This window comes from Spea bombifrons, chromosome 2 (genome assembly GCF_027358695.1).
Source record: "Spea bombifrons isolate aSpeBom1 chromosome 2, aSpeBom1.2.pri, whole genome shotgun sequence".
NCBI classification, from domain to species: Eukaryota; Metazoa; Chordata; class Amphibia; order Anura; family Pelobatidae; genus Spea; species Spea bombifrons.
This window is the reverse complement of record NC_071088.1, coordinates 34,190,768-34,334,946: the sequence shown is the minus strand read 5'-3', so window position 1 is coordinate 34,334,946 and position 144,179 is coordinate 34,190,768. Positions and strand designations below refer to the sequence as shown.

At 44.2% G+C, this 144,179-nt stretch overlaps 1 protein-coding gene across 4 annotated transcripts; it reads left to right on the top strand.

Moving 5' to 3' along the window:
* Nucleotides 1-60,024: 60,024 nt before the first annotated feature.
* Nucleotides 60,025-143,614, top strand: BCOR (BCL6 corepressor). Of its 4 annotated transcripts, none has more exons than XM_053457431.1 (15): nucleotides 60,025-60,140; nucleotides 124,845-124,971; nucleotides 125,634-125,709; nucleotides 127,000-129,756; nucleotides 130,949-131,002; nucleotides 131,688-131,862; nucleotides 133,368-133,586; nucleotides 134,368-134,664; nucleotides 134,890-135,212; nucleotides 136,438-136,659; nucleotides 138,645-138,811; nucleotides 138,986-139,131; nucleotides 141,445-141,522; nucleotides 141,793-141,940; nucleotides 143,259-143,614. In XM_053457431.1, exons 2-15 carry the CDS (start codon nucleotides 124,886-124,888, stop codon nucleotides 143,548-143,550), a joined length of 5,040 nt encoding a protein of 1,679 aa, XP_053313406.1. In that variant the 5' UTR covers nucleotides 60,025-60,140; nucleotides 124,845-124,885; the 3' UTR covers nucleotides 143,551-143,614. The 4 variants fall into 4 exon arrangements, with proteins under 4 accessions (XP_053313406.1, XP_053313408.1, XP_053313405.1 ...); XM_053457433.1 differs by lacking the exon at nucleotides 60,025-60,140 and adding an exon at nucleotides 111,311-111,639 and having other exon boundaries at nucleotides 134,470-134,664; XM_053457430.1 differs by lacking the exon at nucleotides 60,025-60,140 and adding an exon at nucleotides 111,312-111,639.
* The last annotated feature ends 565 nt before the right edge of the window (nucleotides 143,615-144,179 follow it).

The following is a 144,179-nucleotide window of genomic DNA, read 5'->3' as shown; positions in this document are numbered from 1 at the left end:
GTCTGAAGTCTAGAGGGGAAATGACATGTGTAAGCGGGTTAATGTGCTCGAAAAAAAGAGGGAGGCTTTGTCACAGGAGGCAGAGATGATAGACATGTAGCTGATGTGGTCTTTCGCTGTATGTGCTCGCGAGTCGCTCCGACTGCCCATAATCAAGCGCCCGAGGCGATTAGTAACTGGTAATGAGAATCCCCTCTCTCCCCTCCTTCTCGTGTCTGCTACTTCCACATTACAAGGCTGCCAGGAATCGCAGCTTCCTATTTTCTCTGATCACCTATTTTGTAATGAGTCCGCACGATGTTTGTAGCACAAGCCCTGCAAGCTGCTGTGGCTTCAAACTCCCATCATGCTCATACAGCTGTCTCCTATTTTTTTACAGCATGTTCTGGGTGGCACCGGGTCCCACAGTCTAATTGAAATCACCAAGGCATGAAAGTCGGTTGCCTGGGCTTCATAGTTGTTATAGTCCATACAGCAACTGCCCCAGGTCTACCAAATGTTTGCTATTAAAAGCTTGTTAGTGTGCTCTTTGTGTGATCTGCTTCTCATTCGGATTGCAAATACCTAGCACAAAATGAGATTTTCGGGTGCGAGCTGCCGTCTTGTTCAGGTTCTGCCTTGCACTCAATATTTGACGCCGCACAGTATTGTACACCTTGCTAAAAATAAATCGCTTCCTCCCCAGACTAAAGCGTTTCCCTGTGATTGTCTATTCTACTTCCCTATTCAATTTTTTTTTTAACTTCTAGAATGCTTGTGGTAGGGGTTTTCTCCAAAAGCTTCATTTATCAAGGATTTCACTGGATTATCACTTTAAGACAGCCTTTTCTGGTTGAGAGAATGAAAGCTTAAAAACCTCTAGAGGACTGTATTGTGGTCACGTTTCTCCTAACATGAAGGTACATAAGTGGAGCAGACTTCCAGCAGAAGTGGTAAAAGGTTAAACATACTTAGGATAGGCACAGGGCTATCCTGACTTTAAGACAAGACCAAGTGATGTTTTACAGAAGGGAAATTCAAACTAGATGTGTCAAATGGTTGATACGTACTGTCATACTGTCTGTTAACATATGCTTTTGATAGCACACAGGCTTAAGAGTCTCTAGAGCTAGTCTTTTGCAACTTCTCAGCTGTTGGCGGACTATACCTCCAACAATGCGTAGCTAGACTAGATAGAAAGCTAGCATGGGAGTTCTAGTCCAGCGAATGAAATCATTTGAGGCATCTCACTTTTGCAGTGTAGTAGGGAATTGTGGACGATCTATGCTTACATTGAAAGTGCTTTAATATTTAATCAGCGTTCATAATTAATGAAATTAGAAATTACAATAAATAGTGCTGAACAAAAAGTCCTAAAACGAGTTATATATAAAAGGCTAAGGACAAACGTGTCTGCGCAAGAATGATTCCACCACTAGATGGCAGTGTTGCCAGGCATTGCCAGATCTCTCTCCAGAAACACGCAGACATCACAGACTATGATGCAATAATTCTTATTACAATATAGGTTCGCAGTTCCCATTTCCAAGAACCTACCAGCTTCCAAAAAACCTCCAAAACAAAACACCTCTCATCAGTTCATTTAATAACACGTGACACACAAACAATGGAGAATCCTGTGATAATCATACTGATAATTTGGATACAAGTGTCACAAGATTGAGTAGAACTTTGTATTTTGAGACATTTGCTACCGGATCTATAACCTTGGTGACAATCCTATTATATTTTCTGAAAGTATGGATTTGTGTTACAGATTTTGGTGAACGGAGGCGAAGCTACTTAATGCGGTGCATGTACGGAAATAAGAGAGAATTTGTTAAGGTCCTGTCCCAACAGACTTAGGGCTACGGGGAGGATATACTCCCTACTGAAATGTAAGCTTGTGTCGAGAAAGGTTTTGGACACTGCATGTTTCTCAGAATTTCAACCTTTTTTGCAGGCAAAGTGAATGACATTTGCCAATTTGGCAAAGGGAGAGCCATATTCTCCCAGGCATTTGAGGGGTTAACCCTCCATATTGCCCTGCCAGCTGGCTTCCTGGAGTGTTATCTGCATTAACCACGCCCCTCGCGGCCTCATCTGCATATATTTAGAGGCTAAGTGTTACATCGGTTGCGAGATGACGTGTGAGAAATGACGAGAGGCTTAATTGTACTTGACAAACGCGAGGAGAATTTCATGCTGATTACATGACTTTGCCCTTTTTTTTTTTCCCGTCAGATGATCAGCATCTCCGTATGTCCCCAGCTTGTTGTAAAAATTTGACGTGCTGTGAAGCCTTATCGGAATATCAATTTATCCCTTTCAGGATTCACACAATTGCAGATTATTGAACCACATGCCACTTGCGACGGCTCCGTTTTTTTTTCTCTGCAATTTAAATGACATTTCAGCAGCTCGTGCACCCACGTGACGGCAAAGCCATGGATAATGTGGAAATTGTACCACAATGTGGCTCTTAAGGGGTGAAGGGTTAAGTCTGGTTAATGAGGGCCTGGTATGGCCGCACAATGGTCTTCTTTATAATCTTTGTTTCTTCACCAAGTGACTGATTCTTTCTGTTCCGAGACCCGCATTTCATATCGAGCAATAGTATCTTTGTCTAATGCTCTCTGCCAATTGGAATAAAGACAGGCGTATTATATTTAACCTAAATTTATAACGGCCGTCATACAGCAGTCCCCATATAACAGCTTACTTAATTATTTTATTGGCAATTTTCGTAATCATCCTAAAGATTCCATTTTTTTAACTGAAAGTTGTATTTGTTATATTTTTTATTCAACTTGTTTATGTACTTTTTGTAAATTATATATATCATTTATTTTTGTTTATTTCATTTTCTTACTAGGACATCTCAGTGCCACATAGGATCTTAAATATACTCTTTTTGAAGACCATAACGGTGTGGAATATTCATAAAACATATCACAAAACTATTATGTGAAAGAGAAGTCACATGTCTAAAGAATAAAGAAATAATGAAACCTATGCTTCTCGGTTGTCATGGGAAACAGCTGGCGTGGTCCAGACCATAGATCCAAGGTCCCGATGAAAGGCACATATCTGGAGCCTGATCATTAGCATCCCCGGAGCATTAGCGATAAATCACACAATTTATCTGAGCTCGAAAACTATTAACCCTAAAAGGGCCAGAAGTGCACGTAGCAAATGAGATGGCAGAGTGTTTCACAATCCTCCAGCAATCAAAGGGTTAAGAAACATCAGACTTTATTCTGCAAGGAATCCAACATTTGTTGCATTCCTGTACCATACAAATAACCCTTCTTATTCCAAATAATTAATATCTGTTATTTTACGTCGGGTGTAGCATTCAATGTTTCAATGTTTCAGGTACTGCCTTTAAAAGCTTTTTACCTTGTACTTCGACTACTGAGTTATTTAATAGGACAGTTTACATGTGCATAGTGCCTTGCGGGATATGCCAAATGGTATTTAAACATTGGAATCTCAGCATCTGATGAGGGAAAATGAAGTATAACATTGTTTGAAAGCATTCCATACTTTGAATGCTAATGGAGTTCTTGATGCTTGGCACTCATACAGTTAATTAATCCTCTGAGAGAATTAAAGCGTTCTGTTTATAAACCTCTTAAGCCAATATGGATGTCGCTATGGCGTGTACACAAGGACACAAGGTATGTCACTTTTTCATTCCTGCAGCAACAGGCAGGTCCCAGACACCCAAGAATGAAATTGGGAAATCCCGCTGAGCTAAAATCCCGCTATTTGGGACAGAGGTAGAGCCTAGCGGGATAGAGTAGCAAAAATCAGGACTGTTCCATGCAAAGTGGGACAGTTGGGAGGCATGCTTATTGTAGCCATCTATCACGGAGGGACAAGCATTTCCACCCTTATCCAAAAACTGCGGGAAAGAGACACTTTGAGTCCTATGAAAATTGCTGAAACAATCTACCTAGAGATTCTATAGCTCTTTGCATCACGTCCGTCGTAACATTCACATTTAGGAAAAGTGAACGGAAGTGGCCATTTTCTGTCCGTTTTAACGTTTCTGCTTTTCCTGTGGTATTTCCATCGGGGTGGAATTCTGATCTTCCATCCAACCCTACTAGACGTGTAATTGAGTAAAGCACTTAGAAGGATAATGAATTTTATTTACACAATTTAATTTATAAACATATTTTATGCCGTTGATATACATGTCCATTTGACAATAGTGATCCACTTATACTCCAAAGAGTGTGAGATTCTAGAGGATGGGACAGAAGGATCTGGGGATCTGTAGCTCGTAAACACAATAGACATTCTATTGTTGGCTATGATTGTTTCACGATTCCATCTTCCCAGCAGAGTTAAACATAATGCCTAGGAATCTGGGCACTCCGTCTTACTAGCCTCCTGTGTATATGAAGGTTTATATCATTTATTAATTAACAACGTCGTATGGAGCAACTCCGAATTCAGGTCTACCTGCAAGCTGAGTTGAGGCAGGCCTTATCTATTTGGACCTAAGTAGCCGTGTCTCGTTTCCGTTTATATTATGGAACAAATGAATGGAAATGAAAGCCAACCATATAATAAGAAACACTCATCAGAACTCACAGCCTTTAGTAGGTGGGAAGTTGGTTTGACCAAACACCGCTCCCCTTGGCCAGAGAAGGAAGAAAGTGGCAAGGAGCCTCAGGGATGTAGGGCTTCACCCAGAGACACTGCGTCGAACTCTGATAGTTTCAGTAATATTCTTTTCCAAGGTTTACCGATATAAACATCATTATGTGCTCGTTTTGTGAGTATTCATTTGGAATAGAATGTTAATACACTGTGCAAAAATACTTTAGCTTCCTATGAACAAAGAAAGCTTTTGAGGATTGCAGATGCAGAATGCTTTACATACCCAGCACAGTATGCGACCGAGCTGGCCTGAAAATAACCCTGTTATGAGTATTTTCATCTCAGGTATTTACTAAGGACCAACGGAACTGCTACATGTCGTAACTCAGGCACCTTGATCCGTGCTCCGCAGTTGAGTCTCCGTTGAAATACTGTGATTTCATTGAATAACTCTAATTACGATAATTATTTTTCACAGGCATAAGTTCATTATACGCTTATCTTCTCTGTGGCTCCCCCAACCCCCAAAAATCGCTATAGAGAGTTGAAGGGGTTCAGTATTTTTGTTTCACACGACAGTTAACCATCTGCAATCAGCAGGAGTCTCTTCTGTAAGCTGCGTGATCATCTTCCCTGCCTACAAACAGTTAATCTTCACGTTCCAGCTCCGTACCCCAGGCAAGAAAGAGCGGCCGCCACAGCATATTAAATACAATTGCTATAGAGAACATTTTTTCCACTATTAGATATGGTATTATCACTCCCTACCGGTTTTCTTTCCTACACTCTTCTTATTTATAAAGATTCCCTGATTAGCACATAACATGGAACAATGAGCAGGTCCATAACCAAATTACCAATTAGAAGCTGCTTGTACAACAGACGGTATTTTCAGATGACTTGTTCCAGGGCTAAAACCTACAAATATATTGTAGGACCCTCTTTGGGACCCAAATCCATCTGTTGCTCTTTCCTCCCTTTGTTTTTTTAGAATAAGAGGCCATACTCTAAAACTGGAGGGTCGGAGGTTTAGATATAATGCAGGGAAATTTTACTTTACTAAACAGTAGTAGATACATGGAACGGTTTTTCATCAGAAGCGGCAGAGGCTAATATCGTGAGGGATAGGCACACGGCTATCCTGAATCTAAGATAAGACCAAAGACTGATTAGGATCTCTACATCGGGGAAAATGGGCAGACTAGATTGTCCAAATGGTTCTTATCTGCCCACAAAATCTATGTTTCTATGTCCATCGTTTGCGGGAGCTTAAAGTGTATGAATGCATCAGAGGGCTCTACAACCCTAAAATCCACATTAATAGAAAGAAATTGTGTTTAGAAAATGAGTGTAAATGAAATACACTATTCTCCTTCTAACAGTAACCATCAATAGGTCACATAGTTACTCAAAAGCCATAGAGTCATTCTGAACTGACAAGCAAAATGTCGTGATATTCTGAAGGGGAGATACCAAGACATTTTGGCCAATGCTGCGCTTCCAACTTTGTGTGAACAGTTTGGGGAAGGCACGTTTCTATTCCAGCATGACTGTGCCCAGGTTGGGTGAGTTTAGCGTGGAAAAAAAATTATTGGCCGCACAGAGCCCTGACCTAAACCCCATCGAACACCCTGGGATGAACTGGAATGGAGATTGCAAGCCAGACCTTCTCGTCCACCCTCAGTGCCTGACCTCACAAATGCTCTACTGGATGAATGGGCAAAAACTCCCACAGAAAACCTCCAAAATCTTGTGGAAAGCCTTCCCAGAAGAGTGGAAGCTGTTATAGCTGCAAAGGGGGGAGGGGGGGCAATTACATATTAATGTCTATGTATTTAGAATGCAATCTCATCAAAGTCCCTGTTGGTGTAATGGTCAGGTGTCCCAATACTTTTGTCCATATAGTGTATTTGTAGCCTGTATTGTTTTTTGTTTGTTTCTTACTATTGTAAGCCTTTCTGAAAGGTGTTGCTCCACAAATCATTAATTGCCCTGTCTACTGTGTTAAGCAAATAGACCTTAGCAGATCTGTCATTAAGTCTTTCCTGTGACGTTTTAATCACATAACAACAACACATACTTTTAGGATGATTTCTTTTAGTTTCTCTGTCCCAGTGTTTGCTTTTGCGTCACCAAAATTTATGAATGAGGCAAAACTTGACTTGAAATAATTATTTCTTAGAAAGGTCTGGGCATTCAGCATTACTAGGAATTGTGTTTCTAATTCTGCATATAGCAAAAAAAAAGGTTTCAATTGAATAGTAGGTGGAACAACACTTCATTACACCATTCCCTAACTTTATTATTGTAATATTTGGGTTTTTTTAAAAAAACATGACATTATTTTGTTCGGTTCACTTCCTAGTTCTATGTTTAATGTTAACTATGTGAGGTATATAAAGCCCACTTCTCGTCTCATTACTTGGGGTATTTCGTAGCCGTTGTGTGATCTAAGTACAGTAAGTATTGCCCTCATCATAAACCTTGTGATGAGTATTTCATTCAATTTAACTTTGAAATATAGTTGAGGTTTAAGATTTCAGCATGGCGCACGGATGCTCAGCTCAGTACAAGAGAATCCCCCTGCCTTCATACTCAATTCTGCAGTCATGAGACTCTTCAGCTCCCGTCCTCTTCTGTGTTTCCGGCATGGTCTTATGTGTCACTTTTTTGTTATAATTTATGTGCCACTGAGGATGTGGGTATGTATGGTGGTCAGCAGAACGAAGTTCTGTTAATCATATTTCATGTGCCGTGCACTATATATGTGGCTTCATCCAGAGGCATACCACACAGCATGTTCACTATAATAGTGCAGATACTCAGCATTATTTCATGGTAGTATGTATTCATTATCATTAGAGCAGCGTGATCATTAGCAGTGCACAAATACTTACGATCATACTGTGCAACATGTTTGTTGTACATATGTATTTATGATCACTAAACACCACATACACAAGACTGAAGCCATATAAAAGAGAACTGGGCTGTCTACAAGGCATACAGGCCAAATGGCCCATGGGCCATTGGTCCTGAACTTGCTTTTTTTAACTGCTCAAATCTTGTAATACGTGGTCTAATGGGTTTTCTATGCCTGGCCTGTTCTGGATGCCAGTAAAGTCCTAAGTAAATGCAGTAAAGGCAGGCTATTTGGTGCCAAAGTAAGTAGCAAGAACAATCAGAATGTGGGAAAATATTGTCTGAATATGAATTCCATTGTGTAATAATTAGGTAAAGCATTTGTAAATATGGAAACATGCTCAACTGGGATCTGGTCAGGAACACTGTGCTTCACTTTGGGTATCTCTAAAGAAGCGTGAAAAAAGCCCCAGTAGCATGATCAACCAAGAACCATATTGATATCTGGATATTGACTTTCATCCCCACTTACTCACTGCCCAGTTCCACCTACTTCACTATTTACTTCTCACCTGTGGCTAGTCATATCCATGCAGCTAACCCTTCCTCCCCGAGCCCATTCTTACCCTCTACAGGCTTCTATCTGGAAGGGGATAGAAAGTCCTCCAGCACAGCGTATTTGAGGTGTCCAAGAACTTGGCAGCATCTGGTCAAAGTCATTTTTATCAAATACCCACAATGATGGGGATTGTCTTACTTCCAGAGCCAATTTATAGTGCAAGATCCCAGAACAAGATACTCGGATATGATTTATTAATAGTAATGTATCATTGTGCTGGACCATCAATTATAGGTGCAATTGCCCTGTGCCTGTTGATAAAGGTGGCCTCACAATTGCACAAATAGATTCTTTTACACATTTTAAATGCTTAACAGCTTAGAAAGGGGACTACTTTTTATTATTTCTATCTTTGCATAATTTAGAAAGTTTGTATAATGAAGCCTTGGCCATTGGTTTAGTTGACCATGTCTTAAGAACTAATATGCTGATGGCTGGATTTGTTTTGTATGTTTCCTTTGTAAGTGTGCAGAACGTTGCTGGTATAAAAGAGGAACTGTCGGCTGCAGATAAAGACAGACGAGGGAAGGACAGATGTTCCTTAGGTCTTTTTTTTCTGCAAATCGGATCCATATGATTCAGAGATTTCTGCTCACAAGATCCAGCTTGTTTAGTCGCCGTCCTCCCCTTGAATTGACAAGCAAATATATCTGTCTTCAAAGCAGAAAGTGAATAGAAATGAAGGAAGTAGAGAAGAGAAAATGAAAGGAAAGAGGGCATTTAGAAAATGAGGGGAAAATAATTTTTATATGTTTTTCTATCACTATGGGTTTAGTGATCGTTTTCCCATAACATTATGCTTCAGTTTAAAAACATTGGCATTTTAACTGGGTTTCATCTGGAATCTTGAAGCTTTGAAACCGTACTGGAATCTCTACCATTTGTATTGACCAAGTGCCAGTCGTAGACAAGACAAGACAAGTGGGTGTCCCAGGATGAGTAGGGTATCATACACAGTTTGACTCCAACTCCCACCTTGGTATAGTTTTAGCAGACATTTGGCTCAGATTGTTACGGTTAGAGTCCCTAACTTTTAAAAGAACTGGTTACTTTGACTATCTGTGTCTCCATATCCAGTTAGATGTCCCCCATATTCTGCAAACTTCACCTCATCAGGTACAGACATGTGAGCTCCTCCTGTGAAAGGTGCTCATTTTGACTGTGAATCAGTAAAAAGGATCAGGCTAAGGTCTCCTCTACACATCCAGAAGCAGTGAATGATTGTCTATGATCAGATTATACACTTCTGGTGACCCATAGAAAGCATCAAGCTTATGCATTGCGAAAATAATTGATCAAAAGAAGTCAAGGTTGTTTTAAAGCATTTAATAAATGTCTTCTGTCGTCATGAACTAGTAGCTCAGAACAGCTGTTTTTGTTTAAAGCAAACATCAGACATGCCTAGTATGTTTTTTTCAGACAGACAAAATATTAATATTAAAGTTAAACAGGTTTGTCTGTCATAGAAAACTACACAAAAAACACTTTTGTTATGGCAACAGTGCCTTCTATCCAATCAGTTCTTATTTCTGTTATATTCATGCCTGAGAACTCTCTGGGTTTGACACAGAGTCTCTAGGTAAAGTGCGGCTTCCAGTGGCCTCAGGGTCACTTTTCTTACTCTCTGGGCAGGAGAAGGGGTGCTTGGACACGCCCACTCCCTGTACACCTTTCCTCCTACTCAAGACTGTCTTGGGTAGTCCCTCCCACAAATGACTAGCTCCACCTACAAAGCTGGTTAGCCCCACCCCTTGCAAAACCACACACCCAAAAGAGGGAGAGTTCTGGGTAGCCTGCAGTAGGAGGTTCCAGATAAGGATTCCATAAGGCCAAGCATTGCCAATTTAGCGCTGTCAATTTAGGTTCAACCTTCCGTTCATGTGAAAGTAGATGTTAAGTACCAAGGATCAAATTAGTCATTCTATTCTACTCTAGGATCAACTCCCACAATGCACTGGTGACAAATGAATCCCCCTACATAAATAAATTCCATTTAGCATTGTCTGTTTCCTTAATGTAACAGTCCCGTAGCTTGGATGGCCTACACACTTCAAAAAAATTGACTACTAATGCTGAAAATAAATGATGTATTTACAGTATAAAGGTTTTTTTTAACGTACCTCCAACTTCTCATAGGATAGGACAGTCCCAACAACGGAATTTATGTCCCAGCTAATGGCTACCGTATTTTGCAGATTATTTGGACTCTTGGCAAATGATAATACTCCATGCTCAAACTAGGTAATATGCACGTGCAAAAGCAGATGAGATAAGCACACCATGGATGGACTAAGCTAGAATGCCACAACAGTATTGGGGTAAATGAGTTCATAAAATCTCTCCGTCCACCTCTTGGAAAACCGTCTCTGTCTTTTGTGGGTATGTTTTTTTTACGTGAAGAAAAATTCTAAGGAGCTTGAGCAAGATCAAAGTAGGTCTCCATAGACAGGCTCACTACAGATAACATAATCATGTGACAAAAGCTGCACTGTGTTTTTCTTTATATTCACCGTAAATTTGTGACTGTGGTTAAAATGTTTGCCCGGAGCTAACGTTATCTCATTAGAAACCCTGCAGCCGAGTGTAAGGGCAGGAGAGGAGAAACAGCTTATATTCACTAAACAGCCAAAACGCTGATTCACCAAAAGCAGATACGTATCTGACGCAAAGGCAAATGATGCACCTTGATATGCATTTCTTCTTAGTCTTTGCGATGTCCGACACTGAGCAGCCACAAAAAAACAACACAACCACAATTGTCATTTTTGGTTTTCTCAGTAAAAAAAAAATTACAAAATTGTGTTTTCAGTAATTTTTTTATCTCTAGTATGACAGAACCATTTGTTCCAATATAGAAAACTAAACACATTCTCTCCGGTCCTTCAGGACCAAATATATTGGTGATAACGTCACATACACTCCCTTCCCATATTACATCACTTCACATGCCACTCGCGTAATGCCACCATTGCGTCTACATTGCACGTGCTCAATGCCCTTTCCGCCTGTCGGCAAATTGGTTATAGCAGCCAGCCATTGGGGCAGAAATCCTATTTGGGTATTACAGGGATCAGTGTGATACTCCCTATAAGCTTTTGCTTTCTTCCTAAGAATAATTGTAAATACGCTGATACAGGCACATGCACTATCCGGCAAACAAATGGATCATTTTTAGGTAACGTTGACAAGAGCTCATGAATCATTCTTAGTCTTCCGTGAATAGGGTCGTTTTTTATAATATTAATATTTCAAGTGCCTGGGGACCAGCAAAACATTCTCTGCGGTGCTTTACATTGGGGGGCACACACGTTATGCTATTAAGAAAATCAAGCTGTCGATTGCACTCCCTGAAGATTTGAGCTTTATTTACATTGTAAAAGGAGAGGGTGTGATTTTAGCTTTCCTTTCAACAACAGAAGTTTAAGGCCACTCCATCACCGAGCCGGAAAGTCCTCCATTTATGTTTTTTTTTATAAAAATACTCAGCACGTAGGCGACCGTATGAACATTTTAAATTCATTCTTCTCTTAACAAACAATTTCCTTCGTGTTCTGCAGGGACATCAATGAGCTATAAATTATACGTCTTCTTTTTTTTTTCCAGGTGGTAATTGTGCCATATTAGTTATATACCATTAGAATAGATGCTGCTGAATATTTATTTGCCCTGGGGGGTAATTATTCCTTTACAGTGCCATATTAGCATATTCACATGCCAACATTATTACAGTTCTGTTGGGTTATTACCAGATTGTGCCTATCCCATATAAAATAAGAATTTGAGACTCCACTCCACTTAACGGTATCCTTTACTCAAGCAAAGACATCTTGTAATATTCAATTTTGAGGAATGCTTGGAAAAAAACACTATGGAAAATATTTTTTTAAATTATTGTATTATTATACTGCCCATGATATTTCGAAAATGTATATACCAAAAAGGATTTTTCAGGGGGTGCGCCATTGGATCATACTGCACCATACAACTGGATGTTAACTAAATGGTGTGTCTATTTTTGGAATTGTACCATTTTTGTTGTTTTTGGATGACCATGGTTTCCATTTACTGAAATAAGGAATTCCTTTGAAAACTCAACACATCTTTCATGTTCAGCCAATAGAAAGCTAGTAGAAGTCACATGACGATAATTAAAAGCAAATAAGAATGACCCTGCCCACGATGATATACACTATATGGACAAAAGTATTGGGATACCTGATCATTACACCAACAGGGACTGTATTTGATTCTAAATGCATAGATTTTACTATGTAGTTGGTCCACCTCTTTGCAGCTATAACAGCTTCCACTCTTCTAGGAAGGCTTTCCACAAGATTTCAGAGTGTTTCTGGGAGAATTGTTGCCCATTCATCCAATAAGACCATTTCTGAGGTCAGACTGATGTTGGACGAGAAGGCCTGGCTCGCAATTCTTGGCACGGACAACAGTGACAATATACACTTTGGGTCATAATTTTCGACTACTTTAAGTGGACAATGAAGAGGATTGTGGTTAGAGGTATAGGGGCTACGCTCAAAGCTTAGATGTATCTTTCTGATCTATTGAACATCTGAGCTCTAGAAACGAGGGCTATCGGAAGGAAAAGGGGACATCAGATTAAGAATGCTGCTGCATTTGTCTCAGTTTTACATTTTCCACGCTAGGCCTTCATTTTGATAAAACCATGGATAACAACTTTGATAAAAGGAGAAACCTCACACATTTGGAGATCTGGAAGGTACCTGTGTGAAATTGCAAACAAGTGGGGGAAGGTTTCTTTAATATCACAAAACACGTTTGCAGGGAGGAGAAAGTGCTCTCTGGTGCCTAATTCAATACCCATCACAGACAGCACTAGAGGAAATTGGAGCTGACACCCATTCTATTCTGTGCCACTGTGCAGAACACAGCAACTGTGCTTTCCGAACTCGTACGGTAATTAAAGCTATAAATGTATTTCTCATTCTGCATGCAGTGCCCTGTATTTGCCTTGCTGAAGACTAGAACGATCCACACAGTATTCACAGGAATAAGCTGAAATCTCCGAAATACTGACGGCTCCTGGATCTTGGAACACTGAATGAGCACATGTGTGTTCCTGAACATATCTGCATCTGAATGATCCCAGACTGCTCTAATAAACATCCTCCAGCGTAATGTATGAAATATAAGAATCCAAGCGTAAACGGAAAAGATATACACCATCATTCAAAGGTTTAGGGTCACTTAGAAATGTCCTTGTGTTCTATGAAGACAGCTAGCTGTGCTAACATAATGGCAAAAGGGTTTTCTTTCTCTAATGATCAATTAGCCCTTTAAAATGATAAACTTGGATTAGCGAACACCAAGTGCCATTGGAACGCAGGAGTGATGTTTGCTGGGTGTCTGTACGCCTATGAAGATATTCAATTAAAAATCAGCCGCTTCCAGCTACAATTATGGACAAAATTAGCTTTACTTTTAAAAACAAGGACATTTCTAAGTGGTCTTTTGAACAGTAATGTAAATATGCAAAACATTTCACTTAGAAACAATGACAAACGCCTACATTAAGTACCACGCTATACACGATACAAGGTTTCTCCACATCATGCCGACTTTGTTAGTAAATGGCACGAACTTCCCATGGTATGACCAATTCCTGTCTGCTCTGCCAGCAAAGCTTCCTTGAATGCACTAGTAGTATCTGTGCATGGCTGAGTATAAATTCTGCCTTGGTTAAAATGTCCTCTGAATACCTCCTTGTCCCATCAGACAAGTGATGGTTACCCATATCTGTACTGAATGCTTGGTGCAGTATATATTTATCACAGAATGCTATATTACAATATTTTAGTAAAGTTCATTCATGCCGTGGAGTACAGTAATGGAAAATGTATAACGCATAAAGGCTGGCACCCCACAAACCCCTCAATGTTTCATTAGCATCCCACTACCTTTCTCAAGGGCTGGATCTTTTTTGAAAATTACTTGTTTAGGTGTATTACAGGAAGACTAACATGATGTATTCCTTGGCATGCTTTGCTTTGATTTTCACTTGGCATGTGTCATTTTGTTGGTTATTTTCAATACAATAGACTGCTTTCTGGGGTTGGAATATCTGTACATAACATATATTCCAACAAATGAATCTGACCTGATTGAGCTTTTTATCTATGCCCTTTCTCATTAAAGATAATTATTTGGGCTGACAAACCAGCCATGTTTTTGTTTCCCCCCCATGTTTTGGAGAGCATACATTTTTGCCCAAAATACAGCCTTTATGTATTTTTCGATTATTAAAATTTTCAGTTGTCTCCCACAAATATGTCCTGCATACTCTGGCCGGTCACTGGACTGAAGTGTGAGAATAGCTTGTTAAATCAACTACAATAGGAATAGGTTGTAATTACCGAGGCAAATGGACTGTATAAAGGGTCCTTGCTTTATATCACAGATTAGAACTAGAATGACCAATGACACTGTGTGTATAGTGTGTAGGGAGAACGTACCGGGACATTCAAATTTGCCCTGTCACGTAGACTTAGGTTCCGTGCTTAGACACCTCCCAAAATTTCAGGTGCCTAGAATGGGGAACCTTCCTTGGGAATGCGGTTAGAGGTGGGAAGGGGCACGGTCAGGACTGGGCAGGGAACGGTTAGAGGTAGGGCTGAGGGCAAGTCAGGAACGTGCAATTATCTTACTACCTCCTGATACATTGATAAGGGATGCTGGAATATGATCGAGGAGGCAACATGGGAGGTGGAAAGGCTAGGACCTCAATCAGTTCCACTGTGATGTCCCTGAACGTCAGCTGGTGGGACAGCAGAACAGGGCCCGCTTATAGGACAGTTGAGAAGTATAGACAAAATATTGATGTACTTTATAAAAGTACTGTTCCTAAAAGTAAACGGATTGTACGTCAAGGGAAATGGCTTGCTGACCTTGCATGACCCTCCTGATAATCCGCACTGGAAAGAATGAAGAAATAATGACACATGATATTTTTTTTATATACTTATACAATTATATTCAGAAAAAGCACTGCCATCAAAAATATTTTGAGACCTATTTATAAAGTGCAATTCAGGAGCAACTCTGAGCAATTGCCATAGCAACCACTGGAATATCTCTGTTGATTAACCCATATTGCATTACAGCGCAAGAATTCCTCTTGATAAAAATGTCTCTAAAACAGACAGTCTTAGTTTCTATGTTTTCTCCTTGAAGCGACATGGCATTCAGACAATTTTTCAACTGTGTGTAGATGTTTACACAAAGCTAAGAGTCATTTTAATAAATTGAAATAGGGGACCAACTTGATGCTGTGATCAATACTGTCTCTCGCCCCTCTAATCTGTTGCCAAAAGCTGTGTAAATTAGCCAGATGGACTGATTTTTTGTTTTCATGCAGATCAAATGTGAATATTTACCAAAGGCTGCAAGCTTTACCCACTGGCTATATTTTAATGGGTTAGCCCTTTTCCTTTCTACAAACTCTTCCCTTGTAATTTCAAACAGAGCTGGAAGATGAAAAGTTTGCGCGTGTGCACGGTGCTGAATGTTGTGGCTCCCCTGTCATCTCTTACCGTAACCACTGTTATAAAGTCACACCTCCCCGTCATCCTCCCCGCCATCCTGTTTTATGTTAAAGCGATAACTGGATAAATTAAATGTGTTTCTGATCTAAGTCTCCGGGGGGGCTTTCTGATTGGAAGAAAAAATATTCTGACCATTGGATGAAAGTAAAATGTTCGTTCGTTCGTTCAGGGGAGCTTATGATTCAGTTTGTAACCCTTCGAACGCGGCAGAAAACGACTACCGACTGGTCCCTTGGTTACATTGTATAGCAGGCAAGGCTGGGTTTCATATATAAAATGTCCTTCCCTGCAGATGTAGATTAAATATGCACATCTCAGCAAATTTCTAAATGGAGTGCCCAGGGAATAATTAAATGATTATAATTTCCCCTGCCCTCAACCTTTTTCTGCGGGCACCAAAGAGTGTGGTTTGTAATTGACGGTAATGCGCGAGCAATTGAGAATCATTACCATTTACTTAGATTTAAGATTCCGGCACAACAATAAAGTTGGTGCATTGTACTGTGTTTACAACACTGCCAACATCAGTGTCAGTCATGGCCAGTATCTTGACGTGAGACCTCCGTGCAGCTGATTCCTTTGTGCGTGAGAATGTTTAGGCATCTAAAACTCACTTGCAATGCAATATTTCTGTTGGTTTTAGTGTGGATCTGGCTTTCAATGTATTCTTGGTACCATGTCTGGGCGCTTTCAGGGTTTGACCCTGACTCTCAGGGTTTTTCTGCAATCTCAGGGTCTCAGGGTGAATGGGCAAATTCTTGGTGTCACGGTGACCCTCTGATGCTGAGGACACATGGGGGTAAGTTTGAATTTGGGAGTGGCGCCATGATGGATTCATGGGGAGACTCCTCGCCTGCCTGCCCAGTCCCCTCTTATGACTAAGTCACCCTGTGCTTATTCTTCCATTGACTAGCCAGCTGTGGGGGCTCTACATGTCCGGAAACGCTTCATGTGCCTGACAGAGACCTAGCTGCAAATCCATGGAACTGTGTGGCAGATGGGAACTGCGGCAATGCCAGCTGACATTTGGAACTGAGTCGATATGGACGTCTATTGTCCTACTACACCACTTTTTTGGACTATACTGTGCTCGTGGTGGGTCACAATCAGAGGTGGTCAAGGAGAGGGAGCTCCAAGGAAACCTGGTTTTATTACCCATCCTTAGAACTTGGGTTTACCCAGCCGCGGCACTAGAACTCTGGCCTGGTTACCGTACAGACTATTCCCGGGAACGTTCCCAGCACAGGGTCCCAAAAATGGATCAAGTCGCTTTTTGAACATAACATTCTTACCCTGGGCTCTACATCGGTACCCCGGGATTGCTGCCGCTCCCTCAGGATCACCCCGAAAAAGCTCTTTACCAGGTGTGCATTGCTGGCCATAGAACTGTATAGAGGTGCCAGGCAGCCCGGTAGTTGATGGGATTATATTCTTTATCTGATTATGTTTGTTTATAAATCACAATGTTGTTTTCAATCAACGTAGTTCTTTTTGCACCCTACACTAAGTCTCAACGAGTGCTTGAGTGATTACAAAGGGTTAATCCCTTGAGCAATTAAGCTTTCAGCAGCAAGTAAGATATTTAAGGCAGAGCTACTCAGTCTCCATCACACAGTCTGCTGTCTCCTTCCTATTCTAGACTGCTGAGATCATACAAAAGACTCCCAACTGGTGCCTTTCAACCTGTGTCCTATGGATCATATCCTTGCTTGAATGTGGGTGATTCAATTAAGTGTAATTTTAAGTAGGTCCATGTTTCCAAGAGGACCGTTATAAGAGAGATTTTGGAGAGTCACTACGATTGTCTATTAAATGGTTAATATTTCAAGAGTCTCAGGGTCAGTTCCTTTAGAAAGTTCCCAGATGTGCTTGGTACCAGATCCCAGTTGACTTAACAACTCAATCTGTAGCATCCAAGTTGTTGGGAGATTCTAGTCAAGATCACTGCCACAAAGCTTTATTTGTGCCACTGACTAGTTGTTGGTACCGTTTTAGTTAACTAAAACAGTGGTTGTGGAGTGTGACGGAGCCAAACGCCGCTCCCCTAGAGGAAAGTGACCCAGAGACCCAGGGATACGGTGCTTCACCTGGAGACTCTGGGTTAAACCCAGAGATTTCCCTGGTGAGGCAGTCAGTCTGTGTGGGTGAGTGCGCCCTGGAATTGTCGTGCTGCCAGAGAACACGTATATGTAGATGTAAAACAAAACCTCCTACCTTGGATTAAATATGCTGTCTAATGTCAGACTTTAAGGTCGTTACACTTTAAACCAGCTCTACGGAAAACCTGTTAATGCCTTCTGGGACAGGAGAGTCCACCGGAAGCTTTGTTTTCTATCTTGGCTGCTAACATAATACATAATACATGGAAGGTGCTACATTTTGTAACTACATTCTGGACATGGCAGGCGGTAATGTATCAAGTATACATAAAGTGTGCTTAACACATTGAATATTTTTCTTTCTGTCTGCTAGCATTAGGTTCAAATGCAAAAAAAATCCTACGGTTGTGTTCTTTTTCATTCTACACTTGGCATGGCTCTATTTTGGCTGATTATTGAATAAAACACAGAAAAGCTAGAGAAATCCCAGTTTAATATATTGAAGTGCACACTCCTCCAGCATGCAGATGCTCCGGTAATTTATATGACACGTTCGCTCTTGAGTCCTGGACATTGTAAAGCCGGGTTTGGATCTCCTTATATTTTTTATGCACGTGAAAAAAAATGCTTTTACCCTTAGATGTTTGATGAACCGTAGGCATGAACACCCCTCAATGAAAAAATGCCTTTGTAGCGTGTTTCTTTATGAGAGGGACCCTGCACTTTGGGAATATACTCTGTGTCTATTCTAGTTATTGGGGTGCCATTAGTCAGAGCTGGATTACTGATAATGTGCCTCCTCAAATCAATCCACTATGCACAACTGATGCCCAAACTTTGGGATATAGCATCTTAAGAAATACATATTATAGAAGCAAATGGGCCCTATGGAGTCTTAACCACTGTAGCCCTTCTCTAATAGTGGTGAATGGGTTTTGAAATGGTTAACTATTTGGAATTATGGGAAGACTGCAATCTCTGTGGCTGAGGGTGTTTCATCTGGGCATATTTAGAACGGCATGAAGTTGGAAGGTGGCTGACCTGCAAGCGAGGCTACAAGTCAAAATGTTATCATTACCTTTTGTATAATGAAAGTGTTGCTGTTTATTGTATTAGCACATATTCTTTTCCCAATTTACCTCTATTGTGGATTGTGAATAACTTAATTAGGCTGTTGTTTACTCAGGTCCATCCAGGAGGGGGATTTCTGTGCGTGCAACTGATGCGTCAATAAATTACCAGAGCATAAAGTATATGGAGGAACCTGGTTCACTTGGCAAAATTAATTAGAAGAGCTGATGTTGGTTTAAGTCCAACACCAAGTTTATTCCAGCCCATTGAGACAGAGGGGTTAGGAACATGAGCCACAGCCAAGCGGCTAACTACCTCCTCCCATTCCATCTACCTGTCTCTTTTTTTTTCTCTCAAAATGTTCAGTTCAACAAATAATTAGTAATTGTGTAGTACAAATGTGCAGAATTGTCATGTTTAAGTGTGTTTACCGCAGATGTTCTGTTAACTTCTTTTCACTACGAAAATTAGCAAAAAATGGTATTTAGCCAGCAATGCCCAAACATTTGCACACAACTGTACCCCATCCACAAACGTATTGCTTGCACACATACTCCCAATGCATTCTGATGCCCTGATTCAGAACTGAATCCTGCCGTGACCGGTCTGTGCCCCTGGCACGACAACTGGTTGAACCAGCTAGTGTGCCAGATCATAGAAGTCTGAGCGGCTCTTCTTTGCAATGACTCACATTGCACCACATATGTTAAAGCTATATCATAGGTATCTTTGTAAATGGGCCCTTACGGAAGTATAAAGTTAGGTGGCACTAATGTTCTTAGTGTTTTATTTAGTTTATGCCTTATTCCAAGGATATTCATCTGCCAGTGCTAATACAACCCAGAGCTACCATTCACTAACAAATGATCCACACTCCTCCATCAGTGATGCTAATGAACTACGGGTCCTAATGCTCACCGAGAAGCGGTGCCATCAGTTATTCACAGTATCAAAGGCATCGCTGATCTCAATGGAGTGTCACAAATTGAAATCAGAATAATTGCCTTAAATGTGGCATATGCATATAAATAGTATTTTTATCCAGAAGGTTCACATGGCACTCGGTCGTGTTTTTTAAACTCAGTTTAAATAAATCCACGGGGTTCCTTAATAACTCTATACATAAGGAAAGTCCAAAATACCAAAGGGGAGAAGGCGTTTTATCCAGCTCCAGGTGACATTTCAGACCACGTTATTTGAATTATGAATTATTATTATTATATTATTGGGATCAAAACTGGACTGCTTTTGGACATGCCCACATTGGCATGGCCGGGACGTTTTCAGGTTTGACCTGGAGTTTTTGGGTAAAGCACCAAGACTTCAGGTCATTTTCTTCACTCTCAGGACAGGGAAGCAGTCCAGGTTGTCTACCACTGAGCCAGACAGACCTGCCCTTACAAGTAGTGACGTGAGTGACCGGATATACGTTTCTGCACTATATCCACGGGCAGCAACTCTCACTCCGAAAACTTTGCAAAATGTAGAAAAACCACAAGCTATTCACGAATACTCATGCAAGAAGGAAAGCAACAAAACAGTTATAAGGAGGCATGTGATAAGCATAGCGAGACCCTCAGAACATGGAAAGATTAGCCTTTTTTTAAGATACTGCTCCTACTGGGGCGTCACCTTTAAATAGAGCGGCAAGGAAACAATTGCAGAATCGTCAGCTTGCGTAAATTTGGGTTGAAGGTCTACTATTTTCAGGAAATTGGTAAATATCCAGCCTCCTGAAATTAAGAATAGAAGACGAGCTGTGGTGATTGCAGTTTACAATTGCTACATTTCAGCTGACAAACAGCATTTCACAAAAGCAGCCAAGTGTGCAGTAATAAATGCCTCTGCAGACTGTACTATGCAGTGCAGAGTAGCGTATATTTAACAAATCATTATGAATCTTATTGTTGAAATCTTCTATAAGACTTCCAGCATTTCTTATGGTTATCTATGAAATAGCATATATAACAATATGAAAAGGGGGCCCATCTCAAACACACTGATTAGCTCAATCAAGACTTTTGGACCAAAGTAAAGCTTTGTTTATAATTTTTTGCTAAGACATTGACTAGAGCAATGTGAAGATGATATTTTTTGCCTTTTTTGACCCTTTAATTCCCATTGTGCTAGAATTATGTTACCATATCTCCCAAGTGTCCACATTTTCAGGCGTCCACCTGCTCAGCCCGGGGCATCCCAAGGCAGGTGCAAGACGTCCAGGTACCCCGGTGCACATAATGCATTTTATGTGACCCTGCATTAATAACAGCAGTTCCCACAGAGAGTACAAGCTGCGCTATAGATAGAGGCTCCGCTAGTGAGGTAAGAGGGAACATTTTGTGAACTGGACTGTAGATGGGAAGGGTAGGGGAAGAGGAGGGGTGACAGAAAGAGGCAGAATGGGAGAGGCGAGAGAGAGAGGATGTGAGAGAGTGAATATATGTATGTATATGTACATGTAAGTGTATGAGTGAGTGTGAGACCGTTGTTTCCGGTTAGGGTTAGAGTAGTTAGAGTTATTGGCTCTTGGGAGAAGGAGAGAAAGGGAGGAAGAGAGTGTGTGTGTGTGTATGCGTAAGTGTATGGTATTAGAGTGAGTATGTTAGGGTATGTATTAGAGTGAGTTTGTGTGTTAGTATGTTTGGGTGTTATTTACAGGATGTACCGAGAAAATACTGTAACCAGCTGCCCCAGCCCTCGGCTCACTGCTGTGCATAGCTGTCCCGCGGTCTTACTTTTGTAGGCAGTTGGGATCTCAGCCCAGGGAGCTCTAAGGTCAATGGAGGTCTGTGCTGTTGTCCTCCTGCCCTTCAGGCCAGCACGCCTCTGGGGATGACAGCGATCAAAGTGGGAAAACTCTGCATATGGAATGTTACAAAATATGAGCTTCCACTGGCACATATCACTGTCTACGTTCCAAAACAGGAAATGTGAGTTAGCATGTGATGTTGCATCGGCTTTTACAGTACAAGGACTGGAGCTTAAGAGGACAAACTGGAACCTAAATAACTCTTCCCACGGAGTAAGGAAGGAGAAAGGAGTTAAGCACAATGAAAGAGTTAAACCGTTTTTGCCACTTCATGCCACCTAATGCAATTCTTCGGAGGTGAAACAGTTCCTAATGTCTCAATCAAATAGATCTGAAACAATTACACTGATTGAAAAACAAAAAGAACATGCTGTATACAATTTTGATAAATACATTTAATTAGGCTGAAAGCTGTGTGGGTGAACTGTCTGCTTTAAACCTCCAAAGGTAGCGGAGCTTAAAAACCTGCTTTGCATACCAAATTGTACACCACCGTCAATGCATGGAATGTATCGGCTAATGCCACAGTTATTACCCAACCCATCTGTGCACCACCCTGGCGTGGTGACAGTTAATAGCTACTCTGTGGGCCGAATATATTTTATTTCCGAGGCGGTCCTTTTTTACTGATGCGCTGCACATGCCGGTTTTATTTATAATGCAGGAAGGCTTCCTCTGTAATTAAAAGTATTCGTACGTTATTCCTTCCAGGCACCTACTACACTCAATGGGTTAATGAGGTGTTTTTTTTCCTCTCTTGCATTTAAGCACAGATTCTTTAATCTAATTTTAATGGCCTTTCCCCAGCAAGCGCTACTAATTTCTAATGGAGACTGGGAGATGGAGCACGTAACTGCTCGTTCTTTCTAAAGCAGCGTCCTGCGTCTTTATTTTATTTATTTTTTTGCCTATGTAGCTGGGCGAGATTAAAATGCCGCTATCTCATAAAGAAACGGCTCCCACCGTGGCTCAGGGGAAATGGAAAACACGATAAAACTGACACAAGTGAGGAAAGTCTTCTATCAGCATCCACACTTGGCAAAAATACCATTAATCCGGAATGATTTCCCATTCCGTGAAGAAAAGAGAGATTACACGGACAAAGCACTCGCAACAGCACTGTGTACAAGTACAGTGACTTAACCCTTTTGGAGCTGGGAACGAGCAACGTATTTTGAATCCCTCTATACCTATTTTACAGCACTGTGGAATATGACGGTGCAATATTAATCAAATAATAATAATAATCTCTCAAGGGGGTTCAAATATGGAACATAATGAGAAATTGTCAATGTTTTTAAGGTTTGGAAGTCTGAGGTGTAATTCTAATTTAGAGAAAGGTAGTAGATAATAGAAATAGACTTCCAGTGGAAGTAGCAAACATAGTAATGCAATTCAAGAAAGTTTTGGATAAGAATAAAGGCAGTCAGTTGCAGAGTATCGCAAGGTAACTACTTGGGAGCTGGCTTCGCTGGCCAGTCAGGGGACATTAAAGGATCTCCTTAATTGGCTTATGATCCTCACTGCCCATAAAAGCGGGAAAGTGGGGCAGCTACGCAAGATGGATGGGAGGTATGCATTCATTGTACATCCTTTCTAATTTTGCTTTATTTAAGTTAACTTTGCTGTCTTTCATAGCATAGGTTCAAACGCTGATAAACATCCCAATTTATCATTCTGGGCTTGAGTCTAGGAGGTGATTACAAGGGTTGTTGATGTCCCACCTCCCTTGACTCCATGTGCGATGCTTCTCCACCATACCCACATTGGGATCTCCACATATAAGCTGTCTCCTGTCATGCCCCATCAAGGCTGCTGAGGTGCATATCTCTGGTTTCCCCTGTTTCGCTACAGTTCCCCTGTCTTGCTACAATCCATTCCTGGATTTCATTATGCTCTGTCCTGAACTTCTGATTCTTAGATCCCAGTCCTGTTCTTAGCTTCAACTTCTATTCCCTTTATAAGGTGTGCCCCAACCCATTATGTTTGTCTCAGTCTGCAGGTATGTCTTTCTCTGATATGTGTTTAGATTCATTGTTTAGTTTGTTTATTAGTAATTCAGTAGGCAGGGTTTAGTGTTAGGACCCACCGATATATTGGAGTACTTTGGCGTAGTGGCTTTGGGAAGTGTGGTTACCATGCATCTGGTCCCGTTACTCCGTCTGTATGGACCCCGTTCGTGACATCTCTTGCCATACACCTTCTCAATGTAGTGAAGTTGAGAAAAGTACTGGAAAAGTACTAATGTCCCCACTATAAGCGATCGGTTAAATAGAGTGGAGGAGACAAGAGAGTTGGTGGAGCAGGCTGCGGATCAATATGGAAAATACGTGTCAGCTTGGCTGGTTTGGACTCCTTAGATATGATTATCTTATATTATGGGTGGTTGAATCTCACAACTGGGCAATATGTACATTATCTAGACTGTATACCATCTATATGAGGCCTGAATTTACTTGTACCTACGTCTCATCCCTTTACTTCCGTATCCCTTTTCCTACCCTATTTTACTGACAAAATCAATAAAATTCAATTTACTAAAAAAAATCTCAATTTATGAAACATCCCTTGAGTACAGTAATACCTTGTGTGTATTTCCTGCTTATTAAAGGTCTCAAACTCTACACACAACACCATTTTCTCTTTTTAAATTTCACCATTGGAAAACTTTCTTTGCCCTTCTCCATCTCACAGAGGAGAGAGGCAGACATGAATACTGACAAAGGCCTTCAATTTGTCAGCTGCCAGTTGTCACGCGTGTGACTCTCTCTACGAGCGATCACATGCGCAGAAGTAACGGTTATTGACTGCTGCTGGTCTGCAAAGGTTCCCAGACAGTCAGCTTCAGCCTTCTCCAGCACCATTGGCGTCACTTGGTATTAAGCACTTGTATTATGTGACATACATACATCACAAATGGGTTCCCGTGAGTGCTTGGGGTTAAGTCCAGGCTGTTACTGAGATCTCAATCTCATACTCTATACACAAACGGCAGAATTTATTTTTGGCCTGGGACATTGTTCCAACCACTGGATTCCCACTCTGTAGTATCTTCTGATGTCTCAAACATAACAGAACATCACTTTAATAAAGAAGACTTCAGTCGCAGGATGAGGTTCATTACTATACCAAATATTCCTGGATCTTTGGTTCATTGTCAAGATTAACAAGACTTCTTCCAAGTTTGTGGGACAAGTGAGAGGTGACTGCCTTTCTGACAAATTATGAAAATGCTGAGGCCAATTTTCATTCCTGCCAAGTAAAGAGAATTTGAATACTTGGTTAGCTTCAGATTATTGCGGTATTTGTTAGAATATCATTGTGCGGAGTATACTGTTAAGCAAAAAAAATCTGCTACTACTACTCCTGGTAAAGCATCTGCTTGGAGAAAGACTTGAATGGTGCATCTGGATCTTCACTGGTTGTTAGAAGCCGCAATCTGAGTTAAGTTTGTACACTTGTGTTACTTTATACAACCCAGCTTGTCCCTCTGTGGTGGGGGTGGCAATAGGAGCAATTGCCCTCTGGACTGCTTTGATTTAATGATTTTGAGTCACTGTCCGAAACCCTGTTTTTTTTTCCCTTGAAGTTCCACATAGAGCCACCACTGTGTGTAAAGTAACAAGGCCTTTACACCCCAACTGAATCCATTATGTGCTCCTTTTTTAAGCAGTCAATTTTAGCATTGATTCATACTGTATTTGCTTGATTATAAGACAATGTTTTTTTCAGAGCAAATGTGCGCAGACAACCTCCGCTGCTGCCGGCACTTCCACCGGGGCTTCTATGACTAAGCACTGGCGTGCCGTGACCTTCCGGTGCTCATTCATAAAAGCCCCAGCGCAAGTCCCAGGTAGCTTCCCCCACTTGACACCAGGGAGTCTGAAGCACGGGGGTCAAATCTAGGGATGCATTGGTAAACGGGGGTGGGCATATAGGGGAGTATAAGGCATATCAGGAGGGATTTTCAAAAAGGGGGAATAAGGCAAATCTGGGGGGCAGAGTTGCAAATAGGGGGGTATAAGGCATATCAGAGAGGCAGAGTGGCAAATAGGGGGTATTAGGCATATCTGGGGGTCAGAGTGGCATATAGGGGGCAAAGTGGCATATCAGGGAGGCAGAATGGCATATAGAGAGTATAAGGCATATCGGGGGGCAGAGTGGCATATCAGGGAGGCAGAGTAGCATATAGGGGATATAAGGCATATCTGGGGGACAGAGAAGCAAGCCGTGAGGCAGATAAAGAGGCATAACTCTTATCTGCCTTTATTGTAGCCTTTCTAGTTCTTGCTCCCACCCATACACTTCGCTAGCCCCACTCCTATGTGAAGTCACACGGTCAGAAAAGAGAGAGCTTTGGGTTCCTGATCCGGAGAAGAATCTTAATATGGTTTTCCAGACACATGGGAATTATTGATTTGAAGCTTTTTATAACAATGAATGTATATGCAGTGTGTACATTCTGCATTGATTTCATTGAGCAGCTCACATGTCAAAAATAATTGCAATTTTTAGCTAAGAAGCTAAAAATGTGTCAGGGGAAGCTCAAGGTTTTTAGGAGCTCTAGGCAAAAAAAATATGGGACTCTTTCTAACACAAATTTAATTACATGTAAACATATATATGTTACTTGTTTGTTTAATGGAGTCTTTAGTTGAAGTTGATAACTTATCCAAATTTAATCTAAAGAAAAGACCTCTAAGGTCCCAAAGCTGTTACCTTATATTTGGTCAATGTAGAAAAGGATGTATCAACTTCAGTTGAAGGCTCAATTTTCTCTTGGTTTAATGGGTTACATGAATAGTTATGTAAAATGTTACAATTTGAGGAAGCTTCACAACTTACCTTAGGACTTTGGATGCCTGGAAAAAACCTTGGGATTGGCACCACAATTTGCTTTTTTTTCTAAAAAGGGGCATAATAATACATCCCTTGGTAATTTGCATCACCAGGGAAAGCCAAAGCATGGTAGACCATGGTTGTCCACCTCCCCACATCAGTAGTAACAGACATCAGAGAGCTGTATCATTGTAAGGTATTGCAATCCCTGAATGGATGCTCTGACACAACACAAGGGATCCCTCCACATGAACCTGGAACCTGTAGGGTCTGTACAGACCAGGTTTAAAATAATAATAATTTTAGATTATATTTTCAGGGACAAATAATAACAGGGCAGAAGTAGTCTCCTGGTCACTCTATTAGGTGAGTAGTTAGTATAGTTTAGCACTAGGATGCCTGAGACCCCAGAAGACAATAGTCTCAAGTTAGACATCTACTTATTGAATTGCAAACACGAGACAGCGATCCCTGTGATTATACATTACTGGAGATTAACAATACCCATTACAGTAAAATTTTGAAATACACATATAAAACTTGTTCATTGCACTCTAAACTTACATTGTGCTTCTATGATGCCCAGATTGCTGGAGACCATGTCGCTGCTCTGCTATATATTTTTTAGATACCCTTGAAACGTCCAGACACTGTGTGTTTTTTGATGTGTAGTCTTTTAATTTAAATAATAGCCTAGCCTGCTCCCCAGGGCAAATCTCCAGTTACTCTCCCTTGGCCCTCAGTGTGTTGGGGAAGGGAGGGCTCCTCCAGTTGCAGAATAATCATTGTAAGAGGCCTGGATGTAGTCCAATGTGCGCCGAGACTCGTGCAGGTCACTGCGAGACTCTTGTCAAGGAGTGAGGCCGCCTGCCTGTCTATTTGCGCAGCGCAGACTCTAACCTGTCTGCCCTTTCCTCATTCATACCTTCACTTCTCCTATTCTCCAGTCTTAACAGAGAGCTGGGTAGCTGCCGCAGAAGGGAACATGAGTGACAGCATCTGTCTGTATCACAACAGACTGGACTCGATGTGTTCCTCAGCCCCGTATACGTCAATGACTCCGCATCTGGGAATACACAATAAATGCATTTAAATACCATTCTTTGGAGCAAGGTCTCGCAGGCAGAAAAAAGAGAATGCTTCATTCAAGAGCTATTGTCACCTATGGAACGTTCCATCAATCATTAGAGCATAACAAAAAGTATTAGAAAAATATCTGTCTACATTTTGTTTTAGCATCTATTTTCAGACCTGATATTTAAGATATCTTTAAGCAATTTCAGCATAATTGACATGAAGCCCATTTCACATGGCCTGCTGTTGATTTCCATGCCTGTCTGTGGGGCTGTCCATCCATCTGTATTTGACGCAGTATTTCAGGTTCCCAAATCAGGGCACCTGTGTTGGGGTTGTGACAAACGATGGGGGACCTCGTCGGACCCAAGAGGGGATATAGTCCAGACCACCTGCCACCATACCTGAAGAGCTACACGAGATAGCCTGGATAGTGCCTGAAAATCAGGACTTGGGAGGCATGCATCTGTCTGTCTAATGTAAATGTATCTATGTTAGTTTGTTATATATCATCTGCATGTATAGATTGTAGGACTCAAAGACCAGAAACATATGTCTTTGTAATATTCCTGTAAAGAATATGGGGTATATGTGCAATAGCACTGTTCTGGTGAGTGTTTCACACGTTGATTTTTTTCTCTCCTTCACACTTTCTCGCACCCTTGCCATAATATGGTGAGGATGGATTAATCCATTCGGTGCCCGGGGAAGCGTGTAAAATACTCGTGCAACTGGAGATCTATGGACTGAATGTGTCTCCTACGGGATTAAATCCTTCCCACAATATTGTCTGTGAGTTAAAGCAGGCAGGAGGGAGAATGGGACAAGCCAGGAAGGTATTCCCTCGAGCCAACTTCACAGTGCTGAGCGGGCATCAAGTCACTACGTGCGCCGGGAACACAGAAAGAGAAATATGTTCGTAATGTGACAAGAACCCAGTGACACCTCCTACAAACTGTATGGGGTTCCACGTCACAAAGGCAAGTCAAATAAACATATAGGGAAGATCTATAGGTAAGCGTGAAATAAATGCCCAAAAACTGCTTGGTAGTTGTTACTGCAACCATATAAACAAAGTAACTAGAAAAGCGAGGACTGTGAAAATGTAAAATGTTCCAAACTCTTGAGAATTTTTGATTTTACACAGTTAGAGCAGACAAATGGCTCTATTCAGTGACCGGTCTAAACCTTAATTGGTGTTAACGATGGTGGAAAGTTCATAGTTCATGATTCAACTCCTGGACTAAACTCCAAATAGCAATTGCAGATTAGAGATTGAGGCCGATAAATTAATAAATAAATGTAAACAAGTAGAAAAATTCTATTGAGTAATTTAACTGTTTGTGCAGAGTATTAGCACAGCTTAAATAGATATGTTTTTTGCATGTACACCATAAAATCACTGTCTAGAAACCATAATACACATCTAAGGAAACGTATTAGCTGTACGAAGCTGAAATAAACACCATTTAGAGAGGCAAAAGCATAACAGTGACAATTTAACCCTTTCAATAACAGCACACGGAGTGTTTAGATAAAAAATAGAATACGACACTACTTCTGCACTAAATTACATGCCTCCAAAAAAGAAGATTCATACACCTATTACCAAACCACAGTAACTTTCATATGGATAGAAATGATGAATTCTAAAATTACAATATATGCATTTGACAGGGAGGTCAAAATAAAGACCATTAACAGATTGATCTGATCAGTAGCCATGTCCCCATGCGCACTAGTCGTGCATGTTTCATTGTATATGCAAGACTTCCGGGAACGCAGAAAACTTCAAGTTTACAGGCAAACACCGAGGCTTCTTCTGTAGAGAAGATAATGCTGCTGATCAGTAACAGACCAATTGGCAACTTCTCCTACTGTAAAAAGTAAAATGGTCCATGGAGCAAGCAGCCTGATTTATAAAATACACCTTAAATTAGGTATTTATAAATAGCTTAACGTGTGCTGAAAAAAATTGGTTTCCCTAGGTAAAGTGTGAGCTGTTTCCGGATAAATCTAACTTAAGCAAAACTACTGAAATTGGCCCAGCCTCTCATGGGGAAGAATGTGTCCCAAACCCCAGCATTTAAAGGGTTAACCATGTAAATCTGTCTCATCCACATTTTTGCTGGAGTTGTCATGTGAAGTTTTTATGTTTTTTTGTGTTATTAAACCTAGAGCCATAGACATTTAATATGGGGGGGTATCTGTAAATATTAAATGATGTGCATTGGAAGGTATTTAAATATATTGGGGTAAACCTACACTCTCCCAACAGTTTCAATTTTTGAGTAAATCTTTGAAGGAGAAAAAAAATTTGTTTTATATTTAAATATATTTTGCCCCTGTCCTTTACATAGCATATAGGAAGAAGAGAGAAAAAGTGTAACACACATGAATATTAACAATATTTCCATACTGCCAGCATGAAAAAGCAGAAGAGGGAGGGGGGGAGACATCACCATGTTTCCATGTCGGCGAAGCAGACGGATCTGCCGTGGTCTTTTTTTTTTTTTAACAGCGGAAAACATGCGATTAGCAGCCAGACAGGCGGCCAACCCTATGAACAAAGGCCAGCTCACTGGTTTTCAATATAATCCTTAACAATCCTCCACCCTCATTACATAAAAGCCATAGAATGCCTCAGATTTCAGCTGTTTGAAATATTCTCCAATTTAGCCCAATGCCTGGGGACTGGGCTGGACCAGCGAAGACTAGGGTATGCTTGAGTGGACTGCTTAAACTTCTAAAAAAACAAACGTTCTTTTTTTGTGTATATCTGTTAGAGGTAGGGCAAGTACGAAGTGTAGTCCGAATACTCCTGAAAAGGTATAATGAAGGTGCTGGTGTGATACTCAGCAGGCAGTTATCAAACAATAAGAGACCACTTCAGATGTTGACTTTGTTGACCTTGTAGTAGCTGGCTTTGACCTTCATTCTCTTTATCAGTCTACGTAAAAGACGACAACCATTGTTTGGAAGGGGTATTTCCTGAGGGTATCTTCCTCCTTCTTGCCCTACCAATTCACTATAAGCTGTTTACCTTTCCATGTAAAGTATGGTTTTAAATCCCATAAATCAAGATTAATTGGGAATGGACGCCAAGTTTTAATCATATATGTTACAGTTAAGCAAACTAAATGATTTTATAAAATAGGGTTTAGATCTCCCTTGTAACAGCCCAATTATACTATGGAGGCTCTGCCTAGTGCTAAGTTGGTTCAGTCTCCATCCACACTGGGATATGACATGATATGACATCATAACGCGGTACTCAACAAAAAAGTGGTAGCACAGAGGTAAGCTGTGACAAGTGCAACCCCAAGACAAAATGCAACACTTCCTCTTCCTCTTTTGTAATTCATTCTCTTTGGTGGGCATTTTTCTTGCAGCCCTTGTATTGGTTTTACCTCATTCAGCTCCATAAGTCTGATCCCTGGGGGGGGGGGTAATGTTCTCTTACTTTTAAACCAAATATCTTGAAAATGGTTGCACTGGTTTCAAACTAAAAAGTACAGGCAATATCTAATACATTAACTTGGTTACACTTAAATATTTGAAGTACCTCACCTTTCCAAAACCTATATTTACAGTTGTACAGTTCTATCCAGTCAAATACATATATATATATATATATATATATATATATATATATATATATATATATGTATATATATATCCATGATTATTCCTCCTATTAGTATCTATTTCTACGAGTGAGAGCGAGGAAAAATGAGAGAACTTTCTTATTTTATTCTGATTTTATTACAGAGAAAATACAATACCAGCTAACGGCAATATTATATGCAAGCACAAAAAGGAGCGTACAAAAGGAGTTCTCGCAGTGTCTCCACACATAACAGTACATTATAAATAATATTCATACCCATATTGTACCGATTACCTGAGAGCAAGAAAAGAGGGGAAAATAAAGAAAGGATGGAAAGAGTTAAAACTGAAAAGGTATATGTAGAATAAAGTATCAATATTTGGTTAAGCAATGGTGGTGAGCATGTCGGTAATTGGAGCTGATGTAGCAGCTATTCAGAACCGACGGTCCATCAGGATGATTCTAATCTCCCACCAGCAGAAAATCTGACCAATAGAACCACTTCAGATCGTTCTCGTATCCCATAGCCCTGGCAGACATAATACAATCTTCCATTGTTTTAAAAAAAATCACCCTTTGCAACCAACTCAAGAACGCAGGGATACTGCAATAGTTCCTGTGCAAGGGAATGATTGACTTTGCAGCATTTAGTAAATAGGTAGGGTTTTCTTATATGTTCTGAGGGGAACGTGCGCTTAAATATTCTTTTGCTGTAATGGTTATATGGTTCTAAGCCTCTGCAACCACCATTTGTTCACTCTTATACCTCGTTCAAGAACCTTCTGATATGTCTGTGGTTGGGAAGAAGCAAATACATTATATGAAATGTTAAATATATGTCTAGACGTTCACTGGGGGTACACGGCTTTTAATGTCTGATTAATAAATATTGATCATGCTCTAGAGGGAATTGTGTACGGTTTATAACATATTCAGCTTTATGTGCATAGGAATGTTAAAATGTAACCAGGAATTGTGTCTTTTTTTATGAAATTAGAATGCATTAACCTAAAGAGAGCACATATAGGTCAGTTTTCAATCCATCCTAACACAATGCATGGAATATACCCCATACCCATTGTTTGTATGTTCAGTATGGCGTGCATTTGCGTAGCTTTCTCCCACTCCTGCTGATGCTGAAATCTCCTTTCCTCACATCTCAGCTGATGACCCCATGTCTTTTGTAGAGACCTCTTGGTGAATAGATCACTAGAATGAAGCCCACGTGCTCAGAATGGGCCTTAGTGGGCCGTTGACTGTGTGCCGAGCAGGGATAGGTCCTGACGGCATTTTTTGAATGTGGGGGGAGGGGTTAACGGTGGGCTATTTAGGGGTTTGGCGCCAATGGAGCAGTCTCCATTTTGGCTCACCTGACACTCACTGTTTGTCCCACCCTCCCTCCCTATTCCTTTTGTGTGTGTGTTCTTCTGGTGTGTGTTTGTTGTCACGGTCGTGCGTTAGCTTACCAGGTATCTAGGGGGTTAATGCTGATGGGAGAGCATTGGTTTTGGGAGGTTTCCTGGTAGGTGGAACTGGGAACCTCAGGTTTGGGTTTGGGCATCTCGGTATGTCCTTCCCTGTGTGGCTCCTGGATAACCTGGTAAGCTTGGGATGGTTTACATTAAATGGTTAATGTTGAATTATGTTAATTTATGTTATTTATTGTTCTGTGTGTTGGTCATTGTCCTGTTAACGCACCTATTTTTGGTTTTAGGTCTGCGTGGCAATGGCCTGCATTTAAATAAATTTCGGCTGTGGCCTTTTACACCCAAAATCTATGGTTGTCGTGTCTTTATTGGGGGGATGGTTGGTTGGTTCTTGCAGGGGGCCTAGCCCGGGAGTCGAGGCTACTACAGTCAAGCTGTTTATACTGACCTTGTATGTATTTGTACAGTGTGATCAGATCCCCTCTTAGACGTCTCTGTTCAAGTGAAAACAAGTTCACTTTTTCTAGTCTTTCTTCATAACTAAAATTCTCCATTCCTTTAATTAACTTTGTAGCCCGCCTCTGCACCCAAACGGGTTGTGAAAAGAAGTAGCTGCCAAGGCTGTAACATACACAAGAGGTAAGAGGCAAGAGGTACCTCCTACAGGGAGTTGCATGCCCCTTCACCTCATTGAGCTTCTGAAAGTGATGTGACACCACCATGGGACAGAACTTGCTGCCCTACTACTAGATGTTCTTCACTCAGAACCTTTTGTAATCCTAGTCTTCTCTTCGCATTTGGACCCAGTGTAGACATGATTTCCAAACCTTTCCACTGCTACAGTAATGCAAATACTTATATTCTATGATCTCAAGACTGGCAATTGACCACTTAGTTGTGATTATTTCTACTGTTTCATTTACAATCATTATTCTACGCTGCCTGCACCAGATCCTGTACAGATGTGCACTGCTCTGCCCCAGGTGTCTGTAACATTTTTGGACTTCAGTGATGTAGATTGTAGCATTTAGATAATATGCACAATAATGGGAAACTGTATAACCAAAGTAATTGTTAACTTTTTGATTATATATGTATATAACATAAGTAAGGTATTATATATATATATATATATATATATATCTGTCCTGAGGGAAGTCAGCAATGACTGAAACGTCGACTTGAATAAAGAGAAATTGTTAATTTAAAGACCTGGAGTGCTGACCATCTTTTGAAAGTGCTTTATATATATATATAGTCATAAAATAATAAAAAAATAGTTTTAATTTTAAAGAGACTTGCTTAAGATTGTAATCTGGGTAAACCCAGCTCTAAAGCTCTCTTTAAAACAGTGTATTCCTAGTCATGTAGACAAGACAGTCCACAAACACCATCTGTAAGATGCGTCTCATCAAAGCAGCAAATACAGCGCATGTCTCGCCTACACACTCTCCTCTCTTTCCTCCACTCATTTGTTGTGTGAGTTCTGTTATTAGTACAGCTTGTGTGTATTGCTGTTATGATGATGAAAACCAGATCATAACTAAATTGAATAATACCTATGAATTTTAACAAAACTTCTTTAAAAATCCAATTACAAAAGCGCTATACCAATGGTGTGCTATATACCGTATTGGCTCGGCTATAGGCCGCACCCGAATATATGCCACACCCTAAAAGTTAGGTGCTTTTTTAAAGAAAAAAAATTCTTAGTAAAAAAAAAACACTTACATATGCTGCCACTCTGCCCCCCCGAGATATGTTGACACTCTATCCCCCCCTGAGATATGCACTCTGCCCCCGAGATGTGCCCCCCCGAGATATGCTGCCACTCTACCCCCCCTGAGATATGCTGCCACTCTGCCCCCAAGAGGCCCCCCCCTAGACTTACCGGTGCAGACTCCCTGGTGTCTTGCAGGGCCGGCAGGGGACAGCTACGCAGTACGCGTACTCAACTTCCGGTGCTGGCACTTCCGCCGTGGGAAGTGCCGGCAAGGAAGATTGTTAGCGTACATCGCGCAGAGGTTCACCGGCTGCGGCGATGCAAGCGTAAACGACCTCCGCTGCCGGCACGTCTGAATGATGTTCTTTAACAATCTCCCCCACGGGGGGAGTCCCGGCAAGGGAGATTGTTAAAGCACATTGTGCAGATGTGCCGGCAGCGGAGGCTGTTTATGCACATCGCCGCTGCCGGTGAACGTCTGCGCGATGCGCTTAGACAATCTCCCGTGCCAGCACTCCCTCCGTGGAAAGTGCTGGCAGGGGAGGCTGTCTGAGCACATCCGAGAGTAGGATGCAGGTCCCCTGCACCGCTGCGGGGGATCTGTATCCTAACCCCGTTGCCTGCCCGGCGCCCGGGACTGCATGTCCCGGGCGTCGGGCGCTAGACCCCGAATATAGGCCGCACCCCCACTTTAAAGACTTAAAGTGGGGGGAAAAAGTGCGGCCTATATTCGAGCCAATATGGAACCTATAGCCCAGAATGGGGATAATCTGTAACTAACAAAATAACAACCAAAGGGAAAAAAAGAATATATTAGCTAAAAGATAACCTTTAAAGAATAAATAAGTTAATAATCTAATAAACCCCCAATGGATGGTGAGATGTCACAGAGACACATAAAAAAAAGAATCATGTATGTGGCTAGATGCATTAGTGACAATTTAAACCTTTTGTTCTAAATAATGCAAAATAGATCTATATTGCCCTATTTTCCCTCTTACTGGCTGATACTGTGAACTGTTCCTCTATTAGCTAGTCCCGATGAGCCCGCTAATTGACCATTGGTAGAATTTACATGCCCTGCACATGCATGTAATCAACCATTCAGATTGGTCTATGGATGCACTACATGGACAAAAGTATTGGGACACCTGACCATTACACCAACAAGGACATTTTTGACATTGCATTCTGAATACATAGACATTACTATGTAGTCGCTCCATAGTTGGATGTTGGATAAGAAGACATGGCTCTCAATCTCTGTCCCAGTTCATCCCAAAGGTGTTCATCCCAAATGAGATTGAAGTCAGGGCTGTGTGCGGACCAGTCTAGTTCTTCCACACCGAACTCATCCAACCATGTCTTTATCGGCCTTGCTTTGTTCACTGGGGCACTCATGATGAAATAGAAAAGGGCCTTCTCCAAACTGTTCCCACAACGTTGGAAACATAGAATTGTCCAAAATGTCTTGGTTACATTACATTACAGTAACATTACAGAAACATTACTCTTTACTACAACTAACAGGCCCAAAACCCTGAACAACAGCCCCAGACAATTACTCCCAATGATTTCAATAGCAGAGCTAAAGCGCATTTGTGGAAGGTTCCTGTTTTCAGCAGAGGCTAATGCCAAAAAAAGAAAGAATGCATGGACGGATTTGCATGTAGTCAAATGCAAAAGGATTTCTAACATTCATTATACAAAAATAGGAGGGCTGCAGTGTCGCTTTAATATGCCATAATTCTTAAAAAATAACTGAATGCTTTTGGAGAAGCAAACGCTTTGTGTATTTTATAACGTCCCTTGCATTTGAGAAGTTCCACCAAGACCAACAGAGGGAAACTTAAACATGAGCTATGGCAATAAGGTCAATGTGCAAGCCCAGAAGAACAGTCACAAAAAGTAGGTACACAGACATCCATAGAGAGCACAATTTATATTAACCAATGCTGTCCATAATACACTTTCCTACACCAAAGTTGAATGAGATTGAATAGAATGTGTGAAGGATATAGGGGATTATGTATGAAAATGGATTCTGGTGCAAAGTGGTCTTATTACCACAACAACCAGTTGCTGCTAATTGCACTTTTCAATTGGTAGCTATGGTGATAAGACCACTTTTAAAGCATGGCATCAGAATTACTATTTATACATAACATTTTTATACACTGACATATGAAATGAAATGTTTCATTTCCACTTCCACTTCTTCTATACGTTACTTGTATGGGCTCCTGTATATGCTATCCCAGCTCATTGCTGGCAATTTAGAACTTTGAACCAGAAATGTGCTCCATAAACATGTATTGTTGTGACCGATAGGGACATCATTGGGTCAAACATTAAACACCTTTTCAGGAGTCCATTGACATCCACTCATGATAAAAATAGTAAAATGCTCCACAGACAGGCTTTCGGCGGTAGCGCCTGCAGAAGCCAACAAGCTTACAAGTGGGTGAGAACAACCAGTTTTCCCTCACTACACATGACGTTTCATGGAACATCACATCTGTCATAATGGCACAAACTTGTGTTAAATACATTGGCAGGAACTGGAGATTCAGAGATGGCCAAATATTTTCTGTCCAGGCCCCGAGCACACGTACTGGGTACCAAGGAGACTAATGGACATTTGAGGTCCTCGATCCCTTAGCAGCAATGTTTGATTATTTATTCTGCGCAAATAACGCCCCATATTGTAGAGTCTGCTGGCGTTTTGAGGAGTGCCTGGAGGAGGGGTAATGTTCACATTATAACTTGCTGTATCAATATAAAGCCTCTCTGTTCTTCATTTTTTTTTACCTTTTAGTAATAAGCGGAAACTCTGCCAGGGCTGAGCTGGTGTAATCATCCTTGGCTAACAATCTGCATCAATTTGTTAGCAGGCTCCCTGCTCTCGGTAAATAGCAAGATAAAACGGTTATCTGCAATCATTCTGTGCTTCCTTTCATTGGATGCGGTGCTGTAAAAAATAGATACAGTACAACACATGAAAGATAGGCAGACACAAGGATAGATAGATAGATAGATAGATAGATAGATAGATAGATAGATAGATAGATAGATAGATAGATAGATAAACCAGGCCTGGACTGACCATCTGGCAAATGGGAAATGTCTGGTGCACTAGCGGCCAATGACTCTCAAGCACTTACTTTTACTGGGCTACTAGCCGGATACACACATGCCATGTAAGAGCATAGTGTGTGGCCTCATGTATGTCATTTAACGCCCACTTACCTTAAACTGCAAGGGTAGAGTTTATTTCAGAATTATCACATGGACCCTGGACACCAGCGTGCAGAGGGTCCACATACTATATGGTTTGGCCTAGGCTCTTCTGTGCATCTTAATATTCCTTTTAAAACAATAGAACACTAAAGCCACTTTCCATTTTTCCCATGCTCCAATCCTAGGACATGTGTGACACGCTGTGTCCACGGAACACTTCTGCTTTACCCATTTTCAACAAGTACAATGCATAGCTATCAACAGTCCTGAATTGGGTGAGACAGTACCAAAAATAAGTACTGCTGTCAGTACCGTCCCAGCTAATTCAGGACTGTTGTTAGCTATGCCTTGTAGTATTAATTGAAACTTACTTAGCAATGGAGAGGGAGATATGAGGGATCTCTCGGGGTCTATGGAGCTGGGCCCAATGGGACTATCCACAGTTACACCAATGCTTAAGCCTGCGCTTGTTCAAATATTTAACCTTTTAACCGCAAATCACAGACCAATTATGGGACGGCTATTAGCAAAATAAAACTGAAATGTTCCAAATTAACAGAATTTCCGATCTTTGTATACCGACATGTTCTTAGAATCTCTTGTCTATATTATTATTTTATCCTTTTTATTCCGTGTGTATTCTTTTCCCTTCTCTCCTTTAGGAAATCACAGTGTATTCCTTTACAATATGTTGCTGAGCCTCAGCAGGAAATGTGCTAATCGATTTTATTTCTCCCCCGTCCGATATTTTTTCCATCCTTCACATGCCTCACTTTTAATCACTTTTCCTGGCGTCTCCCGGCTTTGCCGCTGTAATCACCTTTCCGATGTAATGAATGCAGCGCCTGCCCTGAAGCGCACACTACCGGGATACGTATTTTTTATTTGTTTCAAAGTTATTTTGTTGTTAATTATCTATAACAAAAATTGTGTTTTAGCAGCTGCCCTTTTTCCTTTTTTTCCGCGCTCGCTCGTGGTTTGAGCTCAAGTAGAATCTGCCTGTCTTCTTTAACCTTCCTCCCACACATACAAACAAGCATTCTCTCTGAGAAATGTATTTGGGGGCCAGCTCCTGAGAAGACAGAAGCAGCGGAAAACGAGACAAAGACGGCAGCGAAGCTGATGCTTGCTCTTCACAGAAACCCTCTTACACAGAAAGTTCACTGGCCTCATTTATCCTTCGCAGAAGATCAGCAAGCAAATGCTACTGGCAGATCCACCAGATTGCGCCTGTGAGCGTGCTCGCTGGAAAACCCTTGTGGTGAGCATGTTTATCCGCTGCCAGTGTCTGAAACCTCTTCATTTCCAGACATTGGCTTATCAAACTCCTCCAGATGTTGCGTGCAATCAGGAAAATAGGGAAATACATAATAGCGTGTGTAGAATGCTATACATACGTGTGTATACATGTATCATAGTATCCATAGGACTGGTAGTGTGACCTTCTAGAAACCTTAGGTTAGTTTCACAGTGTGGGTTATCTGCCAAACAACCCTTGAGACCCATATGTTTCTCTCCTTTCTAGGCGCGCACTTGGTTTTAGTGTTCTAGAATATACAATAATGTGTATATAAATAGAAGAATATACATATGTTTAAGAATTTATTGTTGAAAATAAAATACATCCTTTAATTTTCTTTGTGTCTCAATCACCTACATTAACAGCTATCAACGGGTCATAGAGTCACATAAATTGTCTCCTTAAATCTCCACTCCTTGTCCACATCCCATGAAAATGGGGGTCTTGTATGTTCTGTTTCAGAGTAAACTTAATCAAGTAAAGGTTTAAACATGTTTAAGTTCAGGTGATTATGGTTTAGCTTTGAATTACTTACAGATTGTGCTCTGGTGGGAGTTCTCCAAGGTTAAATCTCATAGTTTCATAGAGTTATCTGCTGCAGATAAGTCTCCTGCAAGTGTCAAGAAAACTGTTGATCATGCAGCAATAATGTATTGTTGACCTAGGCCTGGGCGTGGTGGCGGTCCCACCGATGCCAATATCCTGCTGCTCAATGGGCAGGTTACAAGAAGATCAGCTTAGAACACCTTCCACAGACTGCACCAGAATGTTCCAGATATGGAGCACCAGGATGTGTTGTCATAACCTGGTGCTCCGTGTCTTAAAAGCACAGCATGTGGTGAAGACACTGATGAGGAGAGCACAGTTGGGGACGCTGCTCTAGGTAATGATTGTAATCTAGAAAGGGTACAGACCTAAACAATGGTGTCCTATCTCTTGAAAATGTGGACCACATGATTCTCACACTAGACTGGACCAGACTTTCAGCATACCAGGCTGAAGAACCATAGATAGCCTTGACCCTGATCAAAGACATGATCCACTACATCAAGGATGCATGGGCAGGGAGATATGTTCTGTATTTATGTTAACCTTGATAGTTTCTGCTCAATGCTGGTGAACTATGGAAAGCCTGACCCCTTCCCTATTCTGATTGGGCTCAGACAAGGATGTCCTCTCTCACCAGTTCTTTTCGTTTGTTGTATTGAACTCTTCACTGAAGGTAATTTATAGAGTCCAGAGATTAGACAACAGAACCATACATTTACTCAATCTGTAGCTCCAGCATAAAAACATAGCGTGCAGCCTCGCATATCCAGCCGTCCGCCGTGCTTACCGGGCCCCTTCATCGCCAGTCTGGCAAATTTGCACATGTCCACTCTGGGCAATATTGTGTTAGTTTCCATGGTAATATGCTAATGGTACACGCAGCTTTTATGGCAGGATACAGACTATAGAGATTAAAGGAAAATATGTATGACACAAATGTTTTTACATTAACTGTGGTTTATTCACTAAATTGTGATTAGTAGCAAGTCGAAATGCGTCTCCTGTCCTTGGGATGATAAAGGGCAAACTGTGGTAAGGATCGCCAGTAAAAAGGTTCAGACCAGGAGACTGATTAGAAAATGCTGGTTCTGCCACAGGCTGCCACCAGTCTCAGAGGTGGTCTTTTAAACGAATAACCTCTAAAACAATAACACCAACTAACAAAAAAACATACACTATTGGTATTTTCAAAAGAGAAAACTCTCTCTAAAGCAATGACCCTAACAAACAAAAAAAACACAAGCTATATGTAGTTTCAATAAATGCAATTACTTTATTATACAGGAAAGCTGACCTATCCATGGCCGTCAGATCAATGCTCCCCCCGAGTATTCAGCCCAGCACTGAAAATGTTAAATCTCTGCCCTTTATTTAAGCGTAACAGAAATGTTAAGGCCTGCGCTTGTAGACGGTTGCTTTAATTGTTTATTTCTTAAAGAATTCATTGCGGAATAACATAAACAACCATACCAAAATACTCTAATTGTTAAAGGATCATAAAACGGAAAATGTCAGTCACGTAAAACAATGAATATTTCATTTTCTGAGACGCAAAGTACTTTTAAAGGCACAGTTACGCTGGGACTCCGTACTGGCTGCGACGGCATTAGTGATGTCAATGTCATTGTAGCCACCGGGAATCATGGGATTAAAAGCCTGGCATTCGGCCAAGCTTCCATCAACAGTTAGCAAAGACAAACACCAACTGGGGTGGAAAAGCTCTTTCAATACTAAGGACAACGTCTCGTTTCAGTCTTTCACGTAGGGTTGCCACCCAGTTGGTATATTACTGGCAAACCAGTAAAAGAAATGGCATGTCCAATATTTAAGTAGCCGGTTATCCATAGCCTAGTGCCCTAGAGTGATGGTTAAGCTCTCTCTGGATAAATTAACCAAGTGCCAAATATTTTAGGGAGCATTCACTCCCTGACTGGGTCCATTTTGTCTGCAATTATATGCGGTATAATGTATGTTGTGAGTGTGCAATGTGTTTTGGGCCAATATACTATTGAACTGAACAAAAGATGTGTTGCGCATTAAATATAAGAAAAAAATAAAATGAAATACAGAATAAAAAATACTTATCGCCACAGACGTCATGTTATTGTTAATCTGTTTCAAAATGTGATCTCATCGACGCGCATATAAAAAAGAAAACTATAACACAAAAACAAATGTGTGACTCCGTACATTTGGAATGTTGATATAACCAAGGGATGACCCCCCTCTGGAAGTTCATTCACGTATTAAAGAGCCTATAAGTCGCAGCTCTTTTATATGTGAGTGGGGCAGAGGCAAACGCCGGCACAGAGAAAGCTCAAATCAAAGCCCCGCAGGGCTGTGACCTTCTCAACATAGGCAGAGCCACACGCAAGTCATATAACACGCTCATTTTATTGTTTTTTTAAAGTAAACTGCATTGTATAGGGGCCAATAAATCACTTGTTATATTTTTTACACTATGTCCGGTTTCCCTTTTCATTTCTCCTCATTAGCTGTGTTTCATACTCTATTCCCAATATTTCCTGACGTAGAAAGCCGGTTCTCAAGACCAATGGGAAATATACCAAGCACCTTGCATACCTTACCTTATATATTTATAGGCTCTTTTATATGCAAGTGAATTTCCGGGGGGGGGGGATGGGGGCGTTGTCATCTCTTGGTTATATTACCATTCAAAATTTACAGAGTCACACATTATTTTTGTTATACTTTTCTTTTTTATATACATGTTGATACAGACTACCAACAACAAGAAGTTTGTAGTGATAAGTATTTTTTATTTTGTATTTCATTTTATTTATTTTATATTTTGTTGAATATTTTTGTCATTTTGAGTGGTTGAAAAGTATACCATTGCGTCACTTTTTAGGGAAGGCGCCTATATGACTTATTTGTCACGTATTTTTTACAATATACTATTGGGTCTAATGGCTGGGCTTGGCGAGAAGCGAAATGTTGCCCTCCCACAACTGGATGTTGGGGGGGGGAGTGTAAAAATGCAAAAAGGTGCACAATCACACTGTGAAAAGTGTCATGTATGAATAGTTATTATATTTGATTTGTTAAAAATAAAAAACAAACCACAACAAAATTGTTTGACACATGACATAATCGCAACAGATCCACAGCAGACTTTATACATAAATGGTGGTAGTTCTCTTTATATACATTATTGCGCAATGTATCTCCTAAGCATACTTCCAAACCATCATGTTTTCTGTGGGATAGTAACACATTTCCGTCATTGTCCCACTGTCCTGGGCTCTTGGCCTCATGGCTTGCTGATCCTCTGATCTACCCGGACCAGTCCATGGAGCCGCAACATCCATAGATGTCTGTACTGCCCCCGGCTCTGTCTCTGCCACCGACGGTGCCCTTTCTACCTCCTGCTCAGCCCCCTCGCCGCCTCTAGTAACACATCTTTTAAATCGCCCCTATAATAATAAAGAAATATTCATTATGAGTGAATTCCCTCGTGATTAACTCTATAAATCCCGGAGGGATCTGGAGTGAATCCTGTACATACTCCCTCACCCATTCATAGGCTGAACCCTGCTGTTGAATGCAGCTCACCCCTGTGGCTCTCAGACGGTTAAAGTACCAGTCTGATCAGCCTACTCGCTTACTCACTAATGGAAACAAACAACTTCTGTTGAGTCTTTCAGCACTGGCACCAAAGGGAGCATGCAAATCCTTTAACAAGCAGCAAATATTTTACTTTTGTCGTTACATTTAAACTGGGGTTTAGCCAAAAAAGCAGCCAGAAAGTGTACTTTGTGCTGATGAAGAGCTGATTGAGCGTGGTCACACAATGGCAAACGTCTCTGGCCTGTTACCAGTTCTCCGGGACTCTGCAGCTCAGGATTATAGTGAAAGAGTCCAAATCTGTGTTTACTTTTCTAACCACCCGAAACTCTGAAGTGATCATTAACCCTTGGCTGCCCAACCTTGCTGTTTAAAACTCAAATCTTTTTCCACCAAGCAGAGATATTTATACATAAGGTTTGCCAGCATCACTATCAATCCTTTTTGTTTGCCGAATGAAGGACTAAGTTGTAAGTAGGAAGGTTCATGGATAGGACCTGACTGGCCCTATGGCACACTGGGCCATAGTGCGTGATGAGCCACCGGCTGTGAGCCTTCCATACTCACCTGTAGTTTGTGCAGCCACCAGCTGGTTATGCCCGGCCGCACACTGCGTGAGCATAAAGATTATATGCGGCTGTGCCTACCTACACAAATGTCCTTTTCGCATTGTCATCCCCAGTCCAGTCCCGTTCATGGGAGAGCTGCCACCTTCTCACCCAGAGAGCAATAACAACACACTCACTAACGGTGTCACATAGTCACTCAATCACACGCACTAACCTTCCTTGTCACTGTGCGAGCTGCCATGCTATTACCGTGGTATCTCAAAACATTGAATTATGTGTCTTCACTTAGCTCCTGCCTCCTCCTACGTTGGACTGCCTCTGTTTGGGATTGAATTTGGACTGGTAAGTATAGATAGGCGCCATAGGAACTAAAGGACTCCTGACAAGTTTCAGTGTTGTATTCATGTGAAATGTGGGAAAAGATATTTAATTAAAGGGACATAATTGTCCCCAGTTTTTTTTAACATACATTGGAGTAAATTTTTATGCATTAATTCCTATGGGGGCTGGTATGACTTAGCAGACCTGGTAAGTTAGGGCCAGGGACAGCCAGATGACATATGTGCGGCCACTGGCTGGATATGTAGTCACGCATTCTGTTTGTATACATATGTAGTGTGTGTCTGCGCATATTTGTTGTTATTCGACTTTTGTGTCATTCTCCTCCTACACCTAACCAAACAGAAGGTGTGCAAGAATGCTTCCTGTGCATCCGCATGAATAGCAGCCAGTCACACGTATGCCAGCTGAATGCTCAGAGCTCATTAATTTAAATGGGAGCGCTACAGTGAATTAAAGCACATTTCCTACTTCGGAAGACGCAGACTGGAGGAAGCGGAAAAGAAGACAAAAGCACAAAGCTAGACTCGGAGTTTTTCTTTAGCATGCTAGAGAGTGTAATCAATGAATGTTTGGGGAAAGTGCCTTTTTTAAAGGAACAGCAGCCCTAGTTTCATGCAAAAGGTAATTTGGTATCCATTTTTACTGCGTGACTGCTTCTACTGAGAGCACGTGCTCTGTATCACTCATATTCCAAATCAATGGCATGAGTGTTCATTGATCATACATCACCGAATTGGCCAAAACTACTCCCATTGATTACAATAAGAACACTACAGAGCGTTCTTAAATATGCTTCCTGCTTTCAGTGGAAGCAGCCAAGGGAAGACTCCTTTAATCATGTTTAATGTATATATATATATATATATATATATATATATATATTTATATATATATATATATATGTCAAGGTTTGCACAACTCTTTTGCGATTCAGTGGTTCATCTCCCATATTAAGTCACAGAACAATTCTTGCAGAAAATGAATACGTTTTTAACAACATTTTAGGACCAAAAAAGTAATATCATCATCATCATCATCATCATCAATGACCATCTCTTATGGCCGGAACAGCATACACCTGTAACGTGAATACATTTAGTTACGGTTCTTATTGTATTCTGGGAACTGTGCCAACATTAATGTTGATACAATTAGTAATCACATTATTTTTACATTATTTTGGGCACAGTGCCAAAACAAAGAAGCCTACACATTCCTGTATGGATATCAGCATGGCTTAATCAGAACATACAGCGATATTGTAAAGCACTGTATACCGTTCCGTGTAAAAGAGTTAACATGGGTTAACTCACATTTTCCACAAAGATCCATTATGAGGAAATGAGGATTAAAAAGAATAACGGAAATCTCGAAATGCAGCACAAACCACCTATTATTCAAAGCGGCCATGGCATTTGATACTTGTAGGTGTGGCCCCTGGAGGAGTTTGGCATAAGCCTGCACATGCATAGCGTTGGTTAATTATGCGGCACGTGCACAATAACGGCTGTTTCCGGCTTATTTCTCAAGTGTCCGGGAAGAACTCAATAGGAAGGTACTTGGGTTCATAACTTTCCTGCTGATCTTGGGAGACCTGGTTATGGTGACTGGTACCCTACTTATATCGCATAATCCCCCCAAGCCAAAGGGCAGTAATACTCAAATATGTTTGCATGGATCAGTGAATATAAATGTCTCTAAGCAACCACACATCCAAAGCCCCCATTACTACCTAATACCACCATCTCAGTACCCCAACCTCATTCACAGCACCCCTTGTTTACTAGACTGCCCCTAGTCAGACACTAGACTGAGCCAGCCTGGAGATGCCCACCGCCGTTAGCTACTTTTTATTTTTGGCAAATCATGTTCCGTTCTAGCAATCCCTTTTATTTCCTCTGCATTTCTGTATACCTTGCTAAAAGCTGGAAAAAAAATCAATACAATATATAGTTATAAAACTACAACACAATCAGCAATACACATTTGTATTAAAATATTACTGCATAAAACAACATCAATACTGTGTGCAAAAGGAGCATAAAAAGGTGAACAAAATACTGCAAAGGTGTCACTTTGTGGACAGCTATATATATATATATATATATATATATATATACCATAAAGGTGCAAAGGCCAGTAGAAAACGGAGTGGCTCTCAATAAAACTGTAAATTCAGCAGAGTTGGGGGAACAGCAGCTTTAAAGATACATGTCTTTGCGGTACGCACTTTAATGGATATGATATCTGAGTGTCACCTGGTTATTTTAGCCTTTCATCCAAATGAATAGAGAGAATCACCAGAATCATGTATACATTTGGTCTTTTCTCAGCAATACACATCTGCGCCGTCACTCATCTCCTGTTGACTCCAGCGTTGGCTTCTGGTGGGCTGGTCTAATGAGACCCCCTAGGCGCATGGCAGAAATGCCAGTGATTGATTTATTGCTTTCAGCGGTAAGTACCTTAATATGCATTCATTCCTTAATAAAGAAAACAATACCTTCTGAAAATGCCCTCTCCCCATTCCACAATGGACCCCAGTTTTGACTTCTAAAAGCAGCCAGTCATGGGCAGGAAAGCTGTCCCTTTCAAATCAATGAGATCACTTTCTACAGATGAACATGCAGACCAGTGCAGGAGATGGCCGGCAGTGAGCGTCTAGTACAACACATTGTTAAGCAGGAGATGCCTCAATCTGGGGCGGGAAGGAGAGCAATTGCATTGATGGGATGATGAATTGCATGTAAACCCTCGGCCATTAATCTAAAGGTAACACTCAGCCATCACATGCATTAAAGTGCGTATGAGGATTGGAGTAATGAGATGCAGCATTGGAAACATTGGTTCTGATTCAATGGCTCGTCTAATTTCTACACTGGATACAAAAAAAAAGCTAAATTGAAAAAAAGAAAAGGCTGTCCGTTGACTGTCCCTTTGACGGTCCCAAAATCTGGCAACAAAGTGCTCTCATTGAAATCAACGGGAGTGCTTTCTGCACTCTGGCGAGTTTTAATTAAGTTCTTCTATGTAGTTAATTTTAGTTAGATTCAGTTCCATTTACCTTACTATTTCACGCAAATGCTACCGACCCATGATCTGCGTGACCTAGCAGCCTGCTGGAGCTCAGAACACTGCAGGGGTGAGGTTGCACACAAATTTGTGACACTGAGTAATTTTAAGCGCTATTTCTTCTTTGTGTAATCACCTAAGTACAGAAGTACGGAAGATGAAAATGGCGCCCGACGTCCCATACAGAAGTTGCATATTGTCAAAACGGCCACAAAATGCATTAATTTAGTTAAGATCTTCCGTACCTACTAATTTCTAGACCTGTTTTATTTATCATCTAGAAAATGTGACTTCATTACATTATTTTAATAAGCGTTTTGTTTCTACGGACCCCACTGAATCCCTTAATTGCAGATGTTTCTATTAGCTTTAATTGCAGAATATTTAGCGGCCGTTGTCTAGATCCTACTCCTGACAATTTTATTCTAGCCAGGTCACTGACTCACAAACCGTGCAATTTTCACCAAGTACTGATCCCAAAACTATGTTCCAAGAGAAGGAATATATGCTGTTCTTATTTTAAAACAAACTAAAAAAAACATTTGATTTGATTAACCCCTAAAAAACAACCACATGCTCAAAAGCAGGGGTGAATGCTGGAATAACAATTTTGCATTTGAATACTATCGAGATAATATAAATTAAGAATTAGTTTACCTTTAATCATCTCTCACGCCTCCATATATATTTTCTTTTCCTCTGCAATTTTAATATTTGGGTCCCAAGGTTTCCTCTTCCCACATGTGTCTAGGTAACCACAAAGGCCTCTTTATTTTATCAACACTTTCAAAAGGTATTACATAAAACAGAAACTCTAAAGCTGATAATTGCGATGAGATTAAAAACTTTTCTTTTACTTCCCTGCTTCTTATAGCCTATTTGGGGGGTGTAAAAAAAACTGGTATATAGTTACAAAAATACTGCAACATCCCTTGTAATAAATGCAAATATTTAGCAAGTTCCAGTAGTAATAGAGCCCGAAACCTCGCATTGGCATGTCAGGGGCTGTTCATAAAACACATAGAAGGGCTGCGCAGATCCGTGCTAATTTTCAGCGGGGTCAGGCCAGGTTGGTGACCCAGTTTAGGTTTGTTGCGGTAATAGTTGGAGGCATCAAAGTCTTTCCATGCGAACAATTAAAATGACATCAGTGATGTCATCCACACCCTGTTCAATAACAAAGAGAGATCACAGTTGGATGACCTGCTAAATGAACTCACAACAGCGTTGGTAATTCCGGTATATACCTATGGTTATGGCAAATGCCCTAATTTTTCTACTTGACTGTGCCATGTGTATGTGGTACCCATATTCCGCCATAGATTTAAGGTATTTTAGAAATACAGTATTCAAACCCTAATCTACACAGCATGGCTGCCGGTGATGACAAGACAATGGTCCCTGTGTAAGGGGTACTCTTACGATCTGCATTTTTTTGTCTGGAGAGGAGAAGTATGTAAGGACGGTTTGTGAAAGTCTTTAAAAAAAGTACACCAGCCTTGGCCGTAGACTTTTTAGTAGCAGAGTCTGGTTTCGATCACTGTGACATTCAGACGTTCACTCTGGCACCAAAACACCAGTAAGCTTCTCAAGACTGATATTCTCTGTACAACGCGGAATTTAGCATGCAGGGATTCTTTTGTCTTGATTGTTTTGTGTACCCCTGGAGAGATGAAAAGATACTTGATAACATTTTTATTATTGTTTTTCTAACATGAAAATAAGCGATTTTGCTATGAATAATGTGAAAATAATTTTAAACTTCATTAGATTTAAAGAGGCTCACTTTTCAATGGTGTAAATGATCTTTATGAACCAGGTTCTTGATGGATATTGGACCAAGTACTACCCAGAAGAATGCCCACCTAACAGTGTATTATTATAAATGTATTATGAGCAGCATGGCCAGAACTTTTATTGGGGCAAAGGAGCAGCTACCCCAGTTACTGCAAGGTAGGAGGCGCACTCAAGCCGCCCATCCAGAAGAGATGCGGGGCCAATCCTACCCCATTCCGCCACCAGTCATAGTGGCTACAGACGGGAGGCAGAGGTGGCAGCTGATCCAGGGCAGCAACCAACATGATTACATTGCTAATAACCAGCATTTATTGGAACTCTATGTTCAGATTCTCACGGTCATACAGCTAGTACCTTCATATTCTTCTCAGCATCCCAATACATACCTTTCTCAATGTAGGACGTGTTGGTGAAAAATTGCCCTAGTGCCCCCCAAATTCACCGAGCAACATGTCCCACATTGCTCAAAATGCCATAATATGTTGCTTTCAATTTACAAATAAAAGTTAAACAAGTCGTTAGCCAATGGAGATTACCAAGGGGTCCCACTGGATCGCTTCTATGTCTTACTTACCAAAATTGGGAAGACATTCTATTTTCTGTATTTTTTTTTTTTTATTATTATTTTTTTGATACATAACCACAGTTTCTTGGACCGTGATAGACACAGGAATAGCTAAAATACTCTTGCTGCCCTTGGCCCGAATCATTTGCATTGTCTGGTTAGAGCCTAAACCACCTGTAATTTCCTACACATTCACAGCGTAGTGTTATTGACTATAAAGAAAACATTTTGTAGCATAATTGTGAGTTTAAAGTGGTACAATCCATCTAATGAGAGACTTCCTGGTGGTAATGCGAGCTGCATACAAAAGTATTGGAAATGCTACCAGACAAGCCAATAGAAAGACTTCGTCTCCTGTGGCAGCTCAAAAAAATAGCTTTTTATTATTATCTTAATAATCGCAAAACCAGCAAAACCCAGAAAAAAATATTTCCCTAAAAAAAAAAATCTGTATTATTTCTGTAGCTGGGAACTTGAACTGAATGCAAATTCCACAAAAACATCTGAGTTATAGAAATGCCATTACATTTATTTATACAGCAGATTCCATAGAGCTGTGACATTGAAAATATTTAACAATTTAAAATGGACAATAACTTTAGCACACGTTACGATATCCCGGTACAGAGAAGAGGTCCCCGCTCTTGCAGGCTTACAATCTAAAATGGCGTGATTGTGTCTTAACGTTCACAGATTTACCTTTTGTTGAGACCGTCGCTTTCCAGAAAATGTTGTCACAATACTATTTATACATTAGCACAATCTCCCTTTTCCTTATTTTTGCAATTTTTTTATAAATCAGCCCCATTCTTTCAGTTGCTATGGTGATATTTCCACTTTGCTCCAGGAATGCAGAAATGTATAGACATACCTGGAAAGTCTGTAAACGAGCTGACCCTGACACCCCGTCAAAGATTAACTCGTTAGTAGTCCGCTACTCAGAAAGTAACGTTATTGTCAACGTAACCAAGCGGCGGTATCAGCTGTGATTGGGATGTCCAGGTATCATTAAACCAGAATAGAGTATAAAGCCTTCAGCTCCAGATCTCAGACGCTGCCGTAAAACCCCTGGGTGATCCCACCTCTAGGTATAGACATTGGTGACCACTACAACTGTAGTAACAATTGCCATTAAAATTATTGGCACAAGTGGTTTTTAACGATCACTTTAGCCAACAATTTTAGTGCCACCATCTTTCAGCAGGTTACAAACCTGGCTTCATTACCAAGGGTACAACTAACAGGAGCAGAATTATGGTTTTATCTTACAAAGTAGTTTAATACACATTATTTCTTCATGAGGCTGCAACACTAAACTGTCCCTTTAATTCTGAGACCAAAAATATTATGAGAAGCATATGGTAGGAGAGGACGTGGATTAAAATGTCTGCCACTCACATATATGTGTTTGTGTGACAGGAAAATGCTCGGTGTGACAGTGCCTCATAACAACTTCCACTCAAAGCCAATGACACTTACAAGGCCACTTTAATAATGTAGTGTGCGACTGGTTGTTGGACACACGTGGCTGCAAGCTACACATTAACTCCTAGTCTGAAGTGTGGCATGTGGCTGCGTGCATCCAGCAGATGGCCACAGAGCAATGATCTATGGGCCTGTGACCTTAAAGTGCCAGAGTCGATTTTACAACCCAGACCAGTGCGTAAAAGGTTTTAAATGCTTTAATCTCTAGAGTGTACATTTTCAAACTATATTTTTTATACTTTATGTAAAGTTAACATTATTATACGACATGTAACGGTGTCGAACTGGGGGTGTCTAAGCGGCACTGGCACTTTAAGGCCAGCAGCCACCAAATAACATACGCGCAGCCGACTACTGGATCAGCAAGGCACACACATTGTGTGCTCTTGCCATGTGTGGCTGCGCGTTTCCAGTTGGTGGCAGCACACTGCCGGATCTGATTTGCCGCTTTAGCAGCACTATCCGTATGTAGTCAGCCCTATTGGCCACTGGCCCACCAGGCATTTGCCATGCAATATGTAAAGCACTGCATAAGTTGTTTGTGCTATAGAAATAAAGTACAATTCTCTGCATCCACTAAATTTTGCCAGCCAGCAACCCTTCTGGCTCCCGACTCAAATAAGGCCAAGGGAATAGTTAATCCACATTTACACTGAGATACAGCTGTAGATAACGCCTCACGTATTTGCGCATTAACCTCTAGATGAAAGCTCATCTGAGCAGGACCCTCGTGTGATGCACTACTAGTTCCTGTTCATCACTGTACATCACTACGGAATATGATAGTGCTATATTAATTAATTGATAAAAAGAATAACAGATTAAAGGGCACGGGTGGTTAAACCCTTTTGCAGACAACAGCGATGAAATAACTTTCTAAGAAGTGATTACTTCCAACACACATACACGATGATTGTGACAGTGTCACCGGAAAGGCTAAAACAATTCCCCTCTTCCGCCCCGGATTATTTGGCCTGTCACTTGTTTTCACAAGTTCATTGTGTGCTTCCACGCTATTTGGTCGCGGTGAATAGAGTGTCTTCCCGCATGCAGCACTAATAATGCCGGTGTCCTGACCAGAACAAAACTCAGCGTCGCTGCCTCCACCCAAACACATCTATTCCTCCTGCAGCTGTGTCTGGTTTGTGTGCTGCCCTGGAGCATTTACGTTTTATGCCCAGAGGTTTATATCTAACAAATTGCCATAAAGAAATGCCAGGTGTGAGGCCACCGAATCGGCAGCGATTGAGAACAAAAGACAGGAACTTCCATGTGGTTAAGAGCCTCCTGGCTCCAGCCCTGCAATGCAAGGCATAGGTTACTAGGGACGGGCACATTTATCACACACTATAACGGTTCGGTTATTCATTTATATCGTTCTCGCACCAAAAAAATAAAGTAAAAGCACCGGAACTCATATTGCTGCTTGGTACAAAAATACCAAATAGTGTGTATTTTGTTACACCCCAAGGTAATTTTTTTTTATTAGCTGCTTATGATATAATAATGATATTGAAATGGAATATGTTTCAATTATCAGATGAATACATATTGTTGATGTGGAATAAGCGGCAGCTTTGGCGTGAGTTTATCAAGTCTCAAAACTAGAGCTGATGGTGATGTCATTAACTACTTCATAGTGTCTGAAGAAAATGACAACATTGTCAAGAAATAACCCATAAACCCAACTGCGCAAACAATATCACAGGGAGAATCGGGAGCTTTTCACAAGAAGCAGAAATGTGCCTATTACAAAAAAAAGAGTCCCCATCAACATTAATTTAATATTAGTACATCCTTAATTATTACTATATGTCCATAAAGCAAGCAATATACAAACATATAAACTGTATAATCCTAAAAATTACAGATTCTGCCGCAGGAGCAAAGTTTTAATAATTCAATCTAATAATTCCAATTTTATAAGAATACGTAATAAGGGTTAATGTCATCATAATGCTATCTAGTCACAAACTTCAAATACCAAAAATACCTAAAAAAAAGACAATATATGTAAATCAATAATAAAAAATTTAAAGTAAAATGACTGATTTATTTATATATATAGCAATGTGGCAAATGTAAACTGCCTTCAATATTTTTAATGGAATAAATAATAATATTAATTATTTTTATTTTCTTTGATACGTTGCACGGGTTGCACCCAAACATCATAGATGTTTAAAATGAGCAACCAACCAGTTTCCCTAACCCTGTATCACGGTGCGACGTCATATACCAAGCTCTGCTGCTGTAGGCATGATGTCACGTTCCTTCGCTTTGTTGTCGTCACGCATCTAAAATGTTATTGACAAGTGATGTTAATGTGATAAAGCGGTGACAATTTTCCTACTAATATAATACAGTGTAGTATTTATTAGTATAATAATATATAACACCTCCATCTACATATATCAGAAGAGCATCATGCAGTCCTCCATACGGTGGTAGGTCTATAAGCCGCACATACGGTATTCTTAGCTATTGTCTTAATCTCGATCTGATCTCCTTTGAAGTTAGCGCAGTTGCCTTTTAGCAGCTCCCACGCAAGGAAATTTAACCTCATCAACGGAGCATTTCTTGGTTTCGTGTTTCAAACCATACACACACGTTTCACTTCTGCTTTGAAGGAGAAGACGCGTTGAGAAGTGCGGGCTGGATGTGATCACAATCTTAGCGCTACGCTGCTATTTGCATTTAAAACGCATCCGGTTGATAGATCTTCTCGAATCTACCTCCTCCTAACATTTGCTCCACCACCAACTGTACCGTTACAAAAAAAAAAAAAAAATTGATAATAATAATAATAAGAGTTTATCTAATAAACACCGTTTTATTGAGCACGCTTTCCCGAGGCACATAAAACATGTTTTAGATTCCTTTCCAAGTGTATCACAGCTGAAAGCATTTAGAGAGGTAAGGATGAAATTAGAGAAGTGAAGCGGGAACCAAAGGACTGTAACATATACCACGCTGTGGAGAAGCCTGGTCTGTGTACAAGGATATCCAGTGCTTAAAGGGACACGTCAGCCATCATATGCACCGGAATGCATAGGATATCCGAGAGGTCATGGATGTCCGCAGAGGGGGCAACCGGGGCGGAAAGATGGGAGGCAAGGAGGAATATTCCCCCATAGCTGCCATTGCTTCCTCCTTTTTATTTCTTATATTCCTCCATGCCTTCCATCCCCCCCTTTATGTCCTGTATTCCTCCATGGAATATATCTTGTTTATGCACGTTAACACTAAATGCAGATTCTACATGTTTTTTTATATAATTCAGTTAGTGCCTTGATGTGTGTATGAATAATGCGGTGCATTCAATAGTGTTATCATAAAAACATCAGAAATTGCAGCGCTCAGATCAGACAATGGCAGCCTCATCCCTCTATTACGCCTTTGTATCAGGTTTCTCAACCCTTTACATGCTTGCACTTTATGTGATAATGACTATATCCCTCCCCTTCATGACATGGTTAGAAAAGGGGCCAGGTATGATGAAATTAAAATGATGCCCCCCCTGAAAAAAAATCTGCGGACACCCATCGAGAGGTCACTTTAAGTTTGTATTGCCCCTTTTACAAATACATAGGGGAATCTACAGACCCTTCTACATTTGCCCCTTCCTCCACCCTCGGCTATTCTCCACGCCAAACACATCTCCTGCACAATACTTACCTCCAGAACTGGCTTTCCAAGTGCTGAAGAAGAGGCTCTGTTGAGATCCCCATGCGCACTGGGGTCTGCTTTATCTTAACACAATAGATCTCCAGCTGCTTGCAACTAGAACTCTCATGATTATACCTGGAAACTCCTAAATGAGGCGACACTGATCCTCTGCCATATAACAGAAAGACTCAGGCTCCCTGCAAAGCCACTGCTCAATGGGCATGATCTCCGCAGACGGCCCATTAACACCATGGCGGGCCATCCCCATAGTTTCCTTCCACGCTTCCTTATGCTGGGATATGACATCATAGACTGAAGCCCCAGAGAAAGGACAGCGATGTGGAGGAGGTGGCAGGTGGTGCTGCCCAGGGTAAATACATCACTGATTCTCAGGTCAGCGTTCATACAAAGATGGCAATGCTCTATGCATGTGCCCACTACGGAAACTTAATCTCTGTATACGGATGGGTAAAAAAGCTGAATATGGTTCATTTGGAAGTTAAAATAACAATGTATATATATATATGGTTTGATAGATGAGTTTATGTTAAAAACATGCAATGTAGATGGTGTTTTATGGCTCTTTGAATCTGTGTCCATAGATAACAATATGCAGTGCTATTGTTATTGTGCCTAAAATGAACAAAGACACATTTAAAGGACTCCATGAAAAGAAACCTGCAACATTTAGTAAGCAAACAGCGCATTCCTGCACTTCCACTTGAGACAGTATTGTGTCCATCTGACATGACCCCTCCCCCACCTCCTGTTTACCACTCGCAAGCTTGTTAAACACTCCTTCCCAGAGCCATAAAAACATTATTGAGGAAGCCTGGGTGCGTGTCATTAAAGGGGAATTCCCACCCTGGTTTCTGTATGGCACTTATTTAGATTTTAAGAAGCGTATCTAGAAATGTGATTTGCTCTAAAGCCAGATATATTGTCATTGTGAAGAAGGTGGGTTTCGTTGTGTCATTGTACGCCGACAGTGGACCACTGGGGTTCCGAGTCTTCATCTTCTGGAGCCACTTTCCTTAAGAGACACATGGCTCCTTCCTTCTCTCCCCTGCCAAAAGACCTGCAGGAGGGCCAGATCTTCATGGTCCTTTGCAAGGAGAGGAACCACTTAAGTCTTTAAGGGAAGGTGGCAGCCAAAAGCCAGACCACCTAACTCACCAAAAACCTAGTCTTTGTGATACCGGCTCCAATGTGGCATTTCCAGTGTGTGCAAAAGTGGAAAATACTCCAGGCTGTGTAACATTCATGCATAAAGTGCAAAGGAGGCTCTGGGGTGTAAACACAATCACATTGAGTGCTCCAAAGTACCTCGCAAAAAGCACCACAGTGATGACCGCTTGGATGGACCATCGTAGCACAGGATCATTTGTAGGCAAGTATTCACATGAAACATATAAATGAACCGTGGACTTACCACGTGTGTGGGGTTGTTGTTTTTTTTAGCAAATATTACATAGGTTTTCCTCACAGCCCTAGGATAATCTAAAAGTATGGTGGCAGCACACTGAAGGACCTCGTATGCTCTATTGAAAACATCTCCTGCGACCCAAGTATTTTATTTATACACACCTTGTGTTTATATGATTATAATAAATGCAAGGTGTCAATCACACATCATAAGAACAACAATTACTCCTAATTATATTATGATTGATAGAGATATAGACATACTTGGTGATGTGTTCCAAGCTTCAGATCCAGACTGGTGACCCTCTTTGCACAGCGCCTGCATTTTGTGTTGTACCATTATCCTTAAATCATGAAAAGAAATCTTAGGTTGCTTTCTAACAGTTAAGAAATACAAGGACTATTGGAGTATTCATAGATAAATGTCGGATCTATTCTTGTCATTTGGGCTACAGGGGGGCTTCTCCTGCAGGCTTAACTGGCCCTGCATAATGCATAGTTCAATCAGTGAGCTATTTTTCAAGAACCAGCAACGTATTTACCCCGGGGGGGGCTGCTCCTCTCACCCAGCCGCCCCTAAACAGCCACCATCCTACTGCGAGGGGAAGTTTACAAGAACCATAAAAGCTTTGTCTACAATCCACATGACCCATGTAAAGCAATTTACTAGCCCTGCGCATGTGCAGAGAGGAAAAAAATAACGCAGAAAGTTTAACGCTAATTAGACATTACGTAGACTTATTTATTTCCACATTTCCTATTACGTCCGTGTAGTTGGCTCCTTGCCCAGGAAGATATTTTCCTTTTTGTAGTATAAATTAAATGTTTTAATGATTTTAGAACTTAAATAAATATATATATATATTCATGTAACACACAGGTTAAACGACATGAAAAAAAAATTGGCAAACATAAAAGTACTCACAATAAACACGTATTGTATTGAGCTTCTGCCGTGGCAACAACCTGTGCTTGCTCTATACCTTGACAAACACCCTTGAGCATCGAAAAGTCAGCAAGTCAAATTTATGGCTTTTATTTCTCTGTACATCGGCGGGTATTTTGTTTTTGTCTTATCTTCTGAGGAATTTACAGGGATCCTTCCATCTGCATCTCAATGTTTTCTTCTTTCTCTTTTTCTAACAGATATTGTCAGGAGTAAGGTCCATAATAACGGTTGTTTGCACTGGCCCGGGCGGACGTCGATTCAAGTTTTCCTTTGATCTTATCAGGTTCGCAGTGCTTTCAGTGTGGAATGACTGCACGCCACACCACGATTACGTTATACGCCTGCTGAGTGTGTACGTGCATGTCGGCGGTTAGGGATTGTTCTTTGGGCTTGTGCCCTAGGAACTGAACTGCTCACCTGGGAGTATGAGTGGCGCGCAATCAATCTTTTCAACATGCGTCTGGGTTTTAGACAGCTCTTTGAATCAAACCCATGGTGTCCGAGTTGCCCAGAGAAGGTGACCTCGGACTATCGACGCAGCATCACAGGGTGACCGTGGGACCCGCTGGCATCTGACAGTCATGGCTCAGTTTCTCAGGCATGGTGGTTCCAAACTATGAGTCCTTGAGGGTCACAAATGCAGCAGGAACGCAGGATAATACATGCATACAAAAATTCTGGCAAGCTTACAGCCCCTGAAGGCCAAGCTTGACAAGTTCGCTTCAGACAGACGTTCAAGGGAACGATGAACGCACATTATACAGGGAAATAAGACAATGCAGATTATGGGGCTGGATAGTTTCCATCTGCCTTTATTTCAATTTTTTGCTGCCTTCAACATTCTTTGCAAATATTTCACCGGTCACTCGAACCCTATACCTATATATATGAATGCCTATTTATATTTCCAGCTCTCGGACTAGTGAAGGCACTTATGCTGCCAGAATACTCTCGCCACGCTATATGTAATGTGTGTTTAAATATACGTGCCCATAAACACAGTCCATTATCTGCATTAGCCAGAGACGCCTGGCCGCTGGATGCAGTCATTTACTCGCAATCTCTCTCTCGATAGATATATTTATATATTATATATGTGTGTGTGTGTGTGTGTGTGTGTGTGTGAGAGGGGGAGAGGATTGGAACGTTGTGTTGGTTTGTGACTAATAATGAAATAGTTACTTGCATAGAGGGATTGCTGTAGTTTGTAGTTTCACCATTTCTGTGAATTTTCCAAGTTCCCGGTAAAAAAAAAAAAAAATGTAAACGCTACGATTCTACAGAATCATTTTTCATTTTAGTGCATGAAAGCGAGGGTGTATTGTGAGAACTCGGCACCATAAAATAGGGGTTTGTGAGAACGTCTCTCCATCAGCGTTCCTTTATCTACCTGAGATGGCACAGATCTTGCTACGCCACGTACCCAGGGACTGTCACACACTCAATCGCTGGCATAGCCGACCTTGGTGATAGGAGGTGGGTAATCTATGCCATTGTAAGCTCCCTCCTAGGTGGTGAACGCCGTACCCGCTATGTAGCGTGGTACAGATGCAAAAAAAAAAAAAGACAAATAGCCCCAAAGTGATTAATGATCCTAATTTTCCAGGTTATTCTGGAAATCCCATGTGCTAAAGTGAGCGAGTAAACAATATGTAGGATGCAAAAAACATAAACATAAGATAAAGATAAACATCTATAAAACATAAACATCAGCCTATACAAAACTAGCAGTCTCTAACTAAGGCCATTGCTCTGTATATAGGGCTCATAGCCTGTATGTAAAGCTAGCAGTCTCGCCATAACGCCGTTGCTCTGTATATAAAGCTGGCGGTCTCTCCATAAGGCTGTCCCTCTGTATATAAGGTTCATGGCCTGTATATAAAGCTGGCGGTCTCGCCATAAGGCTGCCGCTCTGCATATAGGGCTCATAGCCTGTATATAAAGCTCGCAGTCTCTCCATAAGGCTGCCGCTCTGTACATAGGGCTCATGGCCTGTATATAAAGCTCGCAGTCTCTCCATAAGGCTGCCGCTCTGTACATAGGGCTCATGGCCTGTATATAAAGCTCGCAGTCTCTCCATAAGGCTGCCGCTCTGTACATAGGGCTCATGGCCTGTATATAAAGCTCGCAGTCTCTCCATAAGGCTGCCGCTCTGTACATAGGGCTCATAGCCTGTATATAAAGCTCGCAGTCTCTCCATAAGGCTGCCGCTCTGCATATAGGGCTCATAGCCTGTATATAAAGCTCGCAGTCTCTCCATAAGGCTGCCGCTCTGTACATAGGGCTCATAGCCTGTATATAAAGCTCGCAGTCTCTCCATAAGGCTGCCGCTCTGTATATAGGGCACGGTGCGGCTGCCTGCCCGGGAGCCGCGTGTGTCTCTCCGGGCTCCTGCGCGATCAGGACGGATAGAGCCTGAGATCTGACAGCTCGGCAGCTTTATGGTAATTGCGGTTATCCGGCCTTCTGGGCAGAGAGGGCTGCCTGGGCTAACTGCCTGGCTGGGGAGACACTTTCACCTCCGCCCGCGGAAACAGACTCGCGTGGAACGAGACAGATAGCACCACGGCCACACGCACATCAGGCTGAGAGTGGGGAGGGAAAGCAGGAGGGAATCAGAGTCGTTGAGAGGGAGAGACACCAACCATAAGCCTTACAGACTGAGCCAACGGGACGGGCCACCCCTCTACCTCTAGATCCCACACTGCGTGGGGCTCATCTCCCGGTAACTCCGTTCTGGGGACGTGGATTGCAGCGAGGGGAGGAGTGGGGTGTGAGTTAGGCAGATACCGAGACACGGGCTGGGAGGGCTGGATTTTGTTGCTTCCCTCGCTGAACAGGAGATTAAACAATAACAGGAAGAAAGCAGTACCGGGGGACTAAAGGCAGCCAGGCAGGGCACCGACAGGGCAAGTGGGAGCGGGGGTATAAGGGTAAGTGACAGGTGAGGGTGGTAACTAGGAGAGGGGAAGTTGGGACTCTTGGTAGGAGTCAGTGAGGCTACTGTTGGCCCTGCAGGTAGGAAAGAGTAGTGAGGGGTATATATATATATACACGAGTTTGGGGGTACACAGGGCGCTGTCACAATAGCCCCCCTAGGGAGAGTACATCCTCACACCTGCATTCCCAGCCTCCTAGACAGGAGAGGGCTGCGGGGACCCGGCCGCACAGGGATTTACTGAGCCACCTCCATCAAACTTACTGAGCTTTTCCAGTTCCCGGCCACACTCGGAAAGTTGCGGAGCGGCGGTCCCTGGAGGATCCCGAGACCCCGGTGTCAGGTGAGAAGACATCTCCGACAGACGCTGTCGTTTGCTGTATGGATTTATGTATTCATTCACTAGGCATGTGGCCACGGTGTCTGCCCTAACAACCCTTTATGCCCCGTCTGTCCAAACTTTGAGTGGGATCATGTATAGAATATACCGCTCACGGGGATATATGAAGCTGATGGGATCTCCACGCTACGGTACGGAGAGTGTCTGCAGCAAACAAGGAAGCCGCAGAGAATGGGTGTTTAACTGTTAAGTGTCTTTACCCAGTAGTGCCGGCACTTTTAAAGTACGCAGGAGGGGGGTGGGTGGAGGAAGCCCCCACCCCTTATCTGCTTTAGCCGGGTAGATAAGGGTATAAGAGCTCCAGCGCTGTGGAGATGCGGTAATCGAAGCGTTGTCGTGGCTGTTGGTGCTGCTCTGTGACTTGAGTTAACCATTTGAGTGCCATAAAATGTGAGCAGTGCAATAAACTGATTGTGAAGGGGTTAACGATTGGTTACCGATTATATTCCCATGAATGTCTCGGGGCTAACACTGAATGGGTCTGATTGCGGAGCTGCGAGTCCGATGTCGGTTTCTTTCGGTGCGTAACCGTTGATTACGGCATTGCAGTCATAGAAAGGGGTTAAAAAGAGAACATCCTGTGACATTTCATCCTAATAATCCCCCATTTGAAGTGTGATGTATCCAGATGAATTTAACCCTTTTGGAGCGGGTCATTTATTGCAGACTCCCCCGGCATAGAAAAGGTCGGTTATGTGTAGGGTTATACGGGTCATCTGTGTTCTTGTACGGGTGCTGCGGGTCTGATCGCGCTCGGTCCTGCTATGCGTGATCAGCCACGGATCGTGTCCCGCACGGATGTGCTATAAAGTGCTCAGGGTTAATGAGAACGTCGCTGATTCAAAGGGAAAGCACTGATTACCCAGATGAGGGCTGATTACTTTATGGTCACGGAAGTGAAATGTGATCCTGAGTGGGTGTTCGGGGTACTTATTACCAAATAACTGCCTTACAGCCTGTAAACCAGACGGTCTGGAGTTAGGCTGCAGCGGTCATTGTTTAATCACACGTTACTTTGTATGTATATCGTATGGTTTGTAATTATCATACTCGCTGATCGAGCCACCTCGCTTAGATCGCGTTCTGGTTCCGTGCGGTATAAACCGATCAGTGTATAATCACGGCTGTGGCACGTGTACCTGCCGTCGGGTCAGGCCGCTCTGCTTGCCGTGAATCGCGAATGGTTCGCTAAACTCGCCTGGTGCCAGAGATAAGCCGGGAATGCGGTATCCACTTTTCCTGCGGATCGCGTTCTTCCTGATGGACTATAACGGGCGTCTCGGCCACCCGTGGATTGACATGTATTAGTTAACCCTTTCCTGTCCATGGCATTTTTTCCCTTTCTGGTACTTGCCCCATGACCTCATCACAGCAGCAGGCAAAGCGGAGGTAATGTAAACTGCTGCGGTCTGCTACTCCCACAAAGCTCAGCCGGGCCATTAATTTTAGCATCAAGCAAAGGAATCGTAGTCCACAGCAGCTGCCTCTACCACGTTGGCATGAGTGCCAGGCGGGTACTAAATCGGGGAGGTCTGCCCCTAAAGGTCCCGTGGGCTCTCCGGGCATCTATACCTTTAGATATACATTTAATCGCGGTTTTATGTGGGTGCCGGGACCCCCCCCTCGCCCAAGGTTTTTACCCGATTCTGCGTTCCCATCCAAACCGACGTGTTTGTAAAGGCGGCGAATCCCTACACACCGAATTCTAAGCAAGTAACGCAAAGCCGTCTGAATGACACATTCAGTACGGACGCCCTAAAAATATCCCTCATGCAAAGCATTTCAAACCCGGCCTGCGGATCCTCGCAATCAGCCTGTAATTTCCTCTGATATTTCCACGCGCTCGGAGCTCTAATGAAATAATGATGCTTATCCCTTCAATGGTTCCGTGAAAGCCCTGAAATGAGGTGTTAAGGGCTTCATCGGGGTTAATAGACTGCCACCCCCTTCCCCTCTTTATATGTATGGGGACCCCCGTTAAAAGGAGGGGGTGACGGAAGGCAGCGTGCCGTGTCCCCTCTGCCTGTGTGGGCAATCCTCGGCCTGTAAGCCCGTGGGATGCGTGTCGAGGCGCTGTCACGAATAGGTGGCTGAGAGTTAATTAGGAAGTATTCTCCGGATCAATGACTCGCACAGCCCATTAGCTATTCTGCTGCCTAATTGCAGGATTGCGCTGCTATCTCCACACCGCGTCCCTGCAATCAGCGATCTCTCAGCGGCAGCTGGGGATTAGGCGGGAAGGCAGCTCGCAGGCCACGTCTGGGGGGGATTAGCAGGCGTTTAACACATTCAGCGCTGGAGAGAATCCAGAAACGGGTTTTATCCGCTTTGGGGGAGGGGGATGCCTGTGATATTTTTGGCAGGAGTGGGACGTAGACACAAAGTCAAGGCTTTATTATAATGCATTGCAAGAAATTTCATTTTTTTTTTCTCTCCGACAATCTCATATTCCCAACCCGCTGCCGGGGGTGGCTCCATTCTATTATTACCCGGTAAAATGCTTATCGCAGGATCGTTCGGTAAATGAACAAATTAGCCGGCCGTTCTATTTTAGTCATCCCATTAGCAGCTTCAGTCAGAAATTGCAGTGTCTGCCGGTCAAGTCTTGCGTGCATTGCAGTCGAGACGCACGCGGCCCGTTTACCACATACACCAGATCAAAAGAAAGTAAATAACGCCTGTTGCCAGAATTATTAAATTAATTCCAGCCAATGACATCACGTTCAGGTCGCAGATCTAAATGAAATCCCTGTATATGAGACCCGATGGGACGGTTATACTCTGCCTGCGTAGGGTCGTTCATGAAGTGACATTACAGGACTCGGGTCAGAAAGAGCGAGCGACAAAGGGTTAATATTGAGAGGTGATTTTGGCTACATTTGACGCACGCACTGCATCCACACGCTTACACGTTTCCTCACTTCGTGGTGGGTGTTTTCCGGTGCTTGGGAGTGTCACGCTGGCTTGAGAATGAACTAGTGCATTTAATTTGGCCTTGCGAGGGTTAACTTTCATGCGTCGATATTCATGTGGTGCTGCAGCACGTGCGGCTTGAATGGATTTCTAACACGCAACAATGGCTGGGATCACGTGTTCCACGCATCTAAGCCTGCGCTGAGTAGGTCTTAAATGGCCGCCAGAAATGTAACTTTTTAGCCAATGCCCTTTTTGTTTTCTATAGCTACCGGCGGGAGGGAAATTATATCACGCGTTAGTACTAGTGATAGTTTGTGACGGTATTGGAAGGTGACACTTTGTCACCGTTGTTGGCGATGTATGTCGGGTCTCAGACAGCAATCTGTGTAGTAGGGGTTGTGGTGGATTCTCGGCCCTTCCTTCTAGTCCCTGCTTTACTTCCCGCAGGTACTTTTCTTATGATCTGCTAACATGCGGAGTACACCTCAGTAAACAAACAACTCTCATAATGCAGGATACTAATAAACCGCAGTGAGTGCTGGCCAGGCTCTCGGGTCACCAGTGGGTGTCACGGTATTGTCAGCGTGCCACTCGGTCACGGGACAGCCTGGCCCAGGTAAGAGAAGCGGGACAATGGCTGCGATTCTCAGAGGAATCCTATAGGCCAGGGCATGGCTTCAAGCTAATTCAACGCCTGTCTGTTTCCGCTAGTTATATTGTGCTTTGCTTCAAGGCTCAAGCCACCCAAAGGCATTCTCTACGCGGATTACAACTCCCACTATTAAAACGAACTTCTAGGACTCGGAAGCTGCAGTGCCAGGGTTTGCCTAGATTCACAACCCGTTGACTAATTGATGGGGGTTGTAGTCATCTGCATCCCCACAGACACTTTCAACATTAAGCGTGGCTTCTGGATTTATAGATCTGGCTTCTGACTTTTTGGACCATCATCTATTGATCTCTATGGACGTTATAGCTTCTAAATTCATAGCTGCTTGGTGGCCGAAAGTGATGGGAATTGTAGTCTTCCACAGCACGTGGCTTGGCCGCAGTCCCAATGAAACCCGATCGTGTTCTTTCTCCCGGCAGAGGAGCGAGATATGGGAACATGGAGCTCCCACGTGGGTGGCAGGGAGAGGTTACCTGCTCGCCGTGGGGTTATCTGTGGGTTTGCGCTAGGGACAGATAAGCCAAGCCCGAGCTCTGGGACGGGAGAGGGAGCGGGGTACGGGCCGGCTGGCTCCCATTCCGCATTCCTGCGCTGTTTGTTTTGATAATAGCCCCGGTTTGCGTGCGCTCGCTTTCCGTCTGCCTTCATTTATTTGGAGAGGGAGCTGAGACATTAACCCTGTCACTGCCTGACGGTATGAAACCCCACAGGGCCCCTCGCAGGACTGATTGTCAGGGGTTATCATAGCGCGCAGTGTACGTGTCCCTCTCAAGGCTTCTGTTCCGTATTTCATTTTCAGTCCCGAGGCGCCGAACCCCTACATCTGTATGCGCTAAAAACACTAAAGGACAGTGACTGGAAAGAATATGGATATTCTGTAACAATTCTGTTAATATTGGAGAATTAGTAGAAGGCGAAGTAAAACTTAAGTGAAGTTTAGAATGTTAACCACGAAACAAAAAATAAAGTGCTTTCTTTTTTCTGCTTCACGCCGTATGAAGCGGTTTTAGCTCTCCCGGTGCATTTGCTGCCGGTGCCTAAGGCGCTCTGTGGGTAGCAGCTTTCCTGCTCGGAACAGGTTAACTCTGAGGGGGTCCGTTAGGGGATGAATGAAGGGCGGCTTGTGCTGGCGTCTCTCGGAGATCGCGCTGGCTTCATTCCTCTTTGTCTGCGCGTTTGGCTCCGGGGCTCTGGCTCTATTGAACAGATCGCGGCAGGATTCATAATAGCTCGCTGCTGCGCACACACAGACCCACCGAATTATTGCACCGTGTATATATACGTGTGTGTACATTATATGTCTGTCTCTGTGTATAGATATGTATATGTTTGTGTCCATATATATATATGTGTGTGTAAATAAATATGGATATATATGTGTGTGTGTGTATGTGTATATATATATGTATATATAATTACACATACTCTGTACCCAACAAAAAATTCTGATTAAGAGCCCGTTTTTTTCTCTGTAGCCACCATATTCATATATATGGTAGCCTGTGGCCAGTAATGTTGCAGCATTGCTTATGCGCACACAGCTGATAAAAACACGAACCCACACAATCGCACACAACACACAATCAGTCCCCGCGGTGTACACAAGCTCCGGCTGTCACGGCACGCCATTCACACACCCACACCGTCACGCTGCTGCCTCTCAGTTGTTAGTTTTCAGACCTGCTGGAAATAACGCCCTTTAACCTAACCGGCGTCCGACACGGTTGTGATGTGGCATAGCAGGGTGTCACAGTCCTTTCCGGCAGGTTAGGAACTCCCATCACTCGGCGTCTTGTTTCTATAGACTTTCCATGATTTTTGGGGGCGTATGTTCCCACCTACGCATTGCTGATCTCCAACTCTTATCACTATCAGCCAGCCCCTGCTGCTGATCTTTTATCCCCTCAAGGAGCTTTTTCGCAGGATACCCTCAGACTACTGCTTGGGTGCACTCCTCGCGTGTTCAGCAAGCCTCTGGCAGCTCCCATCACCCTCAACCTGAACGAAAGGGAAAGGTGCAGCAAAACAGCTGGGGCCCTTAGTTGTTAAACTCTATAAGGGGCGCACAGGGTTAATGAGAGAGACTTCTTGACACTTTAAGTGAGGCCTCTCAGCATTGTCTGTTCATAGCCACGTGGTCCTGTCAATCGGACCAGTGCTACATTATATCCAATGTGTTATCTATATATATATATAGATGAGTGTGTATTCATGCTCACGCACACGCTGAGTTGCCCCCAGGCTCGCTCTAAATACCCCCCCAAGTGCATCTTCCGGTATGACTGATTGGGATGCGCTTTAATAAGACGGCCGTGTCTGGCTGCATTCTATGTATGTAGTCGTTCTGCGTGGACATGCACTGATTCGCAGACGTGACGTCGAGCTGGCCGGGATGAGTGATGGGATTAGTATATTCCGTGGCACAGATTGGCCTCTCTCTCCTCTCCCCGACAGCCCCGGCTCCACACACTGATTTCTGGGCAATTACGCGGAGCCCGCGCAGAATGATTTGTGGAGCAGCCGGAGCCGTTCCATCAGCACAGATCCGCTCCTCAGTTATACATGGAGAAGCTCTCACCGCACACGCACCCGACACACTAATACACGGAGGCACACGCGTGGCCCTGGTTGCAAAGGTTTATTGAGGTTCATATATGTGCATATGGAGTGCGAGTTTCTGCCACCCCAAATTACTGTGGACTCCCACTCCTAAAATGCTCAGCCATCGGAAAGAGCAGAGGACGCAAATGTCTTACATTCATCACATTCGCTTGTAAAGAGCATTAAATGTGGCATATCCATGGACTTCTGTCACCAAAAAAGATGGTGTTAATGCCTTTTACTAGAGAAAAATGTCTAGAAATACGCAACGGGCTCACACGTAGACACGCGTGGGCCGCTCGCCAAAATGCCAGACTCTCAGCTAGCATTCCATCCACAGAATTCCACAATAAGTATGATAGACAGCGTGCGCCACGATGTACTAAAAAGACATGCAAACCATAAGGGGTGCAATATCTGTGTGTATGCATGAATGTGTATGTGTGTGTGTATTTATGTATATATATATATATATATGTGTGTGTGTATATGTATTTCTATATATGTATCTCTGTGTGTGTATGTATCTATGTGTGAATGTATGCATCTCTGTGTGTATATGTATTTCTATATATGTATGTGTGTTTGTCTCTGTGTATATGTATTTCTATATATATGTATCTATGTGTGTGTATGTATGTATGTGTGTATCTATCTATCTATCTATCTATCTATCTATCTATCTATCTATCTATATATGTGTGTGTATATATCTCTCCGTGTGTATATGTATTTCTATATATGTATGTGTGTATCTCTCTTTGTATTTCTGTATATGTATCTCTGTATGTATCTCTCTATATGTGTATGTATGTATCTCTCTGTATGTATCCATCCATCATCTGTATCTCTATCCATCCTTCCCACGGCTGAATGAATAATGTATGACGCCCGCTCTCATTTCCACGCCTGAGTCTCTCTCTCATACAGATCCAGAAGGATTAGTAATTATCCCTTCGTGGAAACTGTTTCCTACCCCGTGCGTGTCTCACATGAGATCGCCGGGCTGAGGGCTCTTGACAATAATACATGTCTGCAGCCCTCCTTCCTTCCCTAAATTGGGGGGGGGGGGTGCAGCTGTGACCTCACTCGTGGATTATCTCGTGAAGCTGCAGCGAGGTAGAAACACCAGCTAGAGAGCCCTAGGAGCTAACGATCTGGGATTAACCCTGCGCCTGCTGGGCCATTTAAATAGCGGCCCCCTTGCTGCAGACTAATGAGTTCGGGAGGCCGGTGATTAGACGCGCGGCAGAGTCCGCGAGGAGCTCATCCTGACAGCATGAAATAGAATTTGTGATCTGGAAGACAGTTTCCAGGATAATCTCATTACGCTCCGCAGACTCCCGGTGTTATTCTGTGGAAGGCGGACAATGATCAATTTACATTGACCCGGGGCCGCTCGGAGCTTTTAGATGGTAATTGCCACATTGATTTGCATTGCAAAAGGAAATGGGGGGGCTGTGGAGAGGGGGGGGCTGCTAAAATGAAAGACGGAAGCCAAAGCGAACCAGATAGAAACAGATCGTCTCGGAAGGATCGGGCTTCTCACATCACAGAAATGTCACTTAACCCTCAACTGCCCGGCTGGGGTCCACATACATGTTACATGTTAGCGCAGAGACACATTGCTGCAAAATACATTCTCCCTTATAGCGCATTATATAGGCCCCTTTAAGCACTGACGTCATAGTTTCTAACCTGGCACGATAATGTGGGTGCTTTTTTTTATCCCACTTGGATCATTTCAGCATTATCCTGACACGTGGGGGGGGTCACTGAATTTAGGATCCATGATGTGTTCGAAAAATAATAAAAAATGCATAATGGGTTGTTTATGCACATTAAGAGCCCCCCCCCATGGTGTGAGGTTATATACAAACCATGCTACCCAGGGGGGTAATAAATTAACACACCCCCCCCCTCTTATTGTAAATAAGGAAATAATTGCTCTGAGAAGGTGGCCAAGCGGGGCAGACACTGCAGTTACTGGGGACTCTAATGCCCATCAGCCATAGATAGATATAATGTACCGGAGCACATCTCAGTGGGCTGTGGAGGGGATCGGGGCGCCGGAGGGAGGGGAGTCCGCGCACGAGCTATAAATCCCATGTGTGGAGATTAAAACGGGACCCCGGGGCTCGTATGTTTGTTCGCGGCGGAGACTGATGCCTTTTATTGGAATTTTTTACGGCTCTTGCCACGAGTGATCGCGCAACCATTGCGGTGCCCCCGCGCTGTCTGGGGTTACGAATGCTGTTTCCGAATAAATGTTCGTGTTTTTGAGGAGTTTCCCGTTTTACTGACAGTAAGCCGGCTTCCTGGTAATTGCTACCAGTGCCTTAACCCTTTAGATGCATTCTGTTTGGCTTCTGAAGGGTTAACCGCTAGAGAATGTTATTACTTCAGTTGCTCTGTTGTGTCTAGGTTTGGGCATCTCTATATGCTGGCTGGATGTGATGGGAGTTGTCTGGGGCAGTGGAGGGTGCGGTAGATGTGCTCTGGCGCGGCGCAGTGCGATCCTCCGTACCAGATGGCGAATCGCGAACTTATCCGCAGCCATTAACCCTTCTTATTCCAGGTAGAGTTTAGCAAACCAGGGGATTTCTATCAGGAGTGCCGGGATTGATGGGTGTTGGGACCACAGGCTAACGTGTGCCACGGAATAACAAGCACGTATTACTTTCCGCCCCACGCATCGCGAGTGGGCCCCAACACCCGGTATTCACGTACAGCTTGTTTTGTGTTTCCAGGCTGCGCTGTCGCCTGTGAGCGGACATCGTGGAGATAAGAGCCGCCCGCTAACACTGAGCTGGGTGCCCAACCCCGGGGCACATCATAATCACCGGGCCGCTAAACCGGGGGGGGGCAATTAATATTAGACGCCCCCTGCGTGTCTGTGTGCACAGTGTATTCACACGCGTGTACCATATCATGTATTACGGATGGCTCGGGGGGTGAATGCACGGATGGCTCTGTGGGATACCCCCCCGGAGGCACATTACTGCCGTATAGCGGTGGCGAGCCTGGGGATTGAGGCAGGCGAGGCGCTCGGATCGGGAGATCAGGTTTCGTGCTGAGCGCCCGCAAGAGAAGCCGACGTTTGATTGAAGTTCCACTTGGCGGTGAGCTCCCGGGGGACGGCTGCCTTGAAATAGTCGAGCTCTCCCCGCTCGCTCCCCCCTCCCTCCCGCTCGCTCCCCCTGGAAGCCTTTGTGCGGTGCGCGGCACGGATCGCTGAGCCCTCACAGGAATGCGCCGCTGTCTGCGCTGACAGGGTTTTGTTAGTTCTCCCCAGGCAACCGGAATTATAGCTCCACAACAGCACGCGCTAACCCTTTGGCTGCCGGAAGGACAGGCTTGGCAGGACTCTTAGCAACAGCAGACATAGGGATGCCTGATGACAGCTCTGGGGCAAAGTGATAAGTGGTGCAGTCACCATGGAAGCTGCCCGCTTAGCACTTTATTGTCAAAATAAAGATCCATGTATGGCAATTACCTATTGGCACGCTGCCTGGTGTTATCTACTCCTGCACTGAAAGGGTTACGGCAGTGCCACATGTGAAGTCCCCAGCGTGTCTGAGGCCAGGCCTGGGAGAGGTGGCAGCCGCTCACACACTCGTGTACACAATTCACTCTTACCCAGGGATCCTACACATGCACTACGGAATGACTCCGGCCGGCGCAATAAATATATTGTACATCGCCCATAAATATACAGGCTTTGAACACGTGTCGGTTTTACACGCCTGTCATTGGCACGGAACTGGCCGTCTGCGGGCTCCTGACGCACACGGGGAGCGACGGCTATGGAAACTTTCAACTGGCAAACTGGATGCCACTTCTGTCTTAAAAATGCCTCATTAGTCTCTCCCGCTTTACGTTAATAGCCCTTACAGTGGGCCGGGGCAGAGGGGAGAAATTTCATGAACTCACTTGTGGCAGATGTGGCATCCAATGACCGTGCCATGTTTAAAGCCACGAGCTCTTCAGTACGAGCCATTCTACTGCCAATGTGTCCATGGAGATGGCTGCCTGTGTGCTTGACTTTATACACCTCTTCACAATTTGTGCGACTGAAACACCTAAACTCAGTCATTAGAAGGGGCGTCCACGTGCTTCTGGTCATATAGTGTATGTCTGTGTGTGTGTATATATATATATATATATATATATATATATATATATATATATATATAATCACCAATGATAAAGCAGGATGTGTGTCTGCTTATACCGTAACATTAAGACGATCATGCTCCGAATCTGCAACAGTTTCACCAGACGCCTAAACCATGAAACTGCAGGAGAATAGTTATTTTAGCAAGTTTTGAATGGATTTTGTATGGTTGTAAATTACATTATACCTACCAAATTTATTCCGGATCCCTTTAATCAAGGAATTTGCCCAGATCTCTCCATTTGCTGCCAGGCCAGTGTCTAATGAAGGCCATCGATCATAGTTCTGTTTACACTCTCCTTGCATATTTTTCGGACCTTTAAAAAAAAATGTACATTTGGTTTGTAAAGAAAAAGGTTTCAGTGTCCTGGATGTTTTATTAATGGTATGTGTGTTCATATAAATTATATATATATATATATACATATATACATACACACACACACACACACACACATACTGGCCTGTTTACGCTATGGAGGCTGTGCTCGCTCAGCACAGCCTTCATTCTTTAATACATGTCGACATTTCTATTATGTCACCCCTATGCCTCTTTTATTGCAAACGATGCGTCCCGATGTTCTCTGGCGGCAGTAAAAGTGTTAAAATCTGCCTAGGCAAATCCATCCAGTCACTGCGGGTCCTATTGTAATTAAAATGAAGGCAAAGGGCAGGCACAGAACACATTGTGGAGCCTAGAAGCCCAGCGGCTTAGGCTGGATGGGATATAAACGCAGAGAGCTGCTGATAAGACCATATCCAGCGCTGTCACGGCTATAATGGAAGTGTGCGCCGCATCTCGATTGCTTCCTATGTATCATGTCTTCTGCCACCTCACCCCCCGTGACACCGTAGTGTGACATCCAGACAGCGTCACCACGATCCTCACCGCAAATGTGATGGATAGCTTCTTACCAGAGAGGATAGTATCAGCAACTATAACAATAAAGAAAGAGACATTCATGGAAAGCAAAAGACATGCATATATATCATGAGAGAGGAATACAAAAGCAACAGTAACATTAAAAAACATGAGACTTACTGTTACAGAATGAGGAGAGGGCCTTGCTCTAGTGAGCTTACAATCTATTAGGGGGATTGAGATATACATCCATGCCAGGGCTGGCACTTTAAGACCAGCAGCCGCCTGACGACGTACGTGCAGATCGGGAGAGTGCGTGGCACTGTTGGCCAGCGGCCCAGCAGGCATTTGTCCGGTGTGCCAGATGGCCTGTCTGAGCCTGATACATGCGTCCGTATAGAGGCATAAACATGTTACAATCAACACTGCGGGTTCGGGGCAAGAAAAGCCAATAACCAGTTAAAAAAAAAAATGCTATAAGAAAGCATACAAAATATTTCAACAACAGTCGTAACTTGTTTAAAATACGCACGCAACACCACCCTCATTCAACGATTAAGCCGCTTCCGATGTTATTAATGTTTAAATACAAAATATGTACAGTCCTCCAGGTTAGGCCTGGGAACATGAATTTTAGAACAGATATGTGAAAAGAAGCAGATGAACTGCATAATTGCACCCAATATAAAAAAAAAAGGTAGAAGATTCGGGCATTTAGGTTTAGTAAGATAAATTTGCCCTGTGCTAAAGAAGAAGAGTTTAAAGGGATTTAACCCCTTGTGTTCCTAGTGAGCTATCCAGCAGCCGAGCAGTTAATGGGCATTTGGAGTTCTTCGCATTCATCTCGCCCCCTCCCTTGTTGTTTTGCTGAGGGACGGAGGTGGGAGGGAGAAGGTATTTTCTTAAATCCACAAAACCCAAGCCTGGAATGGCTCTTTAATTAAAATCCATTTAAGGACTGATTAGCCGTGTAATTTGCCCTAATACTGACGATTATGGAAATGTTCAACCTGACACAGATTCGTAAAAAAAAAAAAGAAGCTATCATTCCAAGCTGCAGGACAAGAGGGCTATCAAGTTCAAGGGCGCGATAGATTCAATAAGGGGAGCGAGGCTTGCTAGCGAACGGCTCCCGCAGTGATGGGCTCGTCGGCCATGAGGGAAAGTGGGGAGAAATGCCGTTATTTCCCCATCGTGCCCCAGAACGTTCTTACCTTTATTGGATTACACCTTGAATGAGATTTGTTAAATTGTATACCGCTGAGACGGCCAACAAATAGTCATCGAGTTTTACCATACGTTAGTAACACCGAATTAGCCTCGTACTGGACTCTATGCCATGGGCCGTTATTACCAGCCATATCCGCAAAAATCTTATTAACAGAGTTTATTTTTAATTAGCCAGCGGTAGGAAGCACTGATTTGTTTTTTAGTAAGGAATGAATGGATGATGATGGCGGTTCTGATCCCCATCCCCCGCTCCGACCGTTAGTATGCGTCTGTGCGTTAGGAGTCTCGTGGGGTTTCACCCATGTGTTATGACTGGGAGTCGTTGAAATCCTTCCACTGTTATTAACGTCTCCACAATCTAGAGCTGGAAGTGATGACGGGAAGACAGGAAAAGAAAGGCTTACAGTGTCAGTGACTGACACAGACTGACACGTCCATCTTTTTCCACGGGGCAAAGAAGGCAGCTGTCCAGGGTCCAAACAACCTCAGGGGCCCACAGCTACCCGTTATACCAAGTCACTTTCACAAGGAGATAAAAGCAAGAATTAAAAAAAGACGTAATACCATATTAATTTGGGGAGTCACATGGATTTACATATACGTCTGGTCTGTTACATAGGAGGGCCCCCAGTAAAATGTTAGCTTGGGCCACATCAGTCCTAAATACAGCACCATGTGGTTTTGGTTGTGTTATCAGAAGAAGAGGCATCGGTTTCTAGCGTTGGATTTTTATGGACCATGGTTTAAACAGAGAACTTCTGTGACGATGGCTACTAGTCCTGCCAATGGCACACTGTGTGGCACTTCACTTGATTAGAAGAAAGTTGGCATAAGGAAGCTGCTGTGGCAGGTGGGCAAAAGGGGGGGGCACTTGTTAGTTAAGGTCACCAGCTGCAACTCAAGCACCAGGGGCAGACACAAGGCGGGCGCTGTTGCGGGGCTGGTCTCTCACTGTGGATTGTTAGCCTGGATTTGACTGTGCGGTAGATAGAGAATGTGAAGCGTGTTTACAGCCCTTATAAATAATGTGACAGCTGTTAGATTGTGGGCAGCCCTCACCAATCTCCTGAACTCGCACAAAGCTCTGATTATGGGAGACGCGCAAGCAGAAGTTACAAGAGCCTGGCAGGAGATACAGGCGGCCCCGACTGTGGAACCACACCGACCTCGGAATCAATGTGGTGTTTTATCCTGCGCACCCCATTATGGAAATGAATGTGCTAGAGTATGACCAACGTGTTGACGCTTGGTAGAGCAGGTGCCCCGGAGGACAATTACGTAGTCATTGTAATTGAATGTTTGGTCATTTGTTCTTTTGTATTTTTGTATTTCACTTGCACTGCTGGATAACAGTAACTGGCAAAAGTAGTTTGAAAATAATTAAAAAGCCACCAGATTCCGCTTCTCAACCGGCTTGTCCTTGCTCTACTATATAATAAAAGTGACGTGGATGTGTGAATGGAAGTTACTTATATTCACTCACAATACTCAGTATTAAAAAGGAGCAAATTAATATTATATGTACCAGTGGCTCTTAACCTGTAGACTTTGTGGACTCTGGGATAGCCAAAAGTCCCTAAGATTTATTTATTATGTTTATACACCATCAGCATCTGAGAGTTCTTGAAGTTATAAATTGGTACCACTTACTCCAAAAGGTTTAAAAAATATATATAATGTATGTAACTTTTTGAGAGTAAAAAGCTCACTTATCTAAGAACAGTCTGCTGTGTTTTACCGATGCTTCCAGTAGGTCTAAGGCTCAATGAAAGTGATAAATTGTTTGCCGGTTGTGTCACCCGGTTTGTCTATGTTGTACTTCTACGTAAACAGCACAGAAACATGTGGTTAGTTGGTGGGATGAATGGGTTGTTCAGTGGTAATGTTGCTGCCTTTTAAAACATATGTTTTCCAGCTGGTCACACCAGAGGAGTTTTGAAAAGGGATGACCTGGAAGCCCTTGAAAATATGAACTCCTAAAAGAGATGTTGCAGAGATGCTGTATTGTCAGACCTCATGGATTCCCTAATGTACAAAGACTTCCCATAAATCTATATCTGAACGAATTACCTGTGTTCTGACAGGCATTTCCGCTGTGGCAGCAATCTTCCGTTGTCATGAGATGAAGTAATACAGAAATATATATCTATAAAGACTTACCTGACCTTGAAGCTGCAGTCCTGCTGCTGCAGCTGCCCTCTTCCTCCGTGGTCCATTACTTGCCTTTGTGCTCTAGTGTCCCAGGCAGTCTGATGATTGGCTAATCAGTGGCAGGAAAGAGCTCCCTCTGAAATCAATAGGAGCACGTGGGATTCTGAACAATTTGCCCGAGCCAGTGCTGGAGTTGACCGGCAGCAAGTATATCGCGTGTAAGGAAATGTGTTTGGGGCAAACACAATGTAGTCTGGGGGGGGGGGTGAATATGGGCAGTTCAGCAGAACCCCCCATGTGTTTGCAAAAGAAGAGCCACAAAAATGTAGAGACCACGCCGCTACCATGTACTTATCACGGGCTTATGATGGCTTGAGCATCCCTTTAAACATTAAGCAGCCATCGCTCCTAGGACCATCTACCTGACCCATACAAACTGGGATTTGTAAACCAAGGTCTCTTATAAACGCAGTTAATTTCCCTTTGGATGGGGTCCCTATATCGTCGAGCGCCGCTGGTTGTCGGCAAGACAGAGGTTGTGGAACCCTTGCCTAGACTGCATGGTTTTATAAGCAGAAAGCTGCATATCTGTGCATTTTCTTTAGTCCCTTTCATTTATTTTTTTTATACACGTACCCCTGCCCCGGTTGTACAGGCCCGTACTTTATGGCACAGCATGAATAGGGGCTAGAATTATATAGAAACAAAAGAAAAGCTGAACAAACCGTACGTTTTTGTTTTTTTTATACTATCTACTGTATAGCAGCTGCGTTCTACCCTTACGTGTCGTGCATTCCAAATATGAGAGGGAGAGATTGTACGTTGTGCGATCGGCACATAGAGAAGTATTGTGGCTCGATATATAATGTAGCGCAGCTCTGTGTGCGCGTCATCTGTCATCCCAGACTGATGGGAGGTTTATGTCAGAATACGGAGATTTGGCTGTGCGGCCCTTCTATTTATAGCCACCCCCTCCCTCCCTTCCCTCCGCTAGATAGAGGTGTAACAGCTGAACCGTCTGCACATAATATATTCGCGTGCCTGTGTGTACGCAAAGTGTAAGGAAACGCGGACGTTCCCTTTCAAACCGACAGCGGAAAGATCAGGAGACGGGCGCACCCATGCAAATGAGAAACGGCAGGTCAGAGCCAGAGAGCTGGCTTAACCCCGTCCTATCCGCACCTCGCAGTAAGGTGTTCAGATGTCATCTTTAGAGAAGGGTGCTTATATAAAACGTACATTGCAGGGCTGCGTAAGAAGGCGTTTCGGAAGGAAATCTGGTCAGCGTGCGGTTTAGGAGAGAACGAGGTTCCGAGGCACCTCGTTGGCTTCGCTAAAGTAACCCCATAATTTTATTACTGTTATTAGAGACCCTATATAGAAGCTTTATTGCTCAGTAAAAGGCAGTCGCCCAGACAATAATACAACCTGGTTTCCTGGACCTATAATAAGCGAAGGTAAAACCTGCAACCCTCTGACACCCTCGCGTCCGTAATCCATTCATCATTACCAAGAAGGATCTACAGACTAAATGACATTTAACCGTTTAAACGCCTCTGGGTTTCATTGACGATGAGCTTCATTCTTCCCCGTTATCAGAAAAGACGTGACTAATCAGGGATACATTGTGCAGGAGGAACATCTGGGGTTTAAGGATGCTCTTAACCCCAGGACAGAACTTCAAGGCTCACAGCTTGAGTAGGCACTTTGGATCTAATTGGTTTCTGTGAACCCCTTAACCATGTCCCATTCATTGCTGTCTGCATCAGGAACTCTGATTGGTCTCCTACATCCCCCGGAAATTAATAATGTTCTCATTACTACTGTACAAATTCCGGGAGTTCATTAATTGCCATAGTATTTTTGTAAGGATTAAGTCCGGCACTGAAGCCGTTACTAAGGCACAATAAGACCACCAAGCACTTGTGCTCCAGCATGCATGTCATGGAAAGGACCATCCCTCCCCCATTTTCTTTCCTCTGCAATTTATTCACACAAAATTGTGAAAAATATATACCCAGCGTGGATACAGAATTAGATCGCATTGAAATCTTTTTCATCATCGCAGCTACAGCAGAAACAGCATGGGAAAAAAAGAAAAAACTAATAATAATAATGATTAATTTGCTCCCTCTCGAGCCCTCGTTATCTCTATTTCGCCCTCTTAGTTTTATCCCTTCCAGCGCTCGCCTCACACCCACGTTATAGGGCACTCCTAGCACCGCGTCGTACATCTATCACCACCTCAGCAGGGACACGCGTACCCCTAGAGTTAACCCATTAGGGGATATATCCCACAGCATAACTGAGACAATTCTGCTTTCTTTCAGGGATGGGTTTGTAGGGCCCGCCTTATGTTGTTGGAGCCCCTTCCCATACATGAGCCAGCAGTGGGCCCCGGAATTAGTGTAGCTTTCCACCTGCCTCACTAATTGCTGTTGCGCATCATGTTGTCATGGGGATTGCTCCCGCTTTAACATTTTGCGCTGGAATCGCTCCAGTTTAGCCCTGCTAAAAGGGGACCTTTAGGTGAACCCCCCGCCCTTTTTTATTCAAAGGGATGATTGACGATCAAGCAAGATTCTCGATGTCTTTTTTACGGCATCGTTTTAGAAAGGCGATCTATGGAATAAAAAGAATTAACGAGACATCGCGGTAATCATAAAAGCGGTGTCACATAGACATGTAAATCGGCTACCCAGGAGTTAAGCACGCAGTCCCTTTTTTCCCGTCTCTTTATCCCTCCCACCAAACAGATCTCGGAATAGCTAATCTGTGTGTGCTCCTGCGGGAAGCCTCTGGGTTATAACTTTCCTTCCTTGCCTTTGAGCTTTCGTTTCAACGTCGGTTCATTTCACATCTCCTGTGTGATTTCGGCTCACAGACGGCTGTCTTCAGGATCCTCAAATCTTCTGTTTGCTTCACCATGGTTGCGTTTGACGACGTGCAGCTAATGAAAGATATGCCAATCTGCGGGGTTTCATTGACTAAATTGAGGCAGCTACAAATAACTATTATTAATTATCATTAACCACTGGCCCTGGCTGTCTCACGTCGGTGCATTGACCTCTAAACACTTATTGATTATATTAGCTATTTGTCAAGGGTAGTTCTATGGGGGGTAAAAAATGACGTGGGGTATATCATTTTACCAATATGTAATAAATGGTAAGTCATTTAGAGCCAGATTGATGCTGGAAAAACACGTACTACACCATTCTTAATATTTGGTTAATATTTGTCAAAAAAATGTTATTTTTACAGAATTGGTGCCTTTATTCTCCATACACGCGCTGATTTGGAAACCCAGATACAGTATAGTCGTAAGTTGCCCCTAACGAATCTAGCCCTTTCCCCCAGAAACACCAACAATAGCGAGCCCATGGATATTCCTGGCGCAGATGGGTTAATCTATCCATTTTGGAAACACACAAGTGAATAGAATAGCGTACCGTGAGCATTATCACTTCTTTGGTGTTTAGCAGCACGTAAATGTAAGGCTTACAAAATAATGTTCTTTGCTGGCATTAGACCTTACTGTGCACGGAACATCCATGATGTTAGAACAAGATGCAATGCCGTGTCCGGGTCTGGGCCAACTAAGGCAGCAGGTCTAAAGGGGGCAGCAGTCCCTCTGTTCCAAAACCGGGGGGGGGGCACAGGTTGCCCTCTCAGGCAGTCAAGACCCCAGTGTCCTGTCGAACAATGAACCAGTTAAATGGTAGACCTTTGATCTCCCCAACCAGCCGACTTACACTATGGAGGCTGTAGCGGTTCATATAAACTGCATTAAAAATGCGATGCACACCACTGACGAGGTCATAATAAACTAGAACCGGGTTCTTCATTAAATTTTTTTCTATGATGAGGCAGGGGAGCCTACATCCTGCTTAGTGGTGCCCCAAAATCTAGTGACCACGTGGCCTTTGTTTTTATGAAGTTGTCCTCGATCATCATAAGAACATTGTCCCTGTTGCTGCAAAGGTTGTGTTCAGATGCATACTCTTTAACAGCTATATGATAAATAGGTTTCAAGGTAGTCCAAACCAGAAAAAAAAGCCGGCGGACAGTTCGTGTTCGTTTCCGGGAAAAAAAATCATTCTTCGTCCTCTGTTCGGACAAAATTCGTCCAACATTTTTGGAAAACCCATTAGTCCGCCCAGGTTGCCATGGAAACAAGAAATACCCGCGTAGAAGAAGTTGAATTCAAAAAGTAAGATTCTCCTCCTCTTAGTGTAGTCACAATGTCAGCCGCAGCGACGAACTAATGAACAAAGATTTTCGTATTGCGCACATTCGTTTTTCGTTTCTTTTGTCCAATGTTGCATTCGTTTGTTCGTTATTCGGACAAATAGACAAAACGGAAAAATTTGACATGAAAGCGCAACAATAAAAACCAGACGGATTCATGAAGGTGCTAGTTGTGGCAAGATGGAAAATGCCATCTCTCCTTAATAAGTATGTGGAGTAGAAAAGGCCACTGGGCCTTCTTGGAGGGCAAACTTTTCAGAGATCTCGCATCTTGACAAATCTCCTTGAAGGGTTATTAAGGGTTTAAGCAACGCAACACCCCTTCCAGCTGAGCCACTCGTTGAAGTCCTCAGTAAGGGCTCACTGCGGTCTAAAGATACAAGTGACTGGCAAGTTTTTTCTTCACAAAGCCTTGTTTCTCTTGCCCCTTTTCAGAACAATGCAAATGGACAGCAATATCTATTGGATAACGGCTTGATAGCACCTAAGCCTTTATATAAAACCAAATAAAATGTACACAGCTTTTGTATGATCGGTTCCCTTTAATTTGTGAAGTCATCTGATTGCCATCCTCCGATCTCCTGACTGTATTCGCAGAATGACTGTCGATTAGTTCTCTGAAATAAATCAGCCTGTTCTTGATACACTGCGAGATCCGTGTGAGTCACAGAGAGAACGAGATATGTGACTTTCATTTCATTACGCGCTCACCTTCCATGTCACCAAAAAAAAAAGGGTCCGAGGAACGTGCTTCGGCGAGGTTGGGACAGGAGACAGAAATATGACGTGAGAGAAAGAGACGTAACTAGAACTAGACGTGTGTGTTGTGTATACGTGCGAGATTCCTGGAAGCACATCGGAGAGGAGAAATATAAATGAAGGCAAAACAGATTTTTTTTCACCAGTAGGTATTTGTCACTTGTAGTCCTGCTCCGAGGCACGGCTCGTTTGTACCTCTTCCAGGTTCTTTGCATCTGTTCCATCAAAACCGCTCAGGGCATTTCAACCTTGGCACAAACTCACTGCTCGTTATTACAAGTCTGCCATTCACTCATGCATGTGGACCTCATAAGTGTCCTCAGGTAGGGACAAGAGGCAGCGGTTGCCCCCAACTTGAAACTTTGCCCACAGCAGCTATGCTCCTGCAGGGCGATTTAATTAGCCCACGAAGATATCTGGCAGTTTGAATAAAAAGAATCAGCAAGGGCTGAAAGGAAAGAATGGAATGTGGGTGAAATGAACGAGTTGTGAAAGAAAATACCCTCCACTTTCCCTCCTTTTCTGAGATTGTTGTGGTCCGGGACCGACTCCTTCATATTCCACACGTACTAAATAACACCTGAATCTCAGACTGGTGTTTCCTACTTTCCTTGCTTGAATAAAAGCCTTCCGTGAAGGCTGCTATTAGAATAATTCTGCGACTGCAGCTACCGAGCTGTGCATAAGCGGTGTGACGAGCTACAGCAGGGTGCGTTTATAGTTACAGATGTACATATTCGAGGTGACCACGCCAGCACTGGTTATAGGCTCCCTTCCTCACGCTGACTAAAATAAAACCCTCGCCCATCCACCCATCATTAATGGTTAGCGGTTAGCATATCGAACGCAAACTGTTGGCCTTAATACTAAGGTTCTCATTATATGCTCCATGAACACTGGGAACGCTCTATATTTTACCCGGAGTCCTGGGCCGACGCTCTGCCTCCCGAGGTCCGCGGGTCACTTTCCACATTCTCTGGGCAGGGGAGCGGCGTTTATGAGCTACGCGTTTCTGCCTTTGATGTGTTTTATTTCCAAATTAATTGCTTTATGCGTGATATAATGTGTTTTCTCACCAATCCTTTGTGTTGGTTTTGCTTGCCTTCGAACCAGTTGACACAGTACATTACTTATAAAACACTGGCAGTGCCAGACTGAAGTTGCCCTTAGGCAGGTCCTTTCATCTTCCCGCGCCACAATCCTGATTGTAATCCTATTATCGCATGTTGGCTGTATTTGTTCTGTTTCACTATGCACGGCTCTTGCTGTGCTAACAACATGCAGACAGGCTCCTTTAAGTGCAGTTTGTTCAGCAATTTTCAAGTGATTCCTGCAGAAATTACTTAGTTTGGGGTTTTCTGCTTGCACACTGGTGAGTTGGCTATATTATCACCTACCCCAATGATTAATCTGCGAAGCGTTAAACTAAGCACATTCACAGGCGTACCGAGCCGGAGGCTATCAAGTGATTTGAATCAGAAGTGCCTTCTTGATCTGCCGTCATTCTAGTGTCCGGCAAGCTGGATCTTTAAATGCCACATAGGCACCGGTGATTCCCTAAGGCAAGCAGTATTTTTCGCTGTTATCTCTGAATACAATTATTTCTATTGAAATACAATAAGGCATCTCATTCTTTGCAGATATTTTTTTCAGCAGTGTGAGATATTGAACGGGTGGGCTTTTTTTGGTCCTTGCGAAAAGGACTTTAGACATTTTGTGTGCTCATTGACCTCAACGAGACGGTGTCCAAAAAGCCTCCCTGAACCTTTACTGAATAACTTTCCAATGTTTGCTTTGAAAAGCAGGTGATTTTAGGCTAATGAATTCCCTTTTCATAGAATTTTAACCACAAAGGCCACACTCCCATTTGAAATCCATTCTCTGGCCATGTATGCCGAGTTATTGAGCAGAAGACTAGCGAGAATTCAATCCCTGTGGAAACAGCGGGCTTCCATTTCCCACTCAATGTAGAAATTAAAGCGGGTAACATTATCAGAAGATAACGCTGGCTGTCTATTATTGTTTTAGATTCATATCTGAGACCGTATATCTGAGGTATAAATAATTGTGTGAAACAAGACCCAGCAGAACACTTCTTCTGCTACTAAATCTCCCTAGTTCCCAACCTTTAGTATGCACGATCCAGCACATGGACATGGCAGTCATATGTGAAGATTGTACATATGAATTATTGGTTGAGAAACAGCCTGTGGCTAGATCTGTTATAGAGTGCTCTGCCCATGCGGTTGGGGGCCGAATGTCATGTCACACAGTGTTTAGAACCCCCAGACTCTACCCCTTATGACATATCGTGCTGTATCGGTTAGCTTACTGTGTATGTATATTTGCCGGCGGTCCATTAAAGGACTATCCTAGCGATTTCAGTACCGGTGGTTGTGTGTTGAGTCGGAGTTGTCGAAATGCAGTCATCAGCAACCACAAGAACACCTGGTTTTACGGACAGCACATTTCTCTCACGTAAACTGTTTGATAACGGGTTACGTAAAAAAAAACCCTCAAAACTTCACATTAGGTTTTTGACCTTTTGAGTTTTACATCCCTGATGTAGAATAAAATAAGTGTAAAGTAATAATGATTATTACTTACACTTTCCTAGCATCATCACAGGAAAAAAGGCAAAGGATTTACAAGGGGATTTCTATGAACGCTCTGCTGTGTAACGTGATAAACCCGACACTTCCCCTTTAAGATATTTCTTCCTGCTTTTCACTGCTTCCTCAGTCACATACTATACTATTTCACACATATACAGCCCCAAAAGCCGAGATCTAGTAATTGGCTACGCAATTAATGCTATTTGACATCAGGACTGGTTGAGCCAGCACTGTTTGTCAAGATTATTTTAAACGCGGCCTTCACAGTAAACTTTATAATCCCATCTGATGGGGTTTTCTACAAGAACCACTTCCGTATTTTCCCCAAAGTAATTATCTCCAGCTGCCTTTACCACAGGTAGAAAAACAGATACTTTACCTTACATATTCTACTTCTGCATGTCATTACGTGTAGAAGGCTGGGCACCGATGAAGTCTAGCTCAGGGGATTGTGGGAACGAGGCAAAGTTTAAACGCATGTGCCCCTTTAAATAAGCATTATAGCCCATATAAAAGTTCCAGCCTCACCGCAGCTTACTGCCAACGTCTAGCTGTTCTTAGTGCTAACCCCTAGCTTTACCTAAAGAACCCTGTACCCATCAATCACGCTGTTCTTATATGTAGATAGAGCACTTAGGCTCATGTATTTCCAGCCCAAAGCTGTGTCTATAATAGCAGACATGCGCAGATGAGGGAGCCCATATAGCTACGGCTAAGGAATCGACATATTGACTTTACGTAAGCATTCAGCTCATCCAGTCTGCCCGGGTTATACCTTAAATGTACGACTCAGACGTGTCTATATTGGCAGAAGTGTATTTTTGTTTTGCTCCCTAAGTGATCTGTATTATGTCACCGTGTTTAGCGCTCCGGAAGGCTTTACATATCTCATGCACTCACCCATAATGAATCCTGACAGTGGAAAGTTGAAACTTGGGTTGGGATAACTCCACTTCCCCTCCTTACATTACAACCCTGTGTGTGTGTTCTGAAAAGAAGATTTATGTGACTTTTCATAGATATAAGACCCCCCCCAACAAAAAGCACCCCATGAATATCAGAAAATAAGAAAACAACCTAGAATTTTACACTGCTTTGAAATCAATGTTGTGCTTTAAATACTCGCTGTGTGATTTGGCTCTGGATCATAAAATCCCCACCGATTCTAGCCTTTCAGTTCTTATTAACTTGTTTGGTTCCCGTAAAGGGAAATCCATTGTCGGGTAGATATTGTTGGAAGGCCACCATTTAACCGTCTCACCGCGTCTCAGCCTCCGTAAATAAATAGCAGTGTTCTTCCCGGGTACCCGTGCAACTGATTCAGAGCAAACACAAAGCTCATAAAGTGGACTTTAGCAGGTAAACAATGTCAGGGGCAGATCTGGGACCTTGTTCTTTAAATGTCAACGCTAGACATATTAACAGCTTCCCCCAGGATCAGCGGAGATGATCCCCCGCTTGGCTCTGGCCAATTCCCTGAATTCACTGGCAGCACTTCTTGGGGGGAGCTCTGTGGAAAACACATGCGCAGAACGCAGCGTCTATATGTAAGGGCGGAATGTATCTAACCTCGTAGCCGTCTATTGCTGGACATACATTATGGTCGTCTGTCATACAGGGTAAGGGGGCAGTAGGGAAGAGGAGTGAACCTCGGACCCACCGCGTATCGACACAAGCTGACGGCCCCCTGTTCCACCGCAGCCATCAGAATGCAAATGCCTGAATTAGTAAACGGCAAAAGAATACCAGCTATTCCAGCAATTACTATCTTCATTCAGAGCCGTGACTGTTGACTATATCTGACTCCACAGTAATTTCCTGCTGCCACCCCTTTAACTTCAAAGAATTTTCTGTCCGTCAACAAGACCGGCGGTTTCTGGTAACGTTCCTGTGAACGTCTGCTGTTATTTTGCAACGTTGTGTTTTGGTTGTTTCAGTCGCGGACAAACCGCTCAGCGATGCTCACAAAACCATACGAAAAGGCTTCATCAGTCCGAAGCTGCAAGATGTGATGTTTTACCTGCGTACATTCGGTTTATTTACACGTTTATGAATCCCCCTTCTTCATATGCTGGCTAAGAGTAACAAGCCATACTTAATTGTAGTGTCTGGGCTTAAACACCCCATGCAGAGTATTTTCCTAATGCACATCTATAGGAAGGGACCCGGCAAGACGCGCCATAAACTATACACTGTCCTGGCCTGTGGGGATAATTTTCTGTGTAATGAAACCGGCGACGAGATGTTTACGTCCCACGATTTTAATCCGGCAACGATCTCGAGACTCGGGGACGGAGAAATCTGAATCCCCTGTAGCCCTCTCGAATACTTTGGACTACTGCTTCTGCCATCACAGGATGGTGTTAGTAGCCAACCTTACAAATCAGCATTTACCCCCGTTACCATAGGATGTTTTCAGAACAATTTACATCGGAGATCTAAACGGCCCCGACTGTGACTCGTGACAGCGTGCAACGTCATCATGTAAACATTGATACCACAAATAGGTTTAAATGTCCGTACACAAGCCACATGTAATTGCAACAATTATGTATGGAATGTCTGACAAACAGGAACTAAGGAACCACCATCCAAAACTACATGCAGGTTTTCCTGCTCAAAAACCTACTTGGCACACAATGTTATGTTATGATATAATCTACATATATATATTATATATACACATTAATATATACAGTGGGAGTTCCCTTTGTAAGGGCGTAACCACGACCTGATAATCCGAACCCTGATGAAGAACTCTTTAGCTTGTCCAGGGACACGGAATCTTTTTTTATGTAATACGGCACTCAGAAAAGTGATACGTACCACTCCTGTAAAGCACCATTACTGGCAGAGTACTCCAAGCCGACAATGGCACTCAGAGCCAACATCATGGAATTAACCCCATGAATGCCCAAAAGGTACAATGTGCTCTGATGCCTCCCTTCGCTGGGGACAGGCTCAAAGCGGAGTAGAAATTAGGAGGACGGCCAGATGGCTTCAGTTATAGTGAAAGGGCTCACGGAACACTGGTTTTAGATTTCCAGTCCCAAAGCCCATCCGTGGGGAAAACACAGAGAATTGGCATTAAGACCAGGAAGACCACCTGTTCTTGGACCAGTATAGAGACCTATCCTATCAGTTTTGCCCCCGGAGACTCCGTCTTGGGGGGGGGGGGCAGTACTTGCTTATCACATCGGTAACGATCAGCTCCATGTTCCGTTTTCATGTTAAGTGCGTTGCAGTTTAAAATGGGTAGTTATTGAGATAGAAGATAAACCGATGAAACATAATTTACTTTTATTCCAAGCTGACAGCACATGCAGCCCAGGACATTGATTTTTACCGCCACAAATAATGTGTAAGGAAGCTCTGCTTTTAGAAGACAGGCTTCTTGGTAGTCCTTAAAATGCAGGGGTTAGAACCGAGCTTAACTCCCCCCAGATGGCTACAAGCAGCGTTCAGCGCATGGGCAATATAATCATCGTTACCCCGAACAGGAGACATCTGCGGCAAGATAAGAGTCATTTGCGTGTCCCTTTTAATACACGGTCATGTGTGGAGTGCGCAGATCATCTGACTGTATTATCAAGGACAGGCTGTCAGTCTGGGGTTTTTATGACTTCTATCAACAGATTTCCTCCAGGGAAAGCTGAAGAAAACAAATGTCAAGGTGCAAGGACTCTCATGAATACGATTTGAAACTCCTGCTCTGAAAATGAGACATCTGAGGTCCCAAAACCTGACATTTTTGGGGGGGTTTGTGGCCAAATAAAAGGCGCGATCACCTTCAGCTCGATCCTTTCTTTGACCGATAGAGCCAATACACATTTTCCTTAATGGGGTCTTGACCTAGATATGCCATGGGCAGACGTTTGGGTCTTTTGTGGCCACCCAGGCTACAGATTCACAAGCAGTCTACGGTCTGTAATGGATCCCACACGAAGCAGATGACCTTGTACCCGAGACAATTGCCCGTCTCCAAGGTGCAGATAAGAATCTGACTGTAATCGGTGAAACGAACTTGGCTGCTGGATTTATTTGAGAAAAGAGGCATCAATTAGCAGATTAGCCCATGCAGGGTTAGCATGAAGCGCGCACCTCGATAGAACGCATCGGCGCTTCTTTGTTTCTCCCCACTTGCCAGAAGTAAAGCACCGGATGGGGAGAACGCGAGTCCGTTCAGCAACGCTGGACATCTTGTCCACATCCAGAACAAAACACACACGTGCTGCATGGAAATGGTGTCCAGAATCAGTCGCGAGTTAATTGAAACCCATCATAACGTAACCAGCAAGAGGGGTGTCTGTACAGGTGTATCAAATCAAAACATAATCACTTATTAATATTATATATATAATATAGCAATCCCCCTGTGATAGATATATATATATATATAATACCGCAAGCAATCCAAGAACCAGTGTTACGTTTTAAAGAAAGACACCCGAGAGCAGAAGGTCATTCTCTGAAGCCAGATGATCGTCCCCCTGGACTGCAATTAAGTGGCATTTTACTGAAAGTGTGGTTAAATCCTAGAACAGACTCCCAGCGGAGATGATAGCGTCTAATACCGTAAAAACGATTCATGGTACACGCCGGCACTGTGATCAGAATGAGAAATAGAAGTCCAGCGCAGCCTCGCGCTGCATAATTTAAACATGAATTCAATATTAACTCCGCGAGCGTCAGAATGGCTACCAGCGATACTGAAATCAATACGTTACTGAGCGTCGCCCTAATCATATGCTTAAAGCGAAGCGGTACGCGGAAGGCGCCATCGCATGTGTTATACAAGCACGTTAGCGCTTTACTGCCTCCGTTTTAATTTACTGAAATCCAAAGCTGTGGGTTAATAGTGTATATGTATATGTATATATATATATATATATACACATACACACACCGGTATATATATATATACACGTACAACATGTTATTTCCATCTTCATGCCGAACACGAGACTTCCTGAAACAGCCCTGGGCAGGGCATAACATTCAGTCTAGTGTTATGTTACCATGGCAATAGCCCCGGTGCCAAGATAGAAACGCTGATTGCTTCATATTCAGCATGACCCGCTTCACCTTCATAGAACTCCTCTTATGTAACAGATCAAACATGAAGTCACCCCACAGCAAACTGGGCCTTGACATGTATGCAAGCATAACGTCTATTCACCGTTTGCATTCACCTGTTTCAAAGGCAGGTTTGTTCCCAATTAGCGAGTCTGACAGGGAAGCCGCATTTATTTCTGCGTTTCGCGGGGATAGCCGGGAGCGTGACTTTACCGCGCATTCCACTTCCAAGTACGTCAGCTCTATGTATTCCTGGAGTTAGGCTTCTGCAGCCGCCCTCGGCCTTTGCACCGGCTGACCGAGCATCATGAGAGTTTGAATCAACGCGTATTCCACCCTCTGGCGTTTGCCCCAATGGAACATGTACCGCTAGTATATCGGCACTTTTATCATACCCCTCACCTCATTTTTAGATTGTAAGCTCGTTTGGTTCTCCCCTCCTATTGATATGCGACGCACTACTTATTTATGTGCCGTGTACTCATTGTACAGCGCTGCGGAATATGCCGGCGCTATAGAAATCAGTAGCTAATAATACCCCTCGCTGTGTTGCCGAGAGCGTGCGCTTCTCTCCTGTAGCAGAAAACCAACGCAGTGCGCGCTTCCTCTCGGTGTGCGCCGATGAGCTCGGCCCAGGAAAGGGTTAATGCGGCTGCACTCGCTGGAAGACAGCGGAGCGGGTTTAATATGTGGCTGCCGCCGGCCGGCCATTTGCCGTATAATGAGATGCGCTTTCCTCTCCCTGCTTCTCCCCGGGGGCATCTCCGTCCTGGTGATCTGAGGAGGGGAAGTAGGGGGGGGGATAAAAGGGCTTTGGGGGGAGGGACACCTAATCAATCAGACGCTCTTGAGGCTGCTTCTTGCTAAACGAGGGAAACACAGCTTCTGTCAGGCGCGATCAGGCGAGATCAAACGATCGGCGATGAATGCCTGTCTTGTGTAACCCCCTCGGTCGGGCTCATCTCCTGCGCAGCCATTAGTTACCCCTACAGCCCTGTCTGAGAAAGCGGGTGTACAGCATGTTTAACCCTTAGAACGCCACACCGAACATCTTCCACACATGGTCCAAAGGTGCGTCTATCCCCGACCCATCTGGCAGTGAAATAGTTAACCCAGCTTCATCTCCATAGGCTTTTAATAAAACATAACATTTCGAACATAACGTTTTTTAATCTCTCTGAGGTAAATGATGACAGCCACCCTGACACTGTGAAGGGAAGGGTTAAAGAAGCCGCTCTCAGGCAGCATTGCCAGCTGCCAACAAAATGCCAAGTGTTCACTCATCATGCGCAGCCAGCGGTGACCAATCAGGAGCCGGCTCATCACACCCCTGGATCCTGCAGGAAGCCTCCATTTTAACCCTTTCTGTGCATTGCCGGGTGTAGGGGTCACATTGTGTAAATGACTTTTTCTCGTGTGAAATTGCGTCAGTCTGCAGAATCTCTTAATTAGGGGCCGGCGGGGGGAAATTTTTAAAGATGCCAAAAAGCCCAGGTAGAAAATGTGCGCTTTCACGCAAACACAAACGAGTAAAATGCGGAAGGCGATGCAAGTGTGTGATAGGAGTGATGCCGAAAATCAAATGTGCAAATATTAACCCCTTAAATTACCCGATTGTAAGCACCCTCACCTGTTGTTTCTGTCAGTCAAATTGTTATGTTATATACTACTTGTAATGTCCTGTATTGTACAGCGCTACAGAATATGATGGCGCTATATAAATCCATAAATAATAATCTGGGCGTTTTTGCTGTCCCAACAAATGATTATACACTGAATGCACCATTTAAACAGCAAGATTGTGCCCCGAATTAGTAGTCCATATTCCCCCCCAAAATTGGCCCAAATTTATGTGGGATTTTCCACATTTTTTCTCTGTGCCGTGTTCTTGTTTCATATGTTGAAAAGCCTCAACGAGTTTGTTTGTTTGATGTGAAAATACTTTTCGCTATATGATTTATCACATTGCGACGACATTTTGTAGCAAAATCACGTGATCAAAACATAGCAATTTTACAAAAATCTTGTGAAACAAAATTGTTAAAATAAAAATCTACGTGTCTAAATACTAAATGCTCTGAAATTGCTGGAATTTAATTGCAGAGATAACGTTAATGCAACATACCTAATATTTCGGTAATTGATGGCGGCTGTTCTCCGCTCCCCCTCCCCCATGCTGGCCCTGCAGCCTTTAATATATATTATCGGGAAACTTGGAGACTTCGTTCAAATTGTTGCCGGATGAATCCTTTATAAGTCGGTGCCGTTTACAGAATGCAGACGCTGGGCCGTGATTTATGGTAAAACCATTTTTAAAACAACCGTCTAGGAATAGAAATCTCTCCTCCACAAGGTCTGAAGGTTCAGGTTACCTGTCCTTCGAGTGTCACAGAGGTGACCAAGGTTGAGAAGACCCAAGCGGGTTAGGACAATTCGCAAGATACTAACAAATTGTATTTTAACAACATTCTGCAATTTAGTAAATACATATTTCGTTGTTTTTTTTTTTTTTTTAAATGAAATAATTCCACCGCCCCCTTCCTTCTAGCCTGCTTCGAGGAGGAAGAACAGCCTAGGCCCTTCTAAGGGGACCTTGGGTCAATGACCAGGCATGACATTGCAAGCAAGCTACGGTTCAAGTGAAGTTCAAAGGCCATGAGCAATTTTGTTTGGAATATTCCTGAGGGGAGGTTGCCACAGCGGCGAACAAAACAACTCTTTAGTAAGCGGCTGTCTTTGGGATGCTCACATTCTGGCCCTTTATGGTCTGAACCATAAAGCAATCTAAACAACCCCGTGACTTTTAAGACATCAAGTTGAGTAAATAAACCAGCCGCCGGTTTTTAGATCTTTTTTTTTAAAAAAAAATTGGTGAAACTTTGCCTTATTTTTCTCGACGCTAATGAATTTATTTATTTAAAAACAGAAATGCGTTACTTTTCCAGCTCATGTGCTAAATTATAGCTACTTTACTAAGTACTCACAAAGGTCAAATACCGTTAACGATCCATTGTACCTTAAACAATAGCGTGGGGGGGGGGTAAAGCTTATTTTTTCCTTTTTTTTTTTTTTGCTTGTCATTTTTTTCGGAGTAGAAAAAAAATGTAAAAATAAAAATAAAGTTTATATATATATTTTTTTTATATTTATCGTTTGAACTTGCTTGGCCTGCAAGCAGGAAGGTGGAGGCAGGAACCGAGAGATATATCTTACTTTGTGGCTCTGCTTAAGATGTTTTTTTCTTCACAGAGGTCAATGAGTTGGTTGCGTGACTAACACAAGCCAAGATGAAGCTCGTGCTAGAATATCTAGGCATTATCAGGAATAATTATTATTATTATTATCTTTTATTTATATGGCGCCAACAATGTACACAGCGCTTAATACAATACATATATGACAAGACGAGAATTGACAGACTAAGACAATCTGATACATTAGGTGGAGAGAGCCTGGTTTACAATCTTGAGGAATATCTATAGCATTGAATATCTTTACATATTGGAGAGAAAGAAATACAGGACTAGTAATGTAATCTAAAAAAAATGGAAAACAATTAAGGCTGATGATTAAATTTAATTAGGATAGGATCAACTGTCCCTTTAAAAAGAGTGTGTGCTTCCAGGGCAAGCTAGTGTCAGCCCCTGTGCCACGATTCCTTGTTGTGGTTCGCCGTATTGAGGCATTTTAAGCCTCACGCTGTGTAATCTGGCTGCGGGGGACGTGGGTTTTATGTTTTATTAATGAAGTTTTAGAGCAGAGCTGCGTTCTGTGGGAAGGGGGTTAAATTATATGACGGGAATGAGCAAAGGAACCCGAGCGAAACCATTTGACCCCCTACCCACGGAAACGTACAGTCAGGTTCTCCTTTATGAAATATTAAGGAGTCCGCTGTCATCACAGCCATTTTGCATCACAAGGACGGATGCATTGACATTTACTGGGTCTATGGTTTGCTCGTGACTTCGGAAGGTGACTTCGCTGATACTGCTGAAATTTAACTGGTCTGTGCCAGCATGTGTTACTCGGAATAAGGCCAGATAATGAGACGGGCTTTCGGTTCAGTCTAGAGGGGGAGCGGGGCTCTGCGCTGCTGTGGAGTGTTCATGCGAGCCAAATGCTAATAGATACGCGGCAAGGCAGCAGAGCGCTCTCTTACTGTTTAAAATAAGCAGCGTATCCAGCAGAACGTGGCTAGCATTGCCGTCTAGCACTCAGGAAAACCAGTGGCATTTCTGGGAACGGAACGGGACTAGAAGAGCGGCCGGTTACAGAATTAGAGTAGGGCAGTGCTAGTGGAGAGCCTGGTTATAAAATGATACTATAAAGCACTGTGTCACAGTTAGAGTGCTATGGAGGGAGTGCTACGGAAAGAGTTCCACCGAGAGAATGGTACGGCGAGAGTGCTACGGAGGGAGTGCTACGGAGAGAATGCTAGGGAGAGAGGGAGAAAATGCTACGGAGAGAGTGCAACGGAGAGAGTGTGCATCGGAGAGAGTGCAACGCAGAGAGAGTGCTACAGAGAGAGTGTTATGGAGAGAGTGCTACAGAACTAACGCAGCAGATAGGGTCTGAGTCCAAATGGAAAGCACAAATATTTAAGCCTAGAGCAGCACGATGAGAGGGGTGAGCGGCTGCCCAGAGGTTCTACGTAGTGGAGTGAACCACATCGGCCATGTTTTCCAGGAAACGTACCATTTTTAGAACGACCAGCACGTGAAAAGCGAAAATGATGTGTCCTGGAAGAAAAAAATGGCTAATGGTCAGAGATGTCTGTTTCTTTGGCCGATGGCATATAAGTACATTGGGGAAAAACCTTTACGTTGGGCAATCACAAGCTATAGTAGGGTGTGATGCGACTATACATTCAGAAATGTCAGGGTCTGGACCCCTTATATCCTGCGACTTTCACGTGGGCTTTTCTTACTTATATCACAGCTAAGAATCCCTACTTGAATGTTAAAAGGTACTCCACTATTAATAGGTTCATTTCTGTAGACAGTCTGGGTCTTTTAGAAAGTTCCCAAGGTCTGTCTGCGTATGACGAAGCAGTAAAAGTGAAAGCCCGGGCGCGAATAATATCGAGTGAACGAACACCCGAGAGAATTAGTAGAGTGTCTAGCTACGGTGTAATATTAATTGATCACCCAGTCGGGGAATAATGTTGCTTGAAAGCAAGGTAACCATTATTATTAGTAAAGCTTACTGCTCCAGAGAAGTACTAGAACTGTAGACTTATTAACAGAGTGCCCAGTTCTAGACAAGTATCAGCAGAGTGCCCGGTTCTAGAAAAGTAACAGTAGAGTGCCCGGTTCTAGAGAATGATTAACCGGCTCTGGAGAAGTATTTGCAGAGGGTTCAGTTACAGAATAACAGGATTATGGCACCGGGTTGCAGAGTTCTAGCAGCGTACTTCTCCAAGGGAGAATAAGCCTAGCATTGTGTTACAGGATCGCATCGGTTCCGGGTTTCAGGTTAAGGCAGGCGGGGGTAGAGTTACAAGGTGAGGCCGGGGAAGCGAAGGGTTACGAGGTGACACCGGGAGACTGCTGGCTCTCAGGTGGGGTCTGCGCTGTTCTCTGTTTCTTAACACATACAAAAGGAAATAGCCCCGCTGGCCGCAACCTTTTGCCCCCTTCTGATATCGCCAATGAGGGGACCCAGACCCAAGCCGAGGAAATGTCATCTGATGGGAGCCAGAGCCTTAGGCATATCTAGAATGCAATAACTTGCGCCTCTTGCGTTATAACGGCTCCTTCGCTATTCATTAATGAGGTTTAAGAAAGCCTCCAGCGGCGTATTAAAGGCAGGACTAGTTTTTTAGGCTGCGTCTCCTTCGTAGAATACGTAGAATACTGCGACTGAGCTTCGTGTCGATGAACAGGTGTAGGGTCTGTCTGTGTCTATTCGCCATTAAAAGTAACAGCCATTCAATAGGTACTATTTGTTTCAATTGACTTTTGAATATTATTATTATATAATAATATATATATATATATATTATCTCCCAAAGATTTCATACAATGTAAAAAAAAAGGTAAGTATTTATGTGCATTTTTATTTATTCAGCGCTAACAGATGAACGCTTTACGGCTTCCAATATAATAAAAGGCGAGGACAATAGTGATGAATACATTTAGAAAAGGGGGGCCCTGTTCTACAGAGCTCACAATCTAACGTAGAAAGGGAAATAGTCTTTAAGCCTTGATTGTTTATCCTACAGAATGTTTAGATTGCAAGTTCCGGGGGCTACCATCGATGTACGCTTATTTTTGGCATGCGGGCAGTCATACACAAATAACGATGACTGCTGAGAAACAGAGGCGCAGTTCACATTTCCGAAGCAAAACCCTAACGAGCGAACGCGCGGCCGTAAATAGACGGCGTCCCTCCACCGCCCTCTCCGAGCCGGGCTGGAGGGACCAGAAACCACAGGGGTAACGTTACCCTCGGCTGAACAATCTGCGTGCGCGACGCGGCAGAAAAGGGTAGAAAAACTTCCCCATTAAAGCGCGCCTCTTTTCTTTTTTTTTCTGTTGCTCTTTAATTCTGTGCGTGTGTGGGTTTTCCTTTTAACTTCAAGTTTCCTGTCGGCTGAAATGAGAAGGGAGAGGGAGGACGGCGGGGTGGGGGAGGGAGTGGGGTGGAAAAAGAAAAAAAAAAGAAGCTTGAATTCAAGGCTGACGCTTAGCGAGCAGACAAGTGCCGGGAAAGCGCCGCTTCTCTGTCTCGCTGGAGTACAATAACCGCTCTCTCGTTCGCACCCTTTATTTGAAGCGCACGTCAGCCTTATTAGTATACACAAACGCCGTCTGCTCCTCACAGCTCTTACATACATTAGTCACACGCATTTATCCTCCTCCTTTCTCGCTCGCTTGAGAACACATGTATTCCACGGTCTTCTTCCACCAAAAAAAAAAAAATATATACCCTGACCCGTTTCCCTGTTTTATTTTGCATTACTGGGCTTTCTTAAAAAAAAATCCCCGTTTTAACGCACGCAAAATACATTTTTTTTTTCAAAATACATAATGTCAACAATCCGAATGCCGCTAAATGCCGAGGATCAGCAGCTTGTTTTTGTGCCAAGCTGCGTTTTTTTTGTTTTCTTTTGCGCAAACTGTTCAAAATGATGCCGCCGAGGGAAATAACGCATTTTTTTTCATAAAAAAAAATGGGATTATTGACACATTCTTATACAGATTGGATTGCGTATGTTTCCAGCTCCTAATTTAATTTCTACACATCAATTGCTACCACGGCCCAATTGACCTTTTAAATGTTATAAATGTAAAATCTTTTTTTTCTTAATTTTTACGGTAACATTATGCGGTCAGCCCCTGCAGCTTCGGAGGTGCAAGAATTTGACGCGCGTCACATGATTGTCTCCGTGCCCTTAATCTTTAAATTGTCTAAAATTGGGAATTTATTTTCTCAAATTTTAATAAATTATTCCATTTTGGGGGTTTTCTTTTTGTCCGGTGGCTACAGAATAAAATTTGACAATATATTTACCAAATCGCCTATGGCTGTTGAGCTGGTGGATATAGGAGATTTTAATACTCGGGACAATCTAGGTGAGGAGTAATGGAACAGACCATCCAATTTTAAACCTCTCTCTCTGCTTGCACACTAGGGTCGGTCAAGATTACAGCCGCCAAGTCTGTCATCAGGCATGTCTTCTGCATATAGAGATATCTTTACAGGCTGGCTCTGCTAATAGTCCTGTTTCTGAGGTAGTGCACCTGGGGTGGAATAACAGCCATCCAAATGAAAAGGATTTTCACCGAAACCTGATTTAATTAGTACGTATCAGCTTTCCATGGAAATTACACACACACACACACATATATATATATATATATATATCTTTGCAATCCAATCCCATATATAGTAATAAAGGCCCAAAAGCTGCGTTTAGGCGGTCAGGTCAACCGGGCTTCTGCCAGAATGGACTAAGGTGCAAAAGTCCGTGACACATTTGTGACGGCCTGTTCTTTATTCTAATAAAAATATATATATATTTATTTTTTTGTCAGGTAGGGTGACCCATTTTCTCTGAACTTTACCCCATGGAGGACTCCCCCCAACAGGAATCTGTTCAAAGACACAGGAAGTGGGCAAACGAAAACGAATTCCTCAAATGTTACCTTTCTTACATCGTTTCCGAAGGCTGTAACGTGTTATCACGTGTTATAATATTTGCGACAAAAAATCAGCAGTTTTCAGATATCTGACCAATTTACGGCAATAGTTTGTAATAATATGTACCCAAATGTTTCTACTTATATAGACATAATATTTCATTATCTGCCTTTAAATATTTAAATATGAGAAATATAACCGATTCGGCCCGTCTGCAGCCAGCTTGAAGTGCGTTCCCTGGCTCTGCGTTGATGATTTTTTTTTTTTTGTCCAACTGCGCCCGTAACATTTAATTTCTTACTCAGTCCAAACCTGGCAATAGTGATTTTCACGCATTGCTGGTCGGTCTGGGACACGGGAAATGTAGAGCCTTTTCGGGGCTGGAGTGAATAAAGTCTGGGGGGGTTAATAGTTGCTACCTTAAGACCATTGAGCTCTTGGCTTAAAACATAAGTGACCACAGGACTTCTTCCAACTACTAGCCCTGTCCGAGGAGCAGAGCATTGGGCAGAATAGGGTGGCATTGCCGTTACCCCCACTGTGGACGCCAATGGTCGACGACCTACCCATCCACGTTATTATACCCAAATCACAACCAGATTTGTCCTTAACACGATGCCATAAGCTTATAGTCATAGAGGTAATAATTGCATCCTATGAAGTAATAATAAACTCTGCAATCTTGGTGGGGTTCCGCAATAACCCATCTACCCCGGTGCTTTGAGGGCATTGTGTGCCATCTACGCATTGCCCAGGACAGCTCCTCCGATTCCATTTCCATCTCCTTTTAAATGTGCCTGAATCTTCCTTGCCTCTTCTATTTAAACTCGCCTCCGCTGTCCTCTTGGCACGGAGCTATTTTAATATAATCACACCTGCCCAGCTGCTTCCCTCTAGAGAAAAATAAGTGGCGGTCGGTGCTAATAGGGTCCAGCACAGGAGGAGTTAACCCTAGTTAATGCAACTCTTTAGAGACTTTGCTCCAGGCTTGAATTGCTTGCATAATTACCTGAAATACACATTACTGCCAGACCTGCCCCCACTGCATATAATTCTTTCTCCGAGCTGTCTCCAGCAGCTGAAATCCCCCTACCCCTCCTTCCTCTCTCTCACACGCTCTCTCTTTAAAATGGCGCAGACGGCTGGGGACGGGGGAAATTTACAGGCATTAATCCGTCGATAAAAGGAGTGCGGGGAGCCCAGTGGAAGCCAGAAAGGGAATAAGGTGGCGGGGGAAAAAAAAAAAAAGTTTGAATGTAAATTTGGCTCGTGATGCATTTGTAATGACTGTCATTGTCCCACTGGAAGAAACGAGGCGGCTCGGCGCGGAATATACGCTATCTATATTACATCTGCAATACATAGTTTGCCGGGCTCCGGGGCGACCGTGCTGCTGGAGCGCTGCAATGGATTAACCCCTTAAGGACAACGGATTCTCCTTAAACCCATGAATGGCAATGCAATGTCAGCCCGTGCATGTATGGGCTTTGGCGTGAAGGGGTTAAGGAAAGCGGTCCAATAAAGCTCAGAACGGGACATTATTGTCCAATAAAATGCACATCTGTAGCCCTTAGTAAAGCGTTTGCATCCGTGTGCTAAGAAAGGGGCAGATTGAAAATAGTTTCGGAAAATATCTTTAATAATAAATATTTTTTTTATATTTTATTTTATTCAATTATCTTTAATAATAATTAAATAATTTTTAATTTCACATGCACTTTATCATGTAAGTAATGCATGGAAAAATGGAAAAGCAGTGGTTAAGTTTCATGGCCCCCGAATAAGACCCACTCGGTGCTCCATGACGTACACTTCTTCACAAGCAGAGACACTGGGGGGGAAAAAGCATTGTGACAGTTTAGCGGAATACAAGCAAGCACACCAAAAGAAAACGACGAGCCAATGGAGCACATTTTGCAACAACGTGTTAATACCGCATCCCAAACAAATATATGTATAAATGTTGGCAGGTCCAGTTTATACAAATTATTGTCACGTAAGCAGAAAATTTGGACTTGCGGGCTTGCGGCGTTTTTAGAAATTATTCTCCGTTGAGACTCATATATATAAAGAGTGATTGTAGTAAAGGTGGAGAAATCATAAGAATCATTGCTAATTTTTCCACTTTTGCAATAGAATTGCCTTTTACGCAAAACCCCCGTTGGGAAGATGCATATGGGCGATAGGTAGCTGTGCTATCAGATGCTGTAGACTCAAATATATATATGTGTGTGTGTGTATATATATATATATATATATATGTATGTAACGGTTTGTCTGTCATTTCTTTGGCTGTATGTACTGTAATAATTGCTGCGTAAATTGTTGGTACAATATAATATATTATTATGATTTTTATTATTATTATCTTTTATGTAAATATAGCACCAACAATTTACATAAACTGACTGACAAAGACAAGCCAATATATAAGTGAAAGAGGACGGCGCTCGCAAGCTTACAATCTAGAGGGGATGGGGTATAGAAAGACGTAAGGTCTGGAGCATCTATATGCACCCAACTGCATACATACATCGATCAGAAGCGGATGCTGCGGGAGATGAATTGCCCCCACTTACCCTACCCACGACCCCAATGTAAGATCGCTAAGATGAAAGATGGAGAGGGGGCTTAGAAGTAGCATGACTCGTCTCGAACCCACATTTGGTCTTGATTTCCTGTGTTTTTGTGACATGAGACGTTAAATTTAAAAAATTGTGGGATATATATATTCAGCTCAAGTATATAAACTAGCCCTCGCTGCTGTGAACACCCACTCCCATCAGTCATAACCTAGCTGAGCACGATGGGAATGGTGTTCTGCCCTCCACCCGATGATCCCGTCCCGGGGGCTCATGTAACATGGAAGGGGTTAACGATCGCGTTGAATAGCTGTATCGGAGGCTGACATTCTCCACGCTCAGAGCTTGTACTGCACTCGCACCAAGATGTCCTAACCGTAGCGATCTGCCTCTTATTTTCCACGCTCGCCCATCCTGTGCTTTGTGCTGTTATTATTATTATTATTTATCATTTTATATTGTGCCATCATATTCCGCAGCGCTGTACAATGGGAGGCATCACGACACAGGGCTACCGGGAAAAGGGTAGATCTAACAAACCAACAGGCAGAGGATATCACACCATGGGGGACATGACCAAAACAAGCTATTTATAGACCAAAAGCGAGCAGCAAGGATCCGGCTTTACTCTAAAATGCCATTTAACCCATTAAACCCTAGCAGCGTAGGAATCCTTCCCATGAAGCTTGTGCTCTTCTATAATTACTAGTCAATGAGCGAAAGTTTTTCGTTTTTTTGGCCAGTTATAGGTAGCCTTAAAAGAAACAAAACCCACAATTTTACAAACCCCCGCAGGAACTGGGGTATATCTATTTAAGGCGTAACCTTTTTACGAAAGCAGAATTTATTGAGCGCGGTTTGTGCCCAACTAGCTGTTCTGAACTGCGAGGGGTTAAAAATCCCCAGAGATCTCTGTAGGGTCGCCATACAGATCACCAATTTGTATCATTACCAAGTGTGATCTCATCCGATCCTGTGTTGCCAATAATGAAAATATGTTGCTAGCCCAGCCAGCAGGAAGACAGACGATAACTGTCCCCCCCCCGCACCATCTATTCACGAGCGGCGTCTCTTTATTTACAACGCGCTTCGCGCTGGCGTCTATTTGCATGGCGCCAGCATATGCCGTGGAGCTGTAAACGCACTAATGTGCACACGCGGATTCCCAATTAGTCGCAGGCCCCGCCGGCCGGCCGGATCTTGCCCTCCCCTGGGTCCCGCTGCCCGCTCATTTCGCACACGGCAGCCGCGGCACTCGTGATGGGAGCGCAGTTCTTTCCCGCACGCATCTCGGAAGCGGTCCAGGCTTTTAACAATGTGCATTCCCCCGGCTGGGAACAGCTTTGCAACAACAAGCTAAGAAAACGCCTCTTTCAGGACAGATGGCAGACTATTTCCGTTCAATCAGAGCCTGTTACGCTGCATCTACTCTGCTCGCATGCTGAATATTCCTTACGATTGTTCATCTGTCTTACGGCCCCATTGCTGCCATGGAGGCCTGCCATGCATTATAGGGAAATGACACCAGCGTTGCCAGAAAATAATACATTTTCCTGAAACGTATCAGCAAACGGATAATATATACAACATCCGTGCCTCCAAAAAGATATCAAAGTATAAAAAAAAACAAGCGCCATGCACTCAACGTGACCAACGTCTCTCTCCGCAATCATACAATGTACGACTCTGCGTTACAGCTTCGCTCGTTAACGTCGGCTTGTAATTCAGTACCCAAAAGAGGTATAAGCTAACGTAAAATACAAAAGTCCCCAAGAAACCCTTTTTTGACGGTATTCTTTTATTTTTGCTGTTACACGGCCAAATTGAATGGCTGGGATCAAAATAATGAATCCAGAAGAGCAGTTTGCGGTGATTTGCGTCTACTCAATCAGTTTTGCCTCCAGCATGATAGATAATAATCGCAGATGAGCACGATGACATATGGATGAATGTAAAGTTAGAAGATGATACGCGCCATCAGGGCAGGGAAGCAGCAGCAATCACAAGGCTGTCCCAATCCAGTCGGCGTAGATTAATGGCGTAGAACCGATTCGGGACCAATAGTGTGGTCATGGAGCAGATTATAATTAGCACAAGCCAAGCAAACCTGGTACTTCGCCCCCCATCTATTCTGAACACCCCTGCCTGATTATTTTCTCTTCCGCTGCCCCGCTGTGCCAGTCCCTAGATCTCCGCTCTTATCTCCAAATACTCCCCTAACTGCCCATGACTCGATTTTCTCTGCAACCGTTATCTCTTCTTTCCACTCGGGTATTAATGGTTTTACCCCAGCTGCACCTATACTCTGGAATTCTGCCGCTCTCCCCTACTTATTCTAACTTCAAACGCTCACTCTAAATCAACCGGTTCAGAGACACGTACAATCTACCAAAGAACCTAGACCTTCTCATAGATTGTAAGCTCACAGGAGCAAGGCCCTCTTCTCCTCCTGTACCAGTACGTCTTAAGATGAACAATTAACCCATTCCACTATGAAACTCATATACACTGGGCACTGGGCACATTAAAACGACGTCCTGGATCTCGAAGCCAGTAACTTTGCTGATCCCCTGGTGTAAGGGGCTTTGTCGGCCGGTACAGCGGAGGCGGTTTACGTGTGTGCCGGTTTGTGTGAAGTCCAGACACTTTCCTCCTGTCATTCTCTCTGTCGTTGTTGCGATGTGCTGCCACATTCCAACTCGGGACACAAAGGATTTTTCCCCGCAAGCCTTCAGAGATGTTGACAAAGCAAATAAGACGAGGTTTCTCCCCTGTCTGGGGCTGGCTTTTAAACTACGGTTCGATTTTTTTTTTGCATTTCACTAAAGTGTGTGTTTAGACACGCAACGTTCACTAGCGAGCAGCGGCTACACAAATCGCGGGCGTAAAGGGCCTTACCGACACCAGCTGGTGCTGCGCAACTAAAGCAGATAGTACCTTAATGGCGTATTAAAAACACGGCGAATTCACGCTGTATTACAGGAAAAGGGTAAGGACGTGAACTACACGTATTTAATCGCATGACATTAATTATAGAGAGCGAGCAGATTAGGAAGCGCCAAGAGAGTGACAATTAACAATAACATTCAAACTGACAATAACATTAACGCGCGCAAAGACATACTGCTACTGGAGGAGGAGAGAGCCCCTTGCTCGTGTGAGCTTACATTCTACCGGCCATGTAATAATAATAACGAATGGAAGTTCCAGGTAAAATGGCGCTAGTCTACGCCGTATAATACTAACGAGAGTATATAGGCGATTCCGCGTTACAGATTTGCAGTCTCCCGTCATTCTGCTTCCCACAGGTGCATCGGTAGAAATTTGCATTGTGCAATAACAAGGGCTCATTAGTAAGGGTAATAAGTCGGTGCCAAATGAATACAGTTTCCCTGCCCTTTGTCAGCCCGATCTTGTTCATGGCCAAATTGCCCCCATCCCCCATTAACTATAAGGGCATAATAAATGTACTGTGACGTCCTGGCTGTTTCTAGCTTCCCTCGCCCTACAAGCCTTCGTATCTCAGACGGGCTTTGGATTCAGAGACACAAAACGCAGCCCCGCGAGCTTTGTTGTGAACGCACGCGGCTGTCCCTTTGCACCGTGATCACAGCCCTGGCTCTCGGGCCCCCGCCACACCTGAGCCGTATCTTTGCTACGGTGCCACCGCGTCGCCAAGCGCCAGCCCCCGGCGTGTTATGTGTCACTTGGCTCGCGTCTCGGCTCCCTGCCCTCGTTACAGGCGCAGCCAGTGCTCCGTGTCCCGCCATTGATTGACCTGATAAGGGCTGAGAGGCGTATCTGGCCTGCAGCTGCCACGGCCTGGGCTCGCCTGTGCAGCTATTAACCCCATCATGACTGCCGGGAGAAAATGACTGCCGGTTGGGTTAACCCTTCAGGAGACAGGGGAACCTGAAATTAATTAGGGAAATGGGACACCACGACACCCAAACCACACCATAGAATCATTATGGAACGAATGTAGCGATACGATGTGTTTTTACTCTTTCAAGCAAATAACTTTCCACCACGCCTTTTTTATGCCTCCATATTTCGCGCTACCTTTGAAGATTTGCACCTTCTGTCTGGAAAGACGAACGGGACAAAGTACGTAGAATACTCCCAGACGTGAAGGAATGAAGGAAATAAGATGAAGGAAATAAGTGGGGGGGGGGGAGAGAACTATTTCTGGCCTGGACGTTACCAAAAGCTTGCGGAATTTGCTTTGGTCGCGATTCCCACTAAACATCGCCTCGTCTTACCGCCCCGCCGCCAGTAAAATAGTTTTAGGACTCTCCTATGACATCATGGCGAGAAATTAACCCCTTAAGTTGAGGGTGTCACGCACGGCATCACCCAGCCTCTGAAAGAGTTAAGGTCGCAGGTGTCCGTTTTATTCTCCTGGCCACGCAGACCGGAGGTAATTTATTTCACACGCTTACAGCAGATGCTGGATCTCAGACCCGCGAGTCCCATGTAATGACAGAAATATGTAGCGCATTACTATTCCGTATTATTCCCCCCCCCCAGACAAGTGGATACGGCGTTTGCAATATCGATAATTCATTTGAAATCAGAAGTCGGAATAATCAAGGTTACCCCAAACCATATTCCGAGTTCTGAGCGATTTTCTGCTTAACGCCGCTGAGTAGAAAGCGGAACCCGTGCCTTGAAGTGTTGAATGATTTAAGGTTAAATAAAATGTCACGCTAGTTGTGACGAAAGGTCACACTTTTTTTTTTTTTTTTCCTTCACGTCCGTTGGGCAGGATGATGGTCGGTCTTCTGGTTACACGGTTCCGGATGTTAACAAGAAATTAATGAAAGCAAAAAGCCTGAGATCAGAAATGCAAAGTTCACCCGAGTGGAGTTTAATCTCCTGTACCAAAAAAAAAAATATTTTGAAAGAAATATACTTTTTTTTTAATTTACTTTTATTTATTTATTTTTTTACCCCACTACCGCTCGACTCGTGATTTCAGGAGATGAGAACATTGATCTCCCAGATGCAAAAGCGAGACGGATCCAGTAAGGAGATCTGCCCTGGATTTATTAAAAGAAATCAAATATTTATGGTGCTTTTAAGCGCCGTCCCCGCAGCTGGGTGCAGTGGTGTGTGCGAGCAATCTCCGCTTCTTGGGAGGTGCGGGCTCGTGGATTGCTTTCGTCTGGGGTTTCAGGGCTGCATTCTTCTTTTGATCAGACGGCTTTGATACGGCATATTGAAAAGCCTCGTGAAGGGCTCGAGCCCCCTCGCTAAGGCTGCTGGCCCCTTTCGGTGAAAGCAATTCACGCGGGTTGTCCCATCGGCCAGTTAATGCTGGACACCTATATGCCGTACGTGATGCAGGGAAGTCTGACCAGGATGCCAAATAAATACGCCATTGACATAATTAAATTAGTTCACGTTAATTTACACGTGTCCAGCCCGAGCTTGCCACAGACCGGCCGGGGGCATATAGAACTCATATATAGGTGCCCAGGTTTTAATTGTCAATTTGGCAGCTTTAAAACAAAACCTGATGTTTTCCGTCTCATACAGCATATTATTATTATTATATTATTATATTATTATATTGTCATCTTTTATTTATTAAGTGCCAACAAATTATGCAATTTAAATGGGGCAACAGTAACGTTAATATATTTCATAGTATGGAAAATCCACAAAGAAGCTGCATGCATTTCAATTATATCTTATTTTCGCGCATCTTGTAATCCTGTCCGATTCTACCTAAGCCTTTGGACAATTAAAGCGAAGCTCCTGCCATAATATATACGCACTTTCATACCATAGCCGTCGCCTTTAAAATAACTCTATAGACATTTGCCTGGTTTGGCATTTAGCCAAACGCATCTCCCGCAAGCCAAGAAAGGTGCAAACGTATAGCGTTAATTTATAGGTGACAGCTCCTGCCCGCCCGTGTATATGCGTGCTCCAGCGCTGGTTCATGCGAGATTTCCAGGGGGTGTTAATAGAGGCAAAAACGATGGGTGGGTGCGTTTTAGGACAGTAAGTCCTTTTTTATGCATAAAGTATAGAACGCACGTTAAAGTATTTACTAAGTAATTCAATCTACACTCTTCATTGGTGGTGCTGTATGGGACAGTATACTGTTCCTTTAACAGGTCCAACAGCTCATGACCTCTGCGTTCTCTCCCCATACATACTGCATTGGTGCACCTTTGAGACAAAGTGGTTAACGGGTTAAATAATCATAGCAGCCAAAGGGAGGAATATTCCTGCCGATTGCTTCAGTTGTGACAGTTGGCATGTATGGGTGTAGTGAGGTATGCTTTAGGGCCATTTTATCCACATTACTCAAGGGCAGTACTGATGCTGGGAGCCAGGGCCAGCTCTATATGCAGCAATAAATAGATAGCGTTGGCTATTGAAGCTCTCATTGAAAACCCTGGAGACAGAAGGCCGCGGCGGTGATATCATCATTATTACAATCAGGCGGGCAATCGACAGTAACCCGCTGTCCTCTGCTCTGCGAGCGGGAGACGGCACTAAGGACACTGCCGGCTACCTCTCTGTATGCATGCCAACAATGTCGAGCTTGCGGAGCGAATCAGTTTCTGACAAGATGCGGTGGCAGCACTTTTATCCAAATTCTTGGGTTTCTATGTCCTTGCTACATGCTCGCTGTCAGTAACCCCCCCCCCCGTCCTTAATTACCTAGATGGCTACATTTATATTTTAGGCTCAATTACATGATTTCTCTACCTCTCCCGGTTCTGCGTAATTTTTTGTAACATTGCATATCGGCAACTGTCAGCTGGGAATTAAATATGTAAAGATGTCGCAGCTGCAAAAACTGTGATTGTGGCAATGTATACACGCTTACGTGCAACAATCACACGCATCCCGTGTAAAAAATATCAGCCAAGCTGCTGGGTCTTAAATCCAACATGGCGTGATTCCCCACTAACTCGTTTCGTTTGCCCCTACAAAATTATATATTTTTCTTCCCCCCGCATTTCTTTTGAAATCCTAATTCTATTTATAAACCGTCATTTGGTATCAAAAATAATCTAAAAAAGTTGGAAAAAATAAGAATAAAAAAGAACTGTATATAGCCGTTAAAAACGGGAAAAAAATAAACTGTCAATCTTGTGACAACTGAAGACACAAGCATTAACCCCTTAAATGCCACGCGATTGTGCAGCAGGGGAAGGTCAGGGCCACACAACCAGAGCTGGTTCCCCACAAAGAAACTCAAGGCTTTGACCATGAAGCTGCCTGCAAAGGCTGGGGGGGCTCTGCTTCACTATTACTAGTTTGCCCCGACTTCCGGGCAGATAGCAGCAGCAGCGCCCTGGTGACATTTTTTTGCCCTCTAGAGACATTTTCTCATGACGTACCTGGTACATCATTGGTCAGGAAGGGGTTAATATACAAAAACCTTGATGTTTCTATGCATATAGCCTGTGATACACTCATATCCGGCAAACATTTTGCGCTCCTAAAGAGAAGGCACATCGAAAAGAAGGGGGCCACAGGGATTTGGGTCCCAATGGGGTGATCTGCCCCTTAGTAAAGTACCCCAGGGACCGCCTTCCGTCTCCCTGAGAAGAATAAAGCACTGCCGGTGCCCCTATGATTCGGGATGCCTGGTGCCGAGATGGCCCTGGAATTACCGATGCCCGGGTCTTTGCCGTGGGGGTGGGATGGAGTAATAGTGCTGCAAATGGCTATAACATTTAATTAAAAGCAGATGAGGCACCTCGGGAGACAAACAAGAATATTAAAAGCCCACTATCCATTAACCCTTTCAGCATTACAACGGGTAAGCAGCTCCTATTCATTCTGCCAGGGCTTGTTAGGAAAAGAAGGGTTTTTCTTTTTATTAATTCCTATCGGTTTTGTGTTAGTTGTACGGCTGACAAAGGCTGAGAATCGTGGTGCGGTGAGCCCTGTTAATGCGAAATAAAGCCCCAGCGCTGCCCGTGCGATCCCCCGGAGCAAAAGGCTTCTCCGCTCAGCCGCGATCTGTCACCTCTCCCGGGAGGAGAAACCTTGAAAGCTCCTCTCCGCACAGCCAGAGGGATAAAGCAGGTCAACAGCCGCCCGTACAGACGTTTCTAAAAACAACCCCCCCCACAAGTGCCGCTCTATAATGTCAATATCCATGCGAGGGACTCGAGGTCATTCAAGGAACAAATCCGCCACAAGTCACTCCAATTACTTTCCGCGTAGGCCAATTTACTTTATACGGTTAAATCGCCTTACTTCATTGAAATCCCCAAGCGGGGCAAGTGCCCTTTCCCGGACTGCCCATACCCAGGGGCCAGCGCAATACCCGGACGCCAGTGCCCATTCTCAGAAGCCAGTGCCTGTTCCCAGACGGCAGTCCCCATTCCCGAGCTCCAGTGCCCGTTCCCAGACAGCAGTGCCCATTCCTGGATTCCAGTGCCCGTTCCCAGACAGCAGTGCCCATTCCTGGATTCCAGTGCCTGTTCTCACACACCACTGCCCATTCCTGGATTCCAGTGTCCGTTCCCAGACAGCAGTGCCCATTCCTCGATTGCAGTGCCCGTTGCCGGACGCCAGTGCCCCTACCAGTGAACCAAATGTCCTTCACAAAGAATGTTGCTGCCTGTTCAAATATACACGATACTAATACTCTTTTTTTTTGAATTTTGTTTAAATTGCCTGAATTTTGATGCAGCCTCTTAGCAAAAGGGTTTACCCAACCAAAAAAAAAAAATTCCATCCACGGATTTCACCTGAAGAAGAATACAAATCCCCCCCAAAAAAATATTCATTGGAATATATCAGCAATAAAAAGATTAGCTATCCCACCTCCCAGGACGTGTTATCTAGCCGAGAGCTTCCAGTTCCTTGGTATGCAGGCTTGAACTTCTGTCTGAGGCATAGTATTTCATCAGCGGTTGGGGGGGGCTCTGCTTGAAGCCAGATCTCTCTTTCAACCCACGGAGAAATGAAATGACTCCACACTTGGCAAGATGCTGAAAGCCATGCTATATTTTAGAGCCGCGGACCCCGTGCCCTCCCTGCTTGGCAGAGGCTTGTACCGGGGCCATGGAGCTTGGCCTCTGTAACAATTACCAGAAGCCAAATCCCGATCTCTACTATCACTGCAGAATTTATTTATCCGCTATAAACAAGTGCGTTTTTAGCTTAAACCAGAAAACGGAGAAGATTTTATCTCACAAAAGATAATCATTAATAAACAGAGCTATTTCTGAAATATTTTTTTTTTTGTAATTATCCGTTTAAGCGGCAGAACCCATTAGATTTAGTCACCGACTAAACCTATTTGTAGGCTTCCGATCTATCTTACGTTTCCCGAGCAGAAGAGTCAAAGAAATTGAAAGGAATAACGAAAAGACCAACAAGGAAAAGGAATAAAAATATCAGGTGTGGGGAGCGATCGCGTTCACGGGAATGAAATAAAAGACGCACGCACAGCCCTAATAGCTATACATCTAGGTGTCGTACCGGCGTTTCGACCCAGTGGACTTCATCGGGGTCAGAGTGTAAGCGGGCAGGCAGGGCTCGCTTTAGTGTATCGTACCCTTTGAGTATACGTATTGCAAGAAGCGCTGCGTACATTGTCGGCGCTATATAAATAAGGCAATAAATGTTGGTTTTCAGGATATACGTTGGCCATTGGTTACACAGACTGCCCCTAAAGGGTTAATGCAGGCTTTAGCACATCAAAGCTGTAGTGCCGCATCCGTGGAGCGCTGCTCGCGCATATAACATCAGGCAGACGGGGATCGCTCGTATTCCCGCAGCCGGCTGAGATTGCTTTTTACAGCTCGCTTTCCCAAGAGTTCCATGCGGATTTCTCAAGGGGGAGCCGCGTATTTGCTCATGAGTAATGAGCAGCTTGGGGGGGGGGCATGGAAGCGGATTCTGACCCCCCCCGGGCTGCCAGCTCGGTACAAGGGGTTAACAGGAGCAAAGCGCTCCCTGTACAGAGCGGGGAGAGGTGTTGGAAGCTTCAGCCGCCTGCAGCTCTTGTGAGGACTCGGAGGCCACAGACAGTGGAAACTGGCGACACGCCAGCTAGAGGGGGAGGAGGGAAAGAGAGGGAAAGGCGCCAGAGAGTGAGAGAGCGCCGGAGACAGGCAGCACACAACCAAAGAGACATACGGAAACCGAATGAGCGAGAGCGGCAACCAGGCACGCAGCGCGATAGGTTGGAAAGTTAACCCCAAAATAAACAGACGGCGTGGTGTTTGAAAGCCGGAGGTGGCGTGCATCGAGAAAATGCTATGGCGTGCGACTGTGTGTGATGAGAGTTGTAGTTGGAGATGCTGTGACTGCCTACGGGAAGCAGACGTGGAGAGTTGAGAGTGATGGGAACACATCGTGCAGTGGTTTCCAGGAACAAATAGCCCCAGCTGTGTATAAGAGTCATGGTTGAGAGTTTTGAGAGTTGTAGTCAACCAATAACCAAAAGGCCGGAGATTGCCCAATCTGGGGGGGGGGGTGAAAGGTAGACAAGGAAACGATCGACCGCGCAGACGATAGACACGGTTAAAGTTTACTGGGCAGGAGTCGCCCGCGTGTACTGGGAGCTCGTCAGACGCCGCTTCCCGTACAGAGCAGACGGCGGCAGAGACAGCGGAAGCCGAGTCCGAAATAGAAAAGTATGAAGAGGCAGGAAGGGAGCGTGCGTGACGGCCACAGAGAGAGAGTCACACCGAGGGGTATCCGCACAGGCCAAGCGCCTGCGAATATTTCACTAAATGCCCCTTAAAAATGACGTCCGCGCGCCTCGTTACAGACACCGGTGTCCCGGTACGGGCACTGGCCGGCGGATATAGGGCATCCTCGACTTACTAGAGCGCTTGCAAAATAATTCACTGCCCCGCGGGGTACGTGGCCAGGCATGATTAGCTGTTATTTACGAACGTGGCGGAAATCTCATGTCACCCATTTATTTTACAGACGATTACACCCCTGGCTTAATAGCGGCGGTAATTGTACGGACGGTCACGCTTTCCCTGTGACCTGGTAATCCAGCAGAGAAGGGGTTAAAAAGAAGCCCCAGTTTAGGCAGCGCCCGATAAGACTATCTGAGCCGATGATAAAGCGAGATTACAGAATTAGACTGCTCTCCGACGTTGTGGAAAGCGTGCGGTGCGCGGCTGCGGGGGTTTCACAGGATGTTTGCCTCCATTCTCTAATCTAAGGTTTATTTTCCATCGCAAACGCTTTGAAACGGGCGGGGGGGGGGAATCTATGATCGCTACACCCCCCCCCCGAAAAAAACCGCCTTTCCCGGAATGACGATCTAAAGAAAAGTGAACCTCTGGATCCAACGTGTCTGATCTGGTGTTCACTTGTAAAAGATGGCTCTCGGATACTGGCGCACGGTGCGGCGGGGAGGAAAAAAAACAAACCAGGGATCGGGTGTATTGATGAATAGGCAGACGGGCTGAGAAAGGAAAAAGACATTAGAGCCTTTTAAGTCTATTCATCGTGTGTCAATGTCATGAGAAGGAGCGCCATAAGTGAATGGGAATCAGCAACTTTGCCGCGTCCCGCAATAATAATTTAGGCTGAAAAAAGACACAAAAAGTCCATCAAGTTCAACCTCAATGTTGACCCAGAAGAAGGCAATAACCCCCCCCCCCCGGGGCGATTCCCGGGGGTAAAAATGCCTTCTTGACTCTGGTTTCTACCGGATCAACAAGCTTATAACCAGTCCTGTCCTTATATTCCCCCGACAGCGAGCGTGCCAACCGTGTGCCAACCATCGGCAACCTCCACCCGCCGTGGAAGAGCTGGCAGTTTACCCACTTAGAAAGAAGAAGAAAAAAAAAGTCCGTTGAGCGCAGATGAAGAGATAGGGTTAGGGAGGCGTGGAAACCAAGAGCGGAGACAGATACGGAGTCAGAAATAATCCCACAGTCACGCAGGAGCGAGAGAGACGGCGGTTAACCATGAGAGTGCCGGGCAGCGGATACGCCAGGAGACGGGGAGAGGCTGCGCTATAGAGATTATACACTCAGAAGCAGGGTGGGGGATAAAGTGGGAAAGGACAATCAGAATAACGAGATAAGACACTATTTGGATGTGGCAGGCGGCAGGGACCCCCGTGGCATGGTGCGGCAGGGACCCCCGTGGCATGGAGCGGCAGGGACCCCCGTGGCATGGAGCTGCAGGGACCCCGGTGGCATGGTGTGGCAGGGACCCCGGTGGCATGGTGTGGCAGGGACCCCGGTGGCATGGTGCGGCAGGGACCCCCGTGGCATGGTGTGGCAGGGAGCCCGGTGGCATGGAGCGGCAGGGACCCCGGTGGCATGGTGTGGCAGGGACCCCCGTGGCATGGAGCGGCAGGGACCCCCGTGGTGCGCTCTTTGGAGTGCCAGATTTAGATAACCTGCACCTTAGTAGATGCGACCGGATAGCGAGGGTCATCCGGGGCCAAAGGTGTCGCTTTGAACTTGTAGCAGATGGGCAGTCACACAAAAAAACGAAGCAAGTGGGGCAAAGGGTAGGCAGGAAGCCAGCAGGGGTATTGAACCACTGCGGATTATGACTCCCATCATGCCTAACCCAAGCGTGACCATAGGAACCAAGGGCACGGCCGTTATGCCACCCAGCAAGCTGATGATGCCTCCCTTGATGTAAATGATGCAGGGACCCTAATTTGACGATCTACCCACTGGGAATTATAGGGACCCATCCCCCACAGAGAACCATCTCTCTTTTAACCCCACATAGAAGTCATGAGGCTCCTGCAGCCCTCGCTCTAATACACGATAAGGCATGTGGATGTGCCTGATGGGAGTTGCAATCCACAGCAGCCACAGGGGGCCAGAGATCCCCGTATTCCCGGCAAACACATGACGGTTGTGCACTGCGGTCTCCACGCGGCTTCCTCTGCCGGGTTTCCCCTCCGCTCTCACCTTCCCCTACTCCCGCACAGCAGCGCTGACACCAGGGGAGGAAGGAAGGGGAGGGGGACGGGCTCGGCTCCTGCTGCCGCCTCCCACCGCTCATCTTTCTTCTTTCCTGGGGGCTTCGCAGATTGACCTCCCTAACCCACCCCCTTCCAGCACCTCCTCCCAGGCAGGGGAGGGCTGCGATCATCCCCGTGCAGCCTCTGTGCGAGCGCAGACCGTCCTGCTAATAACAATAATAAACTTTGCTGCGATCGCTGCCTGTCTGAGAGCGGAACACCGGGGCGGAATAAACACACCGATCCGGGACGTCGCGGAGCTTGTGATTTCATAGGAAAGGATAAAGAGAGATCGCGAGGAAGGGTGGATTTATAAAGCGAACTCCGATAATGCTGCGATCTGGTGCCTTTATTCTAACTGGGATTTGCGAGGAGGATCGGAGCCGGAGAGGATCGCTGAGCGTATAAATCCCGGAGATCGGGGACACGGAGGGACAGAGCGATCCCCGGAACGGCAGGTAAGATGCCAGGGAGGGGATAACCCCCCGATCACCGACCGGTACCTGTGTGCGGTAATAGCGCTGGCCGGGGGTGCCGCGCTGTATTGCGAAGCTTCGTCGCAGTGTTCGGGCTGGAACCGGAGCGATGTCTCGTTTATTGTTCGTTTGTTTGGATTTATTCGTTTGTGGAACGGCTGGGATCGCGTTTCCCGAATGTTTGCCAGTTTATGACACGCTCGCCGTAAAGGCTTACACTTTAATTCTCCGGCACGGGGATCGCGCTAGCGCAGTCCCGGCATTATCACTCCGTACGTTATACTATACATTATATGTCTATATTTATCGCTGTATTTACAAAGGGGCACACCTGGCTGGGACAGATCCCTTGCCCCGGATTGTCGGTGCCGGGGGTGATTACTTGCTTATGTATAAAGCGCTTTACGTTGATGATCCGAGTCGGCGAGGCTTATAGTTTAATATAAAACGGATTTATGGTAAATAATGTCGCTGCTATTTACTATGGGCTTTAACCGAAGCAGAAGCCGCTCTAATCCCCGGCTATAAAGTGTGCCGGACTCCCCGGGAGCGGGCTATTAACCGTTTGCGCTCCCACGGAGCACAAAAGGGGGTCTGTTGGCTCCACGGAGCGATCCGCTTTCCACTCGCGTGTCGCCCTCTCCACGGAACGATCCGCTTCCCACTCGCGTGTCGCGCTTCACGCTGCCACATCACCCTCGCTCTGTTTTTATAAAGCGCCTCCGGGTCGCTGCCCTTAAATGCCTTTAATAATAGGTTATATTTAACCCCTTCCATCCAGGCTGGGCAGCCGCCTTCTAAGATGTGGCGGAGGTGTAAAGGGGCACGATATGTGTGCTGGATACGGATGATGGGCGCTGTAGTCATCTCGGTTTCAGAGCGATCGGGGTTACTCCGAAATGGTAGCGTTATATCACCGGGGTTTCCGCGCAGGACCCGGTTTGTTCCGCTTGGCTAGCGATGTATAGGACACTCTATTCTTAGCGCATGATGGGAATTGGAGTCGGTTGCGGGTTGGACGCTATAACACAGCGCTAACCCCGTGTCACTGTCACGCAGCGGGCTGTTCTCGGAAAGCGATGTATATCCCAGCACCCGTCACCCGAGTTTGAATGCACGATGTGTTGGCTGCTGCGTGTCATTTATCACCATAATGCGTGGGGAAGGAGGGGGGGGTTGTGGGTAGATTCGGATACCGGGGGAAAGTCCCGTGTCTGGAGTCCGCCGTGACATAAGCCGGTACACAGGCGGACATAAACCGGGGCGTGATCCGAATTCACGAGTAAGCCGTTTTTATTTTAAAAAGTTACTTTGTGAATGAGTCCGGGTATAGCGCGTATATACGGGCTGCTATAGGTGCCGATCGCTACACCCTCGTACTATCTGCGGGGTGTCATAAGGTCACAGCGGGGTAGGAAGGCATCGCACGCTGCGGGTCATTCATCAGTAACCCTTTATTTACGAAAGCGATGTATGATCGGTAGGGAATTGACATTATACCGTATATATGTTTTATGCATACAAAGCGTGTGTGCCGCTAAATAGGCGCACTGTTAGTACATGCCTCGATGTGTCGATCCGTCTCCCGCGGGACTGCCAGCCTTGACTTTCAGGTGTCTCAGATAGCGGCGGGGATGAGGGTGAAATCGCTGATTAACCATTTCAGTGTCTGGAACAAAAATCTATTAACATAACAATCGCCCCCCAGGACCCCATTATATAAATATAGCGTGCGCTGGAGCCAGAAGCGCTTTAATCCCCGTCTCTACGAGATCGCACGCGATCCCAGCCGCCTGGGTTATGACACGGAATGGTGTGCATCCCAATGAAATATTGTGCGCGGGATGATAGGAGTTGTAGTCCCCGCTGTCATGCTGATCTGCCGCTCTGTAAGACTGGAGATTTGAAGCGATGTTAGCGGAGCCAGACCCTGACGCAGAGTAACGGATCGCTTTAACCTTTAGCCTGACAGCGCATTAGCCCGCCGGTATGTTCTATCCGTGCCCGGCGCCGGCTTAATAGCGGATTACAGTTCGCAGATGTCATAAAACGGTTATTATTGTCATTTGGAGAACTTCAAAGCGCTTCGCTTGCGCGATTTAAAGGGACCTGGTGCGAGGCTGCGTCAAATTTATCAAAGCGGACAGCTCTCTCTGCGTGTAACGGGATAATGATTGCGCTGTGTTAAGGCGCTCTGGGGGGATATCTGCCTATAGAAATTGTGTGTGGGTTTGTGTGTGTGTGTGTATATATATATATATATATATGTCTCTTAATACGGAATGGATAAGATAAGGGGAGAGCTGTGCTGAGCTTGATGGGAGCCGCAAGTTCCCGCAACCCACCATTAATTGTTTCTGGTCCGGGGAAAATTGCTATTAAAGTCAGAGGCTGCTGCGGCAGGTAAGGGGTTAAGCCGTGAGCCCGGTGAAAGCGCGCTTTATTTTCCTACGCGGCGGCGGCTAATGATCTCTCCCGGGGAGGGGGAGGATGTGTCTGGGATTAGAAGGAGTTAAGTCTCGCTCTCCTGCGATCAAATAAGGACTCCTGGCAGCCGCTTGTTTGTTCAGCCGCCTCTCTCGCTGCTGATCTCTCCGGCTGAGCATAAAGCGCTCAGGGCACGGCCGGGTGACTGGCGGGGGTTCGCGCTGTTGCCCTCGCACCCCAGGTGTCACCCCCCCCCGCTTTTAACACTTTACCTTCCAAGGGACAGAAAGCTTGCCTCCATTTCTATTGTAAATGCGGTAATTTACAGAGGGCAGGGGGTTAATGGCAGTGTCACTCGGCTGTATCAGGCGCACTTTTGAACTTTGGAAGGCCAAAGCCTCAGTGTAAGTGCGTCACCTTCCCAGCGTGTCCACCTGACAGAGATACATCATATAACGTGTGAAAAAACGGCTGCTAATGTACAAGTGTGTCTTATTAATTCGGGGCCACAAACTTTTGTACCGTGTGTATGCTATATATTATATATATATATAAATGTGATGACGGGACCCTGCGGTATTTACGGTCCTCCTCTGCGCCCCTATGTCTATACGGTATACGTTATCTTGCCCTTCATTACAGATAAAATCTTAATGGCAGCGAAAGCTGCGCATTAAATTGCCGTCTCGTTAACAGACATGCCCCTGAAAGCAATTTGCATGCATGCTTTGTGCAGCCTCGTGTTCCGTTTAATTTGTATTTATTTGATATATAATTGATCCCCCCTCCCCGTCGCCCCGGCCCGGTTTAATTTCCAGCGTCCGGGCTCGGTACACGCCAGCCTGTTCCGCCTGTCTCGGAGCTGATAGGAATATGTAAGCAATTAGGCAAGATGGGGCTATTTCACAAGTGCAATAAAGCACTGCCGCCTGGAACTGACGGCTTTAATGGGAAGCCCGGAGGGCGTGCAGATCCTTAACCCTTCGCACTCAGGATGGAAGCCTGGTGAAAAGGCGCGCGTGCCATCCGGCCGATCCAACCCCAGCTTGGAAGCAGAATGCGTTTTATTTATTTATCCCGAAACGCCCCCCCATACAAATATTTGGTTTAACCTTTCCATTGCCACAGCCATGTTGACTGAGTTGGTATGTTTTTGGCTAATCCCCATCAACCCCCCCCAACCTTTTAGAAGCAAAAGGGGTGGTTGGCTTTTCTCACTGGTGTTGCGATGATTAATTGTGGAGAAATTGAATTTGTGTGCACATTATTTATTATTTTGTTTTAATTGTCTGCAGTACAAATCCAACTATTTTTATGGTTTACTGGTCAGTGTTTTTGGCAAAAATACACGTTATTTTTTTTGTTGTTTTGTTTCTTCTGGGAGGAATCTTGCTGTGTGAATATATATATATATATATATATATATATATATATATATATATATATATGTATGTATGTGTGTGTGTGTGTGTGTGTGTGTGGATGCTGGAATCTCCCGTCTGATGGAGCCGGTTAGGGGTTTGTGATGGTAATTAGGAAAGCCGGGTAGGGTGATGGAGCCGGTACCCGCGCATCATCTTTGCTCGCGCTCCCTTTGCGATGAACGCAGTCTGTGGCGATTCACAACTTTTGTCCGCTCGATCCCGGTGCCTTATAGCATCTCCTTACAGGAGCGCTGTGCTGGAGACACGTTGTGGCTTTTTTTTTGTGTTGTTTTCCCCCGATTCCAGCAGTGACTGGCTATATACATCGTCTTAAAAGTGGTCATTTGTGGAACGGGCTTATGGGTCAGTGTTTGGGCTAAATCTCGAAGTCTGCCTCTAGCTGAGCGATCTCAGGGGCGCATTAGGAGAGATTGACGAAATTGGTGTTTGCGCTGCATTTCTGTGATTTATAAGCTGTTACACGAGAAAAATAATGTCAGAAACGGCAGTAAATTGAGCTTGACAGACTTATTTTGCATGACTGTTTTCTGCTTAAATTACTTGGCGTGGCCCATATTTACTAAGCAGTGCTTGCGTACGTTAGACAATTGGTTAAAGCGTCGTAGCGGAATTAATGGCTACGGTAACGTATGGCCTGGCACGGATAGACTATTATGTGGAACAGTTGGCTTCCCGGCCGCCTGGCCCCATAGCTTGGGAAATTCAATTTTTCAAGGATAGAGTTAATTCTTTCTTCTCTATCGGCCCCGGGAAATCAAGGGACGGCCAGCTGCTTCCGCAGACAAATGTGAATTTATTCCAGATTACTGTGTCACGTCAGCTTGCAGTTCCGAGACGCCGAGGCCCGTCGAACAAAGCCCTTCATCTGTGGGCTGCAGCATTCACTCGGACAGAGGTCCTTCGCAAGGAGATCTGGTATATAACAGGTTAACAAAGAACGGAAGGGCAGGGGGTGCCACGGTGGAGGCTTTCCGTAGACAAGACATGATGGCCCTGATAGATAAAGCTGCTTTTAAAACACCGCTGGCTTCTCATCCCAGAAAGAAAAGCTCTCAATTGAAACATCAACAACAGTTGAGCTACCCCTCAGTGAAATCCGACAACCTGCTCGGGGAGAAGTTGGAGGTAAAGCAGAGGGTTGTCTCGTGAGCGACACCAGCCCTGCAGGGACAGCTGGAAGCGTTATGCGTGATTAATACGAATAATAAAAGGCTTGCGTTCGCAGCCCCTGCTCCAGGAAATAAAAGGCTATATTTAATATGTGTGGGACTAATGACGAACAGGCTCTCCGGCTGAGCTGGAGGCTGGCGCGTCTGATCTTCTGCAGGAACAAGCCGCCTTTCGAGAAAACTCGTGCTCGTTCTCGGGAGTTTGTTTCAGGCGGATTCTTTGGAAGCCGTCGTACGTGAGCGCAGGTGGGCTTCGCAGGCTTCTGGAAGACTCACCTGTGGCAGCGAACGCGCCACCTGTAGCGATCAGGTGGAGATATCGCGAACAGCATTCAGGGCAGGGCGTTTATGGGTTAAAGAAGGGATGATGCGTGTGAATGAAAACGCGAGGTCGCAAAAGCGCCCAGCTGCCAAACCTGTGACCTGCGAACGTGTCAACGTCCGTACCTGGGTCCGGGGGAAGCATATTGTTTGTTCGCAGGATCGGCTTCTGCGCGGACTTTAACGAGAATCTAAAGACTTGGTGATCGGGAATGAGTTTGAGACGGCAGTAGGTAAATCCGCATCTGGTGGCCGGTGACGGCTTTAGACCAACGGCAGATAAATGCCCTATTGCCCCCCCGCAGCTAGACCGCGTAATCAGGGAAGCGTGATCCGTGCTTCGGCGTATTCATCAAAGCTTTGGCTCGGTAAGCCGCGCGTCGCATTCCTAGCAATAATCGCACAAGACGGAGCGCTGATGAAAGAGTCTGATCTGCAGACTCGCAGGACTTCTGGGGATATTTCATCCTCGCGCAGATTAGTTCCATGTGCAACTCTGCTTCGTTTCTGAACCTGGAGCTTTATCAAGGGAAATTTGTCAAGGGCCCCAGGGGGGAAAAAAAAATTCAAACGCTGGTATTTGTTCAGCACCTGAACTGCAATAATAATATATATTTTTTTTATTTTTTATAGAGGAAAAAAAAAAAGCAGTGCGTTCCGCCTGTGGAAACTCATTTTAAGCCCAGTTCCTCCGGGGTTATTAATCATTTCCCTGCTGGGGGGGGAGTGAGCGGAGATGCCTGTCACTCAGAGGGTTAATCCCGGTGAAGCATTAATGATAAATGCATGTGCCGGCCGGGTATTTGATACTGGAGTTTTGAGTAATCTGGCGCTCCGTGTGCTTTATTGCCACATCGGCTGGCGGATTGGGAGCTTTCGCTAAACGTATCGGAATGCAAATTTCAAAACTGGCTAGGTAGGATTCTTCAGGGGTGGAAAAAACTCCACGGCGCCTGCTTGCCCGAGCTGCTTGACTTCTATTTCCGGCCGCTATACGCATTTACTTTTAAAACTATTTAGCGTCTTTCGCGGATGTGGCCCGGGTCGTGGTTTCCGGGAATAACGTCCGTGGCCCCGGCGTTCTGTCTGTTCCTTGCGGGCCGTGTTAGACGTTCGGTCCGCTCGCTTAGCGAGGATGCGGAGGGATGGAGTAAATTCTTAGGAGATTAGGTTTGCTCCCGGTGGGAAGCCGCGATGTAGTAACACATGGAAAAACCGGAGCTTGCCAGCGCAAGTCATCGCACGGCTTGGCTCACATCCTCCGTTCTTAAAAACAAAGTAAGGAATGCAGTCGCTGTGTGGAAGCAGCTGTCTTTTATGCGGCGCTGCTTCGTAACGCTACAATAACATAAACCTGCCGTGCCTGCGCGTAAGACCAGCGAGCGGCTTGGCAGAATAGCCCCCATCCTTAGCGTGTAGATTGCAATCTAGCCGTGTTTATGCCTCCAGCTCTTAAAGGCACAGCCATGTTCTACCCGTCTGTTGTTTTCAGTGACTGTACATAGGGGGCGCTGTTGCGTCCTCTTAAACGCTGCACTAAGCACATCGCGCCTCTCCCAGAACGAAGTAATGCATCTACAAGCTAGCTTTATCAATATTATGCATCCTGTAAATATTAAGGGACCTAACGGGTAACTCCATATTACTAGCCGCAGATATTCTTCTGTACAAACCACAGAGCGTGTGTCCCGGTTTTTGCCGCTTTCCGGCGTGGCACAAAGGATTTAACGGAGCAAATTCAGTGTTTTGTGTACACTTGTCACCTGTACACCTGATGCGAGGGTAATAGACGAGGCTAAGTATCGGCCCTTTAATTTTAAGTCGGCAAACGTGGTTTTGTTTTGTTACACGAGCATAAGCGGATCTGCCAAAATCACCGAAACAAAGTCTTTTACAGAAAAATACAGAAATTGGTACATAATATATTCTAATTTGTTAATGCATTCTAATGCCTCGTGGCCATAACTGTGCATTGATTGCATTCTACTGCGTACTGCGAGTGATTCTGACACTAGAGGGTTAAACCAAAGCCCGCCGCCGCTGCCTTTTAAGCAAGCCTACAGCTGTGAAGAAAGTCACCGTGGAAGGCTGTCTGCAATTTTTTTTCTTCTTCTTCTATCTCCATCCGAGGCAGTAAAATAATAATAGAAGCCTGTTTAATTCTCTGATCGCGTCTCGGCGCAGCAGGGGGGGGAGGCAGGAGCACCGCGCGTCTCCATGTGTGCGCCCCCACTGGCCCTGGCTACGGAGAGAAGAGCTGCGCTGATTAAACAGCGGATGCTTTTTAGTATTAAAAAAAAAAAATCCGGCTTCGCGTGGTTTTATGTGTGCGTACAAGGAAGCTTATGTGAATGCCTATATATATATATAAATTATAAATATAGGATGTGCAGCCTTGATACGATATGACCCAGGAATTCATTTGAATGCGTGTGCATATATATATATATAATGTATATATCACGTACAGAAGATTAGTGCCCCAATTGCTGTGCTGTTACAGATGTCCCCAAATAACAAGCTGCCGGTCAGCGGTTTCTCCTTGAACTTTACTTACGAACTCCGCTGATCCCTCCCTGCAGGCACCTCTGACCTTAGAGAGCCGTCCGGTCGCGTTAACCCGCTCGCTAGATTAGGACTAAAAACCGCTACTCGGGATTAGCGACCCTGTGACATCACAGTGAGGTAAAGTGGACCAGCCGTTCAACGTGGCGTGTGACACGTGCCGAGATCCTCGAAGGTTCTGGGTTTGAATGGAAGTTCTAGCTCGCTTTGTTCAAGCCGGAACTCTTGCACGATTGCAAATGCGTATAAATGTATACAATAAGTGCTATTTTTTTTTTTATCACGCCGTTGCCGCCGTCCCTTTTCCTTCAAGGTCAAACTAATGAGACGAGCCCCTTAATATGCACATCGCTCGGCGCTGACACGCTCGCTACGTGTCCTAGACTTTGACTCTCCCGGCCGTATGGCTGAGCGGGTTTGCCAGACCATGTTTAGAGCCGAGCACAAACTGGAACAATTTGCTTTGTGCGAGATAGACGGAGGTGATTGATTGTCTGTCTGCTATTAGAGACGTCCTGAAAGACGGACTGCGTGACCGAGCCGGCCCTTCAGGGCTAGGTAGGGCAATCCTGGATTAGTTACGAAAGGCCGCAAGGGGTAACTGCAGTTTAAGTGTGCGTATGTGCGCGAGCGATTTTTAACAGGTGGCAATATGCTTCCCATAGGGGGAAAAATATACCGTATATTTCAGAATACAGGGAGCCTTTCCCGGCTTTTAAGAGCAGATCTTTAGGAACAAAAATGTCCTGCTGGATTTGGAGTACAGAATCCAGTTCTTTGGGCATTTTTATTTCCTCCAGCGAGGTGTATATTCCAGAAAAATGCGGCACGACTGCCGCGGTATAATTACATTTATCAAGAGTTCTCCAAATGCTAAATCCATTACGTGCTCCGTGAAGCCGCTGTGCCGATTTGGTTTTGCACCCAATTTTTTTTTATTATTTAATTAGATGCGCGCAGAGGTCATGTGATCAGATTTAGCAAGTTTTTTCCGTCTTTTTTTTTTTTTTAAAACTTAAATAGGCTTATTTGAAATTCTAATCCTCCGGTAAATAGGATTCGGTTTAAAAAGAGAAGCGGGCTACGCGGCCGATCAGAGTTATTTTGTAGCCGTGAGGAAGATGCACAGGAACAGCTGCCTAAAAAAAAAAAAAAAAAAATGCTTCCAACAAAAGCCCCGCTTTTCACATGAGCGCCACGTCTCAAAAAATCTGTCTTAAATCACGGTGTCGGTTATTTTCAATGTACTGCGAGGCTCGGAGAGGAGAGAAAAAAAAAGAGAGAATAATCAGATGAGATTGTGCCTGAAATCCCCTCGCCGCCCCCCTCCTCCTCCTGACTCCCCCCCCCTCCTCTCCCATATTAACCCAGCATTTAGCAGCGGGACGCAAGCGGAGTCGCAGTCACGAGGAAACGCGTCTTCCCCCTAGAGCAATTAAAAAAAACCCGGCCTCGGAATAAATCACGCACCCGCGATAATCCTGTTAATAAAACGCAGCTTGTTCCCTGACGCTTTCCTCCCGCGACACACTATAACCCCTTGGCTGCCAGCCTTACGCGGCCCCAGACGCGGCCCCCAGCTGTCTCAGTGGAATTCTTTTTTTCCGGGGGGTCCCCCTTTCCCGTCTCCAAAAATTCTATCGGGGGGGGGGGGAACAAACCGGCACGTTCTCCGGCTCTTTGCTGGCGAGATGCTGGATTCTCTACCGTCCTGCGCGTGCGGCGTGTCTCAAAGTACGCGTAAAAATTCCCTTTTTTCCCTGCAGTGTGAGCCGCACCGGGGGTTGGGGTGAAACGGAGAATGTGTCTTATTATTTTGGGGCGCGGGGGTTCCGCCAGTGCCTAAAGCTGCGGCTGGAGTGCCAGGAATGGGCAAGCTCTCAGTCTTCCGGCCGGAGCTTCTCGGGTGTTTGCCGATGCTTTTGTTTTATGAGGTAATCTTTCCGTTTACAGAGGGGTTCCCAATCTCCTCAATCCTATAGATTGCAAACCATCATAACGCAGCAACTCTAAGCACGCAGGCGGCCCCTTCTCTCCCTCCCCCTGGCCCATTGGACTGTCCCGGTGGCGAGCTGACATGCGCGGCTCTTTCATCGGTGTCTCAGAAGCTTGCACTCATGACAGCAATCTGTAGTGTGATTACATGTATGCTTTCTTATATATGACTGTGAAGAGTTAATCCCGCGAGCTTTCATGCGCCCTGCTGTTAAGTAGATCTTCCAAGAAAGCGAGAGGTTTCCTAGAAGTAAACCTGCTGCGTGTAGAATGTATGTAACGATCCTTTCGCTCCTGGTTGGTAGATTGTAAGCTCATACGGCTTGATGTTTTCATTGTCCACCAGTTTAAACAGCGCTACAGCGTCTGCTGGCGCTTTATATATATATATATATATATATATATATATATATATATATATATATATATATATATATATATATATATAAATATAACATGGCTTAATTTAGAAGGCAGGGTGCTCTGTGGTTGGTAGATTGTAAGCTCATACGGCTTGATGTTTTCATTGTCCACCAGTTTAAACAGCGCTACAGCGTCTATATATATATATATAAATATAACATGGCTTAATTTAGAAGGCAGGGTGCTCTGTGGCCCAGTAATAGGATTGATAGCCGATAAGAACTAATGTTTACATTCGCTCGATGTATTAGCCGCTACCACTTCTGCTGGGAGGTTGTTCCCGTCTATGTTTCTAGACCTGTGAGCCTACGTTGAATTTAGGTGTGAAAGATTTATTGGGTGATGAATGTGCCTGGGGGCCCTTGCGTGGGGCTGTCTGTGGGGCCAGTAAAAGGTCAGCGATGGAGGAGAGCTGCGCAGGAAATAAAGGCTGCTGCAGAGCCGTCACCTTTCTAACGCTTAGCCCTGATGCTCCTGGTTTATTTCACCTTCCGCACCCACACAGCACATGTCATTTATAGATGTTGTTTGCTGTCTGTGGGGCCATGGCCGGGCCGGTCACAGTCTAACTAGTCACGGCTCGTCCAAGTCCCCTCCGGCTGCCGACTTCTCGTTCTGTCGTTTGTGTGATTTTTCTATTGGTCGAGTGGCTCATTATAAAAAATGTTCTGGCTCCTAGACTCTGTATTCACCAATATATCGAGCGCGTGTCACTATATAGATGTAATATAGTGTGCGTGTACAGTGTAATATAGTGTACATGTGTGTAATGTAGTGTGTATAGATGCGCCTGTATGTGTACCTGTGGGGAATACACACACTAGAGGTGGTGCGGTCCCCCGTTCAGTGTGTTGTGTGGCCGGCATGCCGCGCTTTGTGTGTCGGTGTTTACGACTTGATGTGGGATTAAGCGCCGCGCTCCCCCCTCTCTATCTGCCGCGCTGAGCGCCCGCTCCGGTACGTGCCTGGCAGAGGCTGCGCTAGGCTACTGACCCCCCTCCCGGTCTCTCACCCGGGGACTGACACTAACCCACCCCCACCCCGGCAGGTCCCTCACCCGGGGACTGACACTAACCCACCCCCACCCCGGCAGGTCCCTCACCCGGGGACTGACACTAACCCACCCCCACCCCGGCAGGTCTCTCACCCGGGGACTGACACCAACCCTCCCACCCCGGCAGGTCTCTCACCCGGGGACTGACACCAACCCTCCCACCCCGGCAGGTCTCTCACCCGGGGACTGACACCAACCCCCCTACCCCGGTAGGTCTCTCAACCGGGGACTCCTGCCAACCCTTACACACCTCCGCAGGAAATCTGTCCCCTTGGCGCCCCGACGTAATATGCTAATCCGCGCGCATTATGCTTTTAATTAGAATGTAATCAGTCAGGGCGCATTCACTTCTGCGAGGCATCGCTGGGGACCGGATTTGACACGAACCACAGTTTGACCTGTTTTCCGTGCCACATGCCCGGCAGGTCGCGGTTATACGGGAATGTACCCCCTCTATACGTCCGCTTAACGTCCCGTTCTGTGATCATAAGCAATTTAGTTCAGTGAGCGATTGTGTAGCATAATATTGTATACGCGATTGCGTGTCCTCCGTATGCCGTCGGACCCGTTGTACGCCGTCGGACCCGTTGTACTTCGATGCGGTATCTACCGGCTTTATATGCATATATGTATAACATGTAAAGCAACGCTTTTTTAGAGAAATGTTTACTGCTCCCTCGCTACACATGCTCTATAATCTATACGATCGTGCCTAACCTATGTCATTGTATAGATGATCACATGTATTCCTTCCTGCATTAGCGGTCTATGACGGTACTGTGTGTAGTCAGCGAACCCCCCTCAATTACCTGAGCTTTCTCTCCTAATTAGCGAGGTCAGCCAACTGCGATCTTCCAGATGACAACTCCCATCACCCTCAGCGCGGCGGGGCCAGCAGCCCAGCCGACACCGGAGGATCGCAGTTGGTACGGCGGGGAAGACGCGTGCCGGGCAGTGCGAGGGGTTAATCGCGGCACTAATAGCTCCGCGTGCGCACGGCTGCCCTTGATCAGATATGGCCGCATTTATATTGCTGCATTACACGAGTCCCCGGGATCGGTGCCGGTGCCTGTGTGGTCGAGATAAGTGCTCGCGCTCACTGGGCTCCGTGCCAATGTAATAGAGGGGGGGAGGGGATCGGAGCCGTGCAGTCCCGGCAGCGCCCCGCAAAGAGTTAATCAGCAGATGCCTGATAATAGCGGCAATTAAGCGCAATATCCACCGACGTCTGTAATGCTGCGGGAAGGCGAGTGATTGCTGCACGGAGCCTACCTTACAATACAAATCACCCCCTCTCCTCCCTAGATTGTGCCAAGCAAATACCTCTGGCGCTCAGAGTGTTAATGAGATTAACTATAAAACTGTCTCTCCCCTGACCTATGAATGACCTCGATCTATATGCTGTGCCCATTCTCCCCCCATCATCTCTCTCCCATTTTCTCCCCCCCATTTTCTCCCCCCCATCTCTCTCCCATTTTCTCCCCCCATCTCTCTCCCATTTTCTCCCCCCATCTCTCTCCCATTTTCTCCCCCCATCTCTCTCCCTCTATCTCTCTCCCTCTCCCCATCTCTCCTATTACTGGGAATCTCCCTAAGCGTTTAGCACAAGCCGATCTCCCCCCCCACCTCCAGCCCAAAGCCTGCATTTATTATTAATTACCCCGGGGACACTGGCAGGGGGGGGGGGTGAGTCTGGGTAGCTGGCTCTGTTTACACCGGGTTATCTGTTGACGATGTCTCGCTCAGACCCCGCTTTATATATATATATATCTTTTTTTATTTTAACAGGGGACACATTTGAAGACAAAGGTTCATCTTAAGAAGGCGAAATGCTTTCTGCAACCCCACTGTATGGGAACGTACACAGCTGGATGAGCAATGAGAGGGTCCGCATGTGTGGCATCAGCGAAGACAGGTAATGGCCCTAATTAATATAAATTACAGCAGCCGCTCAGCCTTCTTCATTAATCAGCATCCACGCTCCCCACACGCGGACTGTTACTCTCTGAACACTCCCAAATAGAACATTTCATTCTCTGCCGCGGCGCTCCAAAAAAAAAAAGTTTGCGCTACGCAGCAATTTATTAAAGAAATAACGGCACCATTTTCCCTTTACTTTTCAGTCCGTAGCTCTTTATATAGAATGTTTATGGAGTGTTGCTTTCTTTATTCTAAATATTCTACACTGGTGTATCTGGACATCCAAGGTTTATGGGTGTGAATAATATATCTCCTGTATTATAACCGTTATTATATAGCCAGGCCCAGGAGTAATGTTATTATATACGAGAAAAGGTTAAAAAAAAAAAAAAAAAAAAAACTACCCACAGGGTCACCCCTCAACTGTTACGTGTGAGCGGGCACTCCGAGAGTTAATCTCTTTTCTATCAGAGAAGATGTTAATCCCCCAGTAAAGTACATGATGAGGTGGCCGTGATGTAAATATTTACATCACAGTGTGCGTCCGAGGACGGCCCTAATGGCCCCTTCCACATTAAGTGCGGCCCCTGCAGGCTCTATGGGTTTGCAAAGATCTAAAGAGTCCTCCTGAATGACCGAAATGTCTACTCTTACCAGGAAAATTCTAATTAACGATGGTGACCTTCAGAAAGCCCGACTCGAGCTGAGAGACGATCACCTTGGCCACAGCCTGGTAAGATATGTCCTCTTTTTTTTTTTTTCTTCTTCGCGTCACAACTCCTTAGCCAAGTGTTCTTTTATTCCCTTTGTCTCTGTATCAGGAAGATGTCCGTTTTGAAAGCCTTTTTAGCTTTCCTGCCTCCCTTCTATCATCAGGGCTCAAAGGGGTGGCCGACTCCACACCAGCTCCTTCTATATTATATGTATTATATATATAATATATATTATATATGTGGGGCTTCTCCCAAACGTGCCCTTCCACGTTTCTTCTTTCTTTTCTTTTTTTGTGGATATGCCGTGACCTAAATTAAGAACGTCCGTATTATCTCTGCCATTGATGTAAAGACGCAGGCATTTCTGTAATATAGACGATAACGCGATCCGTGTCTGTTTTTTCACCAGTGAATTACTGGTTTTAAATATAGCAGAGCGTGTATTGAAAGGGCTAGCGCTTGATTAATAGCTGATCCATAACTATTAATCAGCCCAAGGCCAAGGACTGGTTAAGGTCTCTACATGGGGGGGGGGGATGGAGAATGGGCACCAGATGGGCCGAATGGCTCTTATCTGCCATGAAATTCACCAGTGTTGCTCACATTTACTTTCTTGTTCTATTTAAATCAGGATTTTGATTGCATGTATAATGATGGATTAGCGATTTTTAAAGGCTTTTTTTAAATTTTTTTTTTAACCTTTTTGTAGGTTATAGAATCGCGCAGTTTAGAGATCTTTCTATTAGGTGCAAACGCCAGACAGTGGATCACGCGTTCATCAGCCATATACTTAATTGATTCTGCTTAGCTAAAGTGCAGTCTAGAGGTCCGTGTCCTCACGCCACACAATCTGCGTACAATAAAAGTAGGGAAAAACCACCAGGGCTTTTATTACCGGGTTGTACGCATCCAGCTGCTAAGGAACTATTACACTCCTGATAATCTGCCAGCCCAGGCAGGAGGATCAAGGGAGTACTAATCACCGATACCTAGAGCGCTACGTATTAATCACCCCTCATCTGATCAAAGGTGAATTATATTGAACCATTAAGAGCAAATGAGGTCCTGTTCATCAGCCAAAGGGGAGACTGTAGCATGAAAGACACTTAGTTTTGTTATGTTTCCTTATTTTCAAACAGTTTAGTCGTTTTTGATCGTTTAACCCGTGTTCTTTCTGATATGGGTCCAACATCCCTGCATTCTCCACCAATTGGCTGAACTAATGACCCAACAGTCCATTAAATGCAGTATCATTGTTGGAATAGGTTTGTCCGTTTCTCCGTGTCACTTATTTATTTTGTTATCCATAGGTGGACGCAGCTGCAGTGCATCGGATAGACAGCTTGGCCGCACTTACCATGGATCGAACAGGACTTATGCAGGACGGACTGAGAGTTCCAGCTGGCATGGTCTATTCTAGTTTATGCGGCCTAGGTACAGACAAGGTTCGGGAACCTTCAAACACTATACCAGGACTGGGCTACGCTCCCGACAGGAATTCTGATATGCAGTTCAAACCAAATGCCGCGGACACAATGGAGAACTCCCAGATGTCTGGGAAACAGCCCAGTGGCTTTAACTCTTTGTACAAAACTTCACCAGGACTACAAAAGACCTCTGTCCCAACAAGCGAAGCACTCGTTATGGACAGAACAGCCAGTGACAAGCAAAATCCCCTAAGCGTTAGCGGTGCTAATTATTTGAGAATTCCATGGGTTCACCATTACATGGACGGCGTGCCACCAGCCATGTATCCATACATTGATTCACCAAATAAGTATTCGTTGAACATGTATAAGGCATTTCTACCTCAGCAGTCTGCATACAGTTTACCGCAACACCTGGCCTACTCTCCAGTGTGTCCAAACGGTGAACGATTTGTATACCTCCCACCTTCTCACTATGTTGCTCCTCACATTCCATCAAGCCTGGCTCCACCCATGAGGATTCCTGCTCCAGCCCCAGCGATCCCTACTTCAGTCCATTGTATGGATAAGACTCTGCCCTGGAAAATGGGGGTAAATCCCGTTACCTCTGTCGATTCTCATGCATACACACATCTCCAGAATAGCAAACCGCCTAGGGGGCCGTGCACAAAGTCAGTGGGAAGCAGTATCTCACCGGAAGGGTGTCTCCTGCTGTCACAGTCTCAGAGGCCATCCCCTAGACTTCATCATCCTGTCCAGCAAGTCGGGGACAGCTATTCGGATTTTCAAGCATCCTTTGTCAAAATGTCAACCCCACCAACATCCGTCTCTCACTCAAAACCTCATACGCATGTGAGCAGTGATATTACGTCGTTAAAGCTGCTGAACTCTAAAGTTCATAAAACTCATGATGTTGAAGGTGCTCCGATGCAAGCTTCCTCAACAAAAAAGAACAGAGACCGGAAGGAAAGCAAGTCTCCTAACTTGGCGGAAAAGCAAATGCCTTTGAAAGATGGTGGGGAAAAGCCTCTTGACTTGTCGTCCAAACTTGGTGAGGGTGAGATGCCCAAGCAAGAGAGTTTAGATGGTGTGTCAGCAATGCTGCTTTCGTCTAGACCTGGGAATAATCTTCGTCTAACAAATGAAGCCATTTCAACGTCTACAAGTGGCAGTGCCATTTTCAGACCTGAAATCATAAGCACTGCTTCTTCATCTTGGGTAGTTCCTGGTATGAGCAGTAGTGAAGAAAACGGTGGAATGGTCACTTCACTTAAAAATAAAGCTTTGGAAAAGGTAATGCCACAGCAAAGGAGCTCATCCTGTCCTCGGATGGGGAGTTCCGAAGCTGTAGTTCCGAGCAATTCGGGAAATGTCTCCAGTGCAGGACGTCCGGCATCTGCGTCTCCTGCCCCAAATGCCAATGGGGAAATTAGGAGTCCCGCAGACAGCAACAAAACTATGATGCAGCAACCAGCTCAGCATGTGAGTACGCCTACTAAAAGTAGCAAGGTAGCCAAAGCCTCGCTCCCGGAATCCACCATAAAAGTGAGTGAGAGCAGCCTGCCTCTTGCTCCTATGTTCTTACCCCAGAGTGAGCCCTTTTGCTCTCCTCCCCTGGCATATCCAAACAGTTTTATCCCATACCAGGTTTCAGAGAGCCTGGCACTACAACACTTGCACATGCATAACAAAACCCCTGTCTATCCCCACCCGATGATGTTGCCCAACGGCAGTCTTTTTCCGGGGCCACTGGCACCCAAACCAGGGATCCCCTATAGCATACCAACCAACCGAGATTACATGACATATCAAGACACCATGGGTATGGTCCATCCCATCCTGTTACCACCATCAACTTTAGAAATGAGCAAGGAAGATAAAGGTGAACGAAGATCTAGATCCCATGAAAAGCCTCGCTATGAAGATACTTTTGGCAGGAGCCGGTTATTGGATATATCTGATTCAAGCCCCAAAATGAATTTTGAGGTTCCTGTAGACAAAGCTTTGAAGTCCAGTCAGAGCACGGTATTGGCCAGCAAGCATGGTTCAAGGACTGATAAACTGTGCTCTGGCGTGGAAAAGGACACCAAATCTGACACTAATTTGATAATCAATGGTTTTGTTCCTGAGAAACCCATTATGAATGATCTAACTGCGCAAAAACCGGAACAAGGATTACAACACAGGGATGTTATCCCCCGAGAGGAGCCTGTGCGAAAAAACGAAACTTTTCAAATGTCGAGACCCTCTCAGAATTCCCCTGTTTTTGCTTACCGACAGCAGGAGATCCTGCCGGGAAACCAAAATGCAGATTGTGCTGCGTCTGAACCTGGCCCGCTGTTCATGGTGCACGGTCAGAGAAACGAGTCCCCGTCTGGCTTCCTTACCAGGCCACAAGAAACTGCCCAGTCTTGTCAAATGACAAATGGCCAGCTAGATCCGGAAGCGGAGGAGGCTCTCGCCAGAGACGATAATGATGAATACGAGACAATTAACGGCAAACTTGTGAAAACTAGATCCTCCAAAATAACTAGGAGAATTGCCAATTCCGCCGGCTACGTGGGTGATCGTTTTAAATGTGTGACTACAGAACTGTACGCAGACTCTAGTCAACTCAGCCGGGAGCAAAGGGCTTTGCAGGTGAGTTATCTGCGGCATTTTATATTTTAATGTACATGAAAATTAAAGGTACCCAATGTCGATTTAAGATGTAGGCGGAATTATGAAATCATGCGTTAGTTTTTAGCTATCTATGACAGGAACTGTTCAGCATGTTGAAAGATCTACCTGGGTTCTTGGGAAACCTACACAGTTGGTGGTCCCAAACTCTTGGGGTCTGGTGGAGAGACAGCAGCATCTCCTTAAGAGGAGGCCAGGATGGCTAAATGTCAGAAAATGGATAGACCGTGTGGGTTAAAGTGATTCTGCTGTCAAATTATCTGTAATAAGCGATTCTTAGTAGTAATTCATTCCGTTGGCTGCTATAGTGATAAGGGCACCAGAATCATTTTTATAGATACCATTTTAATTTTCCCGTTGTATATGTAAAACCAAACACAATATGTAAAGTGGGATGACCGATCACTAAAACAAACTCATCCCTAGAAATCTGAAAAGATCAGTATGTACGCCTCGTTCCGTGCACGCATTTGTCTTCTTTAGTAAGTCCTCCCCGTCTGGCTAGACCTTAGGGCTCCAATTTAAAATCACTGACCATAAAGCAAGACTGTCCAATACTTGCCCTCCAGGGGTTTCGGCGTGGCAGATTTCTGGGTAATACGGAACATATTGCTCTGGGACATAAAGTTAATTACACGTTAATCAGAGCAATCCTAAAACTCTGGCGGGTAAACGGCTCTGCGAGGAATGAACCGGAGAGCCCCGCAAATATCCACTAAAACCATGCGATTGTTAAAAATCACCGTATGCTGTACCTTAACTGCTGTGAACACGCATGTTTGGGTAAATAACATATGACCCCTGGAGTATCGGATGTACACGTAGCACCAACATACGCCACGGCATTGTGTAGTGAAGCAGGAGCGATATTCACTAGATCTCAAACGCATCGGGATACAGGAAATGATTATTTTTAACAATAGCTTTTATTTGTGTGCGTTTTAACTTGTTGCCTAAATACGGTCTGATGAAGAGTATGTATGTATTATGTTCTTATATGGTAATTTATGTTTATTCTATAAAAAAAAAAATGACTTGAGCCGCATAGTGTCACATTGATGATGATAAAAACCAAAACCAAAATGTATATGCTACCTTTTAAAAATGGATGATTACCTAGATGATCAATTAAGTGCCCGTTTTAATTACTTAGATGGAAGGCTCACAAGAGGACAGTATTATAAGTCTACCTGCGGCTTACTGTGAGGTCAGTTCTTAACATTTTTACTACTTAGATCCTTATGCACTTTTCGGTTCTCTTTTGTTTACGGAATATCAGCGGGCCATGATTTATTTTGTCTTTGTTTTGTTTTTAAGGCGTATGCTTCCTTTACGTGATGTCTGCTTCGCATGTGACAAAGCCATGTTTTTTTGCATTTAATGGACAGGTCCCTAACAGTAACTTCTTATAAAAGTGGAATGCTCGGAATGACGTTAAATGGCCATTTAAAAAATCAAATGTAAAAAAAATCATTCATTTCATCTTAACCAGGCTTTCTTTGCAAACTATTCATGTTTTAAGCTAATTTAGATACTTTTTAGCATGTATTAAGACGCATTGTGCTGTATCATTCCATATGTGATTCGAGATAGCATGGGTATGTATGTCGTGGCCATTGAATTACAACTCCCATGACCCTCAGCTTTCTAGGTAAGGGTCATTAACGTTGTATTTATTAGCTGGAGAGCACCCTCAGTCGGCCATATCGGCACCAGCTCAATGACCCTTCTCAAGCTAAGGCTGTTGGTGATCATAGTTGTCGCAACCTGGCGCCCTAGACTAGAAGTGTAACTTCTCATGTGAAAGCATATGTCGTATACCAAGTTATAGGAAAACTCAAATTTGTTTTTGTGTGTTCTTTTTCCCTCCCCGAATTCCGTTTTGTTCTCAGCGTGCAATGATGCGCTTCTCTGAGCTGGAGATGAAAGAACGGGAGGACCACACACCCACCAAAGACATGGAGACGTGCAACTTCAAAAAGACCGAGTGGGACGAACTGAAGGCGTTTCCGGAAAGAAAGCCCCTAGCCACCTCCTTCGGGGGCTCAGTTAACGGCCAATCGGAAGGTGAGGACGGCGGTGATGAGTGCTTTAATGCATTAAGCCTTTAGGAGACCACCGGAGTTACGACTTAATCTTCCGCTTAGCTCTGGATTCTGTTTCTGATTCACTTTGCCGTGGCGGTTTCCAGGCACTCGTACAAAAAAACCAGCGGTGGGATTCAGTGATCTGGAGATTTCGGCTTCCTGCCAAGATCTAAATGTCACTTTGTCTTGTGGTTTTCCTTGAAAACTCCAATAATATTCGCCCGAGTCCCCTCACGGTCTAGTCTAGTTGATTCTGGCTTGCAGTTTATTAAAGACTTCTAAAGATAGCATTACTCAATCAAAATATATATTGTCCGGCAAACATGTCGGTGATCTTAGTTTCTAAGTGTTAGCTTTGCCCACTTTCAGTAAACCCCCAAGGTCAATTCTGCTTACAGGTGATTTAATTTTTTTTGGGGGGGGGGGTTGTGAGTTCTAAAGCTTGTCAAAAAAAAACAAAATGTACATTTTACCCGTAAGTGTTTTTTTTTTTATCCTGTTTGGGAATTGGGCGGCCATTGTGAAAGCCGGAGCAAAGCCATTCTGGTTGCCCGGGAGACTTGTAAATGTTGCCATGGCGATGCTTCTGCGGAGCCGTTTCTCGGTGCAAGCCAGAGATTATGGGATGCATGTGCAGCGTGAGTCATATGATTGTTCCGAGATCAAATGAACGAATGATCTAAGCAACTAGCGTGCGGGCTTCGCATCTGCGGGAGTCACATGAGCACAGAGAGACGGCGGCTCCTGCGCGTGACTTTCCCGGCGACGCGGGGGGAAGCGACTTATCTTAATGTGTGTATCCGCTGTGACGAAGACCGCGTGCTGGCCGGAGGAGCGCGGGTCCCGCCAGCCGCATAACTCGCTCGCTGCCTTCTTTGAAGCATTGGATTGTCGCTGCGTTTCATTGGGCTTAATGGTTTAACCTTTTATGTACCAGACAGGGGTGCGATTCATTGCTCTTTCCCAGAATTCTGTAGCAATGAGTTGTTCGTAAATGAGGACACGAATACCACCCAGGCTTGCCAAACTTCCCTTTTTAACTCGTTTGGAGGCCAGCCTTCTGTGACCGCTTCACATTGAGGCTTTTTGACTTGTTAACCTGATGATTGGAATAGAAAGCTGCCTTATTGTGTTATATATTTTTTATGAAATGCCGTCGTTCTCATGCAGTGCTTTATAACGGCATTGCGTACAGTACCCCTCCTATCCTAATTGTGAGCCGTGAGCGGGAGAATATATGTTTTATTCTTTTTCTCACTTCTGGTATATGGCAGTATCAAAAACCTTGGGACAGGCATCACTCTGAATGCATAAACTGCTTGCCTTTCACAGCAACAACCCAAAAATGACCCCCCCCCATGTTACCTGTTTAGAAAGTGCTGTTGATTACTGGTGCTGTCCCTTTAAAATGCCCAAGTTATCTGCTATGAGTATATGTTGGCATACTGCCTACATACTATAACATGTGATTGTTGTCTTCTCCAGGTGATCTGAGGACCACTGCTGCGGCCTTGGATGGGTCACCGTGTCTAGTGAAAGAAGCCGTGACTGATGACATTAGAACAGAGAAGCTTGGGACAGAGGGATATTTCCCCGGGCTGAAGAGGAAATACGTCTGTGAAACCCAAGGAGATGAAGTCAACCACAGCTCACTCTATGAAGACCACTCTCAAGAAGACCCAAAGGCAAAAAGAAATAGGACAGGTAAGCAAAGAATTCCAGTGACTAAATCCAGCATAACCAAGATGTCTGCGTTGGCGAAGATAAAAAATCCCCATAAATTGTTGCATTACCTGGAGCGATGATTTATTACCAGCCTTATCCCATTGAACCTCCCTATTTATCTTAAAGAGTGATAACATAGAATATTCTGTGCCTTTAAATGTACTCCAAAGTCACGTAACCCGGCATGCATTGAAGAAGACTGAGAAAAGTTTTCTTTATCAGTTACCTGTACTCTTTCAGGACCATTTATTTATATTACGAGTTGTAATCTTGTATTCTTCTGAATATATTTTTTTATTTTTTGTTTGATTTGCTAGTTTGTTGCTAGTAAGAATTCTCCCTGTTTACACTTCACCGGGGGAAAGTTGCCTTAATGGCGTCTGCCCTATGGAATATGTCTATGCTGATCATGTTACCACTATTATTATATGCTGTAGAAGCTTCTCTGTAGCGTATATTCTCTTATAGTATACTTTATATGTATTCACAGGGCTGACCTGTGTCTGTCAGCAGCCATCTGTTATTAATATTCGGTCCGCAATGCTCTTGGCTCTATGGCTAATCTCTTGGGGTATTTGATTGCACGGCCCAGAGGCTGGCCAGGTACACGCAGAACAGTTTGGTTCTGGAAATACTGTACAATATGACCTTTTAAAGAGAAGCGGATGAACATGGCTGCGTTTATCCTAGTGTCTGGGTATAAGCATGTGCTTTTGCATTTATTAGGATCAATGGTGAATTGTAGTTATTTTCCCATTAGATGACTGGGCTGAGAGGGAACAGACAGACTTTTCCACCAAAGGCCTTCAGGAGCCTCATTGTAATGAAGTCACCAACCTGAAGGTGTGCATTGAATTAACAGGACTCCATCCGAAAAAGCAGCGCCACCTGCAGCACCTCAGAGAGCTCGGCCAGCAAAGCCGGAGGGACCCCCTGGAGACCCCCGAGACCGACAAAAAGCCAAGGTGCTGGGAGGAAGAGCAGCCAATCAAGGCAAAAAGCGAGAGCAAATACGCCGCTTTCACGGAATGCATCAAAAATAGCGGTCCTGAAGAAGGTATGATAATGTCTGCAGGGATCTCAGACTGATCTGATATCTATTTATTTATGCTTTTGGAAGTGATATAATTGCTGATTAATAATTGATGTGATGGGAATATCCACACTAGGAAGGATTATTCAGTGAGAATCCATATTCATTTCTGTTTTCCAGCTGTGCCGCATTTAACTTGCATCTTTTCCGTTCTCCTGTTTTCCCCCAATTCCCTCTCCTCCTATTCAGACGTCTCCTCGTCTCCGCACGCGAGAGGCTTTCCGTCCGGGTGCCCGAGCGGCAAACGGCAGAGCCAGCCAAGCTCCACCCCAGGCCCCAGGTTAGCAGCCAAGCAGCAGAAGATCAGAGAGGGCCGCAAGGCGTACGTCCAATGCACAGGCGACGAGGGGGCTCTCCAGGCCACGTCACTGCCGGAGGATTACAGCGAGTGCGAGAAGCCCTCTGGAAAACGTCAGTGCAAAACAAAGCACATGACTCCGCAGGAGAGGAGGAGGAAAAGGCTGTCGCTTGCCGGGGAGGATTACATGGATGTGGAAAGCCCGGATGACAAGGTATATCGATTAGTAAGGTTGTTTTTAGACCCTTTAATACCGTCGCCGCTAACAGCTGGAGTGCCTGCTACATGTAGGCAGAGTAACAAAGGCTTAAGGGTTTGCAAAATCGAGATACAGATGCCTCCCGTTCCACAAAGATGTCTGTCTGTGAGGGTAATATTGCCTACCTGGCCACTCACAACAGCGCTGCGCTTTAGTGATATTCCAGCCTTTATTCCCGAGTATTCGGAGACATCACGGTGTCTTGGATACGCTGCATTCCCCGCACTTTTCGTAAATGTGCATTCAAACAGATCCACGGTGCCGGGCGGCTGTTTGTTTATCTAATTGTTTGAATTGTGCGGCCGGTGAGGTCCGTAACGTATTACCCCCACACGTCAGACATCGTTTCACAAGCGAAAGGATTAATAGCTGGCTCTTCGCTAACTACATCACAGTGCAACTGGAAGGTCACCCTCGTATGGATTTCTAATATTTCCTGCCTCTCCGCAGACGTCTCCAAGCTATTCATTTTCTTCTATTGCATTATGTTTGCAGCGATGTACATCCATTTTACGTGCGTGGGGCTTTTTATTTCCTTCCCCTTTCTCATAATGTTTATTTACGGAGAGCACCTATATGCCGATGTTTCTTAACAAGCCTTGCGTTCCCCGTTCAACTATGTAAGAATCCTTGATCGGAGGATATACAAAATCTAATTCCCCCTTTTTTTATGGATAATGTGGACCCGTGTGTCACACTGATTTCCAACCAAATGTTGGATCTCTGCTCTCCAGTAAGTGCTAAGTAACCAGCTGCGCACCCAGTGGTAAAATGGTTAAAAATGTCTCTATGAAAAGTGCGTTTTTTTCCCTAGGGTTGCCTTGGGCACCTGTGATTATAACCATTGCTTAACAGTTTCACCGCTGGCCTGCGTGTTTTAGAATGAACGCTGCTGCCGGAATGCTTGTTAGCGCACTGGGTTCCAAGGGTTAAACGTGGCCTGTTAGAGGTAGTATTGTACGCCTCCTCTGCTTGATAGAGAATGAAAGCTGGGAGATGGAACAGTGCGCATGATACCTTTTGTGCGGATCAGCATGTGGTGGGGATCAGACGCTTTCGAACCGCATGTGGTTCTTCATCATTTCCAAGTGAAGAGCCCCGCGAGGTTTGAAAGCGCCTCGCAGAAAAGCGCATGCTTTGTGTGTTACGCTTCACTTTAAATCATCCCAATGATTGACAGGCCAGCGTGAAGCACTCGAGGAGACCCGGCGAGCAGACCCCCGACGACTCCCCAATCAAAATGCAGGAGCAGACGTCTGTTTTGGCGCTGGCCTCCCCGCTGCCCAACGCCTTGCAGGAGACCACGCCAAGCCGTCCTATGCCACCAGAAGCGCGCCGGCTGATTGTCAACAAGAATGCTGGGGAGACGCTCTTGCAGAGAGCAGCTCGTCTTGGCTACGAGGTGAGCTTCCCTTCTAATGCTAATTAAATCACAGCGTCAAAATATCTAGGTCGTTATAATTTGCGTAAATCATATTAATCTGTGTAGCACCCAAAGTACATAATTTTTTCATCTTTAACCCAAGACTGAACTTGAAGCTACGCAGTGGTTTTCACATCTGTAATTATCCTTTATGGGGGGGTTCTGGCATGGCTTGATGCTTCACCCCTCTGATTAATAGCTGAGTATATAGATAAAGGGGACACGGGTATGGGGGGATCTTGAGATGAGGTAAGGGATGGTTTGTGTGATAAATTGCCTCTGCCCCCCCTCCTTCTGGCATAGTCTCACGGTTCCACCATAGGATATCCTGTGTAACATAATATAGGAGACCATGTCATTGTGAAAGCTCCGCGGAGTTTCTGAGGGCTGGCGGGTCAGAAAGATGATCTCTGTGCCATGCCGTTCCCTGCACCTGATCCTGACATGCGACACAAGGGTTTTCTTTTTTTATTTTTCCTCCCCTGCCTGGGACAAGCGTCTCATTAGCCTGTGGCGTCTCGCTTTTAGCGTAACGTGCGCGGGGCTGCCAAACGAAAGATTTCATGCTGTATCCTAGCTACTGATTCTGCACAGATTAGCGCGCGCTCCCCACTTACTTTAAACGCTCTTGAGCTCCGTGGCCCCCACCCCTCTTGCTGACTAATAACAAGTCGCAGCGGCAGGCAGTGAATCAACATGCGCGGCGTCTCTGAGCGTTCTCCTTAACCTTTAAAGATCGGCAGAGCAGGTTTCCTGGATGCGAGCGTTTCTCAGAAATGGCAGCGCGTCTTCCGTGCAGGCTGGATATCGCTTTGCCTTGCATGCAAATCACCCGGCTCGGCTGCAGCTGCCTCTGACTCTATGTGCATATTTGCTGCCAGCCACTTTCCATAACTCGGCCGCGAGCGATTCATGTCTATCTACAAACGCGCATGCAAAAGCCCTTCGCTTGCCTTCGGAAGGCAATGAGAATTTCAGTTGAAAGAGGAGTTTAAAAAAAAACTAAAAAAAAAAAGAAGAAAGGCGAAGAAAATGGAGGGAGCCATGGGCTTTGAATCATTATCTCTGCGCACGCAAAAAAAAGGAAAACTTGAAATGGCATTTTAGATGATGTGATCGGGAAACACTGCGGTTCTCTTGTTAACCCTTTCACTTCATGGCATGCCATTCTGCAGTGTGTTTTGCTTTCTTAAAACAAGGTGACTGCAATTGTGAAAACCATGTAAAAAAAAAAAAAATGTTAAAATAGCGTTCTTACGAATCCGGTCAGCCGTGAACCAATCTTTCCATAGCAAATGTGCTAACATGGCTGGATTTCACACATTTATTCTTCCGACTGGTAGCCCTGTCATAAGAGTCAAACTGCCGTGTATTGGGTATGGCCAGATTTGCTCCCGACGAAGACCGGTTTACCTAAATTAGCCTAACTTGTATAGCGTGATTATATATTGGATACTCTTGTGGCGCCCAGAGGGTTAATTATTCATACAGCTGCCTCTCAGAGGGTTGTAGGAGCACGGCTCGAGACATTACTACTTTCCTGTGTTCAAACGTCGCTGTCGCAATCTGTAACCCATGGTAATGTTGCCACAGACCTCAGCTGGCACATTAAATCAGCCACGGTTGGTACGGGATTTTCAAAGTCTGATGCCGTTTGATTTATCTATTCCATCCCTCCGTCATACGCGAAACATTCCAGCCACCGGTATATATATATGGATTCCCTGCAATGTATTGATTTTGACTAAAAATGCTTATGTGACAAGCTTTGTCTGCAGGCGTTTTATCAGACTGCACATTATCGTGTGCTCGAGTTCTGAAAGTAAGCATTTCCTGTAAATGAACCTCCTGAAGACGTTTCGCTTTATGGCGTATGGCGTTTAATTACCCTGAAAGCGTTGCGTTGTTCACATTTCTGGTTAAGCTCTTAGTCATTCGGCGTCTCTCAATCTCTTGTTGTTCAGGAAGTGGTCCTTTACTGCTTGGAAAACAAGTCTTGTGACATCAACCACCGAGATAACGCGGGATACTGCGCGCTCCACGAGGCCTGTGCCAGAGGCTGGCTGAGCATTGTCCGGCATCTCTTGGAACATGGAGCAGACGTCAACTGCAGCGCGCAAGATGGAACCAGGTAAGCAATGACTCCGTAGGTTGGTCTTAGGCTCCTATAGGCTGCCCAGATTAAAAAAAAAAGGCTACTTTTGGTGTGATCAACCCACAGTCACACACATGTATATCCTTGATTTCGTATAAAGGTGTATATTTGAAAACCCGAGAACTTAACCTATTGCTTCTCTTTCCTCAGACCCATCCATGACGCTGTGGAGAATGACCACTTAGAAATCGTGCGCTTGCTGCTCTCCTACGGTGCTGACCCCACGCTGGCCACGTACTCTGGCCGAACAATTGCAAAAATGACCCACAGCGAGGCTATGGAGACCTTCCTGACTGGTGAGTTCCTATTCCCTGAAAGGAGGCTACAGGATTAAGAAAAATGTTTGCTTCAATAATGGTTTTCATTGACATGGCCATGGTGTTAATTCTGAAGTCTTGACTTTATTTTATAAGGGACTTTACAATATTACCGGTAGTTGGATAAGCTGTGGTGGGGCTGTAGATCTGTTACTTTTGGGTAATCTGTAGGCGTCCTTATGCTATTCCTGGAGTCTTTTTAGACGGCCACAACCACCACCCCCAACAAAGGGAAATTAATGTACCTCTGTGGCCCGGTACCTCTGTGGCCCGGTACCTCTGTGGCCCGGTACCTCTGTGGCCCGGTACCTCTGTGGCCCGGTACCTCTGTGGCCCGGTACCTGTACTTAATTGCACCATTAACCTAAACATAAGGCCACTTCTCTGATCAAAAACATTGTTTGCCTAGATACCTAGAAGAAAGAACTCTGGACACTTATGCTCCTTTAAAAGATAAACCACTGGCTTGATTCCGCTAACGGAATAATAAGCGACTTGTTAATTGTCACATCATTCACTGTGCCTTTGATAGATTGCATCCTCTGGTCCAAGCCAAATATATTGGTCTCTGGGGGGAGCGAAGCAAAGAAATGTCGTACCTGTTCCCTAAATATCGAAATATTTGCCATTAGCCAAAACTGATGTTTGCAGGAAATCACATTTCTGTTTGCAGTTCGTAAAAAAAAAAAAAAAAAAGGGTTCAATTTACATCTGAAATTTAGCATCTAAAATTCCTTGGGTAATATGGGATCGTTATGTGTTCCACGCTCAGCATTAAACATTCAGGATTTTAAAGAAACGTCCACGCGCTATCATATCTCATCAGCTTGCTATGAATATTCTCTGCGGTTTTTTTTTTCCCCTAGCAGACAGGCGGGTAAATGCTTTTTATGGTTGCTTTTTCCCAAGTCTGAAAAGACTTGAAACAACCAGCCTTATCAAGGGCATTTTCCGATTTATAAGACAGCAGGAGACAGTTGCTGGCAGCCTCGCTGTGTAAATGTGACTTTTTTTTCCCCTTTCTTTTTTTTTTCCCTACCGCGCTAAAGACAGCTAAATTAGCCAGCGAGAGCGTGTGATCTTAGCTGCAGCATAATGAGAAATCCCAGCGACTAGATTGAAACCTGGTTTAACCCGCAGGTTTAATAGCTCCTGAGCTGCCATGTGATGTCTGGGCTGCCCCTGCTGTCAAGAGCCTGCTTGTTTAGACTGTGAAGCGCTCGAAATTCGCTGATTAGCGAATGCCTTATTTAACATCGAAAGCTCCACCAAGTTCCAAAACAAATGCCAGCGTTACCAAACAGGACTCCGACAGCAGTTATTAGAACAATTATTATTTCTACCGTGTAAAGTCATTGTGGATAGGAGGCTCAGGTTGTCACCAAAGGAATACAATTTCGCCTTTGAAGATTCTGTTTGAATTAGTACAGCTGCCCATGAGCGGTGATCTGGCTACTGCACCTCTTACCTGAGTTTTGTCTAAAGGCTGTCTTGTACGGCGGGGAATTACTTTCAAGAGGTCCATGTATAAAGTGGATATAGAGGCAAAAGGTGATCATTGTTGACCTTATTTGCATGCGCCTACCCAGAATCCCCTGTGGTTGTGGCAACACCATGAGATTTCTGAGGGAAAACAAGCCTTCTGGCTTGTCTGGTGTCTGTAGATGAGTGTTTATAATGCTTCCACTACCTACTTTGGAAACTTAAAAGCAACATACTTGGAATTAATGCTCTAGTGCCATGAAAGGGCATTGACCACCCTTTGGGTCCATCGGAGACTTGATTACAATATGCAGTTATGACTGTACATCACAGTTGTCCATATACTCTCATGGTATCCAATCTACATAAGAACTTGTATTTCCCTTGCTATCATCGCCATGGAAACTTGCCTCAAATGGTAGCCTTTACTACCTCCACTGGATGCTAGTTTATCTCTGGAAAGCTTGGCCATGAACACATCGCTTCCATGACAAGCACTGTCTTAGCAGCTTATTAGAAGGAAAGAGCCGCTAGCCGTCGGACAATCCCCTTTGTACAGATCAATAAGAAACATTTCGTTGGGAATTGTTTTCAGCCATGAAAGCACCGCGTTGAGCAGGGTTTTGTGCAAATACAAAAGTGAAATACCCAATTACATCCGCTCTTCTCCGGCGGTGCATGTTCTAGCTGTACGCAGCATTTAAGAGCGTGGGGGAGGGTGGCGAGCGCCGTTCTGTGATTCTAATGACGACTGCCACATCCGGCCGTCTGCGGCTCTGATCTAATTTTTTTTTCCTTCTTTTTCTGTAGAGTATTTAACTGACCTGCAAGGACGGAGCTGGGATGATCCTGGATCGTCTTGGGAATTCTATGGCAGTTCTGTCTGTGGTAAGCATATTTTAACCCAAGTACGCAAGCACGAGAAGCCTTCCTTTTGTGCTAATTATGTTTATTGCATCGGTCTGCTGATTGAACAACCCGATATTGTCACACATAGTGGGAGTTATCTATATATATATATGTGTTTATGGTTTTAAAGTGGTCATAGTTGTGCAACCATCAGACTGTTACTGGTGACTACTTCACCTCGAGCATGAATTGTTTTTCAGTGAATGATATATATATGTTAATGCAAGCTTTTTTTTTTTTTGCCTGTAGATTCCAAGGATGAAAGTGGATTCGATATACTGGCTAACCCTCCTGGTCCCGAAGATGAAGAAGACGGCTATGTGGATGTCTTTGAGTTTGAGTTCTCAGACAGCCCTCTCTTGCCGTGCTACAACATTCAGGTGTCGCTCTCAAAAGGGTAAGTGGATTTTCTAAAAGCTGCAACAACAACTGGTGTGTGTGTATATATATATATATATATATATATATATATATATATATAAATATAAATTTCTAGTTATAATATAAGTGTACATTTGATAAATTGAAATACCACGGCCCCTTATATTTAGCCTCCATATCATTTTCCCAGTTATTTTAGCATGGCTCACATACACGCATATCTCCACTTGCTAGAGCGTGATGTGGTGTTGGGTGACCTTTGCTTTATGGTCATTGTTTTCCTACTTCCCTGTTTTCCTGGTATCAGTCACCACTTGACGTATTTGAGAGCGGAAGTGACTGGAGCTTAGAGACATTGAAAATCAATGCATGCTTGCTAATATAAAATGTATATTTTGAATACAATTCTGAAAGGGACCTGCTTTGTTGCAAGCATAAAGGGCTAGCTTATTCGTAACCTTCATTTATGCAGACGACGTGTTTTGAAAAATCAACCCTAATTGGAGCCTGAGTGTAGTGTCTGCATAGGAAGGCCTTGGCAAAGCTATCACTATGGCAACATGCCAGAAGATTTTCCCATTGCATGCACAAGGCTTGTCCGTGCTACAGGCCGGAAGCGCAGGCAGGCAATGGGGAAATAGATGTTTCCATTGAAAGGGTCCTGCAACTTGGTTGACGGGCCACTCTACCTTTGGCCATTATGTCGAGTTAAAGATTCCCTCTTGAGAGTCGCAGCACTTGTTTCGTCTCAGGTTTCCAAATAAAAAAAAAAGTAAAGACTTAGCTAATTTAATTAGCATTCTTAAACAAATCTAACCATGCCACGAGTGTTCTTTTGTTAAGAAATGTGTTCCTAATTAAGTTTCTGAAGAGTCTGAATGTGGCAGAAATTACCTTAAACCTTTGCCCACCTGACACTCCCAAACCCCCCATCATCTTGTCTTTGTTATTGGCTTCTTACCAATGCTTTTGTGAGTGATGAGATTACATTTATTTTATTTTGACCCACCATGCAACATGGTATATTTGTCAGAGTTGAGACAAGCACTGTATATATTATACAGGTTTATACAAGCCATTTAAGACAATAATTGCATTGGTTTACTTTACTTTTGGTTCTAATGGCATGTTGTGTTGGCTAATCCAGGTTTAAAAGGATAATCGGCCATTAGGAAACCATTTTGCAATTATTTTACCAATTATTCCTTATAATCAGACGGCCTATCATTGGCACACTAATTGGAGAATGTTTTTGTTTTACGTATACCTTAAGCATATATTTCTTAAATCTTTTGAATCCCAATTGTAATTTATTATTTTTATTTCGCACACAGGCCCAGAAACTGGTTATTACTTTCGGACGTGACAAAGAAGTTGAAGATGTCGTCGCAAGAGTTTAGTTGCAAGCATCCTCACCTTGAAATCGTCAGTATTAGTGAAGCTGAATTCTATAAACAAGTATCATTAAGTCAGCTCTTTTCTTCTCCTGATGATCTTGAAGGATTCAATCCAGACAGCAAGGAAATGTTTGAACTGATTGAATTTACGAGTGAACTTCAAACAATGCTTGGCTCCTCCGTAGAATGGCTGGAACCAGACGATGAAAATTGTTGCACCAGCTGTTAAAGAGACAGAGACCCTCTTATGTATATTTTGATCCTTAACTTGTGAATATGTTAAAAAGAAAGAACACTATTATATGTTGCGGTGTAAAAACAAACAATATATCCTTTAAATGCGCCTTTTTTTTCTTTCTGATAGCCTAACTAGATTTATATTATAAACTTGATAATATAAAACTTTCGGTGCACATTTGCTTTGGGAGGAAGATTTTGATTTTACCAGTAACACTTTATTATGTATATTTTTTTTTTTATAGAAACATAAATATATATATATATATATACATTGACTTTTTTACAAAGCACTGAATGCACGAGAGATACTTTATAATTTTTATTGTATTCAAAGTCATGTGAAACAAAGAAAGGCACTTCATAAGATTTTTTATGTTTACAAAATTACCCATTTTGGGTAAGTAATATTGGATATAATCCAGATTTTTGTAATATAAAATGATGGATGTGTGTGAAATATATATATATATTTATATATATTATAAATATATATATAAAAAAAAACAGTGAGCATAGAAGTGTTTTGAATTTTTGTATTTAAGTTTTGGAATTTAATTTTCACACTTCAAATTGCATGTATAGTTTGAGTGGGTGTGTATATATGAGTGTAAAATATAT

Coding starts and splice junctions, on each gene's coding strand:
- BCOR (XM_053457431.1), top strand. CDS start 124,886: ATGCTTTCTGCAACCCCACTGTATGGGAACGTACACAGCTGGATGAGC. Junction 134,665..134,889: donor AAATAGCGGTCCTGAAGAAG/GTATGATAATGT, acceptor CCTCCTATTCAG/ACGTCTCCTCGTCTCCGCAC. Junction 139,132..141,444: donor TATGGAGACCTTCCTGACTG/GTGAGTTCCTAT, acceptor CTTTTTCTGTAG/AGTATTTAACTGACCTGCAA.